The sequence below is a fragment of the Prionailurus bengalensis genome, chromosome B3, assembly GCF_016509475.1.
Source record: "Prionailurus bengalensis isolate Pbe53 chromosome B3, Fcat_Pben_1.1_paternal_pri, whole genome shotgun sequence".
NCBI lineage: Eukaryota > Metazoa > Chordata > Mammalia > Carnivora > Felidae > Prionailurus > Prionailurus bengalensis.
In genome coordinates, this window is record NC_057355.1 from 58,830,948 (window position 1) to 58,954,417 (window position 123,470).

The window sequence follows — 123,470 nt, forward strand, 5'->3', positions numbered from 1 at the left end:
CTACAAAAGGTTTCAAATAGCCAAAGCAATCTTGAAAAAGAAAAACAAAACTTGGAGGTTATCACAATTCCAGACTTCAAATTATATTACAAAATGGTAGTAATTAAAACAGTATGGTACCAGCACAAAAACAGATACATAGATCAATAGAATAAAATAGAAAACCAGAAATAAATCACAATTACACAGTCAATTAATCTTTGACAAAGGAGGAATGAATATACAATGGGAAAAAGAAAGTCTCTTCAACAAATGGTGCTAGAGAAAGCTGGGCAGCTACATGCAAAAAAGAAACTGGACCACTTTCTTACATCATACACAAAAATAAAGTCCCAATGGATTAAGGACCTAAATGTGAGACCTGAAACCATAAAAACCCTTGAAAAGAGCACAGGTAGTTTCTCTGACATTGGCTATAGCAACATTGTTCTAGATAAGTCTCCTGAGGCAAGGGAAATAAAAGCAAAAATAAACTATTGGGACTATATCAATTTGTCACCCTTGCACAGGGGTCATACTAATCTCTGTATTGTTCCAATTTTAGTATATGTGCTGCCAAAATGAGCACGTTCTTGGGACTACATCAAAATAAAGTTTCTGAAGAGTGAAGGAAACAACAAAACTAAAAAGCACCCTAATGAGTGGGAGAAGATATTTGCAAATGACATATCCAATAAAAGATTGGTATCCAAAATATATAAAGAACTGATACAACTCAATGTCCAATCTTATTAAATGGTCAGAAGACATGAACAGATATTTCTCCAAAGAAGGCATACATATGGCCAACAGACACATAAAACAATGCTCAACATCATTCATCAACAGGGAAATGCAAATCAAAACTACAATGAGATATCACCTAACACCTGTCAGAATGGGAAAAAAAAAAAGAAAAAAAAACTCACAAGAAACAAGAAGGGTTGGTAAAGATGTATAGAAAAAGGAACCCTGTGCATGATTTGTGGGAATACAAACTGGTGCAGCCACTGTGGAAGACATTATGGAGGTTCTTGAAAATATGAAAAATAGAACTACCCTACAATCTAGTAATCACACTACTCGGTATTTATCCCCAAAATACAAAAACACTGACTCAAAGTGATACATGCACCCCTGTTTATTGCAGCATTACTTACAATAGCCAAACTATAAAAACAGCCAAGTGTGCATCGATAGATAAATGGATAAAGAAGATGTGGGGTGTGTGTGTGTGTGTGTGTGTGTGTGTGTGTGTGATTGAATATTATTCAGCCATAAAACAGAATGATATCTTGCCATTTGCAACAACATGGATGGAGCTAGAGAGTATAATGTGGCACAAAATAAGTCAGTCAGAGAAAGACAAATACAATATGATTTCACTCATGGAATTTAAGAAACAAAACAAGCAAAGAAAAGAGAGAGAGAGGCAAACCAAAAATTGACTCAACTATAAAGAACAAACTGATGGTTACCAGAAAGGAAGTAGGTGGGAGAGATTGATGAAATAGGTGATGGGGATTAAAGAGTACACTTACCATAATGAAGGCAAAAAAAACCAAAAAAACCAAAAAAAACAACAACAAAAAAAAAACCAACCAAAAAACAAAACAACCATTCAGACTTTCCCTAACACTTTCCTCAAAGTTCTTCTAATGTCTGCCCGGTTCCAAAGCCACTTTCATATTTGGGTTTTTATGTTATGGCAATGCCCCATTTCTAGGTAATAAACTCTGTATTAATTATCTATCACAGTGTAACTAATTACCTGAAATTTTAACAGCTTAAGATGATGAACACTGATTATCTCAGTTTCTTAATTCAGGAATTTGGAAGTGACTTAGCTGAGTGGTTTAGGTTCAGAGTTTCTCATAAAATTTCAAGTCAAGATGTCAGCCAGGGTACAGTCATCTGGAGGTTTGATACTGATGCTGGAGGAACTGCTTCCAAGATGGCTCACTCACATAACTATTGGTTAAAGATCTCATTTTGTTGTTAGGAGGAACCCTCAGTTCCTCAACTCATGGGTTTCTCCATAGGGTTACTTGAGTGTCCTCATGACACAGTAGCTGGCTTCCTCTGGAGGTAGTGATCTGTAGGTGCCAAGGGCAGGCTGCCCCGATATAGACCACTTTGACGTGAACATATTTTGAGCTAAAAACAATCAAAATCCAGTAGATTCAGGGAAAGCTCTTTACGTCCCACTCAACTGCCTGCTTGTACTAGGAAGAGAGCTATTAACAGATTCCTCTTTACCTAAGGAACTTATCTACATCATAGGGTAACCTTTTTTTCCCAAACATCTCCTTTCATCTTCCTGCTAATAGTCTTTCTCCCCTTTGTATCCTCAGATTCCTATCCTTCCCCTTAGCTCTTATAAGCATCATGTTACCTCACTGTCTTTGGAATTTCCAAGTCTATGTGGATTCCCTGTGCATATGTTATTAAATTTGATTTTCTACTGTTAATCTGTCTCATGTCAATTTGATTCTTAGTCTAGCTAGAAGGACGTTGTAAATTATTCCTCCCCGACAGATCCAAGAGAGAGAGCAAACAGGAAGCCACAATGCACTTTATGACCTCTTCTCAGAAATGGCACACTATCACCTCTACTTTATTCATTTGAAGATGTCACTAAGTCTAGCCCTCACTCCAGGGAGAGAAATGAAGCCCTACTTCTGGGAGGAGTATCAAAAAAAAAATTGTGAACATATTTTAAAACCATAAGTTTTCTTAGAGCATTTAATCTAAAGAGATTTAAGGAGGAAAGGAGTTCTTAGCAGTTTTGATGATATGGTAAGAAAGTCATCCAGACTCAGGATGAGGCCAGTGAACCAAAAGGTAGTCATGATGCAGAAATATTTTGACCCTGAAATTTAGGAGAAATTGGGAAAAGAGTTGAGTCAGTTTTTTGCAACTTTTACGTGTGTATCTTCCTTTTAACTTAAAATTACGTTTGAAATTTGGATATTCTGTCATTCATGTCAGATTCTCAATACTAACAATGATATTAGGGTAACACAGATACATCTATTTTCATACTATTTTGACTGCCACGACCCCAAAAGTATTCCGCACTTGATATTGGAGGTTCCTCTCAACCTCACATCCATTTCCTTCATCCATCATGTCCATCCCCTTACCTCTGGGCTAAAGAGCCTTTGAGCTCACTGCCCTCTGATCATACACCTATGGGAAGGAAGAGTGTGAGGGAAGAGTCCTTCCTTCACCCCCAGATTAGTCTCCAAGCCCCAACCTCAAAAACCAGACCAGGAAGCTGAAATTCTCTTCTGTCTCTCCTTTGAATTAAGACTTTGTCAATAATCACCCATTTATACCTCACCTTTCTAAAATACAGATGTGATTATGTTCCTCTTCTGCTTAAAAATGGACACAAAAATGGTCCCCCAATGCCTATAACAAAGTCTATAAATGTCCTTCAGGAAATTGGTGTATTCCTGATATTTTTGTGATAGGTACGTCATTTGGAGAACAAGCCTATAGTTTTAAGAGAATCCCCCAAAGAGGAAGTTACCACAAAATGCCAGGAACCACTGACCTCCAGGGAAAAGGCCTGACTCAACAAGGAGCAACAGAATCATCACAATTTGGCTTCACCCTTACCCTCCCTTCTGTATCTTATGTCACAGCTCTGACTTGTCTTTCCCAATGCTACCTGTATGTTCATGCTTCCTTGCCTTTGTTTCTGCCTTTGTCTCTGCCTAGAATACCTTCCCTCCTTTCTGCCAGGAAAATTACTATACATGTCTTGGAACCCAGCTCAAATATCATATCCTGGGGGAATGAGTGATCTAAGCTGTAACGCAGTTCGTATATACTTCTAACGTAATTGTTTCTTCCCCCTTTTGATTAACGCTGGACTGAAATTATAATCTCAGAGTAATAATGACTCTTATTTACATTTAAATCTCAATGCCTAGCATAGATCATACTAGGACCCACTGTTTGTTGTGTACGTGGATGGGTGTTGGCTTGGACTACTGACTGACAGAACAGGGACACCTCCCTCTGAGCATTTCTCTGCAGATTCCCTATAAACTGAAGACCATTTCTTCCCGGCCTAATGCTTTGCTCTGTAATGAGCTTTGTACTTTTAGATTTTACTCATTTGTAAAATTGCAAAAATAATTTTGGAGATCAACATAGGCTTGCCAATTTTTAATTTTCCAAGCAAAGACTTAAAAAATGATCAGTTCTCCATCAGGTAATGAAAGCAAAGCCACTTTAACACCTCAAAAGTATGAAGGACATAATCTCAGCCTAGAAGACAGTCTTTTAAATTAAATACATTCAGCCTTTCGAAAAGCTTACCACATTGACCTTATTTTCTCTTATTCCATGATGAAAACTTCATCCCTGTTTATGAGTTCTAGAATAATGTTTGGAAACCACTGATTTAAACCTTTGCTTCTGAGAGGCAGCTCCTGCATTCTTCCTCAGGAATGAGATTTAGGCCTCATGACAGGACTAGTCCTGCTGGATCTACCCATGGGTTTCTTTTTGAGGAAACAGAAGAACCCAGAAACAAGAGACCAACTAAGCATACTGAGCACTTACTGTGTGCAACTTCTGTGCTGGTCACTTGGCATTGTGTATTAGGTGCACCACTCAGTTAAAAACTCAAGAATACAAGCAATGCAACTTTATCTCTTTTTCTTACTGAATTTATTTTTTATTTGAATATGTTCCACTAGGTGACAACTATGATCTTAATTCAGGGTCTCTCTCCCTTTCTTTCCCTGAGGGTTGCATCTTTGATCCAGGGGACTGACTTAGTGCACAAGCAGGGCTAGATTAAACCTCCCAAGGTCTTAAGCAGTGAAAAGATTATGATGAGTCATATGTAATTGAAAAAAATTTAAATACTTACAGTTAATTATTTCCTAACAAAGTTCAGTCAGGTTTTTTTTTCCCCCCTCTCCTGAAATTATCACGTCAGTGCTTTTTATTCTTTCAAAAGAACTGTCTTACATTCTTGGGTAGATGCTTTGTTTTCCTGGGGCCCTTGATAAGTTCTTGGCCTACCAGAGGGTTCATCTGGTTTTGTTCATTGGCCCTTAGCATCCACTTGGATGGATTGGATTTTATTGTGGGTCCATGCAGATCACCATGGACTCCTCCTCACCCTGTCCACATAAGACTGCCTCCAATATGAAGGCTCTTTATGCCACATCTGGGCCACTCAGGGTTAGACTTTATCTCTTCAGTATAAATTTTGATCCCTTTTAAAATGCAACACTTACTATTATCGGTCATCATACTCTGTACAGACAAAGGAACTGAGGGAATAGAAGGGTGGACAATAGGCAGGGAACAGTATCACATCATCTGTATCACATTACTTCCATTGGCTCAAATTCTCCTATTTATTTTTTGTTCAGCTTTCTTTTCTGATGTCTGCACTAGACTACAGTTCTATGAGAACAACACATCTGTCTTATTCATTACTATAACCCCAGAACCTAGAACAGTGTCTGGCACATAGGCCCTCAATAAATATTGTTGCTCTAATGACTGAGAATAAATGAGATAAGAATAACACAAAGAGGTGGAAGGGTGTCAGAGTGAGGGGGCTGGAAGTGCTAAAAATAAACTTCAATTATTTTACAATTATGGTGAAAGTTTATGTCAGCTTTCCCTTGGAAAAGTTTTGTTCCATTGCAGCAAGAAATGCCTCTTCATTCTACCATTTCTTGTGCTGTTTTCTGGTTTTTGTTTCTGGGCTTTCTCTTGGCTGGAAAACTAAAGTATTTTGGGTCAAGAGTATCAGTATATACCTTTGGAACTCCCCAAAGGTATATATCTCTCTTTTAGAGATAAAGATGCTAGCTTACTGAATGAATGAAGAATGAATGAATAAATGAAACTTGAGTCCTGAATATCCAGAGAATCCCTGAGGAATGGGCTCCCTATTGGGGGTTAAGTCCAAAGTGGTGTCTTCTAGACTGAGTCTTATCCAGCCTCAGCATTCCACATCCACTTCTGGGGTGTAGCACCTCCTAGTGGAAGTCCAGGGGTGCTGCCTCTTCCCAAGCCATCCCTCAATATGGGCCTCTTGGTGACTCCCTCCCAGACCACCATCTTTTCATCCTCAAAACCTTAATGTTACTCCCCTGGATGAGGCCCAGTAGACTCTGGCAGGTCCCCTCTAGTCACCCCAAATACTGACAAGGTGAACAATGAAGGCCTCCATTCCAGCCAAGTGGTTCTAGGCAACAGCAGCACTTCTCAAACTTGAATGTGCAGATGAATCACCTGGGGAGGATCTTATTAAAATGAAGATTCCAATCTAGTGGTTTTGGGTTGTGAACCAAGATTCTGAATTTTTAATCAGAAAATATTCAAAAATTTTTTGCAGGGATCTTTTGCAGAAAATATTTTGCAGGGATCTTGCCTAAAACATTTTTGGAATTGCTGCTGAAGCTTATTGCACCTTTAAAACTCAGTGGTGACATCTTTTTCTTTGAAGGTGAATTTGAAAAGCAGTCAAAAAACATTTCAAAATAAAATGTGATTATAAATATTGAGATGGATTTACTTACATGGCTTATAAATCAGCCCTGAAAGTTATCCCCAAACAACAGTTCCAAAAATATTTGGGGCAGCTGGTTGGAGAAAGGGGAATGTTTACTTTGAAACATTCAGATGCTTAAGTGTCACTGTGTCCATTTTTAAGGAGTTAATTTTATTACCAGTTTATTTAAGTAAAACTTACATAGGGCTTGATGAGTGGCAGGCACTGTTGTTTTACAAGTATTATCTCATTTAATTCTCATAAGCCTGCTTTTATTCCCATTTTACAAATGAGAAAACTGAGGCACAGAGACAATATGTGGCTTACCTAAAGTCACCCAGCTAATTAATGCAAGAGTCAGGTTCAAACCCTAGGCAGCCTGCTTCCAGGTGTCACGGGATTAATTATTAAGCTATGCTAACTTTAAACAGTGTTAGGAATAGCCTAAAGAAAGAGTGTCAGCTACTATGGAGTCTATCAGAAGGAAAAGAAAAAAATTAAGTGACTTAGAGTGGAGACTGGAAGCCTACAGAAAATAAATCCATCCCCAAAACAGAAACAGCTGGAGCTGGAATGTGTGACTAGAGAGTTCTTACAGCCTCTACCCCTTTCCTGGTTCTGATGCCTAGAAAAGACCTCAAGATGGAAGAGAAAGCAAGTTCTCAGGTTCACCTTCCACCATTCTATTCTCTCACGGTCTTAGTTGTCCGGTTTTGTAGCTTTAAACTCATCAAATTTAGGGAACCGGGAGCAGGAAGACCCAGGGAAATTGCAGCATGCAGCATTGTCTTGCTTTTTACATGCTGTTCAGTGAGTTTTTGCTGATGGATTGTGAGTAAAAGGAGCACCCCACCGAAATGTCCAACTCTTCCAGAAATGATTCCTGACTTGCCTTGCCACCCTCAGGTCCCCTGAGAGGAGCTGGAGAGGCTCATTCTTCACTCACGATCTGACCATTAACAGAGGCCAAATGAGGAAAGAGAAAGTACCCCCACAGAACGTCCTAAAACACACAGCGGGCAAGACGGGGAGTGGGCTGATTCGCTAGCACTTCTAGAATTAGAAAGAGGAAGTAAAGTCCCAGAACTTCAATTTTGGCACTAACCTAATATTAAGGAGCAGCGGGGCACAGTCACGGAGTACGATGTGGCTTCCCCAACCTAAAAAGGCGCCCTAGCCGTGCCATTGTTCCCACAATGCCGTGACTCGGATTCGAACCGAGGTTGCTGCGGCCACAACGCAGAGTACTAACCACTATACGATCACGGCGCGCTACCGGAACGCCACAAGAAACCATACTTCCAAGTATGGATCTTCTAGTCTAGCTGGCCGGCCGCCCTGGCCTTCCGAAGTCGCCCACGGTGTGCCAGGCCCTTCTGGCACTCGCGCTGACCCCTAAGCGGAGTAGGGGCGCCGAGGACTCTCCAGCAGGTCTCAGCCGGTCGTGCGTACGGATCGTAAAAGAAAGAACTCCTATGAGGCCGTTATGCTCACGTCTAGCCTGTACGGACGTGATGCCCTGGGGTCGCCCGAACGGTAGGTCCGTTTCGCACCCCCATGCCCTGGCGGTCACGCTATCTGAGTGGACTCCGGCTGGGAACGGGGTTGTCTCTAGAATTCCACAAGAAGGAAATACAGTCCCGACGCACCCGCACAACTTCCTTCGAGGTGCGGGGCGGGGTGGGGGGACGGAAACCTGGAGCGCAGCCTTCGAACTGGTGAAGCAGTGGGGTCTGACCCCCGGGAGAGTGTGGACAGAAATCAAAAAAGCAGGGAAACGAGGGCATCGGTGTTCTCACAGCGAGAGGCTATGTTGGAGATCAGCAGGTACAGACCGTGACGTAACAAGGGGGCGGGGCTTTCAATAGAGAAGAACTCAGGCGAGGAAACCGAAGGCCAAGTCCCCAGTAGCTCGCCGTGATCGTATAGTGGTTAGTACTCTGCGTTGTGGCCGCAGCAACCTCGGTTCGAATCCGAGTCACGGCATTGCGAGAGCAGTGGCACGGCAGGGGACTTGGTTTTTATTGCTGTCCTCCATTTTTATTTCGAATTTGTAACAACATTCTCGAAAATGGATCCCAGTCCCCTGTGCCAGTTGGAAACGACGTTTACGTCATGCCAGCTCTGGCTAAATTGGATCTCGGAAGAATATAGGCTTCCTGTTACCGCGGCTACGCGCTATACCGTTCACTGGAGACAAAGCACAGAGCACTCACAAGGCTAATAAGTGTTGTCATAGGCATATATATGAATTTCCATTGCAGCGCTGGAAGAGGACTCCCGATAATAATAGGAAGAGAAGTCTTCACAGAGAAGGTGATTTTTGAAGTAGCTCTTAAAGTCAGAAAAGGAATTTTCCGAGCAGCCAGGATAATCTCGTGTGCACAGGTATGATGGAGGTCTCAAAAAGGAACTATAGCAATTACTCTATAAATCCTACCTCTTCCCCACCCTCACTTCTAAAGGACCTGTTGAGTGAATGAATGCGAGTAATTAGGGAATGGGAAGCGACACTGAGGGAGGGCCAAGGATGGGCTGCAAAAGGTGGACGAATTTCCTACAGTCTGTGGGTGGGGGTGAGGGGTGGAGGAGTGAAAGGATTCAGCTTGTATTTAGTAATATCCCTCTGGTGACTGCAGGCGGTGAGGGTGATGATTAGAGCAGACAGGTGGCCACCCTGGATTGTCTTGTTAGAACTAGTGGCACGTTCTCAGTTTAGCAAAAATCCTCTGCCTACTGTGGACTCGGCCTGGTTCTAGGCGCGGTGGGGCGGGAACACTGATGGACAGGAAGAAAAATCGCACCGGCCCCTGCTGCTGCCTAGGGCACAACCGAGGTGGCCACCGGTACTGGCGGGAGTACCGCGGAAGAAGTCAGGATCGTTGCGGCAGTAGCAGAAGCTGCAAGGAAGTTGGTGGGGAGCGGGGAGGCAGGGTGAGATGCATTCATTGAGTCCCTTACATGTGTACAGTCAGGCGTGGGGGAGTCCACATCCTCCGCGGCGGCGACATTGGGTCACTCCTGGGGTAATCAGCAGGGACTATAACCCCTTAGGAGCGCCCCCTTCAGATCCGGGGTCGCTGCAAAGATCTCCCAGGCACAGGAGATGGGCATCCTAGGAATGGTGGTTACACTACTTGTGGACACTGAGTTCCGGACGGTCCCGTCCCTGGATGCCCAAGTGGTCCCCCTAAACGCCCACCTCATTCACACGGAACCCACCATTCCCCACTCCAACATCAACACTTTCTGTAGCTAATGGACCAAAACCCGAGAGAGCGAGAGCGACTGGTGAGAGCGCACTGCGCCTGCGCATTCCCAGACTCTGTGTTACGCTGGAACTCCGCCCTATAGGTGGATCTTTTGGTGACGTGCAGAGCAGGAAGGCCTATGACTGTTGAAGAGGACAATCAGAAGGCGATCCTTACAGGTCCCCGGTAGCTCGCCGTGATCGTATAGTGGTTAGTACTCTGCGTTGTGGCCGCAGCAACCTCGGTTCGAATCCGAGTCACGGCATTGTGGGAACAATGGCACGGCAAGGGGCTTGTCCTTTTAGCTTTTTTTTTTTTTTTTCTTTTTGTGGACAACGTTTTATATTGATCACAACTCGCTTTCTTGAAGTGAATCACCGAATCTTTCCACCTGGAAAACTGAGCCGGCCCTAAGATCACCACCTCCAGTAATTCTCATTTAATGCTCTGAATACGGTTTCACATGAGTTAGAATCCCTCCCTGCCCGAAAAAAATTGGAAATCGGTGTCTAAATCACTCTACAGCAGCAAAACCGCGCCCTTGTGACCTTCCAATTTTTTTTCCTTTTCATGAATTTTTAAAACTTGAGTTGTATGTTTAGAGAATACATGCACACAAGTCCAATGAACAGTAAGTCTCCCTATCTTCACCTCACCCACCAATTATTAGTTTCCCTCATCTTTCCATGACAGTCCTTGTATAAACAAATATTTATATATGCATATTTGCATAAAAGTATAACCCCCATCTCGGCTTCTTACATAACACAAATGACCTCTTCCCTTCCTCGCTTTCACCCCCAGAAGTCAGACAGGACTTGAGGTAACAAATATGCAGATAGGCAAACTCCCTTTACAAAGAAGAGTACACATACCAGGAGGGAATATTCACCACGGATCCTGTCCTTTTTCTCCCCAGGTCCTGGATGCTGGCTGGGGCAAGTGAAGGCTGACTGGGTTGTTGAGATATAGGGGAAAGGGATCCCTCATTGTGTTTATAAAAACCATTGGATGGTAGCCTGGGCTCTTCTGAGAAGCAGCCCTATTTCGATTGCATGTTGGAAGGGCAGGGCAGTATCCTAGTTTTGGAGTTGGGAAGAGGGACTTGGTAGTCCATTTGGAGACCCTTCACTTCCATCTCTCTGCTATCTTATCAGGATGAAACTTAAATTACAGACCACTAAAGTTAAAAAATTCAGGTTAATGAAAGGTAAAACTGAATCTTACTATGTGTATATTCCAAGCATACAGCATCTCCATAAATATTTGAAGAGAGGTTTCTTATGGAGTCCAAAATTGAGGCAAGTGGCCCAGTTTACGTCATTGCATCTCAGGTTGTATTCTTTCAAAACAAAATCATGTTATTTTCATATCAAATAGAAAACTTGGCCCAAATGAAACTCCCATCTACATCTAGAATCTCAAAGAACAGAGTGCATATCTAAGCATACTAAGATGTTTGTCCTCTCAAGTTTGTGTACAGAGATGGGCCTAAGGCAAGGCTGGAGACAAAAGGCAAGCACCAGTCTTAAAAGACAAAACCCAGAAGGGATCAGAGCTCCGGAGAGGACTGGGCATCCAAGGTCAGACAAACAGAAGGGAGGACACCCCCACTCAGTACCCACTAAGAAAAGTGAGGGCTAAGGACCAGGCCTTGAGACAGGCACAAATTTAGGAGGTTAAAGGAGGAAGAGGGTATAGCCTGAAAGAAAGGAGGAGAATGATAACAGTGTCATTTAAGGAAAGTTTGGGAGAAGGTTTCAGGGATGGAGGTTGGCACATTCAGGTGCTGCAAAGGAGAAAGAGGAATAAGATAAAATCTTTGGGCTTGACACTTAGAAGTCATTGTTGATTTTAAAAACCTTCCATGAGAGCAACTAGGCAATGTTTATCAAGAATCAGAAAAAGAAAAGTACACCTTTGCCCCAATAATTCCATTTCTGGGAAACTTACTAAAGGAAATAATCCTAAACTTGGAAAAGTTATATGCATAAAGATGTTTATTACAGGGCTATTTAGAAGGGAAGAGAGTGTAAATAGCCTGACTGCTTAACAAATAAGGTAATATTGAACTAAACTAAAATATGTTCAGTTGATGATATGTTGAATTGTCATTTTTAAAGTATCAAAAGTACATATATGAAGTATTAAGTCAGCTTTTAAATACCATTTCCAACTAAAAAGAATGAAGTTCCTTTTTAAAAAATGACTGATTACAAGTCTACAGAAGGGGAAGTGTAAGTCTAGAATATTTTCTGTAAGAAAGCAAGTTAACTGCTTAAATATTGAGGGGACCAAGTCAAAAGGATACAGAAGCCTCTTTAAAGAGCTTCTGTTGGCCAAATTTGAGACAATTGGAGCATCAAAGAATAATAACGGTGAGAATGCAAGCTGGTGCAGCCATTCTGGAAAACAGTATGGAGGTTCCTCAAAAAACTAAAAATAGAACTACCCTACCACCCAGCAATTGCACTACTAAGCATTTATCCAAGGGATACAGGTGTGCTGTTTCGAAGGGACACATGCACCCCCATGTTTATAGCAGCACTATCAACAATAGCCAAAGTATGGAGACAGCCCAAATGTGCATCGATGGATGAATGGATAAGAAGATGTGATATATATATATATATATATATATATATATATATGTATATATATATATATATGTATATATATATATATATATACACACACAATGGAGTATTACTCGGCAATCAAAAAGAATGAAATCTTGCCATTTGCAACTACGTGGATGGTACTGGAGGGTATTATGCTAAGTGAAATTAGTCAGAGAAAGACAAAAATCATATGACTTCACTCATATGAGGACTTTAAGAGACAAAACACATGAACATAAGGAAAGGGAAACAAAAATAATATAAAAACAGGGAGGGGACAAAACATAAGAGACTTAAATATGGAGAACGAACTGAGGGTTACTGGAGGTGTTGTGAGAGGGGGGATGGGCTAAAAAGGTAAGAGGCATTAAGGAATCTACTCCTGAAATCATTGTTGCACTATATGCTAACTAATTTGGATGTAAATTTAAAAAAATAAAAAATAAAACAAGTTTAAAAAAAGTAATAACAGTAATATTGATAATGGATTATATCACATTTGATAGATAGATAGATAGATAATTTTTGAGATGATGGAGATGAGAGAGAGAAACAGAGACAAAGAGACAGAGATAGGAGCAACAGCAGCTCTTCTTTACAAAAGAATGCCAGATAATAAATGCAGAAGAAAGGACAGGGTTAGAGTCACCATTTTTTGCAATCCTCAGTGTAATAACAAATACAAGCAGAGATCATCAATGGAAGTAAAAACCACTAGGTAAAACATTATTGGGAGCAAATAATCAAAGATCTTAGGCTATCACACCACAGCTTACTTTAAATTGCAAAGGAAAGATCTGATGGACTCCATGTTAACCAAGTGATCTAGCCTAGTTTCACCAATAAAGGGACAAATGTGCATTACTGGCCTGCCAGTGTAACACAGTGGGAAGTACACCACATCCTCTATGTAGTGGTCTTTTCCAAAATGTCTGGACTGAATCTAATAAACTATGGAAAGATCCAGAATGTGGGACATTCTACGTAACAACTGCCCTGACACTTCATAATGATCAATGTCATGAAAAACAAAGTGGCAACGATAAAATGGGGACCTGTTCAAGATTTCGAAAGATTAAAGAAACTTAACAAACAAATGCAATGGAGGGGTCCTGATTAAATCCTGAATCAGGACAAAAATATATATGTAAAAGACATTTTGAGGGAAAAATGGGAAAAATTTAATATGGCCTGCATAATAGACAACACTGTTGTGGATGTGTTCATATGGCCCTCTAGAAGAATTCTTTATTTTTAGGAAATGAGTGCTGAATTATTTAGAGCGAAAGCGTCATGATATTTGCAAATTGCATCAAACATTTAAGGAAAGAAGAGAAAGGGATAGAGTAAATATGGCAAAATGATAAAAAGTAGTGAATCTAGGGAAAGGGCACACAGATTTCCACTGTACTTTCTTTGAACTTGTCTGTAGGTTTGACATTATTTTTTAAAAATGGAAGAAAATAAAGCTTACATAATAAAAATGGGGAAATTATGCAATGTTAAGTGAAAAAAATAAGGACATAAAATTGTGTATACCACAATTATAGCTATATAAAAATAAGAACAAGAGAAATTATCTTTATTCATTTCAACATTTGTTAAGCTCCTGCCACATGACAGGCTCTGCACTAAATGATGAGAGTACCCTGCTCCCCTACAGACTCCTGATTTTATGGTGTAATGCTTAAAATGCAAGACTTTGAATCTGGAAAACCTCACCCAAGTCTCAGAGAGCCTTGCTGTGATGACCTCACCTCCATATTCTTGGTTCATAGCAAGTTCCTTGGCTTCCACGAGGTGCTCAACAGCCTGCTTCCAGGAGTCCGTACCCTGGTGACGGAAGAAAGTGCATTAACAGATCAATTAAAACAACAGGAACTGCAGGGTGCACAAAAGGTAGTTTTAAAATTATCATTTAAAGGCTACCTTTATCATATCCTCTCCCCTCCTCATCTAGCATTTATTCGCGTTCTTCACCACCATGAATCCTCTCTCTTATGCTGCTTCCTACCCCATCGCCTTTGCTCAGCTCATGCTGACCTCGTAGCTTAGAGTGACCTTTCACTCTTTTGCTTCATCTGTCCAAATCCTACCCAGCTCAGGTCTACCTCCCCCAAGAAGGCTGCATCTTCTGTGTAAACTTGATTGATTCCATTCCCCTGAACTGTCAGCAGGTTAACTCTACTTTTTTTTTTTTTTTTTTTTTTTTTAGGTTAACTCTACTTTTTAAACATATGGGCCTTCATGTGACACCTACCATTGTAAGCATTTTTTTACAGGTTTCAGAGCATGTTCATTATCCATCGTCTCCCCAATCCTCACACAACAATTATGCCCTTTGCAGATACAAGGAAAATGAGGATCAGTTGCACTGAGTATCTTGCCCAGAAATCTGGCTAGAGCCCACAACTATTGGACTCCTTAGTCAGTGTCTCCCACAGCAAAGTGTGTGTATGTTTGGGGGTGGGGTGTGGAGACCAGCAGCATCTGGATAAACGGTGAGCTTGTTAAAACTACAGTCTAGGACCCCACCCCAGCTAGACCTGCAGAATCAGAAACTGCAGTTTATCAAGTTCCCTAGTGTTTCACGTTCACATTAAAGTTTGAGAAGCACTGTCCTATAATGCCAACCAGAATATGCACAAAGCAGAAAGCCAACAAATATTTCCAGACCTGGGCCCTGGGATTCTGAGGGGACTCGCAGGTTTGCCATCACATCCTTTTCTATTACCCCACCTTTGAGCCCCCTTCCCTTTGGGGCCTCATGTGGCTCTTTGCTCCCTCACATGGCAGATGTAAGCCCAAGGGTGAGAGAGAGACTGAGGCAGTGCCAGGGGGGATGGATGATGATGAGGTGAAGCTGCTACCTTCCCAGCAGAACCAAAAGCAAATATTGGTGTTGGCTTCAGGGCTACATTATTTCTGTGCAGAAACTGGCTTTATTTCTAAGACAAAAATGCCTATCGCTTGAGCATCCGAGCCTCCAGAGGATAAGGGGTTTGTGATAGACAACATTGGAACTGTTTCTAGACTTGATTTATTGACTTGTCTGTTTCTATTCTGTCACTAATCTGATTGACAATGAAACCCGGGATTTGATTGAAGGGATTTCTTCGTGTGTACGCGTGAGGCCGTCAGGGCCGAGTGGGCCTGCTCCAAGCTGGTGCGCCCGTGGATGGGAGACGTTTGCGTGAGAGCTGTTTGCATGTGAGGAAGGCGTGTGTGGAAACGACACGGGAGAAGTGGGTGTCACTAGGGAGTTGATTATCTATGATGTGAGATGTGTCTGCCTGGATTGGGAAGCAATGCAGTGGGAGCATTCGGATGGGAGGAGGTAGGTGGGGCTCCCATGGTACACAGAAGAGAGGCGGTTGTTAAAGACATATCTTATGGAACAGCCCCTTCTCTCGCCCTCCCTAGCTTTACCTCCTGGGATATTTACCAGTTAGGAGGCCTTGGGGGAAGGGAGGGGAGGGACGGGAGGCGTCCAAGGGCCAGGACCCCAGGAGTATGAGACGCCGCTCGTGAGCTGGGAGCTGGGGAGGGGGAACAAATGGAGACAGGTGCGCCCCCACAGGGGCACGTGTGGGGACACGTGGAGGTTTCACCTTCAGTCCAGGATTCGCATCCCCTGCCCTGGGGTCGCCCACTTACTTCTCGTGCGTCCACACCGGCTGGAAACCCGCACCCCCTCTTCTCCTCCCTGGCGAGGGGCGGGAGGGGGTCGACCCCGAGAGCGAACGGAACCCCGCCCCTCCCTTGTTACTGAGGAGCCCCGCCCCCTCCCGCCGCCCGGCGGAGCTCCGCCCCCGCCCCGCTCCGGCCCCCGCCCCCCGCCCGGCCACCAAGCTCCCCTCGCTTAGTCTGGTTGGCCCCATGTTACTGAGCGGAGCTCCTCCCGCGGGCTCCGGCCCGGGGCAGCGGGCGCAGGGGAGCTCGGGGAGCGGCCCGGGGGGGTCGCGCCGAGGCGCCGGGGGAGCGGGAGCCGGCCCAGGAGGGGGCGGCAGTGGCGGAGTGGCCAAGTGGCTCCGGGAGCACCTGGGCTTCCGCGGAGGGGGCGGCGGCGGAGGTGGGGGCAAGCCGGCGCCCCCGGAGCCGGACTACCGTCCCCCAGCACCCTCCCCGGCCGCGCCCCCTGCGCCACCCCCGGACATCCTGGCCGCCTACCGGCTGCAGAGGGAGCGCGACTTCGAAGACCCGTACTCTGGGGGGCCGTCCAGCTCCGCTGCTGCCCCAGCCACCCCCGCCGTCCCCGGCCCCACGCCGCCCCCGCGCCACGGCTCGCCTCCCCACCGCCTTATTCGGGTTGAGACCCCTGGCCCCCCAGCGCCCCCTTCCGAGGAGCGGATCTCTGGACCCCCCGCCAGCAGCGACAGGGTGAGTGCTGCGCCGGGCGGGGGTGGCCGAGAAGAGAGGTGGTAGGAGGTCTGGGGCTTTCAAGAGGGACAAAGGTGGCCTGGCCGGGGCTGGGCCCCTCAGTGTCACAGTTCCTGGCGGACACGATCTGAATCCTTGACCCGGGGGCTTGGAGCCTTCACCCACCTTTGTTCAAATTCTCGACCGACTAATCTGGGACGGGCGCCCCAAACTCTGCTTCTGTCCCTGTTACCGCGCAGGACTAGTGACCCTCTTCATCTCGGGCTCTGCTCTCCTCATCTCAGTCCCCCCCCCCCCCCCCCCCCCCCCGCCTACCCCCTCGCCCGGGGACCTAATCAGCTAGGTTTTTTCTAACTGGATCTGCGCACACCACTCCCCAGCCCCTTCACCAGTTTATGGCCTTTCTGCCCTCCAGGAGCAGCAGCTCCCTGCCCTTTGATCTCTGACCCTCCCCCCCCCCCCCCCCCAGGGCAGAAGCAACACAAAGCTCCATTCCTCCTCCTCGGGGAGCCCAAGCATCCTTGCAGGTGCTGAAAGCCCCAGGAAGGTGAGGGCTGGGGGTTCTCCCTGTGGATAGAGCAAGAGCTGGCCTTTGCCTTACCCAATGGTACTGGAGCCAGGTGGACTGTTGTTCTCAGGAAGCCGAACAGGCAGTATGTAGCTCTTCACCGAGGATACTGACCACTGAGGTCCAGCCAGGCAGGCCCACTCCTGCACTCCTTCCCTTGTCCCCCCAGGTATGGGGGCAATCAGTGCTTAGAACTTATTGCCCAGAAGGGGATGAACAGCGGATCCCACTTCTCCCCTCCTGGCCTCCCCTTTCCTAGGTCCATTCTGAGGGAGGCTAGAGCCTTTAGTGGACCTGCAGGCATGGGATGAAAGGAGAGCTGGGCATTCACTGTTCTAGAGAACATCCACTCTGCGTCAGAGGCCCTCGGTGGAGAAGCCATCCCCTATCTTACCCCATTTTGGCCTTATCCCTCATTGATAGCTTGAAAGCCATCCCCAGGGCTCTGTAGCTCTAAATTCCATGACAGTAACTCTGGGTTGCCCTGGCTTTGTTGTCCCCTCCTCACACATCCATTGGAGCTCAGCTCTAGGATTTAATCCCTTAGCAGAGAACACAGTTTTATTTGATTGGAGAGCAAAGTTGCTGTCTCAATCTATTGGCTCCAATGTTGAGGCTTTCAGTGGAGAGAGCGACATTCTGCCTGATTCCCTGGGTAAGATAGATGTGTCAGGGTCACAGCAGAAGCCTCAGGAATGTTAATTATTTTTCCCCTAGTTCCTGCCATGGGGCATGACTGCCCATCCTGGGCCAGGATCCTTAGCCTGCAGAAGAAGGCAGTGCTTTCATCACATGTCCTTTGGCTCCGCTCCTTCCTTGTCCCCTTCTACTGGGTGATGTGATGGTGGTGGTGGCAGTGAGGCAGAGGGAGCATTAGGCCTTGTTATTACTATTGACCAGTTAGTTTCCTCCCTGACCATTGGCATGTGGGCCTTAGTTGTCCCTGGCCTTCCTCTCTGCAATGTCTTGGAATGTCCTAACAGGCTGCGTCCCAAGCCAGGGGCTCCTCTAGGACAAGGATGGTGTCCTCCTCATATCTATATCTCCCAAGTGCCTGACATACACTTGGCATAAAAAAGGGTGAATGAGGGGAGCCTGGCTGGCTCAGTCAGGTAAGCAGCCGACTTCAGCTCAGGTCATGATCTCGTGGTTTGTGGGTTTGAGTCCCTTGTCAGGCTCTGTTCTGACAGCTCAGAACATGGAGACTGCTTCAGATTCTGTGTCTCCCTCTCTGCCCCTCCCTGACTCACACTCTGTCTCTCTCTGTCTCTCAAAAGTAAATAAATGTTAAAAAAAAAAAAGGGGGGGGCAGAGTGAATGAAATATGCCCATTGAACAGTAACTGTCCATTGCTAGGGTGACCTGAAGGTCAGAGACTCCCTTGACTATAGCTCCCTTTTGTATATTCCCCCCACAGAGACCCCAAGGAAGGGGCTGCATCCACACAAGGATGTGGAGACCCATAGCCTCTCACTGAGGGCATCCATGCCTCAACCTGGGTCAGCTCTATGATCTGTGGGCTATTCAGACCTTAGGGGCCAAGAGTGTCTGACTCCTTTGTCAACTACAGGGACAGGAATGAAATCCAGCAGGATCTCCCAGGAGCCACACAATCTGTGGTTTCTTTAGTGGGTGTGATGAGAGGGATTCAGGGTGCCATCCAAGCTGGCTCAGGGGCAGGGACATTGCTCTGTGGGCCCTGACCTGGAGCTTCCCACCATTGAGAGAGAGCAGCTCCACTCATCTAGGAGCAGACTTTGGGGGATCCTAGAGTCTTACCTTAGGAAGAGTCCAGGCTAGGTACCTGAACTCCTTATCCTAAACCTAAGTGTTCACATAGACCTGCAGAGCTCACACAGAGTTGCTGTCCCTAAATGGTGAGCCTGCCTGTCGAGCTGGAATTTCTGTTCTGTGAGGCTGTTTTCGCCCTATTCTCTGTTCCTCTCCTCTCAGCCATGCAGGTCTTCTTGGCTTGTTGCTTTTGGGTTCCTTCCTGAGGTGACATGGGGACTATGGACCAGGGTGTGCCTTGAGCTGGTCCATTTTCCTCCTCCTGGAGCCCAGTCGTTGGTGCTGGGTGGGTTAGAACCCTCTGAGAGGGCCTGGGTTGTGAGGTTTGATGAAATGGGTGGAAATGCTTCTGTGATGAAAAGATTGAGGGGGAAATGAGCCCTGTGGGAAGTGAATGTGGGGGCAGGAAATAATGGGGATTTGGACAGAACCCTGAGAGGCCAAGGGGGCTTAGGACCAGTAATGTCTCCCCATGCAGGGCTCTGGCTACTGGCTCTCCCTGAGACCCACTGCTGCATTTGGCAAGGGGGCAAGGGTGGCCATCTGGGTAGGCCTGGCAGGGCAGGTGTGGGAGCAGCAGGAGCCGCACCCTGAAGCAGGCAGGCAGGGCCTTGCCATCTGGCCATAGGAAGAACTCCCTCATGGTGCTGGGCCCTGTCTGGCCTCCAGGCCATGCTCTGTTAGAGGGGTTAGAGAGCTGGGCCTTCCTTACTTTGTTCCCTTTTCTCAGACCTGCAACAGGAGAATCCTGGTCTAATTAGGAAAGGGGGATGGGTATAGGAAAGTGGCCCTGATTGGATGAAGCTTTGAGCTGCCTGTGACCATCTGCACAGTGTGTCCTTTGCCTTGATCCTGCCAAGATTGTGTGTGTGTGTGACAGAGAGACAGAGAAAGAGATGATGTGAACAATAAGACAGGCACCCTGTAGGAGTTGAAACTAGGGCTCTTGTTCTTAGCTCATGGAGGGGCTTCTGCGGTTCATGAACCTTCCAGAAATTGTGGGCAAATATTTGGGTGCATGAGCATTTTTCTCCCAGATTCTCATAGGGGTTCCTAGGACCCAAAATATTAAGAACTTTTAAAATAGGTATACCTTATACATGGTGTCCACAGGGACTTTGATCCTCCAGGCCCAAACTTGGAAACAAGTGAAAAGACAGGTAGAATGAGGAAAGGGAAGGAGACATTCAGGGGGTCTGAAGTCAAGCAAGACATCCCTGCCCTGGGGTTAGGAAGGCAGGTGGGGGCTGCTACTGCAGGACCCTGCTTTAGCCCGTGTTCACTGAGGGTCTATATATCATTAAGTGACACTGGCCTGGGCGCTGAAAGGGACTCACCACCTAGAAGATCTACCTGGTCCTTGCCTTTTTGGAGTTCATTTGCTTTAATTTTCCTTCTATGAGTTCCACAGAGGCTGGAGTTTGATCTGCTTATGTTGCAAATGTCCTCTGATGGAGGCAGAGGGAGAGAAGAAGGGCCCAGGTGAAGGGACCTTTGTAGACTGGTTAGACCTCTTAACCCTTTGGGGCCTGGGCTGCCCATCTGTGCTGCCATTGGTTTGCTGAGGCCTGTAGCTACCCTGGGATTTTATGGTAGGCCTATCCACTCTTCCCAGTGTCGCCTCCTCACATGGTGACACTCCTTTGGGAAGACACCTGCAGCTTGTTGACTTGGCCAGTGACTCGGTGACACCTCAGTCAGCCATGGCACTCCACCTGTTGGGAGCTGGGAACAGCTGGGGCCCTGTGGACCATGGGTGGGAGCAGCTGACTGGGGCCTGGGGCTTGGAGGGGTAGCTGCTGCCCTCTCCAATTTGCCCTCCCCACAGAACCACTGTGATGTTATGTGAAGGCAGAGGTGGAGCCCAGTCCCAGCACGCTGCCTGATGCCCAGCCGTGGGGCTTCACAGCACCTCAAGGTGCCACACTCGTTTTGGAGCTTGCTTTGTGGCTGTCACCGTGAGCTCCTGGAGGACCCAGAAATTTGGTCTTTTTGTCTTTAATGATATAATGGCAGATATTTACTGAGTCCTTACCTTGTGCCTGGTACCATTTTGAAGCGGCTGATACGTTTTAGACCAGTTGATTCTTACAACGACCTTACGAGAAAATTCTGTTATTATCCCCAGGTTCTATCTAGGGAAACTGAAGCACAGCAATGTTGAGTCACACTTGCATGGTTTCACAGCTAGTAAGGAGAGCCCAGGTTCACAACCAGGCAGCCTGACTACAGACTGGCTACCAATGCCAGGCCCTGGGACCTTGCACCTGAGAGGGGCCCTGCAGACAGGAAGCATTCACTAAGTATTTGTTAATGAACAAGGGGAAGGAGACTCAGAGAAGGAATGAAGAGTGCATTCTGTGCTGAGTTCGCCATTACCTGAATGCTGAAGGCCAGCACTTGCCACCGAATCCAGGGCCACAGGTGTTGTCAACATCGATTGTATGTCTGTGACATTTGAATGTTTTACAAGAATGGCATTTCTCTGTAATTAGAAAAAGATGATATAACAAATTCATTGCATGTGAATGAGTTTCCATGGCAGATAAAACTGGGAAGGCTATTCCAAGAAGTGGGAACAGAGGGTGCAAAAAGTTTGATCTTGAGAAAGGTAAATGGTATACCTTTTCCTAAACTGACAGACTTTCAATGGAAAAAGGACTTCACAGTTAAATACTTTGAAGAAATGCTGAGTTAAACAAAATTAGCTGTCATGAGTTTTAAGGTCTTATTTATTTATTTGGGAGAGACAGAGTGAGCGGGGAAAGGGTAGACAGGGAGAGAGAATCCCAAGCAGGTTCTGTGCTGCCAGAGCAGAGCCTGATGCGGGGCTTGAACCCACGAAAGCGTGAGATCGTGACCTGAGCCAAAACCAAGAGTCTGGTGTTTAACTGATTGGGCCACACAGGCACTCCCATGCTAAAGTGTATTTTAAATCTACAAGCAGCAGAGAGAAGATGCTACATTTCCTAAATTCTCTGGAAAATCTGCAGCAAGGCACTGAGAGTCAGGACACCTGGGTGTCTCTACTGCTGCAGGCCATGCACCCCACCAAGCACCTAAACTGTGGGCTGTAGTGTCTGAATATAAGAGATCATCATCAGGGCTAACATTTGCTGAACACTGACTCCATTCCAGCTTCTGAACTAAGGATTTCTATATTCATTTTCCTCTTCCCAATCCTTTGCCATAGGAACTAATACCATCCCCATTCTACAGGTAAAAAACCAGGGGCTCCCAGACATTAAGTGTCAACAAGAAATGGAGGAAAGGGGCAGTGGTAGACTTTGGGGACCTTGCAGAGCCCAAATCCTGTGACACCCCCCCCCCCCCCCCCCCGCTCCACTTGGACGCACAAGCTCCATGGACATGGTCAGGAACTCATAGCCAGCTCCAGCTGCAGAGCGGAAGGTCAAGCCAGATGGTGGGCCTAACAGCCACCTCAGGAGAGGCTTAGGCAGGAAGGAGAGTGAAAGCATGACAGCTGCTATGGGAGGGGCGCTGCCCAATTGGAACAGGCACAAGAGCTGGGTCTGGAGGCACCCTGCTGGATGGCAGAAGGGAGGGGATCTGGTTGGCAGGAGGCAAAGGGGGCCCTTTGGGCAGCAGCTACTTGCCTACTAGTTTGGAAGTATTTCAGCATTTCAGTAGCATTCTGTCTACCACAGTGTTTGCCGAAATATTAGCCCTGTTTTTAGATACCTTCCCTGCCAGTTCTTTCACCTCTGCCCTTGAATCAGAGGCTTGGATTCCCTTTCAAATGTCGATTCTCCTGACAGCCTGCTCCTACAGCTGCTACTGGTTGGTCAGAATGGTCAGAGTTGGGGCAATTGGGGATCTGAGAGTCTGTGTCACCCCAGAAGATAGAGTCTGAGGAGAGGGAGGCCTTTTGAGCATCCAGTAAATGTGCATTGAGCACCTACCGTGTGCCAGGCCCTGTGATGGATGTGGTATACAATAGTAAGTACAGCAGAGTCAGGTAAAGGTCCTATAAACAAAATAAATCATGGTAGAGCAAAGGTGTCAGAAGCCTGCAGAGGCAGCTTTTCCCCGCTGAGCAGTTTTGCCTCTGCACATGATCTAGAAGCCACTGGGAAGGCAGGCCTGGCCTCTGACAGGGATCCTCTGTGCCCAGGATGGGTGTCCATCTTGCCAACCTTTCCAGCAGGAGTTTCTGCCTCTGCTCCTGACTCCCAGCCCTGTGGGTGGCTTCTCTGGGTGACCCGCCCAGGGTGGGGGGCTAGGTTTTCCTGGAGCAGGGTGTGGAGTCAGGGATGGAACAGAGGAGCCATTGAGCTGCCTACAGAGCTGCCACCTGGGTGCCCACAGGCACCGTGGGCTGGCACTGGGGAGGCCCACGCTGGCTGGGAGGGGTCACAGCTCAAGCACCAGCCAGGATTCCAGTGGGAAGGGCACTGGCTTGGGAGGGAAGGGCTAGGGTGCTCTGTAAAGTTGGGGTTGCTGGGCTTGGCCAGGTACTTCTCACTGAGCAATTTCCCAGGATTCAATGCCCCCCTCCCCAACCAGATTCGTGATTCCTTTCTTTTCCTAATAAACAAGGAAAAGTGGTTCCTTTGTCCATTCTTCCTGTTTTATGTGAACTAATTTAACAAATATCTACTAAATACTTTCAGGCGCAGGGAATTTAGCAGTAAACGTGTTTCCTACCCTCAGGAAGCTCACAGTCTGTAGGAAGAAGATAAGTGTTTACGACACAATAATAGCCCAGCACAGAGGCACCTAAGCATACCTGCGGGGAGAATGGAAAGGCTTTCTGAAGAAAGAGAATAATCTAATCCGGGCAGAGGGAAAGTAAGAAACAAAGCATAGAGCTTTCAGGTAACAAAGTAATCTATGGTGGGTAGGGAGAAAGGTAAGAGGAAAATAGAATCTTTAAATCCCTTTAACTTTGGGATTTTTTTTTTCTCTTTAATAATTATTTAATTTTGAGAGAGAGAAAGAGAGAGCATAGGGCAGGGGAGGGGCAGAGAAAGAGGGAGACCCAGAATCCAAAGCAGGCTCTAGGCTCTGAGCTGTCAGCACAGAGCCCAATGCAGGGCTTGAACCCACAAACTACAAGATCATGACCTGAGCCACCCAGGTGCCCCTACTTTGGGCTTTTTCTTGTGGGCATTACACGGTTTAAGGATAACATGTTCATTGATTCAGTTACTAAGTAGCTGCCACATAGAAGCATGAGGCTGGGTGCCAACTGCCAACTCCAGAGTCCCCTTTGGTCAGGCGGGTGGGGCTGTGAGTGCTAGTTGGCCTAGGAGGAAGCAGCTTGGGGTGGGAGTGGATTTCTTGTCTCTACTTCACGGAGGAAAGAGGACTAGGGGTAGAGGGCTCCATGGGGAGATAGGCAGTGATCTAGTAGAAACATTTTTCTAGTACCTACTGTGTGCCAGATGCTACAGCTGGAGAGACAGAAACAGGAAAGAACTCTAAGCTAGTGGATGATATGGTGGTGGGGATGGGATGACCTGAGATGGTGGTCTTCTCAGACGCAGGTAGAGATTTGAGGGAGGTGAAGTTGCTAGGGGGCTTGGGTGGAACAAGATAGAACAAGGTGGGAGCTGAGGAACCGAAGGAAGAGATGGTAGGAGTTGTTCGGGATGTGCTTCAGAGACCCCTACAGGGCTCGTACAGGGCTCAAGAAACATGCAGGAGTGGTCTCTGTAGTAGGCAGTTTCCTTTCTCCATCTCTGCCTTGCTAGGATCCTCGATCCACTGACCCAGGGCAGGGGGTCACCCCACAGCGTCCCTGCTCAACTGGCTCCCAGAGTCCTGGTCTGGCCCAGACCCAAAGCCTACACTGAGAATGGGGTAGAGGCAGGATTGGCCCCTCCTTGTGCCGCAGGCCCCAGAGCCACCTCTTGTCAATGCCTGTCAACTCAGTGTGCAGTGCTTCCCCTGAGGTGCTGGCAGCCCTGGGTGGGCTGGGCTCTGTCCCCGCCTCAGCCTCCCCCCTCCCAGAAGCCTGTGCCCAGCTTGGAGAAAGGCTCTATTGTCCTCAGCTGCACCCCGCCCTGAGCACCTTGAGCTCTTACTAAGGGTGTGTGGCTTACAGTTCACTCTGCCTTGACTAGGAGCAGGTACAGAGGGGTAGTCATGAGCCACTTGTAGGGGAGACAGGAGCAGTGTGGGATGTGGTGGGCCAAGGCAACACCTTTCCTGTTCCTGTCCTCCAGGAGCCAGGAGATTTCAGAAAAGCCCAAATCCTGGCTTTCCTCAGGGCTGTCCTATAAAGTGGCCTCTCTCCCAGGATGGCCAACTTGCCCACTGGTGGCAGGTTGGCAGCATAATTTTGCACAATCCTGGTTCCTCCACTTAAGAGAAGTGGTCTTGGGCATGTTGTTCCCTACCTGCCCTGAGCCTCCATTTCCTTAAAATGAGGATAATAATACCCACATGGCATTGTGATGGATGTTGTGAGGATAAACCAACAGATATGTGCCATAAAGTGAGTACTTAGCCTTTCTTTTCTCGATGGTCAGCAAATTTTTCTTTGTTCAGCATCTGGGAATGAACTTCTAGGCATGGACCATGAGTCCGTGGTCCTCTGAGTCACCTGCTGCTCCCTGCTTGTTCTTTGAATTCCCCCACCACCTTTGTAACCAGCTCTCTGATTTAATTCCTTCTGTTGAACCACCTGGTGTTGAACACCTCTGTTGCCCTTCCTGGATCCTGACTGAGGCAGGCCTTAAGGCCCAGAGATTCATCCTGGCAATTTAACCTAAGGAATGGCCTAGGAGCACAAAATTAACAGAAAAGAAAGATCTCCCACTCTGTTGGTAGCCTAGTAGGGGAGCCCTGCAAAGGAAGATCAAAGCTTGTCCCCATCTAAGCTCAGAGCCTTCCCCTGGATGCCTCAGGCTCTGTGTCTAAGACACTCTGCCCAGGAGTCATTCCCACGGACATAGCATCTGGGGAGAAGCAGAGATGTCTCTCAGATGTCTGAAGTCTGCTCTTCTCACTGTCTTCCCACAGTTGGCAATCCTAGAAGACTATGCGGACCCATTTGACGTTCAGGAGACTGCTGAAGGCCCAGCAGGAGCTTCAGGAGCTCCAGAGAAGGTCCCTGAAAATGATGGCTACATGGAGCCCTATGAGGCCCAAAAGATGATGGCTGGTGCGTGATGGAGTCAGGAGTGGGGGATTGCTCCCTGAAGCCTGGGTATTTGTACAACAGGCCCTGGGACCTACAAGTTTAAGGACCGATCCTATGGTCCCTTTACTGGGTCCTTGGGGACCATGGGTCCACTATGGACCCCCTTGGGTCCTTGGCCACTGCCTTCAAGAGAGTCACTTTGGAGAAGGAGCAGTGACTTGTGATGCCTGATACATGAAGCGGTAGGGAAGGCCACACACCAAAGGTCAGACAGATAGAACTAGGATAGTTAGGAAGGGAAAGATAATGGTGTGGGCTGGGGGTCATGGAACCCAAAAAGAAAATCATTAGGTTTAGGGAAGGTAGTGAGTTTGAGATGATGTGATGTTGACGTGAAACATCTTTATGGCAGTTGGAAACACATGGCTAGAGAAGCAAATGCAATGCACGTGAGACTGGGCAAGCATGTCGAGAAATGGGCACAGGGAGCAATGAATAAGACCTGGCCCTGGGGAACAGAGCAGAAGTCAGGAGACGATCCAGGGAAAGAAATGAATGGGGGTGATCAGAGAGGAGAACAGGGGTGAGTCAGGCCAAGCCAAGGTCCCAAGGCAGGATGAAAGGAAGGTTTGTTCAAGAGCAGATAGTTTTAGTGTTGGGCATACCAGAGAGCCAAGATGAGAGTGGCCAAGAGGGGCAGTGAAGGGCTTCAAAGGCTGGAATGAGGCATTTGGACTTGCTCCAGAAGAGGAGGGGAACCATTGTGGATTCTTAAGCAAGAAAGAAATAGGACAAATATGGCATGTAAGGGGATTACTGAGGCTTCGGTGTACAGAACAGACTAGGAGAACTGGGCATCAGAAAGATGAGTTAGTAGTTGTAGAAATTGTTGAGGCTTTAAGGGACCAACAACACCACTTTCCTCCTCTCCTGAGCTTGGAAATAATTGAGAAATAAGATTAAGGAAACAGATGAAGATGAGAATGTCAGCTTTATTCCTGATAAAGTAGACTGGAGAACACAACTCAATTCTGTCTCCACAATGAGCTTCTTAATACCTCACAGATTAAAATGGGGCTTGGGCTTGCTCAGGCTTGTGCCATGCAGGACAGCTATAGGCCCCTTCACGGGGGCAGGAGGAGAAAGAACCAGAAGGCAGAGCTGAGAAAGAGAGCGAGCATCCACTGGTGGTCAGATAAGCGCTCCCCTCCTTGGGAGAGGGGGGAGGGGTGGAGCTGTCAGCAGTGTTATTCCATGGAGCTCATGGAAACGTGAACCTGTAGAGTAGAGGTTTGCCCTAGTCAGGGGTGAGAGTCATCAGGTACTGGTGGTAAACATATGGGATTTAGAGAGATGGAGGAAGACCAGGACTGTGGAGAGCAGTGTAGTGGACAGAAATGAGGAAAGTGGGAGTGGGAGGGTGGCTACCCTATTTAGGTCAGAGAGGTGAGTACCCCTAGAAGGCCCACAAATGCCCTGGTATTGGATGTGAAAATGAGCACATTTTTCTGGGGGAGTAACTCCATGGCTTTTATTCAGTTTTCACTGGGGTCAGTGATCCCAAAAAGAAAATCACAGAACAGACCAGACTAGAAGAACTGGGGAAAGAGGAGAGTTTGAAATGCTGAAATGAAAAATCTTGATGGCAACTGGAAGTGTGTAGGTTGCCATGAAACAGACAGGGCAAGGAGTGAGGGCGGGAAGAGATGAAGACCTGGTTCTGGGGAACAGAGACCAAGAGAGGGTCCAGGGAAAGAGACCTAACGGGTGATCAGAGAGGAGAACCATGAAAATGACTTATCAAAAGAGACAGTTTCAAGGAGGGAGTGATCAGCAGTGTCTGAGCAACAAAGAAGGATTTTCTGATTGTCCAGTGACAGTACTTGGGACACAAAGAAAGAATTGGAGCTGGGTAGCCAAGAGGAGGTGGATTAGGAGAGGACCCTGCTTCAGCTTCCTAACTGTGTCAGCCTCATTTCCCAAGCCCTTGCTGGCCATCAAAAGATCTTTTTTTCTGTCCTTCACACTTGTGCTTCTCTGCCCCTGCCTCCATTGGATCCCATGCTTTTGGAACCGCAGAGGTGTTTTGAGGGCAAGGGACCCTGGATGTGCGGCCATTGGGCCCCTAGAGCCAATGGCATCTCCTCTGCAGGAGGCATGGTGTGATGCTGAGGGGCACTGCCAGAGGAGCTGAGCCAGGCAGTGGGGGCTGTTCTCACACTTCCCCTCCTGCCTTGCCCTGGCAGAGATCCGGAGCTCCAAGGAGACAGCAGCTCAGCCCCTGCCTCTGTATGACACGCCCTATGAGCCAGAGGAGGAGGGGACCACCCCAGAGGGTGAGGGGACCCCCTGGCCCCGGGAGTCCCGTCTGCCAGAGGATGATGAGAGGCCCCCTGAGGAGTATGACCAGCCCTGGGAATGGAAGAAGGAGCGGATTTCCAAAGCCTTTGCAGGTAAGCCCTGGGTGGAGAGAGTGGGTCTGCTGGGGCCTCTAAACAACTCTCCAGGTTCAGGGGAGTGGGAGGAGTGGACCCCAGGGGCTGGAAGTGTAGTTGAGTCTGCACCACAGAGATTGGTGAATTGGGCAGTGTGGTTGCAGCACCGTGTGCAGGGTCAGGGAATGGGCATGGGGGAAAGATGAAGGTGTCTCCCTACATCACCATCTCTTGGAGGCCAAGAGGCTTAGGCCACTTCTGTTTTTTGAGAGACTGGGTACGTTTTATTTATTTTTTTGTTATTTTTCTAAGTTGATTTATTTTGAGAGACAAAAATGCACGAGCAGGGGAGTGCAGAGAAAGAGAGAGAGAGAGAGAGAGAGGGAGAGGGAGAGAGAGAGAGAGAGAGAGAGAGAGAGAGAGAGAGAGAATCCCAAGCAGGCTCCACACTGTCAGCACAGAGCCCAATGCAGGGCTCGATTTCACAAACCGTGCAATCATGACCTGAGGCAAAATCAAGAGTTGGACGCTCAACCAACAGAGCCACCCAGGTGCCCCATGGGTATGTTTTAAAATAAAGAAATTCCAAACAAAACGATAAAACTTGTGGCATATATTAAATACTTACACTTAACAAAAGAAGGCATTTAACACTCTAGACAATGAGAACAGCTGTGTGTGTAATCTTTAGAGATACCAGCCCTGAATTAGAGAGCTGAGTCTCCCAGTAGCAAGCCGTGCCAGACCAGGGGTGCATACACCCCAGGGGGATGTCTGAGAAGCAGGAACCCATAGGGCGAGGGAGGCTATGAGAGATCCCCTTTGCTGAATGAAGATTAGGTGTCTCCTGTACCAAGCACCCTAGTGCCTATCCCAGGCCTGGAGTCCAACACGGGGCTGTGTGTGTTGGTGGTCTGAGTGTGTGGCGCTACAGCCTGGGGAGCCTGGAGACAGCTTTAGCCCCTGGATCCTTGATTCAGTGAGAACGTAAAGGATTTAAATGCCATGAAACTTCATTCCCACTTTCATGTCCCCCTTACCCCTCCTTGGGCAAGGGGCTCATCCTGGAGCTGGACTCAGCTATCCTCTGGGTCCTCCCCACCCTGACAGCCAGACTGGGAAACCACAGGTTTCTAATTTGTTTCCTGTAAAGCGTGCACCATTGAGGATGGCCCGTTTATCTCCAGAAGTCTCCTTGGAGAATCAATACTGTTTGGATTGCTTAATGGGAAAATCTATGCTCGTCATTAGGAAACCTCGTTAGCAGTCCTGCAGCCGCCAGTGGCATCACCCTTCTAATTGTCAAGGCTCAGGATTGAGGGTGTGGGGGGTAACTTTCAATAAATATCTGCCCCCACATCTGAGTATTCCTGACAGCCTGAAGCTGGGCTGTCTTGGTCCTGCTGCCCATGAGTTCCCAGACTGTGGGGAAAAGGAGGAAGGGAGGCAGGTCTGAGGGTGTCAGGAGGCTGTGGGAACCTGGGTGTGGTGCTGGGAGGTGTGGGCAGCTCCTTGTTCCTCTCTTCCTCCTTTCCTGGTCCCTTTGGGCCCTGGAGGCCTGTGAGAGTTCAAATGAAGGGGACCCACACGGCTGGCAGGGCAAGACTCTGCTTCCTGCTGTTTGCTACCTGTGCCTCCCACCCTTTGACTAAGCTAGCCTAGTGTGGGTGCTGTGGCTCCACTCAACCCTCTGAGAGTCCTGTTCCCTCCTCAGAAGCACCCCTGCCTCTGCTCCAACCCTCCTCCTTTCTAGGCTATCCTGTGTCCTGGCTCTGGGTTTTGGTGTCTCAACCTCTGCCTCTTTCTGTCTCTCTCTCTCTCTCTCTCTGTCTCTGTCCCTGTCTGTGTCTTTTCTCCCTGCTGCTACTGGCTCCAGTTGACATTAAGGTCATCAAAGACCTACCTTGGCCTCCACCGGTGGGACAGCTGGACAGCAGCCCCTCCCTGCCTGATGGGGACAGGGACATCTCCGGTCCAGCTTCACCCCTCCCTGAGCCCAGCCTGGAGGACGGCAGCGGTGGGTCCTGTGGGGGCTTCTGGCCAGGGTGACATGTCCTCTCACCCTTCAGGCCCTGTGGCGTGGGTTGGAGGAGCTGAAGTGGGGCAGGGTCTGAAGAACCCAGGAAGAATCCCCCATGTCCTGGAGGAAGAAAGAAGGGACAAAGTACACATTCCTCATTCCTCCCAAAGGTGTGGGGAAGGTGTCTCCTAAAGGAGATATTTCCGAATATCTTCCTCACCATGCCACAAAAATCCACCATTTTAAATTCACTTTTCTGTATAGGATTTTGCCTGACTCCTTCCGTGATCCATGAGCAATGCAAGTAACTCTTGAGGTGGGGGTGATGCTAGCACAGGAAGTGTCTGACTCCTTAGAGTAAGGGAATGGTCTGATCCTTGCATCTGGTGACAGACTGTAAGGGCTTAAAAGTGCTACAAGGAGAGAAAAAGCCCAAATAGGTAAAAAGGAAGCACTGAACACTTCATCTGTGTTTAGTTTTGTACAGAATGGGCAGCCAAGGGTGTGTGTGAGCACCCGTTTGTATTTGTGCCTGAGTGTGAGGAGTATTTTGTAAATACAGGATGAAGGAGGGTCTCTGTCGCCTGTGCGTGTGTGCCTGTGCCTTTTGTGGCCCACTGACTTCAGTCCTCCCTTGTGCTGGCTCAGTGGTCAGGCCTGCCCTGGTCTGGGAGGACAGAGCTGCCTCAGCTGGGTTTCTCTGGGTGGGGGCAGGGAGCCTGTGGGCAGCAGCCTTCAGGGCGGGGGAGGGGCGGGCTGGCTGGCGGCTTTGGGCAGGATTAGCCTGTCAGGATGGCACCAAGGGGAATCAGATAATTGTTCTCAAATCGATAAGTCATTTCTACAGAATGGCTTGGCAGGGTGATTTGGAGAACGGTAATGAACTCTGAGGAGGAGAACGAAACAATATTATCAGCGCTGAAGCCACCGGAGGGGGAATAGAATAGGGGACGGCAGGCAGCTGCTCCAGAGGGAGAAGTTTAAGTGGTTTCTCGTGTTGCTCCTCTCCCCTCTCCTGCCACAGCATGGGGACTGGCAGGCCCCATGTGGCATAGGAGGGCTGAGCCCCATCCCAACTGGGGAGTGGATCCAGGATTCTATCCCTAGAGCCGGTCAGGCCCAGGAGCAGATCTTGCCATTTCAGAACATTCCTTTGACCCCTTTGGGCAGAAAATGGGGGTTGTGCACTGGTTATTCTATAAGGCCCTATGTCTAGGGTTCTCAGAGACTATGACTGGTATATTCCCCACAGCCCAATTTGAAGGATCTGAGAAGAGCTGCCTGTCACCCGGCCGGGAGGAGAAGGGGCGGCTACCTCCCCGACTCTCTGCAGGGAACCCCAAGTCAGCCAAGCCCCTAAACGTGGAACCCAGCAGCCCCCTGGGGGAGTGGACAGACCCAGCACTGCCTCTGGAAAACCAGGTGTGAGTGTCTGTGTCCAGCTGGGGACTCTCTCCCCCTCCCTTCCCCTCCTGCCACCAGCTTGCCTGCAGGGGACACCCAGAATGGGTGGGCCTGGACGGCGAGGGACCCAGCAGAGATGCCCCCCTTCCTCTCTCTCGTCCTCAGCTGGTACCACGGGGCCATCAGTCGAACAGATGCCGAGAACCTGCTCCGCCTGTGCAAAGAGGCCAGCTACCTGGTGCGCAACAGTGAGACCAGCAAGAATGATTTCTCCCTGTCCCTCAAGTGAGTAGGGGTGGGCCAACTAGCAGCTTTAGGCAGGATTAGCCTGTCAGGATGGCACCAGGGGACCCCATGGGAAGACAACCAGCAGGATAGGAGAAGACTCCCAACATTCCCCCATGCCCAACTAACCTGGGGAGAATTCCATCCCCATGAACATTTGCTGACTCTGGGCCAAGCCCTGGGGATCTGGAGCAGTCTGAGGCTCAGCCCCAAATCTCAAGTAGCTCAGAGTCCATTAAAGGAAACAGCCAAGCTAGTGTCCAGCTCACAAAGGTTCAGCCACTTACTAGCCGTGTAGCCTGGAATCCTCTTAACCTCTCTGAGCCTCAGTTTCCTTAATTATAAAATGGGGAAATAATAACATCTACCTTATGGAGAAGGATCAAATGAAATAATATATGGGAGACACTTAACATGGTGCCAAGTGCTAAATAAATTATCACCATCGTCTTTTTTAATGGAAGCCCAAGATGTTCTTGAAGCACAAGCAAGGAGAGGGGAAGTGTGCCTGAGGGAGTCTATAGGGTGAGGTGGAGGCTGGGTCCTGGGAGGAGGGTAGAGCAGTGGACACAAAGCTATTGCTCACTCTGAAGAAGTGGGCAGGAGGTCTGGGTGCCAGTGGCTGATAACTGAGTTTTAAAGGATCCTGGAAGAGGAGGAGGAGGCAGGACCCTCCCCTCCCATCAGCCTTCCTTCTAGGGAGAGGATATACACAGGCCAGCACTGGCCTCCCAGGCCTTCCTGGCAGAGTGACCAGTCCTCCCTTTGGCACCCAGGAGTAGTGCCTGGTAGAGCCTGCACTCCGCATGGCAGCCTTTCAGAATCCTGTGTCCATTCACATCCTGCCATCACTACTGGGACATCTGTACCACATCCTACCACATTTCCTGGGGGCATTAGAGTACATGTATACTCCCTCTTCAAGCAAATATATACAGAGATTTGGGACCACTACACAGTTACATTTGAGGATAATTATTCAACTTCAACTAAAAGATGATGGGGAAAATGCCAGAATATAGTCAAATAACCTGAATTTTATTCTTGGGCTTAATAAAACTAGCTATGTGACCCTAGGCAAATCATGGAGCCTCTCTGGGCCTTGGTTTCTCTCTTTGCAAAATGCATTGATGGATTTAGGTTTCTTGAAGCTCTCATACTCTGCGAATCTGCAAATTATCATAAAGTCAAAGGAGCATTTAGATAATGTTCATCTGTCAAAAATTTGATTTATATAATACTAGGAATGTGTATTGCTTTAATAGTTAAGTTTCATAGAGCATCTACTCTGTGCCTAGCAGCATATACACCCTCTCCAAACCAACTACCAACCTGCAAGATCAATCTCTTTTTTGTAGACAGAAATAAATACAAAGAGGCGTGTGACTTGCTCAAGGCTGCTAGGTAATCAAGTGCCAAAAACAGGATTTGAACCCAGCTGAGTCCGCTACAAGAACCACACTATTTCATTGCATAGCTCCACCCCCTCATTCAGTGTGGTATAGTCCAGGTCTGGGGGAGAGACCTCAAAGGTCTGGCTCCTAGAGCAGAGCTGGGCTCTGCCTCAGCCTGGGGAGCAAAAGGGGGAGGGCAGGCCTGGATGCCACTTCAGCTCAGGCTGATCTGGCCCCACCGACTGCCGGCTGCCAGAGCCTCGTTTACATATAAATGGCTTCTCTGAAATACAATTATGGTTTCTCTACTCTCTGTAATGGAAGGGCTTTCACTGGTAATTAAACAGCTTCCTCCAAAAGCCATGTCAGCCCTGGCCCTGCGGCCCAGCTAGTCCCACCCAGCCAGGCTCCAGAGGGTTGGGCAAGGGCTCCACTATGTCGTAACAGACCCTTGGGACTTTGCCCCAGGAGGTCTGTTATTCAGATGAATGCTTGTTGCCACTTAGTAGCCCTTTTGGGCCAGATCTGTCCCTCAAGGAGAAGATATAATGCAGTTTTGGGGAGAGGTGATTATCCCAAGTGGACTGTGGGTAGGGGGCTGGCCTCAAACTGTGAGAGGGTGAGGGAAGGCAGGGCCCAAGCTGCTGCCCACAGCCTTGGGCCTGGGCCATGCATAGGGCAAATGGGAAGACTACTCACTGCCTCCCTTCTCTACCGCCCCCAGGGGCTGTACGTTTTCCTCAGGCCCTTAGCTCCTTTACACAGGGCCCTTGTGATCACTGTCAGCTTCAGTCACTATCTCAGGCTTACAGAAGAAGGATGCTCCTGCCCCCATATATGCCCAGCCTAGGGCCCCCGGCAGGCTTTAGAGCACTGTATCCTGGGGTGTGGCGGGGGAGGGGGTAGATTGGGAGGATGGGTGATAAAGGCCTGTTTTATCCACCCTCCCATCCTTTCCTCCCTTCAGTCACCCACTTTCCTCTCCCCCACTCATTCACTTGTGGGCCCAGTGAAATGGGTCCAGTCAGAGCCCTCTTTGTACCCAGGCAGGGGAAGGAAAAGAGGTTTGCCAGCCTTACTTCAATATGAGGGTCCTCCCTCACCAGCCCCACCAACCCTACCTCCCATACTAGCTTCTGAGACTCGTATTTGTCCCTAAGTAGGCTCTGGCCAGGAGAGACAAGTATTCAGGCTTCAGGGCTCCCCTAAGCATTGCTTACCCCTTGCCTGTGGACCAAGCCTGTGGTAGCTTAGGCAAATGTTCTTACTGGGGCCCCACCCCCATGCTCTCTCTCTAAGGCTGAGGGTGTCCGGACCGCTGGGAGCTGGCCAGAGCTCTGAGCAGCAGGGCCCTTGTCTTGTGGGCAGGGCCAGGCACTAATGTTGATTTCCTGGATTATGTCAGGGAGATGAGAGAGGCAGTGGAGCGGTTCCTCTCTGAGGGAGGGAATGGAGCTGCAGCCTTACTGATGATGTCATCCCAGGCTGAAGGGATAGAGGAGCTTGGGGGCTTGGCTCAAGGCCAGTTATCAGGAGGGTAAAAGGATATCCCCAGGACAAGGCAGTTGAGCATTACTGGATTTGGGAGGGACTTCCAGAGCAGCTCACGCCATCCCCTGGTTTCTGCGAGAGAGACAGACAGAGAGAGAGCCTCAACCAAGATTCACTTTTGGTTGTCACATCTGTCCACACGCTGTCCTGCCAAGGATGTTTGTGTCTCCACATGAGTCACTAGGAGCCCCCCACAGGTATCCTCCTCCACAGCTCAGGGATGGGGAAGGTAAACCAGTCCTGGCGAAATAGGCAGCAGGACACCCGTGCCTGGGTCCCAGGGTTTGTGGTGGGGAGAGCAGTCGCTCCAGTTTCCACTTGCACATGCCCTGTACACTCACTTACACACACATTTTTGGCACAGCCGATGCCCTCAGCACAAAGCCAGTGCCTCATGTTACCTACTCACAAAATCCCCTCTGCCTCCTCCCTGTTTTTCTGGACTGACCTGCACCTTCCCTAGTCACCTCCACACACAGCTGGTTTGGAACAGCCACATTTGCTGCAGGACGAGGGGAGAAGAGGGGATGGGGACTGGAGAGGACCCCTACTCACCAGGGTCTCCTCTCCTCTTCCCAGGAGCAGTCAGGGCTTCATGCACATGAAGCTGTCCCGGACCAAGGAACACAAGTACGTGCTGGGCCAGAACAGCCCGCCCTTCAGCAGCGTCCCTGAAATCGTGCACCACTACGCCAGCCGCAAGCTGCCCATTAAGGGGGCCGAGCACATGTCCCTGCTCTACCCTGTGGCCATTCGGACTCTGTAGATCTGAGGGCGGGCACTGTGACAAATCTGGACCCAGCCCTGTGCCTATCCCCTGGCTGAGGGCTGTGGTCCTTCCCAGGGACAAGTTCTGTCAAACCTTTCTTCCCTTCTCCCTGAGATCGAGTGGAAGCTGGAGATTCCTTAATTTATTCTAAAGGGGAAGGCCTACTGGGGCCTTGGAGTAAAAAGGTGGTCGGAGCTGAGGACAGAGGAATCCCTGGGGAGAAAGGATAGCCCCTGGAGGAAGGGGACTTCAGAGCCGCTGGTGTCCTGAGGAGTTTAAGATCTGCAGCTCCCCGCCATTTTCGCCCTTAGGGCACAGATGGCGACCCCCCCCCCCCTTCCCCACCACCTCCTTCCCCCTGGGTCAATGCGGGGTGGGGCAGGACGCGGTCCTGCGGGGCGCCCCGGCCATCTCTCCGCCTCCACCCCCACACCACCGGCGGGCTCTGTCCAGAGTCTGGTGAGGGGCTTGGGGAAGGAAGACCCCTAGGGTGGCGATAGCATTGAAGGTAGGGAAACGAGGGGAAGGGCTCGGGATGGAGGGAACTTGCGCAGTCCCCGAGCCGCCCCGGCTCTCGGCCAGATGCAATAAATAAACCCAGTCCTGCCAGGCACAGCCGCGTCCGCGCCTCCAGCGCCGCTCCCCGGACTGCAGGGGGAGGGAAGAGGCGAAGCGAGCGCAATTCTGTTTATAAATCAGCTCCGGAGCAGACACAGGCCGGCTGTGAAAAGCACTTTAGAAGCATCAAGTTCCTTCCTTTGACTAGATGTCAAAACATCCCCCGCCCGGGCTGGGGGCACCCGGAGCCGGCAGGCTGCGCGGCGCCCCTCCCCGCCGCGCCGACGATCGCGGCTCCCCAAGATCGCTTCCAATTTCCTGCCAACAGCCATTCGTCTGGGAGGAGGGGAGCCGCGGAGAGACAAAGAGGCAGCGCGCCAGGCGGGGGGAGCGGGCGGCTCTGCCACGCGGAAGCCGCGCACCCGCGGAGGCGGGAAAGCTGGCGCGGCCGGCTGCGTTTTCTTTCCAGAGGAAGCGGGGCCTGCCGTGCCTCCCCCATTCCCTGTCCGGCCCCTGGGAGACTTGCAGCCTGCAAGCCTGTGCCCGGATCTGTCTTCGGACTGGGGTTTCAGGCTCGCGGAGGAACCCGGCAGGGCCGTCCGCGCGCGCCCCCTGCTGGCTGTGCCGCGTGCCGTGGGCGCCAGGCCACACCCGCCCACGCCCTGGCGACGCCCCAGCCCCTGCCCGCAGCTAGAATGGCCAAGGCCCGTGGGCCCAGACCCCCGAGAATACCCACTGGGCCGCGGGTCGAAGCTGAGGTCAGCCTACCCCAGGCTCGCCCTCCTGCTTCCAAGGTCGAGATGAACAGAAGCTGCCCTATGGGGCTTACCAAACATCCGCTGCTGTGGGAGAGCACTATGAGAGCCTCCCCTTTCAGAACCTAAACCTTCCAAATGAAGTAAGAGTCATGGGATTTCGGCTTTCCTAATCCCATGGCCATTTTATCGAAATCGAGGGTATGTGACCTGACAAATGTTAAGAATTCTGGGGAGACAATTGAAAGGCTTACTTGAAGGTGGGCACTGCTTTAGAAATTCCATCATAGAGGGCTGCCCTATCTTTACACTTGGAGGGTATTCAGTCACTTTGCAGATGAGAAAACAGGCTCAGAGACTTCGGGTGATGTACTCAGGATCCATCTTGCTTTCATCTCTTTACCTGGAAGACCCATGTAGGCACAGGTGCTCAACTCCTGTTGTTCAGAGAAGGGCTGGGAGTAGCAGAGGTCCTGGAGCAAGCCAGGCAAACTCTGGCTCCCTGTAGGTTCCTGCTCTGTCCTGCCACACATATCCCTACTTCGTGCCCCACACACCTTCTCCAGAACTCCCACCCCTTCTCTCTCTGCCCTTCCTGATCAGGCTTCAGAAATCTCACACTAGCCACCCTGAGAGGCCCTTTGTCAGGAAGGGTGCCCCTGAGCTGGGAAAGAAATCTCCAGCTAGAGCACTTGGCCTTGGGCCGGTTCCTTTATTCAGCAGATACTGGCAAATTCAGAGGACTGTCTGCACCAGCCTAGGTTACCTGGCTGGTTGAGTAGCTGCTTCTGCCAGTGCCTACCCCAATCTGGAGCAGAATACTGAAACCCAGAGGGCAGAAATGTCGTTTATTTGTAAAGGAGACTACTTCAGTAGGAAGAAGAGAGAAGGACTGAGGAGCACTACAAAGATAGTGGACTGGGTTCTGACTACAATACATGTTTAAAAACTGGGGAGAGCAGCTCAATTGTGCTGTTAGACTAGGATGCTAAAGGGGTTCCTGTAAATTTCTCTTTGCAGCTCCAGCCTCTATGCCCTCCAAGGCATTTGCCAGCCCTTATGACAGTGGGAAGCCCCAGAGGAGGAGGAGGTTTTGGGGAAGGAGTTCCAAGATGCCAGCATCTGTGCTCTTACTTCATCCTTAGGCTCACAGCCCACTTATACGCATATACACTGCTTGTCAGTTCCAGTCTTTTGATGTTTTTTCTTAGTTTGAAAGAAGAGGGGTCACTTTGCCCCAAAGCAGTAATAGCTCTCCTACCTCCCAACCTCCGTTTCCCAGACAGTGCCTCCTACTTCTCCAGGCTGAGACATTCTGGACTCATATGGTCTGAATCCATATGGTGTGATTGACCATGACCACCTGGACTGAGGTGGGAGGCAGGAATGGGGGGAGAAGGCTGGGCAAGCCAGAAACAGGAAGTATAGAGTGAGGTGCGGGCCCAAATCTCTGCTCAGCTGTGCAGTGGGCAGAGCTCCTGGGCAGGAGACCTAAAAGTTCTCATAATGATGGGAGAAATGAGTCCGGTCCTGCCTGTTGATGAGCTGACAGGCCTTTTCCACATTCTTGGTCATGCCAGGGGGGCCACAGCTAAACACCCCAATCTTCCGGACCTGTTGGGGGAGGAAAACATGAAGGCTAACTCAGTGTCCAGAGGGAGGGCTGGCTCAGTGTTCATGTTGAAGACCAGCAAGAGTCCTTGGTGATGGCTCCTTCCATGTTTCTCATAAAGGTTTGCTTTGTACCATGCGTGGTGAGGGCTGGCTCAGTGTTTTTAAGTCTAGCTCAGTTTTGGTAGACTTGCTTCCTATGGGTCCAACCTCTACCCCCTCCAAGGCATTTGTCAGCTTCAGGTGCAAGATAAGGGGCTGGGTTAATCAATGTTCAAATTAAAGGATAGCTTAGTGTCTCACTGAGCGCTAACCCAATGTTCATGGTAAACGTTAGCTCAGTGTCCAGGGTGAGGGTTGGCTCAGTATTAGTGGTAAGAGTAGCTCTGAGTTTATGGTAAGGACCAGCTCAGTCACTGAGCTGTTCCTTGTGGATAGGCATCATGGCTTCAGAAGTGGTAAGTCCCGGTCACCTGCCTCCTCCCTTAGCCCCCCAAGTAACCCCTACTTTTTTTCTGTTCAATTACCCCCACTTATCTCCCAGGTGATCAGTTCTCACCAGAAGTCAATTCCTTCCCTCATGGAGCTGGTTTGGAAGGTTTGCTCAGACCTCAGATGATAAAGGCCAGGAGAACCTTGATATGGGGTGGGACTGACCTGTGGGTGGACCTCCTGCAGGGACTTGAAGAAGGGCTCGAAGGGGGGGCGGCCAAAGTGGGTGATGGAGCGCAGGCCCGTGAACAGACTCCGGTTCAGCACCTTCTGGAAGTGCCGCTCACAGATGTACTGGGGGCACAGGGGCAGATCAGGCCAAGGAAAATCAGGGTCACTGCCTAGCTCAAGTCAGCCTGCAGCCCAGGGGACAGGGAGTGGGGTGGGGAGGGATCTGGAAGCTGAGGATCAGGACCAGCATCTCTGTGCTTCCTGCCATCTGAACCTGAGCTGTCCACCCACCTGCTTTGGCCATGTGCCTCACCCTGCCAACCCACATACCCACCTAGCTGCCCTGCCTGGCCGGCCCTGACATACCAGCATGGTGGTCCTGAGGTCAAACTTCTCAGCCAGCTGGGTGATGTAGATGTGCACGGACACCAGGTCCTGGCAGTCATTCTCCTCCACCTCCCGGATGATGTCAGCCAGCCACTCAAACTGCCGCTGGGTCCGTGTCACCCAGATGAAGTAGATCTGGGGATACATGGCTAGAGCTTAGGACTTGGCTCATCTCAGGCTCCCTATTTCCCGGGGATCCCCATAGCAATAGAACCCTCTGGTCTCAGTCAGCTTGTGCCTTTCCCCAAACAGCCTGGGGAGATGGAGTGTTGTGGGGCCAAAGGATCAGGCTCTGGAGTGGGAGATGGAGTTACCCCAGGTCATGGAGAGGTAGAAGGGAATAATAATCTGGGGTGATGGAAAAGGACACTTGTCAAGTGAGCTGAAGGTCTAATGGGGTGGGAAGCCGCTTTTTCACACTGAGCTGGACCTGCCACTCCCTCCAATGGGCCCTCTTCAGGCTGCTGGGCTCCCAACCAAACCTAGCCCAGAGGGATATGGTCCCACTGAGGGGCATGTCACAGAACAGCCTTACAGAAGACGCTGCTACCTGGAGCAGATGGGAGTGGGCTCAAAGAGAGACTAGGGGGATGGAAGCTGTCATGGAGGGGCCCATCTCCAACTTCTGAAGAGGATGAAGTGAGACTGCGTTGGGTTAAGAAGCAGAGGCAGAGGGATGCCTGGGTGGCTCAGTCAGTTAAGCGTCTTGACTTCAGCTTGGGTCATGATCTCATGGTTTGTGGGTTCAAGCCCTGCACTGGGCTCTTTGCTGTCTGGATCTCTCTGCCCGCCCCCCACCCCTCTCTCAAAAATGAATAAACATTAAACAAACAAACAAAAAAAGAGCCAGAGCTGGCACAATAGAGGAACAGAGAAGCTGCGTATCACCCTCTAAATGCTGACAGCATATGGGCTAGGCCCTTGCCCGCTGCATTCCTGTGCCCCTGACTCACCTGCCAGGCCCAGAGAGACAAGCAGGAGCCTGCTACCAGGTCCAGGCTGGGGTGAAGGGACCCGGTATGGAGGGGGCCTAAGGGCCTGGGCTGTGTTCCTGGAGCCAACCCAGCCCATCAGCCCAGCCTTGCCACCTCCCCTCCTTTTCCTCTTGAAAGCAGAGCCAGTTTCACTTTTGCCCCACCCTAAGTGTGCCCTTCCTTCTCCTCACCCAACAATGCTTCCTTCAAGTGCTGGCTTCCTCTGTAAGAGGGAATGGGTTTCTTTACCCCTCTCCAACTCTGTTCTTTAGGGTCTGGGGATATTCTGATCCCTGTGGAGCAAGTCAACTTGGCCTTGCCCAGATCAGGCCAAAAACAGAGGCATGAGAGACAGGCAGAGATGGATCCAGTGATTGGGATCAGGGGCCATGGGTTGGCAGGAGGAGGGGGCACTCACCTTCTTACAGAACACTTGGCAGCTGACTGACGACTTGAAGACAAGGTCTTTGAGGATGGAGGCAAAGGGGGTGACCCCAATGCCCCCTCCCACCAGCACGGACACCTCAAACTTATGCCACTCCTGGTGGCCCTCTCCAAATGGTCCATCGAGGTACAGCTGCAAGAGGAGGAGTGGGTTTGAGTTAAGCTCCACCACCACCATAGCTCTGAAGCTGGAAATGGGAGGCAGGAGTGAAGGGAAAGTGGCTACTGTGGCATTACCTGGAACAACCAGTCTCTGGATTGGGGGAGGGGAGGAACACAGTGGGGAGCCTGGGGTGGCAGGGCCACGGTCTGCTAAGGGGATGTGGGGGCATGTAGCACATCTGGCCTGGGCCTGGTCACCTTCGGGTATTTGGCACAGCCATCTCCCGTTGGAGGTGAATAGATCTCCCTGAGGCGAGTGGTCCAGGGCCCTGCTGCCCGGATGTGCAGGCTGAGCGTGTCCTCATGGGGCGCAGAAGTCAGTGTGAAGGGGTGGTATTCTGTGGTCCCCAGAGCCAAGCAGGCAATCCGCACCCACTGTCCTGACTTGTATTCAAAGCCTTGGGGCCGCTGGAACTGCAGGTGGGTCACTCCTGAGGAAAAGAAGTGGTTAGGAGGCTGCTGTCCAGGTCTCAGCAACACTGTGGCCTCCAGAGAGTTCCCCACCTGAAGCCTCACCTCTGCTTCTGGAATATGACAAGGAAGGCCTCCCCCACACCGGAAGGCGTTACTCCCCTTGAGCCACGTCCACCCTGAGGAGGAGCTATGCAGCACTGGTGCTGGTGGTCAGCAGGGAAAGGAGCCACCTGGCCTGGGCTCCTCTATTCTCTGCTGCGAGAGAGGCTCAGGTCCTCTGGCAAAGAGCTTCTCTTGCCAGCTCCCTCATCACTTCTGGCTCAAGGGCCCTGCCAACTCCACTGGCCAGGTCAGGAGATTGCAAGGTCCGGGCTCTGCCACCCCCACCCCCACCCCCACCCGCCACTGGCTTCCTCAGTACCACCCAGCTGGCCCCTTGACAGCCTAAAGGCTGGTACCTGAAGGCAGCAGCTCTGCCTTCACCACGCTGATCTCCACCTTCTTCCGGCTCAGGCTCACCAGTTTGTCCCCCATATAGATTAGTGCCGGGACCAGGAAGAAGATGTGGAAACGGGGCAGCTGGATCAGGCCGAAGCTGCCATGGATGATGAGCTGGAGAGAGTGAAGAATACAGCTCAGACCAAGCCATACCCACAACAGTGTCTCTGGCTAGCTTGGCCCTTAGCCCCTTGCATTCTCCACCCACCCCACACTCCCCAGGGCTCATTCCATCCCCATCTCTCCAAGTACTAGGCTCCCTACAGGTTCCCAAATCTAACCACTCCCAACCCCAGCCCCATCCTGCAGAGCGTCCATGATGAATGAGACTACTTGCACCTTCCTGGAACTTTGACTCTCACCCACTCTCCTGCAGTAGCCTCCTAACTGGTCTTCTACTAGGGTGCCCTACCATGACGCAGTCCCTTCAAGGCAGCCAGTGTGACATTTTAAAGTTCATTTTATCATTCCATCCCAGCTTAAAAAGCCTTAGTGGACTTCCCATTACACCACAGAACCTTGAGACGCTCTGGGCCTCTGCCTGCCAACATTTCCTCCTCCCTGTTCTTTAAACATGGCAAATCCTTTTTGCTTCATGACCTTTGCACCTGCTGTTCCCTCTCCCATGGCTCCCATGGGAGCCTCCATTTCATTCAGGCCTCAGCAGAAACACTACCTCCTTGGGCCTTCCCTCAGTCCTCTCTATCTTATCTCCCAGTCAACTCCCTTCAGGGCACTCATCATCATCCACACTACTTTTCTTCCCCCTGCCCCACACCTCCTGCCCATTCACTCCCTGGACTGTAGAGGAAGGAGGTGTCCTTTTTTTTTTTTTTTTTTCCCATCATACTCTCAGCTGTTGGCAGTTTCTGGCACACAGTAGACACTTAATAACTGCTGATTCAGTAAAAGGAGTTCCTCTAAATTAATGTGTTTTTTTTTGTTTGTTTTTGAGAGAGAGAGAGAAAGCATGACAGGGGAGGGGCAGAAAGAGAGGGAGACACAGAACTCAAAGCAGGCTCCAGGCTCCACACTGTCAGCACAGAGCCTGACACAGGACTCGAACTCACTAACTGTGAGATCATGACCTAAGCTGAAGTCAGACGCTTAACCAACTGAGCCGCCCAGGCACCCCTGTCCTCTCCCTTTAGAGACTAAGAACATCTAACCAGTCCTCCCTTTTCCATGAAATAACTGACAGGTATTGTCCAGCTCTGGTCCTTTCCCCAACAAGCTAGTCTGACAAGATCAGACACTACTTGCCCCCATTCTTCCCATCTGCTTGCTCCTAAGTCTGGTCAGTTTGGCTCCTGCCTCCACCTCTTCTCAGGCCCTGCTCACTGAGGTCTCACCGGCCCCATGAATGGCCAGACCCCAAGGTCTCCTTTCATCTGCTCCCACCACTGGCAGTCTGTGGCACTAGCAACTACCCCTTCTGTTCCACTTCTGCAACAACGCTGTGCTAGCTCTCTCAGGCCACTCACTTTCCATCTCCTCCACCGGCCCTCTGTTCCTTCTCCCACCCCTGATCCTGCATGCTGCCCAAACCTGGCTTTCTCACTCTGCTCTCCTCTGTGCTCTCCCATGAGGCATGGCCAGTCAGCTGAGCCACAGCCCCTCAGCGGTTCAGTGCAGCCCGCACAGGTCCACCATGTCCTGCTACCGCCTAATTCCCTGGGGCCATCCACAGCCAGGGCTGTCCTCTCTATGCCCTGACTATTCCATCATCATTTGCACCTCTGCACCAGCACTTGTGCCCTTTCTTCTACTTGGAATGCTTTTTGGATTCCGCTCTGCCCTGTCAAATCTCAGCTTACCTCTCCTCAAGGCTTGGCCCAAGACCCATCTTCTCCCCAAAGTCTTCACTAACCAATTTGGTCCAAATGAAACTCCCTTCACTGAGCTACTGTAACTCACTGAAACACTCAGCTCAGCAATTAATCCTATATTGTCTGCTCATTTTGATCATTTCAAGCGCATGGCACTTATCTCTGCAGCAAATCCTAAGTTCCCAAGGGGTCCACTGGGCCTAGCACCAAACTAGCGCATACTAGACCTCTGACAGACAGATAACTGTTAAACTGAACTCTAGTTCCTCATTCAGCTCTCTCTTTCCCCAGCTCAGCATTCCTGAATTCCTGGGCCTTCTCCCACAGGACTAACTTAAACCTCTGTGGGCTCTTCTCTGAACTGGCTCTGGTTTCCCCAAGTTCTTCTTTCATTATGGAGACCATGCCCACCCTCAAGGCTTTCTAAGCATCCAGCCAGGCTGAGAACAATGTGAGGGTGACCTCATACTCCTCTGTTTATACACCCCATTTGGTGTTGGCTCTACTTTTAAACCACAAAGCTGCTGCAGACTCATGGTTGGCTGATGAACCAGGAGAGCTGCCGCCAGCTCAGCTTCTGCTGTGCTAGCCGTGCCCTCTTTAGCCTGGAGCAGGAGCCTGGGCATCCTTCTGCAGGTTCTACTCCACACTGGGGCCCTTTATTTGTGACTTCTCTTTCTGCCTGAAGTCAAAATGGTAACATAAGGGATAAATGGGAAGGAAGAAGTTTTGGCCCAGATATCCCCCCAGGTGAGACTCTCCTTAGAGGCCAGGGCTAGGATTGCCCAGCAGAGGGTCCTGCACGTTTCTGAGCTGCTGACTTCCCTGCTGGCAGGAAGGGTGGCTCTAAACCCCAGTGAGCCCCCAAACCCAGGAGTAAGTCAGAAAAGGGTCTTGGTCTCAGGGAGCCCCGTCTGGCCTGGCCACTCCTCTGGGTCTCCCATCTAGTTCAAAGAAGCTCCTGCTTCACCAGAAACAAGAACATCATCTCCATCCCTCATAGAAACAATAACCCCAGATGCTAGGGCTCCACCCTAGCAAAGGTGGGGAAGAAGGGATAAATTAGCCTCAGCTTCCAAAGAGGGCAGAGATTTCTTTGGAAATAAACATCATCAGTTCTAGGAAACAACCTAAGCCAAGACTGGGTAGTCATCTTCACAACCATGAAGTGTTGAGCCTCAGGCAGCATGGAAACAGACCTTTCCAATCAGTGAGGACAGGAGGAGGGAGGGCAGCCCACAGACGCCAGCCTGACCCAGGCAATAATGGACTCTCCCTGTGTCTCAGGACAAGGGAGACCCCTGTGTGAAGTTCTGCCTTGAGCCAGGTGACAGATGGCAGCCAGGTGGGCTCTGTGCTTCTTGAATGCTGGCAGCCAAGCTATCATTAGTGGGGACACTGGGGCCTTGGACCTTAGTTTAGCTTCTCAGAGAGACCCTCAGGGTGCCCTTTAGGGAACTGCCCGTGTCCATGAGAAAGGCAGGCCAAGCAGAGCTATGACACAGTCACAGATCACAGTCAGCTCTGGAACTAACCAGCTGACGCAACTGATGACAAACCCAGGGAAGGTAAAGAGAACAGGACAAGAGAAGAGAGGGAATATGAAGGAAGGGAGGCAAGAGCCCAGGTTAAGGAGAAAGAAAGGGAACAGACAGACTCTTTAAAACCCATTGTATCAACAGCCTAAGTGAAGACATTTGGAGCAAGCTCATTAACTTTACAGGTGGCACTTAGCTGGGTGGGGTGCTAATACTCTAGAAAACAAGATCAGAACAAAAGTGGCAAAACTAAATTCAGATAAGTTTCTCTTAAAAAGGGTGATGCTCCCTCAAGAGTAGGAAGTCCTCCCAGGAGCCCAAACCAGCCACTGGAACTGGGGAATGAGTGGCTGGGCAGAAATGACATCTGCAAGAAATGTCGAACAGCCTAGTAGGGCTGCTACTGCAAAACCCATGTCAGGGCACCCATCTTCCACGTGCTGTATATTGGGGTCAGTCTGCTTGACAGCCCCATACTATAACCTCCAGCTTTGAAGTGAGAAGCCAAGAGGAGTCTTGAAATAACTAAGGGGATAGAAAACTGATGTCTTGGTCCCCACTGCCTCCCTGGGATCATCCTGTCAAAACCCTGCTAGCCCTCACCAGCACATAGAGCAGGATGTAGAGGTGGTGGGTCAGCCAGAAGCCCCGGAAGCTGTGGCGGCGGAAGTGGTGGGAGGCAAAGACGTACATGATGGCCAGGACCAGGAGCAGCACGACCCCCGTGAGGCCTGCAAAATGAACATGGGGTGAAGGGCAGAGGAGCAGGGCCATTCTGAGGCTGCCATGGATCAGGGTCCCCTTTCCACTCCACTGCTCTGGGTAAGGGCACAGAAGCCCAGGCTTCTCTGTTCTTCTCTCCCCACACTGGTGATCACAGGTGCCTTTTATTTCAACAGACTCTACCCTTCCCTCATAGACCTTGTCACGACTGTTATTTTTCAAGTAACTGTGCCATTTATGTCTGTCACCTCCCTGACTTTCAGGCCTACAAGAACAGGGACCAGGCTGCTAGTTCACCACTGAATCCTAGTGCCTACTGTAGGGCTTGGCACCCTGTGGGGCTTTTATAAATGTGTGCTGAATGAATGAATGAATCCATGGGGCATCTACTTTGGCCTCTAGGTCAGACTTTGGACATTGCAGGTCCTGCCCCCGTGGAGTCAAGGCTTGGCCTACGTCCCTGTAGCATCACACTTGGCTGACACAGCATGAGCAATGGCACCATTAGTGAGTAAGTGTGACCACCAGAGTCCCCTGGGTTCATCCCAGAGTTGGTGGGAGGCACCCCCTTTACAGGGGATACCAGGCCTGGGGTACACGAGAGGGCAATACAAGATTCAGGATGGAAGTGTGAGGCCAGAGAATGGCCCCTCAAGTGATTAAGGAGGAGAGAGGTGGAAATTAGGAAGATTAGAGCCCTGCAGTATGGAAAAGCAGAGGTTAAGAAGAGATCTAACCAAAGCCTGTAAAGACCTGAACGGAGAGGAGAGCATAAACACAGCCTTATCCACTAAATCCCACTGTGCAGGAATTAGCAAGCACTCTGAAGTTCAAAGCAGATCGTTTTAGGATTAAAAAAAAAAATGCTGTGTTTCACAGAGGGGAGTGAATATAGAAAATGTGTTACCCCAAAGAGGAAATAGAATGAAAATATAAACAGGTTCAAGAAGCTTTTGAATAGATTCACAGATAATAGTTCTAAAATGGGTGATTATGAAGAGTTAGGAATATTCCCCTAAACAGCCCTTGTCAAAAGACTACAAGGGATGGGGGGTTCTGCCTAGTTTGACAATGAGCCCGGTCTCTCTGACATACAGCTGGGCACAGCACTCAAAGCTACTGTCATGGTAGGTTGTGTATACTGGGGTGGGAGGTGAGGGAGTCCACTCCCATTCTACAGAGGGAGGAACTTCAGAGTGGGGCAGTAGCCCAGCCAAGCTCCCAAGAGAAGGACTGGATAGCAGAGGCTCCTACTGCCCAGGAGAGTCCTTAGGACCAGAGGGCAGAGCCTGGCTCACCGTGAGAGCCAAGTGAGTGCTACTAGGCTGCCTCATGGCAGACAAAACCCAGAGCCCGCACCTCAGAGCCAGACCAGAAATTCAGAACAGGGAGGGCTCTCACCTGGCACAGTCTGGAAGAACCACCAGTAATACTTCTGGGGAAACTCAGACCTGTCAAGAACGGAAAGCAAGGAAGGATGCTGAGAGGAGATGTCTGGGACTTCCAGAAAGAATCCTCCAGAGGAAATACCCCAACCCAGCCACTAGTGTCCCTTTCTGCCCATTTGGGACCAAGGCTCAGGTTGGTCATTGTCTGTCTCTATAATCTGGAAGGTGACACTCTGCTCTCAGCCAAGAGAATTTGCTTCTTTCCATCCATAAAGAATACCCCTACCTTGAGACACACACACACACACACACACACACACACACACACACACACACGTACACGCACACACACGCACATACTCACTCACCTGTCATCATGGAAGAGGCCAGGGAAGAGGCAGGAGAGGACACTGAGTGGGCTGATGGAGAACAGGTACACATTCACCACATGGCCCGCACTGTGTAAGACTAAGGAAGACCAGGAAGGGTGGGAGTGAGCCTGGGGGCAGCCCGGTGGGGGTGTTCAACCCATTCAGCCCAAGATGAAGGACTCCAGCCACCCAGAATTAGGAGCCTGAAGAAGGACCCTAGGGATCTGTACCTCTGATCTCTAATCAACCTCCTGTTCCTCCCCCCAACCCCTGCTCCATATATACCATCCATGAACACAGCCACAAGAGTCTGAAATGATACCATTAGAAATTCTATCTTTTGGTTTCTCTCATAGTGTGTTTTACAACATAAAAACTGGAAGAGATCACACACATGTGCACTTGTTCTGGGGTGTTGGTAACTTGTCAGCTGGAGGCTGATGAGGTGGCTCTGGAAGCATGGGAAGGGGCAGTGAGTGGCCCCTGGGCTTATTTCACACCACTGTGGGGCCAGCTCCACCCTCCTGAGGACTTCCAAGATTTATACTCAAGTCAAGCCCAGAGAGAGAGGAGGTGCTCTCAGAGGAGGGGAAGCCAGCAGGGGGGGGGGGGGGCGGGAGGACAGAGACAAGAATCCCTGGGACCCCCAGGTCCTGCCTGTGAGGACGATGGCAGTGGAGGCAATGAGACGATGGAAGTCCACGGCGGCATCGAAGGGTATGTAGCGGTTGAGGAAGGTCTCGCGCAGGAAGGTGATGAGGTTGCGGCACATGGTGAGCAGGATGTAGGAGAACATGAAGGAGATGCTGGCGGCCGTGCCCCGGGACAGGATGATGCCCACGCGGGTGGTGTCTGTGATGCCCATGTGGTGAGCCCCGAAGGCGTAGTCTGTGGAGGGGCCCAGGTGGATAAGGGGGTCGCAGTGCAGAGGAAAGGGTGCCGCCTACAGGTGGAGCCTCCCCCACAGCGGCCTTCCTTCAAGCAGGCCGGGCACACTGGCAGGAGCCACACCCCTGGGGTTGCCCGCACTCACAGTAGGCCCGCTCCAGGAAAAGGCCCCCGGTGATGGCATAGAACACGGCCACACAGCCGATGTGGCGCCGATAGTTCTCCACAAAGCGCTTGAACTGCTGCAAGGTCTGGTGGCGACGGCTGCGCTGAAACTTCTCCCGATGAGCCTCCGTGAACAGCAGGGGCTGGAAAGACGTTACCCTGGGAGACACGAAGACTTGGCTCTGGCTGTGGACCTGCCATTAGTGCAGCCCGCCTCCCCAGCAGGGAAAGGGCATCAAGTTGCTCAAACCAAGCAGGGTTCAGACCCCACAGGCTATATACCACACTCTTCAAGCCAACTGTCAGAGTAGGGACAGCCTTGCAAGAGGTCACTTGGTCAGTTCACCCCAGGAGATACACTCCCTCTACCCCAGTTCCCACTCACTCAGTCCTCTCCCCTCCCAGTCTGTAGCTCCTCACTCTTACCTGCTCTGGTCTCATTTTTTACTGGAAGCTCAGAAGACACACCCTCCAGGAAGCCTTCCTTGACTTCCCAGGTAGAGGTGAGCACTTCCTTGAGCTCTGAAGCCCCTTGCTCTTACCACTCTTACAACATTCTTCAGTGGGACCTTGTAACTGTCAGTGTACCAGACCATCTTGTCAGACTGGGATCTTCTTGGGCATGGACTGCTCATCCTGCCAGCACCCCTGGGCTCAGGACCATGCCTGGCACCCAGTAATCACTGTATGCATGCTGAAGGGATGGATGAACTGCCTGGGCTTAATTAACAGGAGGAGCAGGCGTACTTCTTGCCAAACCTCCGTCGAATCTCCTGGGGAGGGTCTGTGTCCATGGGGCACTGCAGTCTCTGTGGTGTCCACTCCACCTCAGCGTTGCTGCGGGGACAGCGAGCACTCACTCTGGGGGAGGGACTAGGACAGAAATGAGAGAGATAGGACCTTGGCCGCCTGAGCCACTTGGTCCTCTGCTGCCCCTGTCTGCCTTCAGACCAACTCTGTTGGGGAAGGGTCAGAACTGTCAGACAGGGGACAGCAAGATTCCCACAGAGACCTAGAGAGAGAATGAGTCAGATCCTGGGGGTCCCAGCCAAGGGTACACATACAAGGGCATCTGACCCTGGCAGCAGGTGAGTGCTGAAATCCACCAGGCTCTCTGCTCTTCCTGGTGCAGGGCTGCTTCCGCCTAGAGTAAGGAGCGTTTTTTTCTAATATGCATGAAGACACTACATAGGCTAGTGGGGCCCCTGATACCAGGCATTCTTGGGAGAGAAAAGGCAACTCCCCAACCCCAGCCTCCCTCCAACATTCCCAGATGAGGGCTCACCATATCTTTTCCTGGCTGACGTAGGAGGCTCGCCGGCACAGGTCCTTGATGACCTCAGGCACCTCTACCCCTGCAACACAAAGATGGACTAGGGGACGGCTCAGGGCCCAGAGCCCAGGAAGACCTGGTAGCTACCCCACATCCATACTGTAGAGGGCCTCTGGCCAGTACCCTTGCCTTTGGGTGCCCTAGTCTCAGCCTGTGTTCTCTGTGGAAACTAGACCCAGCCATGAGTGGGCAGACAGAAGGCCTGAAACAAAGTTGGCCAGGCAGTGTCCCCTGGACATGTATCCACCTTTGGCCCCACTCCTAGGACCGTTATGGGGTCGAGTTCAGGCTGATGGGGTAGAGTTCAGGAACTGTATGCAACTTGCCTGCTAGACCATTCTGCCACTAAAACCCTGCTCAACCCTCCAGCCTAAAATCTCCTGAGAGTTAAGTGTAGATCTAGGTGGTGCACATATGGAGATCACCATAAAATTCTTTCCACTTTTCTGTGTTTAAAAACGCTCATAGGGGCACCTGGGTGGCTCAGTCAGTTAAGCATCCAACTCTTGATTTTGACTCAGGTCATGATCGCACAGGTGATGAGTTCGAGCCCCATGTCGGACTGTGCACTCACAGCACAGAGCCTGCTTGGGATTCTCTCTCTCCCTCTCTCTGTGCGTCCCCTCCTCAAATTCTCTCTCTCTCTCAAAATAAATAAATAAATATTAAAAATGTTCATAATAAAATGTTGGGAGAAAAACACTCTCCCACGAGCCATGCATTCCTCTCTGTCTGAGCTGCATAGGAGGGGCAGTGCAGGAGTGAGCTGCAAATCCAAATCCTGGGAATATCCAAGTCACTTCTAAGTGCTAAACCAATCTTGAAGATTACCCTGGTCCTACAGCCCAGAGGGCAAACATGATTAATCTGAATTTAATGAAATCAGAGTGTTTAAAACAAAGTATAGATGTTTATCCCTCAAATTTCAGCAAATGGCAAATGTGGCAAAGTGATAACTAAAGGCAAATCTAGGTGAATGGTAAAGGGATGCTCCTTGTGCTATTCTTGTATCTTTTCTGTAGGTACATTTAAAATGTTTCAAAGTAAAATTTGAAGGAAACAACAAGGCACAACAACAATTAAAAGCAAAACAAAACAGTACTCAGCATTACTCTTCTACATAACCCTCACTCTCCCAGCCAGTTCGTCTCCTCCACCCCAGGGGCTGGATGTTCCTGGGACTCTCGCCTGGGCTCACTTCCAGGCACCTGCCCCTGCTCTGCCCTCAGGCCTACATGCCTACTTCCCTGGCTGCATGGGAAAGGTGAAAAGCTGCTGAATCAGGGGAGCTGGGTGTGCACTCCACCAACTCTCCTCCCACCTTAGGCAGGTGAAGCCTTGACCAGAGTCCCAGCTGTGCCCTGCCTAATTCGCCCCCCTCCCACATGGATCTAGAATTGGGCTGCTCAGCTCCCCCAAGTTCTCATAATCCTGGGAGGGACTGGGTTTGGTCTCGACATGACCCAGTGAGAAACTGTGAAGGTACCATAAGGTCAGAGTAGACCACAGAGTCCTGCTACCTGTCCCCTGCTCTCTCTGGCTGTAGCCCCCACCCACCTGAGTCAGACACAAGTGGGACGGGAAGTAGGGGGAAGGACAACAGAGGTGGGTCTCCATGCACTCAAGCACACATTTCCTGAGCACACAGACAAGGCATATAAAGGCAAACAGAACCAGAGCACCCCCCTGCCACCAGATACCCCAGCTCAGATGAATATGGCCTGGATAGGGCTGTTACAAGGAGATTCTACAGTCCCCTGTCCTGGGCACCAAGAACAGGGGCCTTTGACAGACAGCTGGGAGAAGCAGAATTCTAGCTGCTGTCCCTCGCCCCATCCTGACCCTGCCCACCCCAGAAGCAAAGCTGCATTATGACTCTTGTGGGCTGTAGGCACTATTGCGTTCCTAGGCCCCTTCCTCCATTAAACAAAGAAAAAAATATACATATATGTGTATGTACATATGCGTATACATATATGTGTATATGTATACGTATATATATATACACATATATTTATAAAATATAAACATTTTTTACATTCATGTTGATATAAAGAAGAATATAATCCAGGCTGGATGTATTATCACATACTTATTATTATTATTATATTCATTCTTCTGATTTTAAAAGACATTAAAACATTTCTGTGGGCTCCTAAAAGTATGTGGGCCCTAGGCACTGTGCCTGCTATGTCTACTGGATAGGTCAGCCCTAAGGCCAGGCCACCCCACCTTTGACACAGAGCTGCGTGAAACGGAGCTCGCTGTCATGGTCCCGCAGCATGAAGTGGAAATCCTCCCACGTCAGCTCCTCCTTATCCTGGAAGCCCGACTCCCGGAACATGGACTCCACCACCTCAGTCAGCTGGGCCTTGGACAGGCAGTTGTTGGAGATCTCGATGAAGGACCTGGGGTTAGGGGAGGGAAGCCATCAGGGCCTGAAAAGAGGCCTAAGGCCTAGACATGAGGGCCCAATGGTCAACCCACCAGGCCTTCAGAGCCCACATGGAAGGGCCCCAACTGACCACGTTCCAAGACCCCTCCTAGTTGTAACAGTCTTTGGCTCTGCGGAGGAGGAGGAAGAGGGGGAGGAAGCCCCTGTTCTTGACCCTTTGGCTCCCACCTTTATATCCCACTTTTTCCCCCAGCAGTCCCTGCCCTAGCCCACTCTTCTGGCTATCCCACATGACCAACCTCAGCATCCTGATGAACTCGTCCTTGGAAATGAGACCATTCCCATCAAAGTCATACATGCGGAACATAAGACGAGACTTCTCCTCAGGAGAGCCTGGGAGAAGGAGGACCCTGTGAGAGCCCCAACCTACCTGCCTAAGTCCCAGGCATCCCAGAAGGGGACTCACATGAGTGTGACCCACTGCTGGGCACAACGAGGTGTTATTCTGCTTCCTGACATCTACCCAGATGTCTGCCATGGCTGGAGACCTGGTCCCAGCACTTCCCCATCTCTAACAGGTAAGCTACCTTCCAGCCTCAGTTTCCAGCCCCTTCCATCTTCTCCTACCTGGAAAATTACTCCCTTTTCCTTTACCTTTCATGAAGACCACCAGGATGTCCAGAAACTCCCGGAAGGACAGGTAGCCATTGCCATCTTTGTCAGCAAGAGAGAACATGGACTCTACAAACATGTCCTGGGGCTTGAGGCCCAGGGACTCGGCAAATTCAGCTCTGCTCAGCTCACAAGTCAGGGCCTCCTGTACCTTCTGTGAGGAATCCAGGGGCAGGGTGCCTGCATCCGCCTGGTCGATGTCCAGCACCTGCACTCGGGCAGTAGCAGAGGGAGAGAGAAGGAGACAAGACTTCCTTGATTTGTAGTTGAGGCTTATAGGAGCCACCTTTTCCAGGCATCTGCCCAGCACCCTGTCCCCTCAGCACTACCCCATGCCCTGCAGGTGGTTCCTGGGGCCATTTGTCCTACGGAACCCTGACTCTCTATGTTAGCTGACTAGACCAGGGATGCAACTTGATCCAAGCAGGCAATCTAGGATTGGGACTGAGATGTCTCAGGTCTGTCTTGACCTGAGCACAGGAAAATTTGGAAGTTGTAGACCACCCTGTTCTTCCAAGTGCTCAGAGACACAGACAGAGGGAAGTAAACACACAGAGAAAATGGAGCAGGCTAAGAGAGAGGGGTGACCTTGTTTGCTGGCAGCTTTCCCTTTCCTAGCCCCTTCCAGGCCAGGTCATAGTCCTCCCTTTAGAATTCCTGAGACATCATCATATCCTCAGAGTCAACTGACCCATTGTCAGTCCTAGCTTACACTGAGTTTTCACTGAGAAAAAGCCTCAGCTAAGTTGAGAAAAATCTGGGTTTGGGAAAGGAGAATTCCCACCACGGGCTACTTGCAGCCCACCCAGGGGCTGCCCCAGCATCAGAAGAGACGGTGAGGGTAGTAAGCAGGCCACGGGCCACAGCACCTATTTTTCCTGACATCAACTGGGGTCCCCTGGCCCAAGCCTGGCTATGGTTTCATGAGCAAACCTTGTTGCTTCAAACAATGAGCTTTAGTGAAAAGAGCCTGGGGCTGGTGACAAAAGACCTAGGTTCCTGTCCCAGCTCTACCACCCACTTACTGTGTGACCTCAGGCAAGTCTCTTCACTTGTCTGGCATCCATTTTCCTACTTATCTCACAGGGCTATTGTGAGAATCAACACCAGCCATTGTATGGAAAGTGTTTTGAAACCTGAGAACACTGTGCAGGTAGAAAGGGGTGGCAGCTGCCCCCAGGACACAGTAGCACTCTCTGTCACCCCCCACATAGGAGGTCCTGTGGCCCTGATGGGTCCTGACCTGAGTGGAGGTGCCCAGGTCCTGCCTGGGCCCTGGCAATGTATCACTCCACCTGGAGGTTCTTCCATTCTAGTGCATACTCAAGTTCAACTAGTTTGAGGGGTAAATGACAAGCATCATGTGCCTGGCACATAGTTAACAACCATTAAATGCTCTTTTCCCTCATGAATCCTCTCCCCAGCCAGCCAACCCTGCTCCTTCTCCTCAAATATTAATTTTTTTGCCATTTTTCTGGGCACCTCTGCACAGTCCTTCTTGTTCCTTTCCTCTGAGCCCAAAATTTTCCACCTCTTTTTAAGTCCTCACCAAATTTGACCTGAACCATGACCCTCCACTGGCCTGAAGACTTTATACCTTTTCTGACCTCCTAGACTGCTTATCTCCTGGATCAGTTTTGTATCCAAGATTCTTTACCACTTAACCTTCCTTTCTGGGCATGTCCCATCTTCCCAGAGGGATGACAAACTCCTTCAGTGGGAGGGGGATGGGCATGCTCTATAAGCTCTATTTATCTTATCTCTACCAAGCTTCCCTCTCGACCATTCTCCACCCAGGCTGCTTTATTTCTGTGCCCGATACGGATGCCAAGTCTTTGCATTTCTCTTCCTGACTTGTTTCCCCACAGCCTCTCAGTAATTCTTGGAAGTCTGCAAGGGAAGCACTCGCGCCCTATGGTGGCCTCTGGCAGCTGCACTCTTCCAAAGAGGGGGGACCAAGGGCTTTCAGTGTCCCCACACTGCCTGTCTAGCCCTAGATTTCTGCAGCCTTTTGGTCAGGATGAGTCAAGTAAGGGCAGAAAGCTTGGACAGCCCTGAGGAGAGAGCTGAGTGACACATGCAGAAAAGCTCCTGACATGGCCTCCCTAGAATGGCACGGGTGGACACGGGAGCCTCTCCTTACAGAAAGGCTAGGTGATTGGGCCAAAAACGCAGTAGAACTGATTGTTAGTGTCAGGGCTCCTGACTTTCCCTGGAATCACCCCATGGCCTGTGCAGGTAAGGGAACTACAGGCATACATGCAAGGAGAGATCTGACCCTACATACACACCTGGGAGAAAAGGTGCCTGAAAAAGGTCTCCAGTAGGTGGCTCCTTTGTTCTCGTGTCACAGCTGCCCTCATGAGCTCCTGCTCCCGCAGTTCCCACTCCTGGAACCTCAGCCCACTCTCCTTCAGGGCCCCCCGAAGGTTTTCCACCAGCACCTGCCGCTCTTCCTCCACATTAAACAGCAGCACCTACGGAAGCAGCAACAGGCGGAGCAAGCATTTGTCAGAGCCTCTTGAGGCCAGGAGCTGTACATGAGCTTTGTCAGGGGCCACTGGAAAGAGTGCCCTCGGAAAAGAGATATACTGTTATCTCCTAGACTCCATGTGCTCTGTGGGCTCCATGGCTTGCTTATAGGCACAAAGCTAGCATTCAAAGATGCATGTCTGAAGCCACTCTTCCCTCTCTATTCAGCCCTGAAGAGAGAGGAAGGCAGGGGGACAGATGATGGAGGGGACAGAGGACAGACAGTCAGAGCCGAAAATCAGCCTGTGACTGAGTTCCCCTCCAAAATTTCTAACAAGTCACTAGATCCTAAAAACCAGGCAACAGGGAAGAGGGCCTGGCTTCTTCTAAGGACTCCCAGCTAAGACCTACTGGGGCACCCTCAGAAAAGGAGGGGGGAAGACTGTGCAAAAAGGAGGGACTGTGGAGATCATGTCACCCAGCAGGCCCAGAGCAGGATGAATGTGTTCAAGTTTATCTCTCTATCAGGTACTACAGCCAGAGACTAGAAACCCAGCCTGATTCTGTGCTCCTTCTCCTCCCCTGGCTGCCTCCCTGGATGTGGACAAGGAACCAGGGACCAGCTGGGCCATACCAGGTCATATTCCTTGGGGATCTTAAGCAGCAGGGTGCGGCGTCCTCGGTTGTTGGACACGATGAGGTTGACTTGCTGGGAGGGGCGCAGCTGGATGGTGCGGAGCACAGAGAGCCTGCCGTCCACCACACAGATCTGCCCAGGCTGCAGGTGCACCAGCACAGGCCGGCAGGGCTCCTTGTGGCCCTGCCATTCCAAAGCTGAGGAGAGACAGTTCTGGGTCAGCTGGGGCCAGGAGGAAGGAGGCCAGCTTAGGGCTGGAGTTAGGTCCAGGCCTCCACAGCTCCTTGCTCCTTCTTAGGTACTGAGAGTCAGCCCCTCCTAACAACCCCTTGTACCTCTAGCATATGTAAAGAATAATAAGTACCATTTCCTGTGTGTTTACTATGTGTGCAATGCTGTACCAAGTGCTTTGCGTGAACTAGTTAATTTAATCTTCGTATATCTGTGAGGTGAGTGCTATTATTGGTTCTGTTTTACACATAACAAAAAATAAGTTTAGAGACATTAAAAAATCTGCCTAAGACCCAAAAGCTCAAAGTTGTGGACCAAGATTCCAATCCTCAACGTGATTCTAGACCTTCATTAATTACTTCTCTATTGCCTGAAATTCCACTGTAAGATGCCACAAAGCATCACTTCCCCAGGACTCTAGAGAATCATAGTATGCCTATGAAATGTATGAATGTGACTTCTTCCCATGAGTCTATTACATCTCCTTTATTTGGGACCATTAGGAGAATTTATGGAGGGTGGAGGACTCCGGGTCCAATGTCCACCTAACGCCTCCATGGCTCTTCCCAGCTGGCCTGGCTTGCTTAGAGGCCTAGAAAAGGGAGGCCTTTTCCTTAAGCTGCTGAGGTGGGGGAGGGGACTGCAGCCCTGAATCATATCTTCTCCACCACCACCCTGGCCAGCTCCAGGCCTACCTTCCATGCCCCCCACGAGCTTCTCAGACATGACACTCTGGCGGTCCTGGCCCTGGAGCCTCTTGAAATTTCTCCTCCGGAGCCGGGCAACAATCCAGGCACTGAGCAGACTCACTGAGAGGGCAGAAGCAGTAGGATGCTCAAAGGAAGGTGGGGGACTGGGGAAAGCAACTGCCCTTTCCTTGGCAAGACCCCCTGCTTTCCCCACCTCCTAGGTCAGCCCATTCAATTGTCTCAAATTGAATTGATGGGGGGTGGGTGGGGAGGGAGCTTTGGGTATCACTTAAGATGCCTGCACAGCCTCCCCTGCTTCCACTGTGCAGGTCCCTTCCCAGGCAGAGACTAGGTCCAGAGTCCTCGTGCCAAAACCTGGACCCACTCTGCCACTCTGCCAGTGGACCTACACACAGCCATGCCAAAGACTACCTGTCAAGCCTTTGCCCCAGCTAGTTCTCAACTGGTTCTCATGCAGGGGTTGCCTCTGACAATTTCCCAGGCCCAAGCTCCTGGAAATAACTGTAAATTGTGGCTCCTAACCAATCTGGGCCCTGAAGGGACCCCAGGAGAACAGGAAGGCAATTTTCCCTGGAGCTGACTTATCTGTAGGTCAGATACTTCTATGTTCCCTCCTGTTGTGATGTTGTTCTCATGTGCCCAGAGGAATAGTACTCTGCATGATCTGTTGTAGATGAAACCACCCCACTCCCACCTCTCAACTTACAAATTTCACACAACCCCACCCTGCCCATCACTTTTACCCAGAGGGAAGCAGCAGAGAGCTCCAATGGTGACCCCAAAGCCAAATCCACTGCCTTCAAAATAGTCCCGCATGATGGAGGGAACACAGGCTGGCAGGCCCTCAGTGCTGAGCTGTCTTGGCTGTGGGCAGGGGTCTCCTGGGGAGACAGAGGAAGCTAGAGTATTGGGGGGGTTGGTGCTGGGCCAGAGGCTCTGGCACAGAATCACTGAGGAGTTAGGGTGACAGAAAGGGTAGGGTGGAGGACTTTTGAGTCTCAGAGGGCTGGGAGCTGCTTACCCCTGTCATTATACCAGGAATGTGGTGTTTGCCTACTTAGGTAACAAATGGGGTCAAAAATGCACCTCAGCCTCTGTCTCTCACACGTACACATATGTATACACACACATACACACACACACAGAGTTCACTTGTCACTGCTGTGGGATTAGGATATCCTCATGGCACTGGGCCCTTCTGATGTCACACCCACCCCAGGCTCAGCCCAGCCAGATGGAAGTCTCCTCTCTAGGTCTCTCTGAGTCTCAGTCTTGCCCTCACTTGGGTACCTCCTGGGGTTGTGCAGAAGGGGACCTACACATCCACATGTGGCCATGTTTTTGCCTAGAGCCAAAGTTCCCAAGGGCAGAAACATTGCTCACTGCCTCCTTGGGGTCTACTGCTCAGCCACATCTGAACCAGGCCCACAGCTGGGGAGGGATCAGGCACCAGACCCCAAATCCCTCCAATCACCTCCTGGTCTCTCACCTGCATGCCAGAAGAAGACATTGGGCTGCAGGGCACTGGGGCTCGTGTTGATGACAGCCACTAGAACATCCCGCAGGGAAGTGTTTCTGATCTCCACAATCTCTTCCTCAGAGAACAGCCTGGGGGTGGGAGAGGTGAGGAGCTACTGCAGTGGTAGACGGAGAGGCCTGAGGAAAGAGGCCTAGAGGGGCTGAGGACTCAGTGCGGTCAGTTGAGAATCCAGGGCCCATGGGGTTGCTTACTTTACACACTGAGGGCCTGGGGCCCGGGCCAATGGGGGGTTGGAGGAAGGGTCCAGGAAGGCCTTACCCATTCCTAGTGTTCTCAAACCAGTAGCGGTCACCATCCCGCAACCGCACAAACTGGTTGAGGACGATGGCACTGAAGAGAGGCCCAGGGTCCCCATGGCTCTCCAGAAGCCCCCCAGGGAGCAGCTCCAGTCGGGACAGGTCCTGGTTATACAGGGCAGCTGTGGCCTCCAGCACCTGAGGCCAAGAAAGGACAAGAGTGAGTGCAAAGACCTGGCACACACCCTGGGGCAAAGAGCTAGTTCCCAGGTATCAGCCTCAAGGATGATAATAATAAATGACAGTGACATTCACTCCCTTATTATGCCCCAGGCACTGCTCTGAGTGCTTTACATAAGTTAACTCATTTATGGGAACTCACAGATTCAGCTGCCTATTTTATAAAGTTGGAATAAAACAGGCAGCCAGTTCCCTATGTAGCTTGCTCTTAAAAAGGTATAAAAGTTGCAATCCCTATCAAAATAACACCAGCATTCTTCACAGAGCTATAACGAACAATCCTCAAATTTGTATGGAACCAGAAAAGACCCTAAATAGCCTAAGCAATCTTGAAAAAGAAAACCAAAGCTGGAGGCATCACAATTCCAGACTTCAAGATGTATTACAAAGCTGTAATCATCAAGACAGTATGGTACTGACACAAAAACAAACACTCAGATCAGTGGAATAGAATACAGAACCCAGGGGGCACCTGGGTGGTTCAGTCAGTTAGATGTCTGACCTCAGCTCAGGTCATGATGTCACAGTTTTCTCTCTGCCCCTCCTCCACTTGCACTGTCTCTATCTTAAAAAAATAAATAAAAACATTAAAAATTTTTAAAAAAGAATAGAGAACCCAGGGGGGAAAAAAAAGAATAGAGAACCCAGAAATGGACCCACAAACATATGGCCAACTAATCTTTGACAAAGCAGGAAAGAATATCCCATGGAATAAAGACAGTCTCTTCAGCAGATGGTGTTGGGAAAACTGGACAGCGACATGCAGAAGACTGGACCTGGACCAGTTTCTTACACCATACACAAAAATAAACTCAAAATGGATGAAAGACCTAAATGTAAGACAGAAAGTCATCAAAATCCTCAAGGAGAAAGTAGGCTAAACCCTCTTTGACCTTGGCCATGGCAATTTACTCAACACGTCTCCAGAAGGGAAACAAAAGCAAAAATGAACTATTTGAGCCTCATCAAAATAAAAGCTTTCTCCACAGTGAAGGAAACAATCAGAAAAATTAAAAGGCAAATGATGGCATGGGAGAAGATATTTGCAAATGGCATATCAGATAAAGGGTTAGTATCCAAAATGTATAAAGATCTTATCAAACTCAATACCCAAAAAAACAAATCATCCAGTGAAGAAATGGGCAGAAGACACGAATAGACACTTTTCCAAAGAAGACATCCAGATGGCCAACTGACACATGAAAAAATGCTCAACATCACTCATCATCAGAGAAATACAAATCAAAACCACAACGAAATACCACCTTACACCTGTCAGAATGGCTAACATTAACAACTCAGGCAACAACAGATGTTGGTAAGGATGCAGAGAAAGAGGATCTCTTTTGCACTGCTGATGGGAATGCAAGCTGGTGCAGCCACTCTGGAAAACAGTATGGAGGTTCCCCAAAAAATTAAAAATAAACTACCCTACCACCCAGCAATTGCACTACTAGGTATCTATCCAAGGGATACAGGTGTGCTGTTTTGAAGGGGCACACTCCCTCCGATGTTTATAGCAGTGCTACTGACAACAAAGTATGGAAAGAGCCCAAATGCCCATTGATGGATGAATGGATAAAGAAAATGTGGTATATATATACAGTGGAGTATTATTCGGCAATCAAAAAGAACGAAATCTTGCCATTTGCAACTACTTGGATGAAACTATAGGATCTTATGCTAAGCAAAATTAGTCAGAGAAAGACAAATTATCCTATGACTTCACTCATATGAGGAATTTAGATACAAAACAGATGAACATAACGGAAGGGAAGCAAAAATAATACAAAAACAGGGAGAGGGACAAAACACAGGAGACTTTTAAATATGGAGAACAAACAGAAGGTTACTGGAGGGGTTGTGGGAGGGGGGATGGGCTAAACGGGTAAGGGGCATTAAGGAATCTACTCCTGAAATCATTGTTGCACCATGTGCTAACTAACTTGGATATAAATTAAAAAAATAAATTATGTAAAAAAAAAAAAGGTATGAAAGTTGAGGGTCAAAATCAGTGCAAAAGTTGGAATGGTAGAATTGTGTTTGAAAAGGTTTCTGTTGTTTAGAGCTAACAAAGTTTTTAAAAAGCAAATTCTTGCCTGTATGTTGCCTTTTGGAGACAGACTTCAACATTATATGAGCAGCATTGTCATTTTCCCTTTTTTTTTTCTTTTTTTGAGCATTTTCTACCTGACCTTTAATTCTTTTTGCCCCACATAAACACATGATCAGCTTAATTCTAATGAGGCCCCGTTAAAGTTTAAGGTTTGTTACTTTTGGTATGCCTGGTGATTCCTATCCTTACATTGATTTTATAAAGTTTACAAGCCCCATGTGCATATTGCTTCTTCATCAGCTTTTTAATTGTCCACTTTCCAACAATCTTGTAAAAAAGGACAAAAACAATAAAATAAGTATGAAATTATGGAAACATCACTGTGCCAAGATGGTAAGGGAACCCAAACTGGTCTGTTGGCTGGCAGGCAATGCCACTTGTCCAGGTGACAGCTGAGGGTGTGACAACTGACTCCCCGAGGCAGCTTGAGTATCAGTGCATATAAAAATACAGCTTGTTCCTGGATTGAGGACCTTCTACACCTGCTCAGATGGTTGTTGGGAAGAGTGAATGAGATAATGCCTATTAAGTGCCTGGCATGCAGTAGATACTCAACAATCATTTGCTAGATCTGAACAGTCACAAAATCGCATGCCAAATCCTGCTGGTTTGGTAACCTCTATCCTGGTTATGACACTGGGAAAAGCCACCTCAGTGAGTCCTGTCCCTCTCATCAGAGACTTGTCTCTAGTGTTGGTGTCTCATTGCCTGCTTTCTGTGTCTTGGGCCAATGTGCCCTGGCCCTCCCACCCTGTCCCCTGGGTCCCCACCCCTCCTTACAGTGTGGTTGGTCTGGGAGAGTGCAGGGTTGATGTCCTGCCATCTGGTAATGGGAGGCAGACCCAGTGCTGTCCTGGCCTTTGTATAAGAGGGCAGGCCCAGATCACGGCCCCTCTGCAGACAGCTGGCCAGGTAGTCTGTGCGCGAAAACTTCAGAGACCCGGGCCAGAAATCTGGGGATGAAATACCAGAGAGTCTGAGAGAGCTCAGGGCCACCACAGCTCCACTAGCCCAGGAGTCAGGCTCCAACCAGCCCCAAGGGGACCAGAATCACACAGAGGGAGCGATGGTCAACAGGTCTCTCAGCAGTGAAAGAGTGCAGGATCCCAGCCCCAGGCACTCCTCCCAGCCTGGCTCTGGAGCTCCAGCAGAATCCCCACCCAGGGGCCAGGGGTGTACCACCTTCAGGGACAGCTTCAGGCTCACCTAGCACATCCTCAACTACCACATGGTCCTCTTGCTCAGCGATCTGGGAGGCCATGCCCAGCAGCAGTGCATCCACATCTTCAGCTCTTTGTAGGTTTGGATGCTTTGGGAATGGGGAGAGAATATGGGGCTGAAGGTTGAGCACCAAGGCTCCCTCCACCCCATAGTCCAAGTCCTGGGCCCAACAAGTGCTGACATTTGCTCTAAAACCATCAGGCCATTCCCCCTCCATAGGTTGATTCCCCACTCAAGGTGAGTGACGTCCCCATCCAAAGCTCATGCTGCTGGAAGACAGGCCTCCACAAACGCAAAGGATCTAAAACTTTACTTCTATTTTAGGAGACTTGACAGTATGGTTGACAAAGGCACTAGAACATCTACATCTTGGTCCTTGCTCTGTTAGTGAGTAGCTGTGGGCAAGTCACAGGACCTCTCTGAACTCAGTGTCCTTCCCTTAATAAAAAAAGCATTAGGGATACAATGCAATACAATACAATAAAAGCAATTAGGAGGACACAGGTCTCTTTCAACTCAGCTCCATGATTCTGAATTCCGTGCTTTTCTCTTCTCTCGTTTCCTCTTACCTCTTTTCTCCTCTTATGAACACTCTATACAGAATATCAGATTTTGCTTTAAATTATTCATCAATGATCTTCACCCACTCAGGCCTGGTTTGGATGGACAGATTATCCCTGATATCTCTCAGAACCCTTCCTCCTCTTTGCTCCCCTCTCAACATGCCCTGGATGTGTCTAATTGGGACATTTCCTTGGAGGGTGGGATGGCTAGGGTACTCCATGGCCTACAAGGGACCCAGAGCTGTCAAGACAGAAGAAAAACCTATGGGGAAGCAATGAATGTAGAGCCACACCTGCACAGGCCTCACTGTCCCTCACACAGCCCTGAGGTGGGGGTGGAGGACTGACTTTTGACCATGTACAGCTGACTGCTGTGGCTCTACTGCCCACTTTCACCACACACCCTCAGACACAAATACACACACACACACACACACACTATACACACTACACACATACACCCACCCACATATGTGCCCCCAGTCCTGACCTCTCGGCTCCAGTAGCTGTTGCAGACCCGGAGAGCTCTGGAGATGCTTGAGTTCCTATTGATGACCTCTTGGAAATGACAACTGGCATTTCTGAAATGCAAGGAGCAGGGGAGTGATGACTGAGGCTATGGGGTCCTAAAGTCAGGCATCAGCTCTGGTCTCCAAGGCTATATACAGCCAGGGGCCCAGGTCATTGTAAACCCCCAGAAATGTACCCAAAGCATGTTCATGCCTCCCCTTTCCCCCATCTCTTCCTTTCTCCATCCCTCTCTGTCTATATATATATTACTAAACAGCATGGGGCTTTATTTAGAGTACCTTTCTCTCCCAATTCCCAAAGAAAGAGTTTACATATTATCATGTAATATGTAAACATGGCTATTGTCACACATGTCCAAAAATTGTTCCAGAGTAGGAAAATGTAACCTATGAATTATTTAAATTATAACGCAACTGTAAAAAATAAACTGCCATGCTTTGTTCCATATACATTAAACTAAACATATATATATATTTAGTTTAAAGTTTCCTTTTTATTATTTTGGAATCAAAGTTTTTCTTCAGCTCTCACAAATTTTTTTATAATTCCCTCAAAAGGCTTGCAAGACCCAGGTCCTGTGCTTATAGCTAAAAATGCCCCCAGTGTGGTGTCAAGACCTAAGGTTTAGACCAGCAGGCTTTGTGACTCACCCTCAGAACCTCAATTAGCCCGTGTTTAATTGGGGAGGTTAATATACACACCAGCTGTAGGAAAACGGATAAAGTGCTTAAAAACCACAATGACGTGTTTTTAAACGATTGTTCATCTTCCCTCTACAAATTCACTGTTCCCTTGGGGGAAATGAGCACACTTCAGACTGATAATCCTGTCCTGAGGGCTCCTGAGGGCAGATTTTCCTGAAATGACACCACCACCCCTTCCAACACACAGACATTTATGCTGGGCCCCCACCTCATGTAGACGCCAGGAGGCACCATGGTGGAGAAGAACTGCTCAGAGGCCGCCAGGAACTCTGGGGAGATGTTGGGGTCCAGGAAAGGGCTGTATCCTGGGGAAAGAGGATCCTAAAATTTAACCCTTAAACCACCCAGCCTCCCTCCCCATGGCTCCTGTCCCCCTCGAAAAAACTCCTGCCGGCTCTCCCATTCTTCCTCCCCATCCGTTCACCTGCATACTTCGGGGGTGTTTTCTGCAGGAAGCTGGGCAGCCACTCATACAGAGCGATGTTCTGAGGGACAAGAGAAGGCAAAAGGGAGGCATGCGCTGGAGCAGCCGCCCTGGGAGGGATCCGAGCCCAAGGAAGGCTTCGGTGGGAGATGAGGGTCAGGCAGGGGCAGTCACGAGGGAGGCAACTCAAACAGGACAGGTGCGGAGGCCCGGCCCCCACAAGGAACCTGGGACGGCAGAGGAGGGCGGCTACATAAGAACCACAGCAAAGGCTCGAGGATCACAGCGCTTTGCCTCCTCATCGTCTCCACGTCCACTCCGAGACGAGACGCTAGCCCCAGTTCTGGGGAGCAGCGTCCTCCTGGAAAAGGGCGTTTCCGGGGGCTGCCCGTCGGAGGATGGAGGGCTCTGCGCAGCAGGCAGGGGCGGGGCGGGGCGGGGAGGGGGTGCGGACTGACCTGGTAGGTGGCGATGACCCTCTTGCGCGCGTGCTGAAACAGCTCCTCGTCCCCCCACCGCGGGTGCTCGCGGGCCAGCCGCTGCGCCCACACGTTGTGGTAGCGGAACCACAGCAGGCCCAGCGCCTGCAGGAAGGGGTCGCGGTTCCCTCGCTCCGCCCCGAAGGCTGCACGCGACGCCGTGGGGCCGCAGGGGAAGAGAAGCGCGGCGGTGTGACCACGGGGAGCGCAACCTCGGCGCCCCCCAGCCCGCCCCGCCGCGCGCCCCGGCCGCCGCAGCCCACCCCGCGGCCTCACCATACAGCCCCTGGGGCCCGCGCTGTCCCGTGGCGGGGTCGGGCGGCGTCCACATGAGCAGGGGGCTTTGCGCGTTGCGGGGGAAGGCGGGGTCGGGCCCCGACGCCAGCTGCCCCCCGGAGAAGCTCCGCAGCGCGTCGCTCCAGGAGTGAGAGGAGCCATAGATGGCGCTGCCGTCCAGCCAGCCCGTCACCTCGTTGGTCTGCGGGGGCACCGGGAGGGTGAGCCCAGGGTGAGCCGCGGGCGGAGTAGCTGAGACGGGTAAGGGGGCGCCAGGGCCAGCCCAGCGTCGGTGGCGGCGGGGGGGGGGAGCGGGGGGACGGAGCCTCTCCCGGCCCGGCCCTGCCAGGCCCCGCCCCCGCGACCCCGCCTGCCGCGTCTCACCAGGTCCCGGGGGTTACTGGGGCTCTGTCCGGTCTCGGGGTCCCAGCGGCTCCTCTGGAAGGGTAGGACCACGTCCCCGCGCTGGTCCGGGTCGAACACCGGGTCCCCGGGCGGGATGTGGATGTTGAGGAACTCGGCTGGGCAGCCAGGTGTCTCCACGCTCACCAGGTCGGACAGCACGTGGTAGCCTGTCCGCAATGGGGGCGTGCTAGGGCCAGCTGAGGGCCTGGCACTCTCCTTTCTGCATCAGGTATCCAGCCCTCCCCTACTCCCCTTGAAGCATCAAAAGACTCCTTAGATTTTGGGGGCAAGTCCAAGTCTTGACCTCCTCCACCCTTCCCAATCCTTTGTTACACCTTGGTCCAGACTGTTTTCATTGCCAGTTTGGTCTTCTCCTTGGTAACTGGGAGGTGCCCGGTGAGTGTGCCTAGGCAATTGGGCTGGGAACACCTGCTGCAACATGCAGCTGGGAGCAGCCTGCCCAGAGGGCCTGCCAGTCTCACTGTGAGGCTAGATACCGGGAATCAAATGTAGCCCCCCCTTCCCACCCCCTGGAGGGCTAGCAGGAGCCAGGCATTCCTGCTGGATACCAACAACCCACAGACACGGGTCAGACCACCCATTCTAGCGCCCCATTTTGACATCCACCCCCCCTCCCCAGATCTTTTGCCAAAGGCAAAAGACTGAGACTGCCCTGACACTGTCCTACGAGCCACAGGGGCAAAGAGTGAGAACAGGGTCCCACCAAGAGTGTCTGCCAGATTATTTTTGTGCTCCTGCCTCCATCTGTACTCCCAACAACAGCTCAACGTGGGGCAAATTTATACCTCCACCAACCAGACTTTCTCCCTCTAGTTTTTCTTCCCCAGAAAAAGAAATACAAGACATAGCTTTCTCCACTTAAGAAAAATCATTTTAGGCCCTAGACATCTTGTGATTTACGACTACTTGCCCAAAGCATATTCTTGACTTATCTTTGCAGGATTTAAACCCCTTGGAGCACTCAGATACCAGAACAATTAAAGGCAGAGAAGTGATGTCAACCTTTGCGGCCCTTTTGTTTTTCATCAATTAAGACCTGAACTCTGTCTCCCTGAGATGACTTTTGCCTAAATTCTAGGCTGAATTCCCCACTGTACAAGTGCCTTTGTGAATCTGTATGTACCCTTAGCTTAAAACTTCCCAGTTTTGTTGTTTGGGAAGACATTGCTTTGGGAAATAACCCCTACATTCTCCTTTACTTTTTCCAGTAAAACTCTTCCCTTTCCTATTCTTGGCTTGGTTGTGTCTTTTGGCTCAAAACCCACCAAAAGCCGAATTCAGTTTCACATAACGTCACCTCCCCCCTCCATCTCTCACCCCCATCTCTGAGACCCTCCATCACTTCTCTCTCTCACTCCCTGACTCCCCGCTCAGATATAGACGTGTCCAGCTGACCCTACTGGCCTTCCTCCCCCAGAGGTTGAGGCCCTCACCAAAGAATACTCCCAGCACTGTTCGGTTTCGCAGGGAGGCCTGCCCTGCAGGGCCCCTCATGGCAGTGTTGCTAAGGTCTCTGGGGTTGGGCAGGTGGGGTTCTCTCAAGGGCTGGTACACACCATCTGCATAGCTGGCTGGGACTAGGCGCTGCAGCCGAGAGCCTGCAGTAGGAGAGGTAGAGAGACAAGGGTAAATCCTCAGTGGGGCTTGCTTACCTCCTCTCTCCCAGGATTCCCTCCATACCACAGGGAACCCATGAGCCTTTGCTGGTACCTGTCATCCCTTGCCCCTTAGTACCACCCTGACCGTAGGGCTGTCTCCACTTGGCCCTCACCTACCTTTGCTGCCCCATCTGTGCTCCATGAGGTTGTTGTACCACCCATCAAATCGCTGCACCTCCCAGGAAATGGGGTTCTGTGCTCCTGTGTGAGAACAGAGGGAAGGGGCAGCTGGGTAAGTCTGTGCATGGGAGGACAGGCAGGCATGCAGGACATGGGTCTTGGGAGGCTGGCAAGGGGAGCAGCAGAAGTTGGACCCCCAGCACAGTGTAGAAGGTAGGGTGCAGAGGAAAGAACCCAGGACAGAGTGCTATCCAAACTCAAGTTCAGTCTTTAAGCTGTCCCGTGGGGGAAACATGGCAGGGAGCACCTAAGGCCGTATAGTGGGGGGCAGCGTGTTTTGACAACCCCAGAGAGCAAGATGAAGCTGGAGAACAGTGGCAATGTGGAAGGGGATGCAGGAGCCTTCTACTGCTCTCACACCTCAGCTCCCAGAGGGACACTGCAGGACAGAAACCATTCCCAGCCCTAAGATATCATATGGAGCATGAGCCAGCCACACCCTAAAAGCCAACCACTCTTCCATCCAGGGAAGGAGAAGTCATTCTATGACCAAGCCCTGGGTAGGGGCAATGTGGAGAGGGGCTTGGCCCTCTCCTGCTGAGCAGAGCTCAGGGCAAGGGTGCGGGCCCTGGGGCTGTGGCTCTGGGACCTGTTGCTACTCTGGTCTCTTTCCCAGTTTCTGGGGTGGGATCAGGAACTGCCTGGTCATGGGATAACCTTGCCTCTTCTGAGGCAACATGTTCCTCATATAATTCCTCTTATTGACCCTATTGTACTTTCCAAAAACTAGGATCTGGGACGGAGCACTCAGTTGTTGAGGGAAGAGTTCAAACAGTGGGGACAGAGGGAAGGGTCTAGAATTAAAGGTGGACCTAGAGGTCCTTCTGGTCAGTGGATCAGATAACCAGATTCCTTTCCCCAAACTAGGAGGCTACAGGGCTAAGGTTCCCTCTCTGCTCACTTCAGAGAACAGAACAGAGAAAGAGAACAAAGAGAAAGAGAAACAGACGAAAAGGACCCTCATCAGCCATCAAGGGACCCATTCCTCTGACTGTCCTTCCACTCACACCAAGGATAAGATCTCAGAGCTACGCCTCACACTCCTGTGTGCATGTGCATGCCCACGCATGCACACTCAGTCACCAGGAGGTCAGAGAGGCAAAATGACTCAGACCCTGATGTTTGAGCAAAGAATCCAAGTAAGGATCCAGGACTTGGGGCAGGAACTAGGGGAGCCACATACACATGATCTCTAAAATAAGATGAACTGGTAGCAGAACAAGAAGAGGGTCTTTGGGGGAAGGGTATAAAGGAGAATGCCTCCCGGGAATAAGTGGCAATAGCTGGGTAGAAAAGGAAAATCCAAGGTCAAGGCAAAGAGAGGCCAGGAAGGAATGGGAATGTGAGCAGCTCCTTCATGGGAGAAGCTGCAGGGGTCTATCACCTCCAGTCAGAGTAGATCATTCCACAGATTTTCTGTGCTTCCTTTTCTTGTCCCTTTTCTTATCCTGCCACACCTGATAGGGCTGATAAGGGGCTTGCTCTTTTTAACTTAACTTGTAGCACCTTAAGCCCGCTTCCCTTCTCAGAGACCCAGACTTCACAAAATGGCCTCAGAGTCTAGCAAACTGATGGTAACAAGATGAAATCTAATGGACCATACAGAGGCAATAGTTGTTTGTTGTTGTTTTCATATTGTTTTAAAACACTGGTTCCTTCAGCTTTGGGTCCAATCTGACCACAAAATCCTTTATTGTCTTATGTGCCTAATCAGTCTTTTCCCATTTGGGATCAGGGGTCCTTACTTTATGAAGAAAGAGAAGAGAGAGGAGAGAGAAAGGGCCTCCAGACTGTAAGGAATGAAACAGGAAATGCTGACACAGCAGGGTTCCTCTGTTCCTAGCTACACTTCTCCTCCAATCTATACTCACCCATGGATGTCCATGACCCAATCAGGAGTGTCCATGCCAGAGCCAGGCAGAGGCCCATGATGAAAGTGATAATAGCGCTTAGGTGTTAGGACACCCAAAAATGGAGACCCTAGGAAAAGAGAACAGGGAGAATGGGTCCCAGAAATTCAGGAGAGTCAGGCCAGGGCCTCTGCAGGCCTCTGTGAATCTAAGTGTGAGCTGGGCCAACACCACAGTGGGGAACAAAGAGCAAGAGACTCACTCACCCCCAAGAGTCTTTCATTCATTCAACAAACACTTGGCACGCATCCACTATTTTTTAGGCGTTTAGATCTAGGAACTGGAAATTAAGTGATGAATAAAGCAGACAGAAATCTCTGCCTCCTTGGACTTACCTTCTAAGATTAACTGAAAACCTTGTTTTGGCCCAGCTTCCCAGTGTGTGTGTTCCTTGGACAGAGCCTTGCTTGAGGGCCAGGACACTGAGCTGCTGCTACAGTGTGGTTTTAGGCAGGTCACTTCTCTGATCTGGACCTTGATTTCCTCTTCCAGCTATGGGAATAAACATGCCTGAACTGTCTACCTCCTAGCATGGTTGCCAGAATCAGACATGAGATTGAGGTTGAATTCAAAGCAAGAAAAGCGACAGGTGTTATGTAAATGTGATATAGAGAGAGGGTGGGCTGGAGCTTGACTCTTCTAGGCAGACTCAAAGAATGCAGCACCAGGTGCTCCTGTGTTTGGTGCCAGCTTTCCTCTCTCTCTCTCCCTCTCTCCAGGCTAACAACTCAATCACCCAGGGACAACAGGGAAATGGGGCAGCAGGGGATTCAGACTGGGACTCCTGAGTGGCACAGGGAGTGCCTAAGGCGAATGAAGACCTTCTAAGGCAGCATATAGACACTGGGGGTGGGGTGGGGCTGTGGAACTATCTAATGGAAGAAAGTGGGAGTTCAGAGAAAGCCTTATCTCAGACTAAACTCTCAGGACTCCTGAACATGTTGTCTAGTCAAATAGGAGGAGCCCTGGAGGGTGATCTCATCCCAACTTGCGAACTCCCATGAAACAAATGAAAAACCCTAGCTAGGCCCTGTCATAACCCAAAAGCTCAGCATTCCACCCACTCCATCTGAGACTGCCCAGATGGTGGTCTTTGAGAGTTTGTGAAGAGCAGGGCCCTGAATGGTTGAAGCCGTAAGGATGTTGGAGTGGCCACAGTGGTCCTTCCCTGATCTAGGATGCCCTGCCCCTTCCCCCCTACCACTTTGTCTTGTCTTTAGGATCCGGGCCCCAGACACCAATGTACCACTCAACCCATAAAAGCATGCAGTGAGCTTTCAGGCCAGGCTGTGGGGATAACCTGAAGAGGAATGTGGGCATGCTTAACAATCACTCCTTGTGGGTGGGTAGCCTGTGATTTATATAGCAATATTGGTTCAGTAACTTCCTAACAACCTTGAGTGGAAGGCATAACCTTATGACAGAGCAGTGAAGCCCCAGGCAGTGGCAGAACCAGGGAGAGAACACAGGCCTACCTTGTTCTTAACCCACATGGCTACTTTTCCAGTCTGAAGTCCTAGAATAGGGACCCTGGGGTGGGGGAAATAGGAGCCAAGGCCATAGGGATTCCAATCTGGTCCCAAGGGAGGGCTGAAGGGGAAGCCTGGACTCTAAAAGCCCAAAGCTCCCTCCCTGGCATAATGTGCTGGTGCCGGGGAGAGTTCCAGAGAGATCCCCTAGGCCCAAGCAAATTAGGCCACCCAACATTCAAGGTTCTCTAAGAATCAAAAACTTGGGGTGGGGTGTGTGAGGATAGGCCCGAACGGGTTCCCTTTCAGCCTCAGGCTAATAACGGAGGCGCAGAGGGGCCAGGGCTAGAATTCCCCTTCCCTCCTAAAGCGTAGCGGAGCTGGGGTACACTCCGCTGCAGCCACGCCGGTGGCTCTCCCTCCCTCCCGAGCGCCTGGGCCCGCGGGCCTGAGAAACCCTCCTCGGTCTGACCTGTGGCCGCGGCGTCCCTCGACCCCAAAGTGCGGACTGGCTCGCTCCTGGCTCGCCGCGAGGCCCGCGACGCCCGCTCCCGGCCGGCTCCCTCCACAGCTCTGCGCGGGGAGGGCGGGCGGGGCCCGGGGTGAAGAGGGGCAGGCGCGGCCCAGTTCTAAGGCGGGGCGGGGCGAAGTGGGGCGGGAGGCCAGCCGGAGCGCCCGCGACCCGCAGAGGTGCTCCTAGAGGCCCGAAGCGCGCCAGGTGAGACGGCGCGGGCTCGCGGGGCTCAGGTGGGGGAGCTGTCCCTTCCGTGGCGAGGGCTCGGCTAGTGCGGCTACGGGGACAGAGAAAGGGGCAAGTCTGCTGGGGCTGGGGGGTGGGGAGAAGACCTTGGGGGGGGGCAGGGGAGGCGCTCCCCGAAACTCTCCATATCGTCGGATCTGGGCTCCAAGACCAAGAGGATCGGTGAACGCCCGCAGAGCAGGCCAGGCGTCCGAGCAAGGCATTCGTCCTAAGACCCTGAGAGTGTCTGTGGCAACCATCCCCTGGGGTTCCTCGTGAGCTCTCGGGGTCTCAAGCCCTCCAGCCTCGCCCGCGCCCCACCGGTCTCCAGACTGCATCTCTAGGTTTGTGCCGGAGCTGCCCGGGAGTTCTGGGCAGGGGGCAGGAGGAGGAAGGCCGGAGGGGTGGCTGCGCAAGGGACGGCTCTTGTGCACGGTCCCTCCTCTGTCCCAGACCGAGGGCGGGGGGCAGCGCCTCTGATCCTCGGGTGCGGTCTGAGGTTGAGAGCGACTTGGAGTGGCGGGAGGGGAAGCACCCCAAACCCGGTTTGTCCGGTCATAGCCTGGTCCTTAAGTGAATTAGGAGAAGAGGAAGGTTGGAAGCGAGCCCCGCCAAGAGAAAGGGAGCGCATTCGGTGATAGAACGTCTGGACCTCGTTCCCGCCCCCAGGAGCGCTGCCTGTGAGGTTCCACAGGGAGGAAGCGAGCGGCGCGGGCTGCCACGCACGCACTGTGTGGAAGGGGCGAAGGTAGGAAGACAGTGGTCCGGGTGTGAATGGCGGGGATGATGAGGCTGCTGGGGTCGGTGTGGTCGGGATGGGTTTTGAAGGGGGCCTTGGAGTGCTGCCCCCATCCAGGCCCCTAGGGGCGCACTTCCAGTGCCCCCCTCCCCCCGCAAGTTCAGATCAAGTGGGAGTTACTCAAAGAGAAAGTTTGGTAAGAAGTTAAGAGAAAAGAAAAACCTCAGAAGACCATATATGCCACAAGGTTTACAGACATGGAATCCTTATCTCGGCCTGCCTGGAGCCTAGATAGTTTATTTGCATGATTCAGCGTCCCTGGGCTCCTTACTTACTTCAGCCCTCAACCCACTTCTCAGATCTTCTGTTTCTCCACTTAATTCTTTCCTTAGTGCAACAACATACACATGCCCACACACCTTCCTGAAGAGAAGAGGCTGGGACAGGAGTTTCTGACAGTTCTCACCAGCCAGAGCTGTCAACTTTAATGGGATCAACCCCAACCAAAGAAACAAAATAATCACATTCTAGTAGCTGTGTATCACCAGTCAGCGCTCTTGGCAACTCCAGCCATGTCACCCATTCCTTCCTGGAGAATTATAGTATTTCTGAGTTCCAGAAGATGTGGGATGTGGGGAGAGGGAGACTGTAAGAGAGGCCACAGAGTACTAAGGAAGTACGTAAGAACTTTGAATGCTGAAGACCAGCTGTATCAGGCTGGATTTTCTTAAAGATTTGTAACTTTATTTCTTATCCACCCCTTTTAACACACACAGGAACCCCACTTCAACCTGGGGTTGGTAAAGATTGGGTAACGTCTGAAATACAACTGAGCATTAGAAATGCTTCAGTAATTTAAGGGAGTTCAGAAAGGGGGAAAAAGTGTCCCTCACTTCTCTAGGCTGGGTGAGAAAGGAGGACCCCAGAGTGTGGGGATTGGCCCACCCCATTGAGAAAGCACCTGTTTTGTCACAGGGGCCTCTGATTGAGGGTTTATGTACCTAGTTCTCTATGTTACTAAGCAGTACTTTCTTCTTGTGTCTATATTTCTGTTTACATGAAATTGTAGGTGTATGTCTGACTGTATCTTGCACTTATTTGTATTAAGGTACATTGTGTATATATACGAGTCACGGTGGTGAGCTAGGGGAAAGGGAGTGAAGACTGAAAAGAGATTTTTCTCAGATTGGAAGAAATTCTACTGTCAGACCCTCCTTGGCTTGCCAAGGAGGAAGATGTTCCAGAGGAAAATTATAAGCTTTGTAGGAAAGGAGGATTGCTGGGTATAGGGACTTTTCATTTAGTCCCACCACTTCATGCAGGAGGCTTGTTAGCTTAATTATTAAAACCAATTTGGGAGCAGGGTCATCCAAAATTAGCTTTAGATTAGGCAATGGAGACTAAGGAAAACCTAATTCCTTAAATTAAACAAAAAGAATTTTATTCACTGTCTTTTTGCTTTAGTCATCTTTAATAAATATTTTGGTGAATTGGAAATAAGTTAACATTGTCCTTCTGTACTTATGATACAGAGAGACTTTTGTTAGTGTTTCTTTGAAGCACCACGTTAATGGAGGTGAGCCATTCTTGTAAAGTATTTTATAACCTCCCACTAAAATATATGCAGGAATAATGCTGATATGTAACGCTAACCAAAGTACATTACACTATTATTATTTGCTTATATTGCAGCTATTTGTTTTTGAAATTTCAGCATATAACATGTGTTCATAGTATTAGCAAACTTGCTTTATCTTCCCACCTTACTAACCAAGATATTCTACATTTTACAGCCTTTTTAAAAACATAAAGCCTTCCATCACAATTGTAATGGCTTTAGTCTAGGTGTCATAAAGAATAAATTCTTAGACCAATAAGTAAAATAAATATCACTATCACATATTCACAATTCATAGTTACTTAGCTTTAGCTAGAGTTGAAACATATGTTTCAGATTCAATTAAACGTGAACATTCATGCTTTGGACTCCAACTACTAGAAGAGGCTTCCTGAAAATTTTGTGAAAGCACTACAGATTGACAGGGTTGGTCAAATCCCTTCCTGCCCAATCCTTAGGCCTATATTGGTGACACTCAATTAACATTGAATGAGAATAGAATACTCTATAGGACACAGAGGGAGCATAGCTCCCTCTTGTGTGTGAAATAAAGGATGCCACCTACAGAGAGGAAGTCACTCATTCATATATATTCATTCATTCAACCCACAAGCTGATTAGTATATGCTACATGCAGGGGATGCAAAGATGGAGATTAGAAGCTAATAGGGAGACTGATGTTCAAACAATTACAATCCAATGTGATTATTGTGATAGTGGAGATATATTCAAAATGCAATCAGAACATTAGAGGTAGGAACATCTACACTGGCCCAATGGTGTCAAAGAAAATTTCACAGAGAAGGTAACATGAGCTGAGACTTGAAGGGTGAAAAGGAGTTTGCTAAGGAGTAAGAGCATTCCAGGCAGAGGAAATAGCATATACAAAGGCATGAAGAGTTAAAAGAGTATGTCAGATTCAGGGAGAGGCCAATAATTCAGTATTGCTAGAGGTTAGGCTGGGCCAAAGATGGAGGTGCAATGGTAGATGAGATCCGATCATAAAGGACTTTGTATGTGATTGTGAGATTAGGTTTTACCTAGAGCAAAGAAATAAAATGTTTATATTTCCTTGTTAGAAAATAATGTTCTGGCACCAGGCAAGACAGAATGAGACTGAACTAGGGCAGTAGGGAAGGAAATTCATGGATGGTTTTAAGAAATGTTTAGGAAATAAGATGGTCCATCTTTCTGGTTTATTTTATTGATAACAGTGGTGATGTCACCAAAGAGACAAAGAAAACAGAATAAAAAGCAGAGCAGAGACAGTGAATTCAGTTTGGGACCTGTTAAATCTGAGGCATCCATGGGGAAGCCAAGTGAAAATGTCAGTGGGACAATTGGCCCAGGTAAGAGGTCTGTCTGGAGACATAGATTTGAGAAGCATCGGCCATGGGAATAGATGAGTTTGCCTACGGAATCATGAAGAGTACTAGAAGAAAAGAGCCAAGGCAGAATCCTGGGAAGCAGAAACATTTCCGAGAGAGGAAGGACTAGCAAAGGAGCCACAAAAGTCATGGCCAAAGGCAGGAGACCCAGGAGAACATGCTGTCATGGAGATTCAAGGAGGACACGTTTGAAGAAAGGGGAAACAGTCCACAATGCCAAATACCACAGAGAGGTTAAGAAAGATGAGACGTGAAAACTTCCCTTTGGATTTAGCATGTGATAACCTAATGGAGAAGATGGGAATGGAGAGAAGCCAGATTGTAATGGGTTGAGGAAATAAAGCAGTGGAGACACCAGCATAGACTATTCTTCCCAAAAGCCTGGCTATGAAAGGGGGAGAGTGAGATAAGACAGTAGCTGGAGGGGACTGAGAAGTTCAAGGGAGAGGGTCCCTTCTCTTTGTGTTCTTAAGATGGGAGAAATTTAAGCATATCTTTGAGAGAAGGAGCCAGCAGAGAAAGAGAAGCTGACAAGTTGTGTAGAGAATGGGGAATGACTAGGGAAAGGTGGTTGTGAAGGCAGGCAAGGATTGGAGTGAGAGCCCAGGAGAAAAGGAGATACCCATTCCCCTGCAATGGAAGAATTGAAGAGTTAAGAAAAAAGCAAAACTTCATGGGAAAACCGAGGCTCAGAGCTTATGTGACTTGTCCAAAAGACAGGATTAAAACTGTCTCTCTTTTTGCCTGACACTATGCTACCCCCCCAAGAGATAGCATAGGAGGTGGCCAGCCTAGAAAGAGAGTGAAAGGCTGGGAGCCACAGGGTATTATAGAAGAATCACAGAATTTAGAACTAGAGGGGACATGGAGATCATCATATCCAACTGCAGATGAGGAAACCAAGGACCAACGAAGTTGTCATTTGCCTGCCTAATGTTTTAAAATAAGTGAAGAACTGGTTCCAGCCCAGGGTTCTCTCCAACAAGGACTGGATAAGGAGATAAATGGAGTAGTCAGATGTCCTCTCTTTCCCAATCTTGTAGCTTCTATCTATTCATGTCACTCTGTTTCAGGTATTATTCTTAGCACTTTACACACGCAATCTTGTCTCACACTCTCAATGACCCTGTGAGGTAAACACTGTCATCCTTACTTTTAATAAAACCAAGTATCTGTAGGGGTCAAGTAACTTGCAAGAGGCAGATACAGAATTCAAACACAGAGCTGCTTAACTTCAAACTTATTCTTTCACTATATCACTTAATAAGACACTACCTAGCCAGACTATAAATAATGGAGCCTCCTGGGAAAACCAAGGCCCCAGTACAGATCACACACAGGGAAATGAGCAGAGGTGGGATCATTGATTGTAAAATAAGGTGAGCTAAGTTGATTTCAATTATTTTAGAGTTTCCAGAGGAGGAGTCAGGGTGCTTGACAAAGCTAGACAGACCAGTGTGGGCAGTGCCAGGACCGGGAATCAACCCTCTGATGATATCGTTGGATTATATATTTAGCAAAGCTGTCTGGCCTTTGTTCCTTTGGAGACTGGGAAGGAAAGCCAATCTTTTTGTAATCTGTACCAACTTTCACCCTTATGCCTTCGCTTGATAGCTATATAGTAAATATAGTTCTTTTTATGTCCTGTGATCTGTCTGATTAGGCTGGAGGCCTGAGAGAGATCAAAGAGAATTATATTTCTTAAGACAGTCCCAGAGGAAGCAGAGAAGCCTCAAGGGTGGTTGTGGCACTGATTTAGGGGACCTAAGGGTTAGGAAAGGAGCATGGGGCAACAGAGATGGATTGCCAAGACCCTCATTCCCTCACAGCCAAAACACAGGGAGATGGATGGCAGAGGAGCAATGGACAGACAGTAGCAGTAGAATCTGGTGAGCTCCAGAGATGAGGGAACTGGTTTGGTTTATTCTTAGCTGTATCTTCAGCACCAAGAATAGTACCTGGCTCATAGACATAAACATCTATTGTCCTACAGCATACGCCTCCCTGTCACAGCCCCATCAAAATGGCTGCTTTTGGACACACATTCCCCTTCTATACTGGCCTCAAGCCAATCTTCCCAATGGACACCACCTTGGCCGTCATCATTGCCATCTTTCTGACTGCACTGGTCACCTTCATCATCATCCTGCCTGGCATTCGGGGCAAGATGGTGAGAAACAAACCCAGCCCTGGAGACCCCAGCCCCAGAGAGACCTTGGCCTCAAGGTGAGGGGGCCAGACTCTCTGACTACAACCAGACTCAGGAAAGAGACTCCAGTCCTGAAAAAGTGTCACCCACCCCCCAGGAGGGAGCTCCCTACTCATTGATTCAACACATAATTTATTGAGAACCTATTACGTGGCAGACACTCTGATCTCAATTGACCAAATGACCTCAGTTTTAGAACCCCCGCCCCCACACACCCAAGTCTGGAAAGAGGAAGGGTGGATTTGGAAGGAGGGTGTTCCTTCCTAAACCCACCCACCCTGTGACTCAGAGAGTGTTCTGGCTGCTGCGGGTGGTGACCAGCTTGTTCATCGGGGCCGTGATCCTAGGTGAGTATAATTCTGGGCAACTGCCTCTGTGCCGTCTAGTTTGCCCCACAGCCAACCTCCTCTCTCCTGGTTTCCTTACAGCAACTTCTGATTCCAGGGGGTGGGGGGTGGGAGGAGCATAAGCAGAGTGTGATCAAGGAAGTCTTGGATTCTGACCCCTTTATTCATCTTGGGCAAACATATTATTGACAATCTAACCATGAGCTAGACCCTGAGCTAGTTAATAGATATACAATTATGCGCAAAAGAGACCTAGACCCCTTGGAGCTCTCCTTCTGACTCTATCCCAGTAATGCCCAGATTTTCCTGAGTTCCTGTATGTCCAACTCCCCAACTCCAGCTGTGAATTTCAGTTCTGAGTGGTTCGTGGGCCAGGTCAGCACCAACATATCATACAAGGCCTTCAGTTCCAAATGGATCAGTGCTGACGTTGGGCTGCAGGTTGGGCTGGGAGGAGTCAACATTACACTTACAGGTAAGTGATGGTTCTTACCTGTGAGGGAGAAGATTCTCCTGTGTCTTTGGAATCTAATCTGGTGTGGTCTAAAGTTCTACGGGATGGAGGGATGGTAGGAAGGGAAATTTCCAGAGATTAATAGCAGCTTCTGTACACCTGCCCAATGTGATGAGCCCCTACCCAGGCTTGAGTTCCTCCTGAGCACACCTGCCCCATTCCCCAAGGGATCCCAGTGCAGCAGTTGAATGAGACCATCAATTACAATGAGGAATTCACATGGCGCCTGGGTGAAAACTATGCTGAGGAATATGCAAAGGCACTGGAGAAGGGGCTGCCGGACCCTGTGCTCTACCTGGCTGAGAAGTTCACCCCGAACAGCCCATGTGGACTGCATGGCCAGTACCGCCTGGCAGGACACTACACCTCAGCCACACTCTGGTGAGTATGGGATAGAGGCCAGCCTAGACCCAGGGATGGTGTTTCTATCCATCTTTCCTCCACTTATGTGGAAATCCCTAGTGGGACAGGCTGGCACCAGCCCCACAGGTTGGGAAACCTATAGGCAGAAAACTGTGTCTCACATCTCTGGGATATTCTTGAGTGCCTGAGCCTCCATGTGGTCCCTTCCAAATAGAAGTGTCTAGGCCAACCTTCACTAGGTCCTTGGCTCTCCAGGGTGGCATTCCTCTGCTGGCTGCTGGCCAATGTGATGCTGTCCATGCCCGTGCTGGTCTACGGTGGCCACATGCTGCTAGCCACAGGCATCTTCCAGCTGTTGGGACTGCTCTTCTTCTCCACGGCCACATCACTCACACCACCCTGTCCCCTGCGCCTGGGCACTGCTACGCTGCACACTCACCACGGGCCTGCCTTCTGGATCACATTGACCACAGGTGAAGTCCAGCCCTGAAGACAGACACAGGGCTTAGGGCCAGGGAGGGAGGGCCAGGGACCACAATATTGGTGGGGGTTGAGGGTCTGCCTCTGGGGGCCAAGATGCCTTTCCTCCCTTTAAAACCCCATCCCTCTTACATCACTCATCGGGGCTTTTTCTCCCCAGTTCCACTACCCACCCCCACAGATGCCTACTCCCTGTGTCTTCTGTCTCTGTCATGTTCCTCATCTCCTAACTCTCCCTTCACCCAACTCTTTCCCAAATCTTCCAATCTTCTGTTCATGCCCGCCTCCCCCAAACACTCTTCTCTATGTCCCCCATTCCTAGAACCCTTCTCTTTCCTGCTTCACATGGCTTTAAATTGTCTTACAGGTCTTTCTCCTCTCCTGTTCTCTCATGCCCCTTCTCATGCCTTCTCCTCTGTGCCCTGCCCTTCCCCCAGGGTTCTCTATTTTCAGAGTTCTCTCTCTCTTTCTTCTGACATGTAATTCAAAGAGCGCTGGACTTAGAGTCAAAGCTCAGAAAAATAGAGCCATACCAGCCGTATGACCCTAAGCTAGTCACTTCTCTGAATCCCAGTTGCTCTGAAACAGGGATGCCAGCATTCTCTGAGAGTTGTCCTGATGCTCTTGCAAGGGTTCCTTGGGAGGGTATTACTATCACCAAGGCAGGACACCTATTGTCTCATCCCCAGGACTGCTTTGTGTGCTGCTGGGCCTGGCCATGGCAGTGGCCCACAGGATGCATCCCCAAAGGCTGAAGGCTTTCTTCACCCAGAGTTCAGGAGAGGATCCTGCGCTGGAATGGAATCCTGAAGAAGGGGGACTCCTGAGTCCTCGCTACCGGTCCACAGCCGAGAGTCCTGAGCCCCAGGACATTCCCCTGTCAGAGGCTTCCTCTGAGGCATGCTGTAAGAAGGAGCATCCCAGAGAGCCTGACTGTACCCTATAAGGCTCTTCTCCCTGGTGGCCACCCGGACTTCCAGTCTGGTTCCAGATCTCATTGGAGCCTCATAAACCACCAGAAATGACTGCAGGTTGGGTTGTTTCAGCCCCCCAGCTCCAATCTATAGGTGGAGAAGGAAAAAGAGGCTTTTCCTTTTAAAAAGCAAAACAAAAAGCCCTAATATGCTAAACAGAAATTGGAGCCACCCATAAACCCTGTCTCCCTGGTAAGACCAAGCAAGTGCTGCCTGTTTATGCACAGCAACCCTGCCTTCCCTTGATGCCTTGCCTCTTTGAGGTGCCATTTATTGAAACTCAGCTTCATCTACATAATGTGTATGTGTGTGTGTGTGTGTGTGTGTGTGTGTGTGTGTTGAGGAGGTTATAGTGTGATACCTGTATGGTCCCTCTTATCCCTCTTGTTTCCCTTTTTCTGGGTCCCTTTTGTTCTTTTACTTCCCCAACTTGTGTGATCTCTTGGTACAATGAAAGTCCTGGGCCAGAGAAGAAACCAAACTTCTTGTCCCAGGATATCAACCACATGTGCTACATTATCTTTAAGCTTCACTTCTCAAATCTGCCAAATAAGATTGTAGGTCTTGCCAAGGACCTAAAAAATAATCCCAGGATTTATTTTTATGCCTTGCCGACATCTACTTTAGTTAGCCCTCAGATACCACCTCTTAGTGAATAAACTGGAGTTAGTAAATTACCTCAAAAATGCCATTCCCTCCAGGTCCACTCACCTGGGCCAGTGAAGGGGAAACCCACTGGGCCAATGGGATAGTGACCTGCCTGGTCACTGCTACCGACCATCCACCTGGGGCAGTTCAGGAAGATACTGGTTTTGGTGAGTTCCCCTTTGGGCTCACTAGAGGGCGCCTCTCTCCCAGAGCCTTGTGGCAAGGCAGAGAGAATGGACTTGGCTGCTTCCAGCCCAGGAAGTCCGCTGAGGACTCATATTCCCTAAGTCTGGGAAAGCCCTGAAATGTAATGGAAACAATTAAAAAAAAAAAAAAAAAAAAGGAAAAATATTTATTTACAGGTCACTCTGGGAGACTTTTCCCTGGGTGCAGGAGTTGCAGCCCGTCTGAGGCCGCCTGCTTTTCCCCAGTGGCCCCCCCACCCCCACCCCTTCCCGCGCAGTGACTTTCTTTGGACTATCCCAGCCCAGCCCCAGCCGGCATTGCTACCTGGCTTGCAGGGGACCGAGGTGGGGTAGCAGTCTGAGGGTTGAGTCCCCCTCAGAGGTTAGTATTGGTCGTTAAGTCCAGGGCTCCAAACTGCTTATGCAGTGGGTTGTTCAGGATGAGAGGCGAGCTCCCTTTCGCCTGGCTACCATAGTCCTTGCCGCTTTGGTCCAAGAAGGTGCGAAGCGCGCTGGGCCAAGAGTAGTGGAGACTCACCACCGCCACTCCCAGCAGGAGGCACAGGATGCCTGCGGCAGTGCAGAAGGAAGGAAACAGGGTAGTCAGGGCTCCAGGCCAGAGTCAGGCCTGCCTCCTCCATCTCCTGGGGGCTACCTCTTGCATTTCCTCCCCCAACACACAGGGCAGGAACACCTCTGATATGGATTACACGATACACAGTTTCATGTGCTAACTGGAGCAAGATACTGAACCCCTCAGAACCCTCTCCCCTCGTGTGCAAAACGGGCATAACCACACCTGCCTCTAGGAACTCTTAAGAGGAGATTAGATAATATGTGTGAACTCGTTTTGTCCACTGTAAAGTACACAGCAGTATAAATCCAGTCCCCACCCCAGCCTCCCAGAATCCGCCTCCTCAGTCCTCACCGGTGGCCAGGGTGACCCAAAAGGCGGCGCCATAGTGAGTGGTGAGAGTGGCGGAGCCGAGACGAAGCGGGCAGAGCTGCACGCTGGAGATGGAGGCGAAGGCGAAGATAGAGAAGAGCGTGAAGGCACCGGTGGTCAGGAGCGCCAGGCCTCCGTAGAGCGGAACCGGCATGGAGAGCAGCCCGTTGGAGAGGAGCCAGAAGCAGAAAGCCACCCTGCGGAGGGGACCCACTGCGCTGTGAGCGGGGTTACCCTAGCCTCGCTCCCCCTCCGTCCTCCACCCCAGAAGGAAAGCCGGGACTGTGATGGCGTAGGCACAGGGGAGCCTTACAGGGGAGGGGCCGGCTCGCAGCCTCTGCCTGGTCTCTCTGGGTTCCCAGGTCTGTGCGGAGGACCCCGTGACTTTCTTTCTGACCCGAGAGGTGGAAATTCGCACCTCCAGCAGCTATGTGGGGCTGGCTCACACGCCCCCACCGCGACAGTCCCTCCCTCAGTCACGCGTGCTTCCCTCCAGCGCTCACCACAGCGTGGCCGAGGCATAGTGCCCCGCCAGGCGGTACTGGCGGTAGAGCCCGCAGGGGCTGCTCGGGGTGAACTTCTCGGCCAAGTAGAGAACTGGATCTGGCAGCCCCTTCTCAAGCGCCTCCGAGTACTCCTCGGCATAGTTCTCGCCCAGACGCCAGTTGAAGCTCTCGTTGTAGTCTATGGTCTCGTTCAGCTGCTGCACTGGGGTCCCTGCAGAGGGCGGGCGGGCGGTGGAGTCACTGAGCCGCACGCAGCGGGGGACCCCGCAACTAAGCAAACACGGATAGGAAAGTGGAGGTGTGAGAGAAAGCGGTTTGGCAGCGGTTGGGGAAAGCACGGCTCCAAAAGGAATAAACACTATTTGAGCCTGTGGGGTCCGAGATTTCCTCCAGCTGTCCCTGCCACACTCCCCCAAGCATGGAGTCCGACAACCCAGGAATTCACTTTGCCCCAGCCCCCTCACCTGTGAGTGTAATATTAATTCCCTCCAGGCCGACGTGCAGACCAACGTGGGCTCTGACTCGTGCTGCGCTGAAGGCCTTGTAGGATGTGTTGGTGTTCACCCCACCCACTGACCACTGTGCGCTGAAGTGCACGGCTGTGGGGAGAGGCACGGTGTGTGGGGAGGGGTACAGAGAGAATTGGGGAGATGGCATGGGGAGGGTGATGATGGCAGGTAGGGTGCAGTGCAGAGAGATGGGGGGTTTAGGGGTCCAATGTGGTATACATGGGAAAGGTGTAAGAGTGGGCACTAGAAAGCTGAAGAATAGGAAGAGGGAGCAGGACACGAACCCCAAATCTCGATTTTCCCAGGTCCCCTCTGTCCACCTCCATCCTCACCCCAGGTCCTCTCACCACCTGCTGCACCACACACTCACCCACAATTTCTGCGCCTATGAAGAGACTGAGAAGAACTCTCACCAGCCAGAACCAGCGCTGCAGGAATAGGTACCTGGGTCAGGCTTGGTAACTGCCCGGCTAGAGTCCCCAAGACCTCCCTTAACCCCATGCCACCTAGATCTTTAGTGCCTCTGAAACTGTCCCCTCTTGCACCACACCCTTTTCCCAGTTCCATTCCTGATGCTTTGAAGCTGAAGTCAGACTTGTTTTTTTGTACAGGTTCCTCTGAGCCATTGCCATTTCTGAAGTTTTCTAGCCGTGCACTTCTGAGGCCCCAGTTCCATTTCCCAGTGCACCCTGCAACACGGCTTTCTGTCTGGTGCAGGCCCACCACCTTCACCCACCAGCTATCTGGCTCCTGGCTACTTGAATCACTACTATGGTGAGGCTCAGTGAGTCCAGAAGTGGTAGGCAGGCAGGGGTCATCTACCCCAGGAGAGGGTGGCCCCAGAGTCCTGTCACCAAGTAGACGAGGTGGGAATGCAGCCTCTCAGATATTCCTAGGTGCACCAGTTTCCCAAGGAAACCAACACAGATCAAGACTCAGGGAAGCTAGGAACCCATAGACTTGAAAAACAACTTAGGTTCTAGGAGAAGTGAGGGGGGAGGAGTCCAAGGAAAAGAACCCAGTCTGTTATAACTTTGAATCCTGGGTGGGAGTGTCTGAGCCCTTAGGATGAGAGCACATATATACATGCATCTCTACGCAGCAGAAACACAGCAGTCTCAGCTGCTGAGACTTTCACACTAGTGAAACACAGCAGTCTCCGCTGCTGGTTTCTGTCCTCTCGGTCTGCCAGTCATTAAGTCATCACCTGAAGGCTGAGACTGGAGTGCAGCCACAGTCTGAGGGAAGGAGACTCCAGCAGCATGTGAAGACTAGAATCAGCCCCAGGATTACTGGACTGGGCACTCACTGTCTGCATCAGCTTCCTGAATGATCTAAGTGGGGTCGGTTTCCAGGTTGTTTTCTACAGGGCCTCAACCTCCCCCGGTTCTTGGAAAGGCATGCCTGCTGCCCCAGACTTCTGTCTGCTCCACCTATGCTCCTCTGGTTCAGTGTTTCAGTCTGACTATCCATGGAGGCACTTGGAACCACATTACCTGTCCTAGGTCTTCCAGAGACCAGCTGCCCAAGGCCCCCAGGCCCTAGCATCTAGCACCCCCTTACCGAGTGGCCACGAATCCCAGGCAAGATGAGCAGGAAGCTGGCAGCCAAGGCCAAGAACACCAGAATGACGATGAGCAGTGGGACGCTGATGCCAGGGGCATGCCGGGGCTGAGGGTAGAAAGGCAGCTCACCATTCCACAGAGTCATGCTGCAACCCGGCCAAGCTGGGTCTGCTGGAGTGGGAATAGCAGGTACCTGGCAGCCGAGCCTGGGTCTCACTTATCTTTATCCGGTCCCCTGCGTTCTTGGACAGGACTCAATGAGATGGTCAAGCCTGAGCTCCTGACTTTTCCCTAAGGAAGTGCAGCAGCCGGCCGGTTGCCTTCAAGTGCTCTGGATTGGCTGGGGCAGGGTTGGGTAGGTGGGAGAGAGGAATTATTTCTCACTGGTTGTAACCAGTTACATTCAAGGCTCTGCGGGTTTGCTCTGTGTTTGGAAGTGGTGTGGGATCTGGACCCCTTTTATAGCAGCCTGAGCAGCTTGCTGGGCGGATGTCAGGGCTTGGCAGCTTGGAGTGATTGGGAAGAGAACTTGCAAATAAGGGGCGGAGGTTGCTATGCAAATGAGAAGAGCCCTGACTCCACAGCAAGAGGGCCAGCCTCCCGCCCAGATGCACACTCTTGGCTCTAGTCTGACCTGAGTGGACACCAGGGCAGCTGGCCTTCGAGGATCCAGAGAAGAGGGTGAGAGTGCCATCGGGGAGGCTGGGATCTTCAGAGCTGGGAGGGGAGGGGTGCTGTGTTGGGAAGGTGGAGACAGGGAGGAGAGCAGAGAAGCAAAGATTCCAAGGGAAAAGACTTCTGCCCCAAATGGGGGCCCTAAACCAGAAGTTGGACTGGGGTTTAGGGCATGATCTTCCTATCCCTCCTGTCCTTGCACAGGCACTCACTGCAGAGTATCAACAGCTGCAGGTCAGGGATTCCCAGCAGTTACTGAGTGGTTGGGGATGAGGATTTGAAGCTGGGCGCTGGGCTGGGGAGTGGGGGGGAGCCCTGGAAGGTTGGAGGTGAAGTTCTGCCTGGGACTGACAAACCCTAGAGGACTAGTGCCTGGTGTGTTCCTTTGGTTGGGGTTAGTTCTTCCACCAGGTGGAAAGTGGGGACTGGCATCAGTGCCTACTAGATGTCCTGGCAAGAGCGAGGTGGGATGTGGGTCCTTGGTGATGCTCCTTAAAGCTTTGCTCCAGAAGTGAAAACAGCTGGCACCTCCTCACCCTGTGTGGGCTGTAGACATGAGGGACACTAACTCCTTGTCCCTCACATATCACCTCCCACTTCCCAGGCAGCAGGGTCAGCATGCTCTGCGCAAGGCCAAAGGCGGTGGTGCTCCTGGGAGCTCTACTGACTGCATCCCTGGATCCAGCGGGTAAGTATCCGGTGCCCCTAGCTTAGCGAAGTCGCCCAGTACCTCTTGTGGGTGGAGTACCTCTGCAAGATCGGTCAAATCGCAGCGCAGGTCAGCAGGATGGCAAACTTCCTGGCGCAGCTTCAACGCCATGCAGTGTCGCCTGTTGGGTAGGATTGGGGGCACTCAGGGAGCGGGAGAAGCAGGGACAGAGGCCGCTGTGTCCTCGAGTGGTCGCAGGAAGGCTAGCGCTGAGGAACCACTCTGCCTCACAGGCGGCCAGGACTCACCTGCACTGTCCTGGGAAGTGCAGCGCTATGACGGCTGGTTCAACAACCTGAGGCATCACGAGCTCGGAGCAGCTGGTACGTCCTGTGGTCCGGGTAGGGATGAGGGGGAGGATGGCTAGTGGAGGGCCGGCCCTGGGAGATGAGACCCGGAGAAGAGGAGAGAGCGCACCGCCAGCCACCTGGCTGTCTGCCCAGCGAACTCCTATGCGCTCCTGGGCCCAGGAAACCCTGGCGGAAAGGGGTCTAGTCAGTGAGGTAGGCGTAGGGAGAGGTTTATGTCCTTGTTGGGGACGGAGTGCCCTGACAAAGCCCCGCTCCCTGCTTCCCACAGGCTTCAGACTGCAGCGTCTGGTACCAGCCAATTACGCGGATGGCGTTTATCAGGCTCTGGGGGAGCCGCTGCTGCCCAACCCGCGCCGACTCAGCGACGCCGCCATGCGGGGCACAGCTGGGCAGGCCTCCCGCCGCAACCGCACGGTGCTGGGGGTCTTCTTTGGTGAGAGCAAAGTGGGCGAACACCGGGGTTGACCAGTCACTTGGAGGCTGACCCAACTCCCAGCCATCTCCTCCTCCTCACTAAGCAACACTTCCAGGCGTTCTTTATCTTGGGGGCTTTGGGAGTGTCGATTTAGGGATATCTGCTTCCCTCATCATTCTCTTACCCGTTACTCCAAATCCAGGAGGATCACTGGACCTCCATTAAAGCCCTTAGGAGCTGAGTCCCCTGCCACCGCTCTCCTACTCATATGATTGTATCCTCTTTCCTCCGAAAGAGAAAGGGGAAAGCAGAATCTGGTGGGAGATGGGAGTTGGTTTGGGGGAGCCCTTATCTTAATTATTATTTGGATTCTCACGCCAATGTTATGAGGTGCGTGGAGAGTGTATTATGTCCCCACTTGAAAATTAGAAGAAAGACCCGGAGCTGGTGGCAGAGCTTAAACTACAACATGTCTTTTGACTCTTGAGAAACCAAGAGAAACTCCCTGCCCATGGGGAGTGGCGATTCTCAACAGTTTGGCCCCCATTGCGGACAGGCTACCACGTGCTGTCCGACCTGGTGAGCGTGGAGACACCTGGCTGCCCAGCCGAGTTCCTCAACATCCACATCCCGCCCGGGGACCCGGTGTTCGACCCGGACCAGCGCGGGGACGTGGTCCTACCCTTCCAGAGGAGCCGCTGGGACCCCGAGACCGGACAGAGCCCCAGTAACCCCCGGGACCTGGTGAGACGCGGCAGGCGGGGTCGCGGGGGCGGGGCCTGGCAGGGCCGGGCCGGGAGAGGCTCCGTCCCCCCGCTCCCCCCCCCCCGCCGCCACCGACGCTGGGCTGGCCCTGGCGCCCCCTTACCCGTCTCAGCTACTCCGCCCGCGGCTCACCCTGGGCTCACCCTCCCGGTGCCCCCGCAGACCAACGAGGTGACGGGCTGGCTGGACGGCAGCGCCATCTATGGCTCCTCTCACTCCTGGAGCGACGCGCTGCGGAGCTTCTCCGGGGGGCAGCTGGCGTCGGGGCCCGACCCCGCCTTCCCCCGCAACGCGCAAAGCCCCCTGCTCATGTGGACGCCGCCCGACCCCGCCACGGGACAGCGCGGGCCCCAGGGGCTGTATGGTGAGGCCGCGGGGTGGGCTGCGGCGGCCGGGGCGCGTGGCGGGGCGGGCTGGGGGGCGCCGAGGTTGCGCTCCCCGTGGTCACACCGCCGCGCTTCTCTTCCCCTGCGGCCCCACGGCGTCGCGTGCAGCCTTCGGGGCGGAGCGAGGGAACCGCGACCCCTTCCTGCAGGCGCTGGGCCTGCTGTGGTTCCGCTACCACAACGTGTGGGCGCAGCGGCTGGCCCGCGAGCACCCGCGGTGGGGGGACGAGGAGCTGTTTCAGCACGCGCGCAAGAGGGTCATCGCCACCTACCAGGTCAGTCCGCACCCCCTCCCCGCCCCGCCCCGCCCCTGCCTGCTGCGCAGAGCCCTCCATCCTCCGACGGGCAGCCCCCGGAAACGCCCTTTTCCAGGAGGACGCTGCTCCCCAGAACTGGGGCTAGCGTCTCGTCTCGGAGTGGACGTGGAGACGATGAGGAGGCAAAGCGCTGTGATCCTCGAGCCTTTGCTGTGGTTCTTATGTAGCCGCCCTCCTCTGCCGTCCCAGGTTCCTTGTGGGGGCCGGGCCTCCGCACCTGTCCTGTTTGAGTTGCCTCCCTCGTGACTGCCCCTGCCTGACCCTCATCTCCCACCGAAGCCTTCCTTGGGCTCGGATCCCTCCCAGGGCGGCTGCTCCAGCGCATGCCTCCCTTTTGCCTTCTCTTGTCCCTCAGAACATCGCTCTGTATGAGTGGCTGCCCAGCTTCCTGCAGACAACACCCCAGAATATACAGGTACAGGAGTTGGGGGGGGGACACTTGGACTGCGGGGGTGGGGGTGCGGAAGGGAGGGTCAGGATCCGTGGGAGAAAGAAGACAGGTAGATGCATGTGATGGAAGGATGTGATAAGGAGCCTATTTCTCTTATTACCCCTGTTGGGCAGGGTACCGTTCTTTCTTGGACCCCAGCATCTCCCCAGAGTTCCTGACAGCCTCTGAGCAGTTCTTCTCCACCATGGTGCCTCCTGGCGTCTACATGAGGTGAGGGAGGGGCTGGCAGTGGAGGAGGCATAGCACACTGGTAGAGATGAAGAATCAACAGCCTTGGGGGCCTGGGGCCTTTTATACAACTCCACAGTAATGGGGGAAGAGAAGCAGAGTTTGGAACCCTGAAATAGGACCCTGGGATAGGAGTTTCAAACTTAACAACTCCTCCTAATGGCTGAACTTTAGCTGCTGAGAGCAGGACTTGTCCAGCAGTTGGGTTATTCTCTTCACTCCTTTCCTTACCACTCTATGTGGACAAAGAGCAACCGATACCTTCAATCCACACACATTGCCAAATCTCTGCTGTGTTCAAAGAAGTTCAGCCCTCCGTCCTGGCCAGACCCCTCTGAGTCCCTCACCCCACTCAACCCCATGTCAGCTTTTCCCTGAGCTCTCATCCCATCCTTGATGCCCCATTTCAGAAATGCCAGCTGTCATTTCCAGATGGTCCTGAACCAGGGTCTTGGCAGTTCCCCAGCTCTCAGAGTCTGCAACAGCTACTGGATTCGGGAGGTCAGCCTGGGGTCTGGGTCAGGGGAAGGTGGGTCAGCGTCAGTTGTGACACACAGGCTGGGAATAGCAACCGTTCCAGTTGCTTTTTTAGGTGTTGCCTCTCCAGGTAGTAGGAGATGAAGGGGAGAATGATCAGAAACTTATCTGGTGGGGCGCCTGGGGGGCTCAGTTGGTTAAGTGTCCTACTGTTGATTTCAGCTCAGTTCATGATCTCAGGATTCGTGAGTTGGAGCCATTAGGCTCTGTGCTGACAGTGTGGAGCCTGCTTGGGATTCTCTTTCTCCTTCATCCCTCCTTCTCTCTCTGCCCTTCTCTCTCTCTCTCTCTCTCTCAAAATAAATAACTTTGAAAAAAAACACTTATAGCTTTGAAAAAAAACACTTAAGAAAATTATCTGGAGACAATAGCTCAGGAGTCTAGGACTGGCCAAGGGCCCTTAGTCCTGAGGTACTGCAGTGGTTCAGGGTGACAGGGACCAGGTTTTGGGGAGAGGCCCACGAGCCTACTTTAAATGTGTTGTTGTCTATTTCCAGAACGCCAATCTGAATAGTGCCCAGGCGGTGAATCACCTGCTGCTGGGAATGGCCTCCCAGATTTCAGAGATGGAAGACAGGATAGTGGTTGAAGATCTGAGGGGTAAGCTTGGGAGCTAGATGGGATAAGGGTCCAGAAGACTGGGAGCCTGGGGACCCCTCTGGGTTAATCAACAGTTAGACCTTGGGGTACCTACAATGCAGGAACACAGATACACATGCTGTAAATAGCCACTAGAAGAAAAAAGCTTTTAACTTTTTTTTTTTTTTTTGCTTCATTTAGGTTTAATGTTGCATTTACTCTAAATTACCTATGTCTGAGTATGTAGGGGGAGAGGTGACACCACAATCTCTTGGTACTTAGGTTTCCAAAAGTTTTCTCCAGTCCTGTCTTGAGGCCAAGGAGGTAAAGGACAGGGACTTTACTATTTGGTGACTAGAACAGTCTTGAGTCTCAGGGGAAGATTCTTGCCAGAAAAATTTCCCCTGATCGTACATGGTCACATTGACCCTATGTGGAAGCAAGGTTGATATGGACACATGGTCACAATGTTGGGAGTTCTGGGGGTGAGTAGTGCCAACAACCTAATTCAAGACTGCTGAGCAAAGAAGGGTCAGGAGGATTCAGCCTATAGCCTGGTTCTCTCTCCTTCTCAGATTATTGGCCTGGCCCTGGCAAGTTCTCCCGCACAGACTACGTGGCCAGCAGCATCCAACGTGGCCGAGATATGGGGTTGCCCAGCTATACCCAAGCCCTGAAGGCTTTGGGGTTGGAAACCCCAAAGAACTGGAGTGACATCAACCCCAATGTGGACCCCCAGGTGAGAAACAGTAATGATGGCAATAGCAGCTAAAACTTTTTTGTTTTAAGATCTGTGCACATGTAACTCATTTAATCTACATCAAGAATGTTATAGGGTAGATACTATCATTGTCCTTATTTTACCAATGACATGGTTGGTAAGTCAGTCATAGAGATGGGATTTAAACACAATCATCTGATTCCAGAGTATGTTTCTCACCACTACATTGTACCATTCCTACAGGGTGGCCTCAGGGTGATCTCTGTATTGGGTGCCATTGTCCTATTCCTGCAGGATCCTTCCTTATGAAATGGGTGACCTTGAAACTGCTAATTATTAGGGCCAGATAGCCTGGGTGGTGGTGGTCACAGGATATGGCCCAAAGGCACCTAGCAGTGGTTTCACCATCGGCAGGGACACGTGGGTCCTCCCACCTGTCTTGCCACCACCTGAGGGGGATGGCCTAGGAAAAGTAGGCTCCTTCAGGCCTGAGCAGCAAGCCAGGCAGCTGATGGAGTCCTGTGTTTAAGAATGGAGCCACAGTGGCTGCCCTCCCCGACACACATGTGCACACACACGTGCACACACATATTCCTCACCTCCTGTGGTGCCCCAGGTGCTGGAGGCCACAGCTGCCCTGTACAACCATGACCTTTCCCTGCTGGAGCTGCTCCCTGGGGGGTTCTTGGAGAGCCACGGGGACCCAGGGACCCTCTTCAATGCCATCGTCCTCGACCAGTTTGTGCGGCTGCGGGATGGTGACCGCTACTGGTTTGAGAACACCAGGAATGGGTAAGGCCTGCATGAACTTCCGCCTCAGATGCCACTTTGGCTTGGAGCCCCAGGGACTCTGCCTGTAAGCAGCCCCACGGGCTCTGGATTCCCAGCTGGCCTCACCTCCTCTTTAACCCCTCTGTGTCTCTTTCCTCATCTGACTTCCTGGGCCCAATATTGCTGGAGGCTGGCAGCCCTTTCTCATCCCAACCATTCGTGGCTTTCTCCAACTTAGGCTGTTCTCCAGAGAGGAAATTGCAGAAATCAGAAACACCACTCTTTGGGACGTCCTAGTGGCTGTTACCAATGTGGACGCCAGTGCCCTGCAGCCCAATGTCTTTATCTGGCATGACGGTGAGTGGCAATCAGAGAAAGGACCAAGGATGGGGTGAGTCACTTGGTGCTGTCCAGGAAACCAGGTGCCAGGCAGCATTTTCTGTGTGCTGCTGGGAAGCCTGCTTTAGGCCTACTCCCCCAGTAGGTACTGGACTGGTTTGCAGGCTGCACTCTGTGATCAAACTGGGGTAGGTACTGAGAACAGGATATGGAAAGGGACTTTTTGAGGGGAACCAACTCCAGAGAGGTGGGCCTAGTAAGGAGAAGGGTACCTGGTCCTTTACAGGAGAGAGGGGAAGGGTACCTGGCCAACTAGTGAGATCCTCAGACTTTAAGGTCTTTTGTGTCCTCTCCCTCAGGTGCACCCTGCCCTCAGCCTCGGCAGCTTACAACTGAAGGCTTGCCCCGCTGTGTGCCCCTGACGGTGATTGACTACTTCGAGGGCAGTGGTCCTGGTTTTGGCATCACCATTGTGGCTCTCTGCTGTCTTCCATTAGGTGAACTCTTCACACCCTCACCCACTGCTTTCCTCCTGGCTGCCCCCCTGCCCACAGAATGTCCTTGCCCCTCATGACCTGCTGGTCTGTGGGACTAGCTCTTTGCTACAGTCAAAGCCAGGCTCAGGGGACCTTGTGAAGGGAGGAGCAACAGGACCTTCAGTGAAGCTGCAGGCAAGAGGCTCCCCTCCCCACTGGCTCTTTCTGATCCTTTTCAGTGAGTCTGCTTATCTCTGGGGTCGTGGCCCATTTCCGGGGCCGAGAGCGCAAGAGACTACAGAAGAAAGGCAAAGAGAGTGTGAAGAGAGAAGCAGCCAAAGATGGGGTGTCAGGTGAGATGGGGCTGAAGGTAGAGAGGGAAATGGGGCCCAGATAGGGGCCCCTGGGAGAAAAAGCAGGTTGCAGATGTGGGGAGAAAGCCAGGCTTTGGGAGTATCTGCTCAGACTGGTAGAGTGGAATTGGTTTGAGGTCAGGGGCCTGGGTACCTGTGCTGAACGTCTCTGCCCAATTGTCCCTTCCCTAGCAATGGAGTGGCCAGGCCCCAGGGAGAAGAGCTATCCCATCACCATCCAGCTGCTCCCAGACCGACGTCTACAGGTCCTAGACAGGCGGCTGTCTGTGCTCCGCACCGTCCAGCTGCAGCCCACACAGAAGGTCAACCTCATCCTGTCCAGCAACCGTGGGCGCCACACCCTTCTGCTCAAGATCCCCAAGGAGTATGACCTGGTATGGCCAGCCTGCCTCCCCTACCTGGAATGCTCCTATATCTCCCCTCTCAGAGCGAGGCCTGTTAGTTCACACTCTCCTCAGCTACAGAGCTCCCCTGTGAAGATGAGGCTGGGGAGAGGCTCTCCTTTCACCTGTCTCCACACTCCATGTGACCCTCCCTTTGACCTGCTCAAGCCATTCACCTGGTTCCAGCCTGAATGCATTGGGAGGCAGCTTTTCTCATCTTCCCTCAACTCAAGGTCCTCTGAGTGGGGGCTGAACCAGACCTGGAGCTCCAAGCACTGACATGGGCTTCCTCCCACCCAGGTGCTGCTGTTTAACTCTGAGGAGGACCGGGGCACCTTTGTTCAGCATCTGCAGGGCTTCTGTGTGCAGTGGACTCTGGGCCTTGACGTGACTGAGTTGGAAGAGAATGAGCTATTCAGGAGGGCTGTGACCAAGCAGCAGCGGGCCCGTATCCTGGAGATCTTCTTCAGGAACCTCTTTGCCCAGGTGCCATGAGTGTGTCTTTTGGAGACAGGACCTGGCCCAGGGTTGGAGGGAAGCTGGGATGGACAGGGTCCTGCATGGGGTAAACTAAGTCTGTGTGCTGGAGAGAGACAGCGTTGATTGAATCCTAGCATTGCCACTCACTAGCTGTGTGACTTTAGGCCAGTCACATCATCTCTGCTCTGTATCTCCACTTCCTCATCTATAAAACAGTGATTAAAATAGGATCCACTGGCATTCCCAGGTATCCCCCATATGGAATATAGAATAAATAAAATAAAATAAAATAAAATAAAAGTAATAGGATCCATCACCTTGGGTTGTTGTGAGGATTCAGTGAGATAGTCTACATCAGTGGTTCTCAAAGTGTGGCCTCTGGACCAGCAGCCGCCACCTAACCCGGGAATTTGTTAAAAATATAAATCCCCAGCAGTCTCCACCAAATCCAGCTAATCAGAAGATTGTTTATCTTGCCAGGCCCCTGCCTCCAGGAGACCAAATCAGGCACATGGTAGCCCTGTCTAAATTGACAAGAGAATAAATAAATATATCCCTAGCCTTTTCCTGCCTGTCCACCACTGTCTACTTCATTTCTGTCCCCAGTATAGGGCCTCTCATTTCGCATTTTGAATCCCAAACTTTGTTCCCTCCCATTTCCACCCCCCACCTATAGACCTAGCACCATTCCTAACATATAAAGCTCCTGGATCTTGAGTCCAGGGAAAAAATGGGCTGGCTGCTAGAGATCTGAGTCACTGCCTCAGAGGCCCAGGTCAGAAGTATATCTAAGGATCAGGAGAGCTACAAGGGCTCACTATTTCTGAATTGGACTTTTGGGAGATGTGAAGGGTCACTGAACTGCATTCAGCCCAGGCCTCACCTTCTTCTCTCCTTCCCTCTGCTACTGCCCGACTGCAGGTGCTGGACATCGACCAGGTGGATGCAGGCACCCTGCCCCTGGACTCATCACAGAAGGTGCGGGAGGCCCTGACTTGTGAGCTGAGCAGAGCTGAGTTTGCTGAGTCCCTGGGCCTCAAGCCCCAGGACATGTTTGTAGAGTCCATGTTCTCTCTTGCTGACAAAGATGGCAATGGCTACCTGTCCTTCCGGGAGTTTCTGGACATCCTGGTGGTCTTCATGAAAGGTAGGGGGAGAGTGGACCACTTCAGGAACCAGCAGTCTTTCAGCACAGAGGTGACCTGAATCCCTCTTTTTCTTCTCAGGCTCCCCAGAGGACAAGTCCCACCTGATGTTCACCATGTATGACCTTGATGCAAATGGCTTCCTCTCCAAGGATGAATTCTTCACCATGATGCGGTATGGAGTGGGCCCTTCCAGTTCTGAGACTCCCTGATATTTGAAACAAAGTCAAATCAGAGGAGGGTAGGTGAGGAGGTTATGTGGCCATCTATTTTGAAAGCCTGGATACTGCATTCTAGATTCTCAGAGCATCCAGCTTCATAAGTTTATCTGGGCAGGCCCCTGCCTCCAGGAGGGTCTATTACCTGCACTGTCTACACGAGCTAGAAAATTCTCCCTCTCTAGTTAAAAACAAACAAACAAACAAACAAACAAACAAACAAACAACAACCACCAAGTCAGTATGACCAATAGCAAAAGTCTAGTATCCCTTTTGGATGCCTTTGGATCTTTGTAAACTCTTCTACACCATACCTAACACTGGTGCTTTGCGCCGTGAATTAATGGATGGAAGATTAATGACCTTGGTCACTTTTCCTGTATTAATCACTAGGAAATGCAGGAGAAGAAACATGGAAAGTTCCTCTGTATTCCAACCCTTCTTTCTTCTTGCTTCTTAAGTTATTTTTGGTTGTGGTGTGCTGACAAAGACCAGCTTTGAGTGCATAGAGTTCTTATTCCTAAAGACACTGTTCTGGTAACAGTGAAAGTCCCCTTCAGCTCCATAAGGACAGGGTTCTTACTTCTCTTTTGTTTCTCACTGAATCCACATCTTCTGCACTGTGATTGGCACATAGCAGGTATTCAATACATACTTAACGAATCAGATGGAACAAATGAGCAAATGAATAAACCAAATGCATAAAAGAGTGCAGAGTCTTTTACCTTTTCTACCTTAAGCCTTTCCATTTCTTTCTGCATTCCCTCTAACTTCCACATCCCTCTTCCATCCCAGACACCACAACTGGACATGGGCTTCTAAAAGGCTGTGGTGAAGCTGATTGCAGTCTATCCCTCACTGGGTGTGCTATTGCAGTCCCAGACCTGGGTGAGGCTCTAGGGATCTCGGAGAGGGTCCCTGTCCACCAGAGCCAAGCATCCACTTTCTCTTCCTATGTTCAGTTGTAGATCTTGCCCAGTCTCACTTGGATGATGTGTTTTTTAATGGGCTTGCTGTGCCAGGCACACACAGGTCTTTTTTTCTGTTGGATTCACACAAACATGCATGGTTGGCTTGTTTTTGTCCCAAAGGACAACCTAAGAAGAGTATGGCCACTCTGGGTGCTATGAGATCGGGTGTGGAGACAATCCTGCCTGTGCCCTGGGGTGTTGGCACAAGGAAGCAGCAGCCATTGTAGCTACATCTCCTCCCCCGGCATCCAGGCTTCTGTGCCCCCACTGGACTGTGAAAGGGGGAGGCCAGTGGCAGCGTGGGATGCATTAACACAAGAGAGTGGGCAGAGACCCTGCCACACAAGAAGCCCACGGTCATCTGGACATGTCCCTACACTAAATGGACATTGATCCCACCTTTCAATGCCCCCTTGTTTGAGGGCTGCTTTCTCTAATTGGTCAAGGTCACTTTCAATTTCAAACCTGTGGCCACCCCACCCAGCTTAACGTCAACTACAGGCTGGATGAACACCTTCTCAATGCCATTTCCCGGGTCACTGGCAACCACATTAGATAATCTGGGGCCCGCCCCACCGTGCACCTGCCTGAACCTGACCTTGCCAGATGACAGACTGGTGTATCTCTCCTCCTCCCCCAGGTCCTTCATCGAGATCTCCAACAACTGCCTGTCCAAGGCCCAGCTGACTGAGGTGGTGGAGTCCATGTACCGGGAGTCGGGCTTCCAGGATAAGGAGGAGCTGACGTGGGAGGATTTCCACTTCATGCTGCGGGACCATGACAGAGAGCTCCAACGCACTCAGCTCTGCGTCAGAGGTGGAGGTGGAAGTACGTGAGTATGTAAGAAATGGTAGGGGGCACCTGGGTGGCTCAGTCAGTTGACTTTCACTCAGGTTATGATCTCACAGTTCGTGAGTTCAAGCCCCACGTCTGGCTTTGTGCTGACAGCTCAGAGCCTGGAGCCTGCTTTGGATTCTGTGTCTCCCTCTCTCTCTACTCCTCCCCATTCATTCTCTCTCTCTCTCTCTTTCTCTGTCTCTCTGTCTCAAAAATAAATAAACATTAAAAAATTAAAAAAAAAAAGAAATGGTAGGAGTCAGGGAGGGACGTGTCTTCAAAATGAGAGCTACTGGTGGATAGGAGTCAGGTTTTATTTCTCTTCAAGTCTTTTGTGCCTAGTATAGCACCAGGCACATGTAGTCAAGGGTGTCACATACATGTGCACTGCACAAACATGCCTATTGAGAGGTCAAGGGTGGTCTGAAATCCAGCCTACATGCCACTTACTAAGCTCATGCACATTGGTCTGGGGTGTAGCTAGTCAGAGGAAGAGGCGTTATTTTCTTTATACAAAGGATGCAGGATTGCATCTGCCTGCAGTTTTCTAATTATACCAAGTTACCCCCTTGTTTGCAATGGGTGCCCATTGTGGGCAGTGAGGGGAACAAGGCTGGAACAAGAGATGAGAACATGGCAAAGTCACTGGCAATTGCTGTGGCAGCCTTCCCGGAGAAGAGAGGGGGGCAGTCTACTATTCTTCTACCCTTGTGGGGAAGCCTGTCCAGACTCTTGTTCTTCTCTCCAGGTGTTGGAGACATCTTTAAACCAAACATCAGCTGTCGAGTCTCATTCATCACTCGGACTCCTGGGGAACGGTGAGCAGGAATGGGGGCATTGGCAGGTCCCCTTGTCCAGGTCCCCTGAAGAGAAATGAAGGAAGTAGGGCTGGCTGAATCAGTTCCTGGGACCAGATATTTTTCCCCTGAAAGTAGCTCTTAGTACATAATTGATCCTGGCCCAAATTCCAGCTGCTTCCCTCATGCCATGTGGCTCAGGATCCTAGCTGTCTCCCTGACACTTCAAGACAGAATCCTTCTGTAAGACAGATGACCACATCATATTCATTCTGCCTTGCCTCTCCTACCTGGCATCTCTCTGACCAGATTTATGGGCAGGTTCTGTGGGCAGGGGTGGGTTCCAGGATTCATCCCCAGCCTCTGAAGTTCTGACCTGGTGATTCTTCTCCTGGCTGCAAAGACAAGGGGAGAATGAGCCCATTTTTCCTTTCTCAGATCCTGCTCTCAGGAACTAGGGCTCCCTGCCTCAGAAGCCCCAGAGCTGGGAGGTCCGGTGCTGAAGAAGAGGTTTGGCAAAAAGTAAGTACTTTCTAGACCCCCAGGCCCAAGGAAACATGGGGAGAAGTCTCGGAGTCTCTGGGCCCAGCCCACCCTTCCTGGACACACAAGGGACCATCCTGTGTCTCGTTCTATGTGTCTCTGACCTGATTGGTGAGCCATAGAGTCAAATAATTCTTCAACATCTTCCAACCTCTGCACCCTAACCTTCAGGAAAGGGGCCTGGCACTCAGATGCAATACCAAGATGGCAGTAAGGGCTCTCCTGGCTCCTGCCTGCTTTGGGCACATCAGTGAGGCCCGTTCAGGGAGCACCAAGAGGGAAGGACAGAACACACAGGAGGAAGATGAGGTGGAGTAGGGGGAAGACAGAAGAGCGGGTGGATGGAGCAAATAAAGATGAGCGCTGAAAGTTGGGGGCGGGTAGGAGTCTACTCCCCAAATGTTGTTTCCTTCATCTGTTCTGGCCCATCCTGACCCCTGCCAGGTTATCATGTCTCCTTCATGGGGTGGCATTTAGGGGAGGTTGGGGTGCCCTGGTCTCACGGCCAGCTGCCTCCCGTTGCTGCAGGACAGTGGTGCCCCCTCCCCGGCTGTACACGGAGGCACTGAAGGAGAAGATGCAGCGGGGCCCCCTGGCCCAGAAGCTGCGACAGTACAAGCGCTTTGTGGAGAACTACCTGCGGCACATCATGTGCGTGGCGGTCTTCTCTGCCATCTGTGCTGGCCTGTTTGCAGAGCGTGCCTACTGTAAGAGTTTCAGCTTGTGGGCGGTGGGAAGGGGCATGTAGAGCCTTCTGGCTGCTCTTCCCGCTGGAGCCCAGGCGTTCTGACCCAGGCCAGGGACCCCAGCCTCTGTGCCATGCTGATCCACCCACACCCCCTCTCCAGATTATGCCTTTGCCTCACCACCCTCGGGCATCGCACAGACCACCTTTGTGGGCATCATCCTGTCCCGGGGCACGGCCGCCAGCATCTCCTTCATGTTCTCCTACATCCTGCTCACCATGTGCCGCAACCTCATCACCTTCCTGCGCGAGACCTTCCTCAACCGCTACATACCCTTCGACGCCGCCGTGGACTTCCATCGCTGGATCGCCATGGCTGCCGTTGTCCTGGCCAGTCAGTGGCTCCTGGGAATCCTCCCCATTGTTGCATTCTCCTGGGTCTAGCTGTGGGGGGAAGAGTGAGGAGATTGGAGCTACATAGACTCCCATCTCTCCTCCCTGTGCCTCTTCTGTTCCTCAGGGTGGGAGGTAGAGTCGGCCCTGGGTGGCATCTCTAACAGAGTCTCTTTCAGTTTTGCACAGTGCTGGCCATGCAGTCAATGTCTTCATCTTCTCAGTCAGCCCCCTCAGCCTGCTGGCCTGTGTCTTTCCCAACGTCTTTGTGAATGATGGGTCAGTTCTGGGGAGGGTTCCCCCATGGGACATTTGGGGCAGGCCAAAGGGTATAATGGAAAAGACATAGATGGCCCTCAATACTCTACTCTCACTGAATGAGAGTGAAGAGCCTGCTGGGGATGCTGAGAGGTGACTTCCTTGCCCTGGAAGGAAGTGGCCATGATTAGCCAGGCAAGATGTTTGGGAGATGAATTAGAGACTGTTTCCCACATGTACCTAACACAGAACTTGGAATATTAGTCTACCATTCATTCACTGGGCAAACATTCATGGAGTACATCATACATGACCATCCAGGTGCCAGAGAATAGACATGCTAGATTCATGCAGTCATTCAGCAAATACTTGTTGAGTATTTACTACAAGCCTAGCATTGTTTGAGCATAGGGATTAGAACAATGAGCAGAACCACACCCTTGCCCTCATGGAGCTTACAGAATGTGAACCGAGCACCCAAGGAAGCAAATAGCAGTAAGAGAGTTCAAGATAATGCAGAAGGAAGAATTGCCAAGAAAGCAGAGGGTGGAACTGTGGGTGGCTGGGTGCCATGTTCCTTGGATGGATCCCTGGCCATCTGAGTGGAGGCCCAGTAACCTCAGCAGTCAGGGCCAGCAGAAGCAGAATCACATTGTGACAGTGGGGAAGCCAATCCTGCCCCAGCTAGAAGCTCATATACCTTTGCCCTACAGGTCCCAGCTTCCCCAAAAGTTCTACTGGTGGTTCTTCGAGACAGTCCCAGGTAGGGAGTAGGGGTGTATGTGGGGCCTGGGGGTTCTATCTGAGGACCTCTGTTTGTCTTCATCCTCCCATGAATACATACTTGTCTAGTGGTCGTGGTTCCCTTTCTAATCTCCAGGACAAGCCTCAGCTGCAGCCCTGGCAGACAAGCTATTCTGGGGGCCAGGGAGATCAGAGAAGGAGGGTAGACTGGGGGATCGCTGTCATATTCTCAGCCCATGCTGAGGTCCCAAAAGTATTCTCTGACCCTGTCCCCGCTGCCCCCAGGCATGACAGGGGTGCTCCTGCTCGTGGTCCTGGCCATCATGTATGTGTTCGCCTCCCACCACTTCCGGCGCCGTAGCTTCCGGGGCTTCTGGCTGACCCACCACCTCTACATCCTGCTCTATGTGTTGGTGAGGGATTCTCTGGGCAGGGCCAGTCCACGGGGGCAGGGATGAGCACTCATAATGGGGGTAGGGAGCAGGCTTAATTGGACCTGAGAGCAGAGACCCCAGCCTCTGAAGTCTATGGTGGCTTTATCTACCCAGCCCAGGCCCAGGGTCCGGGCAGGAAGTGTCTGGGCAAGGGAGGGTGCAGGGAGGGGCCCGGCTGGGCCTGAGCTGTACTAACTGGCCACGTCTCCAGCTCATCATCCACGGCAGCTTCGGCCTGATCCAGCTGCCCCGTTTCCACATCTACTTCCTGGTCCCAGCACTAATCTATGGGGGGGACAAGCTGGTGAGCCTGAGCCGGAAGAAGGTGGAGATCAGCGTGGTGAAGGCGGAGCTGCTGCCTTCAGGTACCAGGCCCAACGTGACCCCAGGTGGGGGGCATTGGAAGTCGACTCATGGGACATGTGGAGATAGCTCCACAGGCCTCCAGACCCCCATCAGGCCTTTTAATAATCTGTCGGGGACCCCTGCAGCTTTCCTGATACAAATGGAGCCCAGAAAGGGCTGTGTTGCCCCCAGGAGGACTTGCAAACAATGAGAAGTGACCATGAGAAGAGGCAGCTGAAAGGCATTTAAGGACAACACAGACCCCCTTGTGTGTGGTCTGGGTGCTCCCCAGGGAACAATCTATACCCCTCCCACCCCCTCCTCCTAGAATAACCCCCCTTCAGAGATGGGCAATTGGCCCAGATTTCAAGAGTCTATTATTTTTTAGTTGTTTTTTGTTTTTTGTGGGGTTTTTTTTTTTTGAGTTTATTTATTTAGAGAGAGAGAAAGCATGAGCAGGGGAGGGGCAGAGAGAAAGGGCGAGAGAGAGAATCCCAAGCAGGCTCCTCACTGACAGTGCAGGGCTTGAACCCACGAACCACGAGATCATGACATAAACTGAAACCAAGAGTCAGACACCTAACCAACTGAGCTATCCAGTTGCCCCTGAGAGTCAATTTTTGAGAGTTTATGTTGGCTAAAGTGAGGATTCACACCACTGTAGAGGCTGGCAGAAGATGGTTTTAGGTGTTGTGGGACCATCTAATCTTCAGGATTAACATAGTAAGAAAATTAATCTCATTTCAACTTTGTGTCCATTGAGATTACTTAAGGACAAAAACCTCAGCATGTTATTAGTATGCTTTTTGCACTTTCCAGTACTTGCAAATCAACTTTTTTTTTTTTTTTAAACGAAGAAAGAACAGGCCTGGGGCTCAGCTGTGGTCTGGCACACCACACAGTATCCAGCTAAAATTTGATAAAATACGGTGCCTTCTATTTACACTACATGATACTGGTTTTCCACCTGTCTGAGTGATCTGAAGTTTGTCAAGGTAAATCATATTGAAAAATTAAGTCAATATGAAGAAAAACATTAGATAAACAGTAGTGCAGAGATGCGCAGAAATGGCCTATCCAAAGGTAATTCTCAAATGGTGGAGGTTTGGTAAACTGTGAGATGGTCCCTGGGGAAATAGGTCCTCTGACCTGTAGGCTGATATTCAGGATAGTAGCATAGGGGCCTGGATGTTTCACGGGAATAAGGAGCGGAGAGGAGAGTAGCTGGAACAAGGAGCACAGAAATCTAATTCTTGGGTTACCCAGGAAAGAGAGAAGGGGACCCTCTGACTCTTACCTCCAGGAGCTCCACTTGTTCAGACCATATGCCCATATGCCCAGGAGCTCCACTTGTTCAGACCATATGTGTAGAGTAGACAAGGTATCTGGGGTATCTGCCAGTCCTCAGGTACTGGAAGCAAGCCTTCTGATCCCTGCCCTTGCCTGCCCATGACTCCCAGGAGTGACTCACCTGCAATTCCAACGGCCCCAAGGCTTTGAGTACAAGTCAGGACAGTGGGTGCGGATTGCCTGTCTGACTCTGGGGACCAACGAGTACCACCCATTTACACTGACTTCTGCGCCCCATGAGGACACGCTCAGCCTTCACATCCGGGCAGCAGGGCCCTGGACCACTCGCCTCAGGGAGATCTACTCACCTCCAATGGGCGACGGCTGTTCCAGATACCCAAAGGTGCCTGCCACCAGGAACCACTTTTTGGTCTCCAGCATTGGCAAAGGGTCCCCACTCTCCCCTACCCTGAGACTAGAAGCTCCAGCCAGCACAAGGCCAGGCTGGGGTGCCTGAGAAGAGGTTCTGTTGTTCCTGTAGCCCTCTTCTCCCTGTCCTATACCCATTTCTAACCTCAGATCTGGGGCCAGACCAAGCTCATCTCTTCTCCCTCTTTGGTTGGCAGCTGTACCTCGATGGGCCATTTGGAGAGGGCCACCAGGAGTGGCATAAATTTGAGGTGTCCGTGCTGGTGGGAGGGGGCATTGGGGTCACCCCCTTTGCCTCAATCCTCAAAGACCTGGTCTTCAAGTCATCGTTGGGCAGCCAAATGCTCTGTAAAAAGGTGAGTGTCTCTCTCCCATTCTTAGAAGGAATGGGACAGACTGCCTGATTGTGTCCCCACATCACAGCAGAGTAATATGAGTAAAAGCCCCTGGCCCCTAGGCACTGAGTCTGCAGGGGCTATTCATACACAGCTGTCCACATGCCCAACATTTGAGGGAGGGTAGGACGTATAGACAGAAGGACCTCTGCTGGGGTCTGCTGGTTAAAAGACTTAGATCAGGCTTGTGGGGCTGCCGGAGATTCGGAGTCTGTGGATGGTCTGAGGCTTTCCAGCCTCTCAGGTGAAGGCATCTGGGGTGGATGAAACTTGAGCTGAGCTGAGTCTTGAGCTCCAGCAATGTGTCCCCAGATCTACTTCATCTGGGTGACACGGACCCAGCGGCAGTTTGAGTGGCTGGCTGACATCATCCGGGAGGTGGAGGAGAATGACTGCCAGGACCTGGTGTCCGTGCACATCTACATCACCCAGCTGGCTGAGAAGTTTGACCTCAGGACCACCATGCTGGTATGTCAGGGCCGGTCAGGCAGGGTAGGTATGTGGGCCACCATCTAGACTAAGAGCTGACCCTGACTCTGACTGTGACATTCCTCCTCTACTCCCTCTCCCAGTACATCTGTGAGCGACACTTCCAGAAGGTGCTGAACCGGAGTCTGTTCACAGGCCTGCGTTCCATCACGCACTTTGGCCGCCCCCCCTTCGAGCTCTTCTTCAAATCCCTGCAGGAGGTCCACCCACAGGTCAGCCCCACCCCCACCTGTCCTGAAACCCTGGCCTTCCCCTGCCAGGATATCCTGGACTTTAAGCACCCTACAGCTATAATCTGAGTGGAGAACCATCCCATGCTAGCTCCAGGATGGGGTCAGGTGTTGGAGGAAGGCCTCAAACCCTCCCTACCCCCGACTGCCCCAAGCTCAAGCCTCCTCCTCAGAGCCAGAGGTCAATGCTTTAGTCGTTCCAGCAGGCTTGAGAAGCAGCTTCCTCCCAAGGGGTGATAATCTTAAGCCTGCAGGCCTCTCCTCTATGCAATCACTCCCTGCAACACACTTGACAGGTACGGAAGATTGGAGTGTTCAGCTGTGGCCCTCCAGGAATGACCAAGAATGTAGAGAAGGCCTGTCAGCTCATCAACAGGCAGGACCAGGCCCACTTCATGCATCACTATGAGAACTTCTGAGAACCTCTTAGAACTTCCTGGTTCCTGTTTCCCCCTCTGTGGACCAGCCCTGCCAGCAGTTTCTCTGTTAGAATCCACTTCGGGCCTCAGCTAGAAAGCTGGAAGAGTTCCTCCCCCATATCCCCATCTGTCCTATTCTCTGACAAGGTAGAGAAGACCCCTCCAGCTCAAGCAACAGCAGGTTATGGCAAACAAAGGAGAGTGGGGACAGCCTCTGCCCTGTGACATCTGTAGAGGTGAAGAGATACAATAGCATTTGCCTCTGATAGGTCCCATGTCCCTATTTTCCTTGCACAAAATCAATGTACTGTTTTGGTATTTTCTTGGCTTAGGCATTTGAGGGATGATGGAGTGGGGATAACTAAAGTGAAGAGAGGGCTAAGTGAAAATCTCCTCAGAGCCCAGTTCATAGAAGCCACGATGCTTAGAATCTGGATGATCAAACTGTCTCTATTCAGTCTCTGGGGTCTTGCTCCTCCAGTTCCACCCCCGACCCCTTCTTGCTTCTAAAGGGTCAGGAACACTGAATAATAACCAGGGAACAAAGATGCCTCCCTAGTCCTGATGTTCCTGCTGTCAACCAGCAATGCCTGCTGCTATGACTTTTCCATGGCCCTTCTCTGAGCCTGTGGAGCAGCACCTGGGCTCTGAGACCAAGGGAATCCAACCTGTCTGCCAGACATCCAAAGCTCCCACCCAGTTCCCCACTTCCACAAGAGTGGTGTGACCAGCTGTCATGGTTTGCCCAGGACTCTCCCAGTTTTACCAGTGATAGCCTCTTGTCACAGGAAAGCCCTCAATCCCAGGTAAATCAGACAAAGCTGGTCACCTTACATAGGAGGCAACCTGGGATGTCACCTCCATACTAGGCTCTATAAGACACTTCCTTTTCCTTCTGCAACTGTTTCCTAAAAAGCTGAGCTTTAATTATTTTTTAAAATTTAAGTATAATTTTCAGGGGTGCCTGGGTGGCTCAGTCGGTTAAGCGTCTGACTTCAGCTCAGGTTATGATCTCACAGTCCGTGAGTTCGAGCCCTGCACGGGGCTCTGTGCTGACAGCTCAGAGCCTGGAGCCTGTTTTGGATTCTGTGTCTCCCTCTCTCCCTGCCCCTCCCCTGCTCATGCTCTGTCTCTCTCTGTCTCAAAAATAAATAAAAAACATTTTAAAAACTTAAAATAAAAGAAAATTTAAGTATAATTTTCATATGGCAAGGTGTATAAATCTTCAAGTTATATGTACATGTGTTAACACTAACCAAGTCAAGATAGAGAACATTTCAACCACCTCAGAAACTTCCTTTGTACCCCTTCCAGTCAGTCTCCCCCAACCAGTAGAAGCAATCACTGGTGTGATTTCTGTTACTCCAGATTAGTTTTGGTCATACTGAAGGTACCCTTTGGAAACTGGCTTCTTTCAGCACAATGTCATTGTGATTCGTCCATGTTGTTGTATGTATCAGTAGTTTATTCATTTTTATTGCTGAGTTGTATTTCACTGTAGAGATGTCCCAAATGTTTATCCATTCTCCTATTGATGCACATTGGGTTGTTTCTAGTTTTTGACAATTCTGAATAAATCTTCAATGAACATTCTTGCACTTGTCTTTGTTCATGCACTTTGTAATGCCCTCATTCCTTTTGGGTATATATCTGGACATAATGTACTCATTCCTCTTGGGTATATATTTAGGGTAGAATTGCTGAATCACAGAGTTCTCTAGCCAATAAGACCTGTGGCAGGGAGAGTTTCTGCCCATCTCCACATCCCTGCCCCAGGCTCATCTTCTCATTGGTCCTACCCAACCTCTTCTGACAAGCCAAATGCCTTTGGCTCCCAACCCTCTCTCTATATTGAAGGAATCTCTGACAGAACTGGAAGAATGCTGGATCAGAGACCCGGATTCTGGTCCTAACTTTACTCCTAAGTAGTTACAGAGGAAAATCCCTTAACTTCTCTGAGCCTACTTCCTCATGTATACCACCCTCTATATGGGTATTAGGAAGTCAGATAGCAATAATAGCCCAGAAAGTGATACAGATGAGAAAATGTATGTGTTGTGTGCCAGTCTCAGCCTACTGATAATCAGTGCTGTAGCTGGACCAGCCCTTGTGGGTTTTTCTTAGGATTGTAAGACACCCTCAGCAATCCATCAGGAGACTTTGAAAGATATGAGGTTTATTACTTATAAGTGGTGGAAATTATATGGTGTACCTGGGGCCACACAATGAGGTCATGGCTCAGGCTTAGGCTTCTGCTTCTATTGAGGGAGAGGATGGGTGCTTAGGGTTTTGCAGGCTCACTCTTTATTGGTGAGTTTAAAATATAAGAGTGGAGAGGGTGCCTGCCTGGCTGGGTTGGTGGGTGGAGCATGTGACCCTTGATCTCAGGGTTGTGAGTTTGAGACCCATGTTAGGTATAGAGATTACTTACAAATAAAATATTTTAAAAAACCATAAGAGTGGGAATTGAGAATACAGGAAGACAGGAAACAAACAGCTCAAATGGTTAGTTACCAAACAAAATCAACCAAGATTTCTAAAACCATGGAGCCTAGAGTGGTGAGGGGATGGGGTGCAGTGTAGCCTGGCTCTTTATCTAGTCATGTGGCTGGCAATGTGTTTATTCCAGATAGCCATTTTTAAGTAAGTGCCTCTTTTTTCCCCCTTGTTTATTGAGAAATAATTAGCACATATTACTGTATAAGTTTAAGGAGTATAGCATAATGGTTTGATTTACATATATTGTGAAGCAATTACCACAATAGCTTCAGCCTAACATTCAGCACCTCGTATAACTATGATAAAAAGAAAAGAAGAAAAGAAAAAATAATTTTTTTTTTCTCCTGGTGATGCGAACTCTCAGGATTTACTCTCTTCACATCTTTCCTATAGATCATTCATCAGTGTTAGCTACAGTCATGTTGTACCTTATATCCCTAGTACTGACTCATCTTATAACTGGAAGTTTGTACCTTTTGACCACCTTCCTCCAATTCTCCCTCCCCACCCCCACCTCTTTTAATCACATGTCTGATCTCTTTTTCTATGAGTTTGCTTTTTTTGGTATTCCATATGTAGGTGAGATCATACAGTACTTTTCTTTCTCTGTGCGACTTATTTCACTTGGCATAATGCCTTCAAGATCCATTCATGTTATTATCACAAATGGTAGGATTTCCTCATTTTTTATGACTGCATAATATTATATATATACATACATTATATATATATACATATATATATACACATAGCACAACTTCTTTATGCACTTATCCATTGATGGACACTTGTGTTGTTTTTATGTCTTGGCTAATGTAAATAATGCTTCTATGAACATGAAAGTGCAGATGCTATATATATATATATGTATATATATATATATATTTAATTTTTTTTAACATTTATTTTATTTATTTTTTTTTTTTTTGAGATAGAGCACAAGCCAGGGAGGGGCACAGAGAGACACAGAATCCCAAGCAGGCTCCAGGCTTGGAGCTGCCAGCACAGAGTCTAACATGGGGTTCGAACCCACAAACTGTGAGATCATGACCTGAGCCGAAGTCGGATGCTTAACCCACTGAGCCACCCAGACACCCAACAGATACCTTTTCATGTTAGTGTTTTTGTTTCCTTTAGATATATTCCCAGAAGTGGAATAGCTGGATCATATGGTAGTTCTCTGTTTAATTTTTTGAGGATCTTCCATACTGTTTTCCACAGTGGCGCACCAAATTACAATCCCACCAACGGTGCACAAGGGCTCCCTTTCTCCACAGTCATGCCAGCATTTACTATCTCTTATCTTTTTGATGATGGTCATTCTAACAGGCGTGAGGTTTTAGTTTGCTTTTCCTTAATGACTAGTAATATTGAGCAGCTTTTCATGTACCTATTGATCTTCTGTAGGTCTTCTCTGGTCCTTTGACCATTTTTTAATGCCTGAGCAATCAAAAGTTAAGTCAGGAACTTGCATTAAAAAGAAAAAAAAAGAAAAGGAAGAAAGGAGGAAGGAAAGAGGGAAGGTGGGAGGGAAGGAAGGAAAGTAGATCAGGGATTGCACTATAATATGAGAAAATATATTTGCAATAGGTGGTGATTAATCTACCTATTTATTTTTTTTAATGTTTATTTATTTTTGAGACAGAGAGAGACAGAGCATGAGCAGGGAAGGGGCAGAGAGAGAGGGAGACACAGAATGTGAAGCAGGCTCCAGGCCCTGAGCTGAGTTCGCAGGGCTTGAACTCATGAACTGTGAGATCATGACCTGAGCTGAAGTCGGACGCTTAACCAACTGAGCCACCCAGGCTCCCCTAATCTACCTATTTATTAACAGCATCATGCTTACTGGGCCTCCAGCCCTCCTGCTCCTCACCAGGTGCACAACCAGTTATTAATTCTAAACTCTAGTCCCTTAAGTCTCGACCTCAGCTTATTCCCAAATCTGGCCCATCAGTGCCTGACTTATTCCTTTTTAAAGACTGCTCAAAGTATTTATTTGCCTCATCTTAACTCACCTCTCCTTTCCAAACTAGAGAATGTTGTTGATATGGCTGTCATGATTATCCATAACGCTCTCTATTCAGTCCTACCCTACCTGCCATGCTAGGGTCTGAGGATCACCTGAAGACTCCATGATCACTCTTGCCCAGACACCAGACCATGCCAAATACATGTCCAGCTGGACAGAGGGATGTGCCTTCATGATCTTGAATAGCCTCAGGTGACACAGCCTGACTCCAGGCTCCAGCCAGGTTCTAGATATTAACCCTATGCATAGATTCATGTGATTTGGCTACTCACCTTGCCCAGATTCCCAGAAAGCCATTTGTTGCTGGGATAAGCGTAGGGGCTCCTGGAATAGATAAGCCAGGAATAGGCAGCCACCAGGCAATGTGCCTTTGGGTTGAGAAAAATGAGGTCACTGACTACATAAGTGGGTGTAGGGGAGAGGATAGACTCTGGAAAGTTGTGTAAATGAGAGAGGCCACAAAAATGTCTCAGAAAAAGAGGACTGGGGAAAGGTGACTTAGAGGAAATTCGTGGAAACATTAGCACTAACAGTGTGAAAGAGAACAAACCTTCTCTATGTCAGGTCACAGATGTAGATCTCAGGCCGTGGGACAAAGCCCAACCCAGATTCTGCCTTGAAGGGAGAGAGGTGAGGATGAAAATGGAACAGGGATAGAGAAGGAATCAGGTAGGTTGGATGGCAATGGGATTGGGGATGGAGAAGATGAGGGTGAGGATGAGATTGGATGGAAGAGATTTGGGGTCAGGTGGGAAGGGAGTGGACAAGATGAGGAGGTGCTGAGGCTGAGCTCTGTAGGAAAGGAATGAAGGCTAGCTCTTTGCCTCTTTTGCCAACTTTCCAGACTGAGCTTCTGTCCCAATTGAGAGAGGAGAAAGTTGACAAGATGTGGAAAACTTCATACTCATTTGCTAAGGATTTTCAAGTAAGTGGAGCCAACCTAGCAAAGTAGTTAAAAGTAAGGGCTCTTGAGTCAAATTGGGTTTAAGACCCAGCTGGGTGACCTTGAGGGGTGTCTGAGTGGCTTGGTCATTTAAATGTCTGACTTTTGGTTTCATCTCAGGTCATGATCTCACGGTTTGTGGGTTTGCGCCCTGCATTGGGTTCTGCACTGACAGCATGGAGCTGCTTGGGATTCTCTCCTATTCTCTTTGCCCATCCCCTGCTAGTGCACACGTATGCATTCTCTCTCTCTCTCTCTCTCTCTCTCTCTCAAAATAAAAACATAAAAAAAAAAAAGACCCAGCTGGGTGACCTTAAACAAACAAAGGAAACTTTCAGTGCCTCATTTTGTAGGTTACACGTGTTCAGGCAAAAATAATGTGTGGAAAGCCCTTAACTGTGCCTAACACCTAGTAATATTGCTCCAATTATTACTTTAATTAAGAGAAGTTGAGGATCCAGAAGGCAGAGCTCCATATTTGAGGAGTTTGAGTGTTTAGGTCTTGAGTGATGTCAAGTGCCTTGTTTGTAGTCCAAGCCTTTCCTGTGTGACTGCTCCCCCAACTTTGCATCTCCCCAAGAACAGAGAGGAGGAGGCTTGCCCTACCCTCTAGGGATACCAAGCCCCCAGATCGTCTGGAAGTCACCCCATCCTGGCCTTGTCTGAAATGGAACGTGATAAAGTGAGCTGACTCCTTCCTTGCTGCCCAGTCTTCAGAATTCTATAAAGGGTGTGAGACTCTCTGCAGCAAGTTTCACGGGAATTCTCCGCCCTGGAAAATGACCTCAGATAAACTGTACCATGAAGGCACTCCCTTTTCTGAGAGTGAGAGATTGGCAGTGAGAGTCTAGGAGAGACTGCCCAAAACATTAGATGCTGGAATCAGACCTGGGTTCTATTTCCAGCTGTCCTACTAAAACCACTGTGTGACCTTAGGGAAGTTACTGAGTTCTCTGGGCCTCAGTTTTTTTTACCAAGTAAATAAAGGGATTAGGCTAAGACCCCTTCCAGACCTAAAATTTCACTATTCCCATCTATACTCCTCATCCCAAGTGAATGGAAGCCCCTTATTAGGAAAAAGACTTCCTTGGCTTGTCATCCAAAGTTCAATTGGCTAGGGAAAGGGAACTGACTTTTAAGAGTTTATATGTGTTAGATCCTATGTCACATTTACATAAATTTCTTCATTTAATCCTTATAATAGCTTTTTGGATGAGACATTATTGCCCCCATTGTACAGAGGAGGTACCTGAGGCCAGAGAACAAATTGTCCACAGGTATCCAGTAACAGGCAATAACAGGATTTGAACCCAGGTCCCACGAAATCTCGGAATCTTTGCTCTGGCCACCCTGGTGCCTCTAAATGTCTAAAACCAGAAGGCAATCAAGAAGCGATCAAACTATAGCATGGTGCTGTCTATAGTTAATGATACCATATTACATATTTGAAACTTGCTGAGAGTGGATCTTAAAAGTAATCATCACAAGAAAAAAAATTGTATGAACTATGTATGGTGATGGATGTTAACTACACTAGCTGTGGTGATCATTTCAGAATATACACCATATCAAATCATTAGATTGCACACCTGAATCTAACATACTACTATATGTTATATGTCAATTGTAACTCAATAAAAAAAGGGCAATCAACATTTTTATAATTTGTGTCTCATCATTAATTGTTCAAAAGGTATTCACTGAGCAACTGCTGCGAGCACAGAGCATATTAGATCACACAGGGACTAAAAGGAATTCAAGACACACTCCTAGCCCCCCAGGAGTGGAAAATCAGCCCAGCTCTTAGGAGGAAGAGCAATACCTCTTGCAAGCACAGTACTTGTGCAATGTCCCTCTTTTCTGTAATGCCGTAAGCAACCAGAGGGTAAGACCTGTGCCTTTGCTGTTCACTGTCATTTCCTCACTGCCTAGCACAGTGCTGGGCACAGAGCAGATTCTCAGAGGGTATTTATTTGGTGAATAAATAACATTCCACAATAAGTGACTGATTAAATGCCCAGATGAGTGGGAGAGCTGTGAGGACTGGGGGAGTTCAGAAAAGGTCTCTGGAGGAGGCAGACTGTGAGCTGAACTTTGAAGGATAGAAAAGATCAATTGTACAAACTCATCTCTGGGCCGGAGTCCACTTCTACTGGTCCAGTCTTGAGCTGTTTCCCCTCCACAGCCAGACCTTCCTCAGAAGAAGAGAACATCTCTGAATTTCTATTCCCTTTGGATCTGCTGACACCAGTGTGGTATGGCCACTTTGTCAGTGTTAGTGACTTCTGAAAAAGGGTTGTCATCTTATGGGAAACAAGAGTCTCACCTGGTCTGGGTTCAGGAGAGGCTGACATCTTTGGAAGGCACAGACTTTGGGGGATAAGCTGGAGAGGCCCCCAGATGGGACAGAAGGCAGTTAGGGCCGAGTTTTCTGGGAGACAGGAATACCAATACCCGGAGTGGTGGAAGTAACAGATAGGCAAACAAAGTAAAGGAATTGCCCTCCAAGTCAGGCCCAGGGCTGGGTTCCCTATGCTCTCTTCATTTAATTTTCTCTGCCACCCTGTGAGGCAGCCATAGCACCCAACCGCAAGAGAATAGTTAATTAAGTAAGCTACAGAACCAAACAGAATATTACGTAACCATTTACAATGAAGTTTTTTAGATGAATAATCTCATACTCAGGATATTTGGAAAATTATCTCCAGAGTCCTTAGTCTTTTGTCTAATTGTTCAAAAATACAAAATATTTCTAATAAGATGAAAAGAGAAACATTAAAAATGGATTCCAGTACAAACAAAAGTCTTTTTGGAAAACTGTAATTACAAAGATTTTGTAAGCATGTAAAAATGGTTAAGATTTATTACTAAGTGAAAATAAATCATATCTGTGTTTTGATGGTGACTATGAAAATATTTATTTATAAATTGTTATCAGTGCTGTTCTCTGGGGGTGGAGTACAACTGAGAATGACTTTCATTTTCTATTTACATATTTCTGTGTTTTTTTAAATACGAAATATGTATTATTTTCACAATCACAAAAATAGAGGTATTTTAGAATTATAACTACATATAAGCAAGGACTGGCAGCACAGAAAAATTCAAAGCTGATGTGTTACAGTGACGACTGTTGTCAAGTCAAAATTTGTATTAGAGCTGATTGTGCCAAAAGAAAAATTTTTTTCAAAATCAGGGTTTCTGTTTTAACCCATTAAGTGTGTGTTAGTCTTTTTGTGCCGCAATAGAAAACTATAACATCCTCTAACACATCCTGTTTATTTCACTTTCTATAACGTCTCAATCTGCAAGGGTCATACTTATCATCTCTTTCCTTCCAGTCACCACCTTCAATTAAACGTCAACTCCATATCTATCTTAGCCACTTCTATGAAAGGACTGACATAGACTAAATGCTTGGAAAATTGAAGAAAAAAAAAATCAGTGTTTCACCACCAAAAAAGAAAAGGTGGTTAAAAGGAAACTAAGAAGGAAAAAACAGTGGATAAACGCTGAAGAATTATAAATATCCAATTGATTAGCATTTATTCTGAAAGAAAGAAAAGAGGAAAATATTTTTGCCTCCCGAAGGGAGCATATGGGTGATCCTTGAAAATTGCTTTAATATCCTTCAGTATAGAAATCCTACTTCTAAAAATCCTACAGAAATATTTTATGTATTTATACAGAAGGATATATGTACCATAAAATTCACTGTATTTATAAGGGCAACATATTGTAGAAACCTACACACCCACCTACAGGATAATGATAAAAGATACATGATGATATATGGTACATCCATACAATGGAATAATATTAGCATTAAAAAGAATGAATATGGTCTGCATGTACTGTCACAGAAATACATGTAACCAGGATATGATCCCATTTTTGTACAATTACATCTATGTAGATATAAATACATAGATAGAATGTATGTCCAGTGTTTGGGGTATATCTGTGAGGACACACACCAAATTATTAACAATATAGGGTTCTATGAAAATGGGGATTGAGGTAAGGTAGGGACATTTTGTTTTTCACCTGAGTTAAATCTCCATTATAGAGGAGAGCAAATAATCAGCAATGCCAAGAATACTAGCATAGAAAGCCTAAATAGAGCCAAATTAAACAATGAGTTGATCATAATGCAAACCACCCCTGCCCCCCCCCCCCACTAGTAGCTAAACAGAGACAATAACAAGGTACAAGGGCAACTCTGTGATCAAAAATATCACAAAGAAAATGCAGCATCACTGTGGTTGAGGGAATGGTCACTGGAGCTCAAAGCCCCATGTGCCAATTATCTCCATTCACGTTCCATCACTACACTGAGCTTCAATTTCCTGCTGAATGAGGAAGATGAGCAAGATGAGATAATGTTTTTAAAGCTCAGAGAGCCACTCAATCCTCCATAACATTTCTCTGCATGACTACTTGCCAACTCTGTAAATTCTACGATGAGATCAGGTAGAATCTCTGCACTTGGTGCAGTACTTGGTGAATGGTTAGGGGGGTTCTGGAAAGAGGTGTTTTAAGATGCTGGAGTAAGATTTTTTTGAGCCTCACTTTTCAAGCCTGGGAAGAAAAGCCTGAAAGGCTGAAAGAAAAGCCCCACAACATGAAGGAAAAGGAACTCGCAACGTAAGATAAAGATCCCAGGAGATTTTGTCACTTGAGGAGCATATTTCAAGGAAAGGAAACCCTGAAAGAATTCACCAACACAGGCCACGGGCTATAGAAGTAAATGATAATGACTGTGGGGACATGAACACAGAAGTGATTTAAAACACCAAGGTCTAATTAAATGGTGCATCAGCTTTGATATCCTGAGAACGAGTAAGCAAGGGAATAGTGAGGTTCACAGGGTTTTCTAGACAACCATATGATATCAAAGGGTTAGTAAAGCTGGGGAGGAAACTTAAACTCACATTTCTCTAAAGCAAGATTAAAATATGAAATTGGTAGTAGAAAGGATAAAAATATTCCACTAAAGCTTCTTATGCTAAAAACCAGTTTAAAAAAACTAGAAAGATGAGATGATGTTCTCCTCTGACCTAATTTTCAAGGACCTAGAAAACACAAAGTCCTCCACAGAAATAGCATACAGGGAAAAGGAAGCAAATGAAGAAAGCAACGAAAGCGGGCTGGAACACACCATAATCACAGCCATAATGAGTACCCGCTGAGTTCCTCTGACAGAGGAAGGGAAGGGTCATTGATGATTCAAAAACAAAACTCACAGGAAGCCTGGGTGGCTCAGTTGGTTAAGCGTCGGCCTTTGGCTCAGGGCATGATCTCACGGCTCTGGCGGTTCGAGCCCCATCGAGCTCTGTGCTGACAGCTCAGAACCTGGAGCCTGCTTCAGATGCTATGTCTCCCTCTCTCTCTGCCCCTCCCCCAGCCCCTCCTCCACTTGCGCGCCCAAGCTCTCTTTCAAAAAAAAAAAAAAAAAAAAACACATTAAAAAAATGTATAAAATAAATAAAAAAACATAAAATTCAGTGCAGTCAAGTCCCAAAACACGTGGCTAAGACCAAAAGTTGCGAGATGCAGATAGGCACCAAGGACTGGCCCGCTGTTGGCAGGCACTCAGCTGGTCATCAAAGAAGACGATTAATTAAAAAGACCAAAAAGTAGCACAAGGGTGCAGCCTCATGGCTGAAACACGAAAACAGCTGACTGCTCAGACCTAGTGGATCCACCCTACAGTCCTTGAGGCCCCTTGAATGACCCTGGGGTGTATGATGTAACAGACCACCTTGCCTAGGCCAGCCCAGGGGTCTTCTGGGGGTCAGGGGTGGGGTTGTAACTGTTTGAGATGGGTGGCCCCCTCCTTCTCCCTGCTTCTGGCAACTGGCTACAATCAAAGGCCTTCTGGGAACAGAGAGTGTCTCCTGACTCAGGAGCACATGCCACACTGCTTATGCTCTTTTGCCGTTAAACCTGAAAGCCAGTGAGTAGTGATTCCCTTATTCATTTTATTAAATCCCAAAAGTGGTACATGATCCTACTTAAAAAAAAAAATCAATCAATAAAGAAATGTATATGGTTTTATTTTTTTATTTATTTTTGAAATGTATATGGTTTTAAAAAAGAAATTCCTCATGTTATCTTCCCTTCAAATAATACAAAAAAACCTCAAGAGTTAGGTGCCATTAACAGTTTGGTATCCATCCTTATAGATATTTTTCCCGCACATATTCAAACATACGTATGCATGTGGTGGGGGTGAATGGTGCAAATTATTTAACTTCTGTACCTCAGTTTTCTCAGCTTTAAAATGGGTGGAATTGTGCCTGTGTGGCTCAGTCCTTTGGGCGTCAGTGCAGGTCATGATCTCAGTTTGAGGGTTTGAGCCCCACATCAGACTCTGCTGACAGCTCAGAGCCTGGAGCCTGCTTCGGATTCTGTGTCTCCCTCTCTCTCTATCCCTTCCCCGTTTGCACTGTCTCTCTCTCTCAAAAATAAATAAACATTAAAAAAAGATTTTAATGGGGGGAATGATACTAATCCATAGGATTATTTGAGGGTGATATGAGTTAAGACATCTGGCATTCTCAGAAGTGTCTGACCCATAGTAAACCCTTGGGCATTAGCTGTTAGAATGTTCCCTCATTCTTTTTCACAGCAGCTTAGTGTTCTATTGTGCAAATGATAATGCTCCTGAGAGGTTTTACTGACCCTGCTACAGATGCCCCAGAACACGTGCAAATTAAATAGCTCTCCTAAAATTAGTTGGGGTGGAGGGGATGTGCTGGTCCCAGAACCGAGGACTCTGCCTTGGATTCAGTGTTGTTCTTTTTTTTTTTTTTTATGTTTATTTCTTTATTTTTGAGAGAGAGAGAGACAGAGCACAAACAGGGGAGGGACAGAGAGAGCAGGAAACCCAGAATCCGAAGCAGGCTCCATCCAGGCTCTGAGCTGTCAGCACAGAGCCAACCCAGGGCTTGAACTCATGAACAGTGAAATCATGGCCTGAGCCACGTTAGATGCTTAACTGACTGAGCTACCTGAGCCCCCCAGATTCAGTGTTGTTCTTACCACACCACAGGGATGCCCACAATCCCTCTTAAAGTCAAAAAGTCTGGCCTGAGCAGCTGGTCCCCATCTTATTTGGACTCCAGTCTGTCTCATGGGTCTTCAGGGCTGGGAGCTCAAGGCTCAGGTGAGCCTTCCTCTTGCTGCAGTCTCCAGACATGCCCCTCCTGGGTCCTTGGGGCTTGACTTCCCCTTCTATGCAGTGAGCCATGCTGAGGGCTCCTGGCCACTCTGGTGTCAGCTCAGGCTGATGGGCAGGATGGCAGTGGCTGGGACCAGAGAGTGAGAGGTCTAGCTGCTTATCAGGCTATGGACATTTCCAGAGCTCCTTCTGAGTGTGCCAGATGCTAGCCAGTGAGGGATACTTCCATGACTCCTGGAGTCCCTGTCCCACTGGATGGACTGCTCAGGGCTTCTGGACTCAGGGCCTCCTCTGGGTGGTCTCAGGGGCAGAGCAGGGCAGGCAGGTAAGAGGCAGCTCCTGAGTGTAGTTACCTGGTTCCCGATCCTGCGCTGTTGGGCCTCCAGGTCTACTTCTAGTGCCCTTGCCCTGGCGGGTTTATGGAAGAGCTGAGGGTGCTGGGTCACGCCAGGCTGAGGCCTTTTCTGCCACCCTGGGAACTTCTCACAATACTTCTGAGCACCTTTGCAGACTCTAGGCTCAGACCTGGAAAAGTCTTGGGGTCAGCCACCCTGCTCATTTACCACATGAAGAGATAAGGTTTGGTGAGGGAGGAGCAGGGGCACAAGCACTTATTAAGCACAATCATGGTGTCATTCACCAAGTTAAAGACTTCAAAATCGAAGCTCTGTCCGGCGGTTTAGATCCACTTTCATCAGTCCTTACGGTTGCTTATCAGACCCCAGCCACCAAAATGGTGAAGCAGATTGAGAGGAGGTATGCTTTTCAGGAAGCCTCGAACAGTGCAGGAGATAAACTTGTAGTAGTTGACTTCTCAGACACATGGTGTGGACCTTGCAAAATGATCAAGCATTTCTTTCATTACCGTTATGAGAAATATTCCAACGTGGTTTCCTTAATGTTAACATGTATGACAGAATGTTGCTTCAGAGCATGAAGCCAAATGTATGACAGCCTTCCAGTTTATTTTTAATGCTTATTTATTTGAGAGAGAGAGGGCTCAAGTGCAAGTAGGGGAGGGTCAGAGAGATGGAGAGAGAGAGAGAGAGAGAGAGAGAGAGAGAGAGAGAATCACAAGCAGGCTCCACACTGCCAGTGCAGAGCCCAACTAGGGGCTTGAACTCAAACCGTGAGATAATGACCTGAGCTGAAATCAAAAGTTGGTCCCTTAACCCACTGAGCCATCCAGGCACCCCTTCTAGTTTTTTTTAAAAAGGGACAAAAGGTGAGTGAATTATCTGGAGCTTATAAGGAAAAACTTGAAGGCACCATTAGTGAATTAATCTAATTATGTTTTCTGAAAACATAACCAGTCATTGGCTGTTTAAAACTTGTAATTTTTTTATGTACAAAAGACTATATATCCCAACTATCATCTGATTATAAGTGACAATAAAATATTAATTCTACCCTTAAAAAAAGACTTAGAAATCACTTTATTCTGTTTCTATGACAACCTTGAGCTAGGTATTATTTTTCTTGCTTAAAGGATGAAGAACCCAAGTCTTGAAGAATTTTAAGTGAGTTGCTCAAGGTCATAAGGAAATGGAGTAGCCTAACATGTACCTACCTACTTCTGTCTTACTGTAGGGAGGTCACGACATCTAAACACCCCACTACCTTTACCACACTTCCTTTACCACCTCTTCCAAATGCTTGAGAGATTTTTTCCAGGCAGGCCCATAACCAGACATATACTGGATGACAGAAACACCTCCCCAGCCAACCACCCCAACAATGTCTATCTTTCCCTTGGAAACATCATTCCCTTTGGAACCCTATTCTGAGAGAAGGCAGCATGGCTTCAGGGAACCAATGAACAGGGCAACAGTGTTCCTTGGGTTCTAGTTCTGCTGGGTGTGCAGTGAGATGTGGGAATTTCATACGTGGCACCAGGAGAAGCCAAGTCGGTTTGACTCCGGGAAGCTCTGGTTGGAGCCTGTCTGTCTCCGTGCTGTGCCAAAACCCCAGCTGTTCCTCAGAATCAGCAGCCCCAACCTCCAAAAGCCATAGCTGAGTCACTGTCTTCACCCTTCCCTGGATTACTAAATCCTTTGCCTTTTAGCTTTTTCCTCATCCACTCTTTCATAGGTCATGTGTTGTCCTCTTTCTGTTTATTGCTAGCAGTTTTTTCAGAAATTCCTTAGAATCTTAATCCTTGATACTGTCAATGATGTCAGTCCCTTATCATCCCACCCCACAAAGTGGGTGACTCATTTCAGTGTTTTGAAAGCACACAGCACAAATATATAAGCACCCTTGAAAATCTGTATTGTTAAGGTGTATAAGCACAACATTATATACATATTTGATAAGAGATTAAAATACTAATATGATGATTTTTAAATCCCTCACTCAGCAGACAAGAGTCCTTAAGAGTCTTACAAATTGTCAATTTCTTGGGGGGGTCTGAGAATCCAAAATTTGCATGTTAATAACTATTCCAGTTTATTCTATGCCATGTGGACTTGCATCGACTTAAGAGAGGCCAGAGCCAAAAAGGAACATTCTACACATACCACCCTCACTCCCTCCTGGTTACTTAGTCAAGTTTGGTGACTAGTACCCAGAGTGAGGTTTGGCATGGTGGGAAGAGAGTCTTCCACTGTTCCATAGTAACCCAGCCACAGCTCCTTATGAATTCCATGCCAGCCCTTTACAGGAGCTGTTTGTTGTCATCCTTGCAGTAGTCCCAGAGCTAGAAGGGACCACTGACTATTCTTAAAAAAGAAAGTGAGCCATTTGCAACTACGTGGATGGAACTAGAGGGTGTTACACTAAGCGAAATTAGACAATCAGAGAAGACAAATACCATATGACTTCACTCATATGAGGACTTTAAGACACAGAACAGATGAACATAAGGGACAGGAAGCAAAAATAATATAAAAACAGGGAGGGGGACAAAACATAAGAGACTCTTAAATATGGAGAACGAGCAGAGGGTTACTGAAGGGGGTGTGGGGGGGGGGGGGAGGATGAGCTAAATGGGTAAGGGGAACTAAGGAATCTATTCCTGAAATCATTGTTGCACTATATGCTAACTAATTTGGATGTAAGTTAAAAATATTTAAAAATTAAAAAAAAAAAAAAGGAAAGTGAGGCACAAAGAGGTGGAGACTCATCCAAATTTACAGATGGTGAGGTCCAAGCCTCCTCCCAAGACTGGCCTAAAGCCAGAGAGCCAGTGGCTTCATGGCCCCATCCTCAACAGTTCCTGAAAGCTTCCCTAGACTCCAGAGTTCTCCCACATTGTACATGGCCCGGGGCACCCCAATCTCAGATTCTGTTAGGTAGTTTCAACAGTATTTTGTTTTCCAGTCTAACCATGTCATCTTTAAAATGTGTATGCCCTTGGGGCGCCTGGGTGGCTCAGTTGGTTAAGCGTCCAACTTCAGCTCAGGTCATGATCTCATGGTTCGTGAGTCTGAGCCCCACATCAGGCTCTATGTGGACAGCTCAGAGCCTGGAGCCTGCTTCGGATTCTGTGTCTCCTTCTCTCTCTGCCCCTCCCCTGCTCATGCTCTGTCTGTCCGTCTCTCTCTTAAAAATAAACACTAGGGGCGCCTGGGTGGCTCAGTTGGTTGAGTGTCCGACTTCAGCTCAGGTCATGATCTAACGGCTCGTGAGTTCGAGCCCCGCCTCGGGCTCTGTTCTGACAGCTCAGAGCCTGGAGCCTGCTTCTGCTCCTGTGTCTCCCTCTCTCTCTGCCCCTAACCCACTCACATTCTGTCTCTGTCTCTCTCAAAAATAAATAAACATTTAAAGTAAATAAATAAACACTAAAAAAAAAATGTGTAGACCCTTTAACCCAGCTATTTTCATTTTAAAACATAACTCTAGAAAGCAACGTATGCACAACATAATCATTGCAACTTTATTGTAACCCCCAAGCCCTGTAGACTATACAAGTACCGAAAATATTGTGATTTGCTTTGAGTTACAGTACATCCATGCAATGGAATATGGTGATTAAAAATAATGATGTGTTTAATTATTGACATAAAAAGGAATTTAACAATCTGTCAAATGAACATACTTTATTAAATGAAAACAAATGTTAAAACAGTATGTAGAGGACAAATGACCCAGTTTCTTGAACATAATAGTGACATTTAGGGGCGCCTGGGTGGCTCAGTTGGTTAAGTGTCTGACTCTTGATTTTTGTTCAGGTAATGATCTCAGGAACCATGAGATGGAGCTCCGCATGGGGCCCTGCGCTGACAGTATGGAGCCTCCTTGGGATTCTCTCTCTCCCTCTTTCTTTACCCCTCCTCTGCTTGTGTGCACATGCATACACTCTCTCTCTCTCTCTCTCTCTCTCTCTCTCAAAATAAATAAATAAACATTTAAAAAGTGACATTTAAACAAAATGGAGGGGACCTATAATAGATTAAAAGAAACTTAAGGGGCACTTGGGTGGCTCAGTCAGTTGAGTAACCAACTTTGGCTCAGGTCATGATCTCACAGTGGGTTTGTGAGTTCAAGCCCCACTTTGGGCTCACTGCTGTCAGCCTGATCCACTTCGGATCCTCTGTCCCTCCCTCTCTACCCCTCCCCCCACTTGCACACTCCCAAAAATACATAAATACTTAAAAAAAATTAAGAGACATTAACCACATGTGTTTGGATCCTAGTTCAAGAAAATGACGTGAAAAAAGTCATTTTTCTTTTAGATAATTAGGGAAAGTTGCTCTTGGATTGATGGAGTGTTGGATGGTATAAAGCAATTACTGTTAATTCATCAATTACTGTTACTCATCAATGAGAATTGTGATTGTTTTTGTTTTGTTGTTTTTCCATTTCATTAGATTTATTTGTTCATTTTGTATTTATTTTTTTCAAAATTTTTTTTAATATTCTAGTTAGCATACAGTGCAATATTGGGTTCAGGAGTAAAATTCAGTGATTCATCACTTACATGTAACACCCAGTGCTCATCCTAAGTGCCCTCCTTAGTACCTATCACCCATATAGTACATGCCCTGCCCACCTCCCTCCATTAACCCTGTTTTTTTGTTGTTGTTAAGAGGGAGTTATGGGCGTGCCTGGGTGGCTCAGTTGGTTAAGTGCCCGACTTCGGCTCAGGGCATGATGTCGTGGTTCGTGGGTTTGAGCCCCACGTCGGGTTCTGTGCTGACAGCTCAGAGCCTGGAGCCTGCTTAGGATTCTGTGTCTCCCTCTCTCTCTGTCCTTACCCTGCTTACATTCTCTCTGTCTCTCAAAAATGAATAAATGTTAAAAAAAAAAAAAAAAAAAGGGGGCGCCTGGGTGGCGCAGTCGGTTAAGCGTCCGACTTCAGCCAGGTCACGATCTCGTGGTCTGCGAGTTCGAGCCCCGCGTCGGGCTCTGGGCTAATGGCTCGGAGCCTGGAGCCTGTTTCCAATTCTGTGTCTCCCTCTCTCTCTGCCCCTCCCCCGTTCATGCTCTGTCTCTCTCTGTCCCAAAAATAAATAAACGTTGAAAAAAAAAAAATTTAAAAAAAAAAAAAGAGGGAATTGTGATTGTTAAATAAAGTGCTAATCTGTTATGGGGGAAAATGGGGGAGGAAAGTAGGTAAAGTACATTCCCATTTCTGATTATAAATGCACGTGCATGCTTTATATGTATAGAGCCACACAGAGGAAAGCTGGAAGGAAGTTCTCCAACTTATTAG

The 123,470-nt window shown here is 49.8% G+C and overlaps 5 protein-coding genes and 4 non-coding genes across 18 annotated transcripts; 5 read left to right on the forward strand and 4 right to left on the reverse strand.

The window, feature by feature from the left end:
* Positions 1-464: 464 nt before the first annotated feature.
* Positions 465-568, reverse strand: LOC122469713. The gene has a single exon (XR_006293607.1). It is a non-coding gene; the product is annotated as a U6 spliceosomal RNA (small nuclear RNA).
* A 7,146-nt stretch (positions 569-7,714) lies between these two features.
* On the reverse strand, positions 7,715-7,786 carry TRNAH-GUG. Its single transcript has one exon. It is a non-coding gene; the product is annotated as a tRNA-His (tRNA).
* A 645-nt stretch (positions 7,787-8,431) lies between these two features.
* TRNAH-GUG lies at positions 8,432-8,503 on the forward strand. The gene has a single exon. It is a non-coding gene; the product is annotated as a tRNA-His (tRNA).
* A 1,458-nt stretch (positions 8,504-9,961) lies between these two features.
* TRNAH-GUG lies at positions 9,962-10,033 on the forward strand. Its single transcript has one exon. It is a non-coding gene; the product is annotated as a tRNA-His (tRNA).
* A 6,206-nt stretch (positions 10,034-16,239) lies between these two features.
* SHF (Src homology 2 domain containing F) lies at positions 16,240-36,710 on the forward strand. Of its 7 annotated transcripts, none has more exons than XM_043555520.1 (7): positions 16,248-16,769; positions 26,119-26,260; positions 28,486-28,692; positions 30,551-30,691; positions 31,947-32,118; positions 32,264-32,383; positions 33,160-33,337. In XM_043555520.1, exons 1-7 carry the CDS (start codon positions 16,269-16,271, stop codon positions 33,173-33,175), a joined length of 1,299 nt encoding a protein of 432 aa, XP_043411455.1. In that variant the 5' UTR covers positions 16,248-16,268; the 3' UTR covers positions 33,176-33,337. The 7 variants fall into 7 exon arrangements, with proteins under 7 accessions (XP_043411456.1, XP_043411457.1, XP_043411458.1 ...); XM_043555518.1 differs by lacking the exon at positions 33,160-33,337 and adding an exon at positions 35,908-36,710 and having other exon boundaries at positions 16,251-16,769; XM_043555523.1 differs by lacking the exon at positions 30,551-30,691 and having other exon boundaries at positions 16,245-16,769; positions 31,947-32,116.
* Positions 36,711-38,244: 1,534 nt separating this feature from the next.
* On the reverse strand, positions 38,245-72,452 carry DUOX1 (dual oxidase 1). Of its 2 annotated transcripts, XM_043555516.1 has the most exons (35): positions 72,361-72,452; positions 70,755-70,911; positions 70,381-70,489; positions 68,447-68,530; positions 68,105-68,269; positions 66,630-66,817; positions 66,246-66,447; positions 65,949-66,115; positions 65,491-65,551; positions 65,275-65,371; positions 64,322-64,412; positions 63,254-63,356; positions 62,828-63,000; positions 59,714-59,889; positions 59,405-59,523; positions 58,659-58,796; positions 57,901-58,014; positions 56,972-57,171; positions 56,157-56,342; positions 53,848-54,073; positions 53,493-53,586; positions 53,031-53,206; positions 50,751-50,820; positions 50,213-50,338; positions 49,446-49,624; positions 49,070-49,300; positions 48,410-48,509; positions 48,055-48,104; positions 46,534-46,661; positions 42,524-42,677; positions 41,850-42,082; positions 41,464-41,622; positions 40,051-40,206; positions 39,679-39,807; positions 38,245-39,024 (listed from the first exon to the last, which is right to left on the reverse strand). In XM_043555516.1, exons 3-35 carry the CDS (start codon positions 70,436-70,438, stop codon positions 38,902-38,904), a joined length of 4,656 nt encoding a protein of 1,551 aa, XP_043411451.1. In that variant the 5' UTR covers positions 70,439-70,489; positions 70,755-70,911; positions 72,361-72,452; the 3' UTR covers positions 38,245-38,901. The 2 variants fall into 2 exon arrangements, with proteins under 2 accessions (XP_043411451.1, XP_043411452.1); XM_043555517.1 differs by lacking the exons at positions 38,245-39,024; positions 39,679-39,807; positions 40,051-40,206; positions 41,464-41,622; positions 46,534-46,661 and having other exon boundaries at positions 41,928-42,082.
* Positions 72,453-72,761: 309 nt separating this feature from the next.
* On the forward strand, positions 72,762-81,455 carry DUOXA1 (dual oxidase maturation factor 1). 2 transcript variants are annotated; one of them, XM_043555526.1, is made up of 8 exons: positions 72,762-72,971; positions 73,297-73,375; positions 78,366-78,542; positions 78,871-78,928; positions 79,269-79,403; positions 79,610-79,823; positions 80,061-80,278; positions 80,975-81,455. In XM_043555526.1, exons 3-8 carry the CDS (start codon positions 78,396-78,398, stop codon positions 81,229-81,231), a joined length of 1,029 nt encoding a protein of 342 aa, XP_043411461.1. In that variant the 5' UTR covers positions 72,762-72,971; positions 73,297-73,375; positions 78,366-78,395; the 3' UTR covers positions 81,232-81,455. The 2 variants fall into 2 exon arrangements, with proteins under 2 accessions (XP_043411461.1, XP_043411462.1); XM_043555527.1 differs by lacking the exons at positions 72,762-72,971; positions 73,297-73,375 and having other exon boundaries at positions 74,929-78,542.
* Positions 81,456-82,234: 779 nt separating this feature from the next.
* DUOXA2 (dual oxidase maturation factor 2) lies at positions 82,235-86,876 on the reverse strand. 2 transcript variants are annotated; one of them, XM_043555528.1, is made up of 6 exons: positions 85,617-86,866; positions 84,424-84,481; positions 84,009-84,143; positions 83,542-83,755; positions 83,021-83,235; positions 82,235-82,662 (listed from the first exon to the last, which is right to left on the reverse strand). In XM_043555528.1, the coding sequence occupies exons 1-6, from the start codon at positions 85,761-85,763 to the stop codon at positions 82,469-82,471; spliced, it is 963 nt and encodes a 320-aa protein (XP_043411463.1). In that variant the 5' UTR covers positions 85,764-86,866; the 3' UTR covers positions 82,235-82,468. The 2 variants fall into 2 exon arrangements, with proteins under 2 accessions (XP_043411463.1, XP_043411464.1); XM_043555529.1 differs by lacking the exon at positions 84,009-84,143 and having other exon boundaries at positions 85,617-86,876.
* DUOX2 (dual oxidase 2) lies at positions 86,212-106,151 on the forward strand. Its single transcript, XM_043555525.1, is given in 35 exon segments — positions 86,212-86,299; positions 86,898-86,981; positions 87,236-87,325; positions 87,582-87,746; positions 88,285-88,472; positions 88,656-88,857; positions 88,988-89,154; positions 89,552-89,594; positions 89,597-89,611; positions 89,761-89,857; positions 90,286-90,376; positions 90,910-91,012; positions 91,567-91,730; positions 92,329-92,504; positions 92,722-92,840; positions 93,182-93,319; positions 93,538-93,651; positions 93,844-94,046; positions 94,356-94,541; positions 95,457-95,682; positions 95,762-95,855; positions 97,510-97,697; positions 98,455-98,524; positions 98,942-99,025; positions 99,575-99,753; positions 99,895-100,125; positions 100,304-100,403; positions 101,096-101,145; positions 101,412-101,539; positions 101,772-101,925; positions 103,366-103,598; positions 103,822-103,980; positions 104,332-104,487; positions 104,592-104,720; positions 105,035-106,151. Coding segments are annotated over 34 exon segments (4,635 nt in total). The 5' UTR covers positions 86,212-86,299; positions 86,898-86,911; the 3' UTR covers positions 105,158-106,151.
* The last annotated feature ends 17,319 nt before the right edge of the window (positions 106,152-123,470 follow it).

What these genes read in the sequence shown, in the direction of transcription:
- SHF (XM_043555518.1), top strand. Translation starts at nt 16,269, where the DNA reads ATGTTACTGAGCGGAGCTCCTCCCGCGGGCTCCGGCCCGGGGCAGCGG. An exon ending in CCCCCGCCAGCAGCGACAGG is followed by an intron (nt 16,770 to 26,118) that starts GTGAGTGCTGCG and finishes GTCTTCCCACAG; the next exon opens with TTGGCAATCCTAGAAGACTA. An exon ending in GATTTCTCCCTGTCCCTCAA is followed by an intron (nt 32,384 to 35,907) that starts GTGAGTAGGGGT and finishes TCCTCTTCCCAG; the next exon opens with GAGCAGTCAGGGCTTCATGC.
- DUOX1 (XM_043555516.1), bottom strand. Translation starts at nt 70,438, where the DNA reads ATGGGCCTCTGCCTGGCTCTGGCATGGACACTCCTGATTGGGTCATGG. An exon ending in TGTCTTCTTCTGGCATGCAG is followed by an intron (nt 58,797 to 59,404) that starts GTGAGAGACCAG and finishes CTGTCTCCCCAG; the next exon opens with GAGACCCCTGCCCACAGCCA. An exon ending in ACCTCAGGACCACCATGCTG is followed by an intron (nt 39,808 to 40,050) that starts GTATGTCAGGGC and finishes CTGTGCCCCCAG; the next exon opens with TACATCTGTGAGCGGCACTT.
- DUOXA1 (XM_043555526.1), top strand. Translation starts at nt 78,396, where the DNA reads ATGGCTGCTTTTGGACACACATTCCCCTTCTATACTGGCCTCAAGCCA. An exon ending in CTGGCATTCGGGGCAAGATG is followed by an intron (nt 78,543 to 78,870) that starts GTGAGAAACAAA and finishes CCTGTGACTCAG; the next exon opens with AGAGTGTTCTGGCTGCTGCG. An exon ending in CATCGGGGCCGTGATCCTAG is followed by an intron (nt 78,929 to 79,268) that starts GTGAGTATAATT and finishes CCCCAACTCCAG; the next exon opens with CTGTGAATTTCAGTTCTGAG.
- DUOXA2 (XM_043555528.1), bottom strand. Translation starts at nt 85,763, where the DNA reads ATGACTCTGTGGAATGGTGAGCTGCCTTTCTACCCTCAGCCCCGGCAT. An exon ending in CATAGGCGCAGAAATTGTGG is followed by an intron (nt 84,144 to 84,423) that starts GTGAGTGTGTGG and finishes CTCTCCCCACAG; the next exon opens with CCGTGCACTTCAGCGCACAG. An exon ending in AATTAATATTACACTCACAG is followed by an intron (nt 83,756 to 84,008) that starts GTGAGGGGGCTG and finishes CGCCCTCTGCAG; the next exon opens with GGACCCCAGTGCAGCAGCTG.